The following is a 113,245-nucleotide window of genomic DNA, read 5'->3' as shown; positions in this document are numbered from 1 at the left end:
GCTAATGTTATTAATTTAACATTGAAAATTCCTCCAAATTAACAGCAACATTTTCTTCTCAGCGCATTTGTTCTCGCGTACCCTTGATGTGACCTTTATCATCTGTAATGTGTGGTTAAGATGTGTCACTCAGATTCATTCAGTCATTTATGCTCACATTCAGAAGTTATGGGCTAAAAAAAAAAGTCAGATTTTAAAAGAACCAGGAAAAAAATATTAAATTAAGCTCAGAGCCAAACTTCTTAATTAAGAGTGAATTTGCAGGGTATTTGGTAATGTCCCTTAATCTTAATGGACCAGGGGAATTTTTTTTTTTCCAAGAAAATTGAAGGCATAAAAGAGGATTTGCTGAGCTGGCAGAAAATGACTTTCACTGAATGGAGAAAAAGCCTACTAATGAGTTTCAACACAGCTTAAACTAGACGTGATCTATGCCAAAAGTGGGGTGCTGTTACCACCAACTGTGCAAGGTGGCCAATCTTAAGCTACTGTGCCAAGCCTTTTTATTTAGTTTTATATTTATATATATATATATATATATATATATATATACAGTATATACACTGCTCAAAAAAATAAAGGGAACACTTAAACAACACAATATAACTCCAAGTAAATCAAACTTCTGTGAAATCAAACTGTCCACTTAGGAAGCAACACTGATTGACAATCAATTTCACCTGCTGTTGTGCAAATGGAATAGACAACAGGTGGAAATTATTGGCAATTAGCAAGACACACTCAATAAAGGAGTGGTTCTGCAGTTGGGACCACAGACCACTTCTCAGTACCTATGCTGTCTGGCTGATGTTTTGGTCAGTTTTGAATGTTGGTGGTGCTTTCACACTCGTGGTAGCATGAGACGGACTCCACAACCCACACAAGTGGTTCAGGTAGTGCAGCTCATCCAGGATGGCACATCAATGCGAGCTGTGGCAAGAAGGTTTGCTGTGTCTGTCAGCGTAGTGTCCAGAGGCTGGAGGCGCTACCAGGAGACAGGCCAGTACACCAGGAGACGTGGAGGAGGCCGTAGGAGGGCAACAACCCAGCAGCAGGACCGCTACCTCCGCCTTTGTGCAAGAAGGAACAGGAGGAGCACTGCCAGAGCCCTGCAAAATAACCTCCAGCAGGCCACAAATGTGCATGTGTCTGCACAAACGGTTAGAAACTGACTCCATGAGGACGGTATGAGGGCCCGACGTCCACAGATGGGGGTTGTGCTCACAGCCCAACACCGTGCAGGACGCTTGGCATTTGCCAGAGAACACCAGGATTGGCAAATTCGCCACTGGCGCCTTGTGCTCTTCACAGATGAAAGCAGGTTCACACTGAACACATGTGACAGACGTGACAGTCTGGAGACGCCGTGGAGAGCGGTCTGCTGCCTGCAACATCCTTCAGCATGACCGGTTTGGCAGTGGGTCAGTAATGGTGTGGGGTGGCATTTCTTTGGAGGGCCGCACAGCCCTCCATGTGCTCACCAGAGGTAGCCTGACTGCCATTAGGTACCGAGATGAGATCCTCAGACCCTTGTGAGACCATATGCTGGTGCGGTTGGCCCTGGGTTCCTCCTAATGCACGACAATGCTAGACCTCATGTGGCTGGAGTGTGTCAGCAGTTCCTACAAGATGAAGGCATTGAAGTTATGGACTGGCCAGCCCGTTCCCCAGACCTGAATCCGATTGAGCACATCTGGGACATCATGTCTCGCTCCATCCACCAACGTCATGTTGCACCACAGACTGTCCAGGAGTTGGCGGATGCTTTAGTCCAGGTCTGGGAGGAGATCCCTCAGGAGACCATCCGCCACCTCATCAGGAGCATGCCCAGGCGTTGTAGGGAGGTCATACAGGCACGTGGAGGCCACACACAATACTGAGCCTCATTTTGACTTGTTTTAAGGACATTACATTAGAGTTGGATCAGCGTGTAGTGTTATTTCACTTTAATTTTGTGTGTGGCTCCAAATCCAGGCCTCCATTGGTTAATAAATTTGATTTCCATTGATGATTTTTGTGTGATTTTGTTGTCAGCACATTCAACTTTGTACAGAACAACGTATTCAATGAGAATATTTCTTTCATTCAGATCTAGGATGTGTTATTTGAGTGTTCCCTTTATTTTTTTGAGCAGTGTATATATATATATATATATATATATTCCAACACTGGAAAAAGGCAGTGGCACTTTGCTCTACAGGATGTAATTAAAATCTGATCAAGAGCCCAGCAGAGCGTGTTAACACAACTGACTAATATGCCCACGGGAAAGTCTCCCCTGGTAATAACGATGCAAAATAGGCCGAAAATAAAAGGTGCTGGAAAAACGCAGCCAGATGTACCTGTGGGATTGACGCTGCGGCTCTTCTTCCCACTGACTCGGTGTGGAAATCGTTTGACGGGTTCTGGGCATATGCTTGCAACATGCTGTACAGCAAAGCCCCAATGAGCTTTTCTTGCTGATGACAAACAGATCTAATTAGCTCTCAGCTTATTGTGATCTGAGCTGCTCCTCCCTGATGGATCGGCCATGATCATATCCTCTGGAGACTACAGGATATTAAGCATGGGTTACTTGTCCTACATTACACCGCGCAGACCTGAGATACTGCGGCTTTGATGGTGGAGCAAATTATGAAACGGCAGCTTTTTTAGCTCAAGGAAAGCAGCACTCTCTGTTTTTTGTCTCTCACCACTGCCGCCATTTCCTCAAGGGCCCAAACGGAGAAACCGCCGTCGATTTTAATGGACAAAGAAAATTCTGCTCTTTCTGGCTCTGCAACATTTTAAAGAAAAGATTTATCCGTCGTGTCTAAAGCCAGCAAAAAGTACTCGACTTTATCGTTTTATGTGAAATCCTATCAGAAAAAAATATTACAACAAATGTTTAAAATTTCCATCCGTGAAGAACGATGAGGCTTCTAAGAAATTCCTGATTACATACAGGGTTGCAAACCATGTTTTTCCACAATATCTGCGGTGCATGATCCGAACTGTGGCTCATAAAGTTTTCCTCAATAGTCCCAGAATAATAACATCCGGTTGCAACCTAACTCTATTAGCTTATTAGTCTTTTTTGGACGATATTTGGAGGTGGATATTGAGTAGAAATGTTAATTTCTGAGACGTTCAAGTAATGTAAACAAACAATTAAAACCATTTTTAAAATTTAACTTAAAAAATTTGAATTCCAGGAAAGAAACTCCCATAACATCAAAGATGGGTTACATCAGGACAAACCCCTTTCAAAATCCTGAGCAATAGTGTACGCAGCATTTTGAAGGAGGTTTCAACCTTAATAATTCAGTCTCTGACGGTAACAGCCAGAGTGAACCCCATTGTGAAAGAGTCTGAGAAAGACTGCAGCTTGATAGTCTGGAAAGGGATTTAAAGAGCTCTCAAAATGACTTGAAATCACCCTTTCGTCATTTGGAGACTAGTTTATGTGCGGAGAACATTCACAACATCGCCAAGTTCACCTGAAATGACCGCAAGATGCTAATAGGAACGTCGAAACACCCTGGAATGCCTCCATAACACAGCAGCAGGTGCTCCCCACTGTTTATAAGAAGGTGTTTAATCGTAAAGTTAGAAAGAGACTTCACTAGTTTAACTTTTAAGGGCAAAAACGTGTCCACTTAAAGGACCAGCTGTGACAGAAGAGGACGTGTCGGTCTGGCCTGATCACCATCATGTATTCTACAACGTACCAGAGGGTGCTTAAGGAAGTGGTGGACCATCTGGAAAGAAAAAGAAAGAAATCTCCAGCAGAACTGGACCCTTTCAATATGAGAGTGGCCCCCAAGCCTACCAATAAACCCACCAAGGACTGGCTGAGAATTAAATGGAAAGTCCCAGATCTGGATCTCATTGAAATGATGTGAGAGCAAAACAAGCAAAAACCCTTTAAAGCGTGTTGTTAACTTTTGGTTTAATGGGCTAAATGTATTCAAAACCCTTCTTTTTCAAGAGATAAATCACCTTAAATGTTAATTTGAACATTTCGTTTGAAAGAGCAGAATAAATAACGGGGTGCCAGGTGAGAAAAAAAACTTCAAATCTTCAAAGGAAACGACAGCATTTTCACATATCCGCATGTCGGCGAGTTATTTTTGTTTTTGTTGTCTTGGTTCGGTTTATTAGTGAAGCTGAAATATGCAGCTGCTGCTGCGCCTCACTTGTGCGCCTACGCAGACAGCAGCGAAGCAGTGACGGAGCTCACCGGATGAGAACAGTCATGATCGTGGTCTTTGAGGCATGCAGCCGTGTCACTAGTTGTTGAGCGCCTAAAAGTGAACTCGGGTGGAGCTGTCCGCAGTAGCTGGTCCTGCTAAAAGAGCCCTTGTGTGTTTGTTCCACAGTGTTGTTTTCAAGCTGTGTTTCCCGTCAGAAGCTATTCGGTCTCCTCGTATGCTAGAAGGAAGCCTATCTCAAATGCATGCGGACAAGCTTGCTCGTGAATCAGCGAAGATTAGATTTGTTCACCAGACACACACACACACACACACACAGGTTTTTGTGGCTATCTTTGTGAGGACTTTCCATTGACTTCTATTCATTTTTACAGCCTAAACCTTACCCTTACTCTAACTCCATTGCATACCTAACCCTAAACAAAACTCAATTCATACCTTAGTCTTAAATCTAACCCCTGACCCAAAAACAGCATTTCCCCTTGTGGGGACCAGGCTTCGGTCCCCACAAGGAGCAGTGGGTCCCCACAACGTAGCATGTGTCAGGAAAATGGTCACCACAAGGTATTACAAACAAACTCACATGCATACTTGCTCTTTTTTTTACCCTTTGTGAACTTCCTACTGCTACACTGTCATTCCTGTTGTCTTTCTAATTTCATCTGAGGAACCCTGCCAAGGCTGTAATGAACTCGAGTCATGAGAGGCTGCCGTGGAAGGCTGTGATGTGCAGCAGGGAAGGAAAAAAAAGGAACAGGAAGGGAAGGCACAGACAGTGTTAAAGAGAAAGAGGGCAACCCAGGTTAACGCGACTCGTTTCTGTGACTTGTGTTTGTGTCTCTCCGTGAGCCGTGCGTAATGTTGTCCAGGTTTTAAATTAATCAGTGCGGCGGGGCGGATCATCTAAGCTGGTGTAATGTGTCGACTCCTTTATTCAATTTGAGCAGTAATCTTACCTCTCCCCACTGGTGCTGCCTTCATCAGCCCCCCGCTATAAAACTAGCTTCGCTTAGCCACGGCCAGACAGAGCCAGAGAACTGCTACAGGGATGAGTCATTAACAGGATGGGGGTAATACTTAAATAAGGGAAGCCATGCAGACTAAATCTCCTCATTATATTATATTATTATGGTCAAGAAGGACTCTGTTTGCATGAGCAGTTTGAGCTCTATTTGGAGTTAAGTAGATGGGGACAGTGCTACTATCTTTTATTGTAAGGGCCATTAACCAGGATTACAAGTATTACTGCTAATGTGATTTTTTTTTTTAATTTTTTTTTGCCCCTTTTTAAATTCTGACCTACGACTGAAGCGCTCCATTAGGCCTCTTTCACACTACCCTGCGTAGATCATCATAGCAGATTTGGAAAACCTTATTTTATCGTGAAATCAATCAATTAACATCCAAATGCATCCTTGGTACTCAGGACATTGGTAACTCCCTGCTATTTTCTTGACCATCCGACCAGAATGTCACCATGGGCTTCACACTGAACGGAGGCGTTTCACATCATTCTACCAATTGTTTCTGTAAATATAATGTGAGGTTTCTGCATGTCCACCGTCGGATTCAGCCTTCCCTGTAAAGGAGAGCTGTCACTCGATGACAAGACATTACTCTGACTTGATTTGGCAAAGCAGAAGCCCGTCCGCACTGATCTTAATTACTTAGAATTTGAGTCTGCATGTTGTCGACCAATCCTATTCCTGCTCCTGCCAGCCATTCTATGAAAGAGTTGGGCTTATGACAAGATTCCTCTTTAGCAGCGAGACGAGAACAAAATTTCTTAGAAAATTGGGTGATTTTCTAAGAAAGTGAGTTAGTGGCTGTTAGACAACGATCAAACTATTCTCACAAAACTAAACTGCGTACAGTTAGTAATGTACAATGGAGTATTTGGAACCTTTACAACATTCAAGTAGCTAATACAGTTGAACATTAAAGTAAGAGTTCAGTGCTTTCTAACAAGGTCACACCATGAATATTTTAGCAGCTTATATACAGGAGAGAATGTCTTGTTGTTCAGCAGAAGCAGTGGCCATTTTTCCAAATTAATGTTACTGTGGAAAAGTGTTTTCTTTGAACAAAAAAAGGGCACATGAATAAATTCACAGCCTGTGTGTTTCTTGTCCTTTTTTTTTTTATCCAGGTGATCAAACCAGTGTTCAGTATTTTTGAGTCGTGATGCAATAATTCCAAAATCATATTATTAACCCAATGGGCCCACCGCTTCTGTTTCTCCATCCTCCTAAAGATAATGCCCAAGATTCTCTTTCACAGCTTCACAAATATATTTTGTATTTTAACAGCAGCCCACAGACCTCACAACTTCCCTCCATCACACAGCAACCATGTGCGCAATTTGGAGGTGTGGGCGCTTCTCCTCATTTTGGGGGGTTCTTGTGTAATTTGCCCTTTTCTCATCAGGAGGCTTTACACAAATAAATTTCTTCAAAGTGAAAGACAGAGGAGCTTTTGTGCGCTCACCTCTCCTCTTTGCCACCCTTAGCATCTGCCCAAGGTTAAAACTGCCTTGTCTGCATATAAGAGGGTGTAGTTTTGCAATCATGGTTTCTCTTATCATAAAAGTGTATTTAATGGCAATTTGTATTTAATGGCAATAAACTTGCAGTTTATTGTTGTAAAACTTTTTTATATCTATATTTGTTTAACTTTCTGTATTTAGAAAGTTGCAGGTTATGTAATGAGGACGACTGCATGAAGTTTATTCACAGCAACATCCTCTGATTGCAAATGTCAGACGTTAGACCGTTTACAATATTGGCTTAATCGATGGAGAGATAATGGCGGAGTGGCCCACGCCAGAGCATGAAATGGCTTTCTAGTCAATTATCTAATTAAAATTGAGCTCTGCATAAACGGCGTGCTGCATACTGAACAGCAATAACACCTCACCGTTTTATCCAGTTTCAAAACAAAGCTGTGAGAATTGACTCAAAGCCTGTTCCTGCTACATTAATTGTAAAATGTTCAAATCTTTGCACATAGACCAAATGGCAAAAATTGCTTTTAAACACTTTTCAGGACTCATGGATCATGTTGTTTTATGCAGACTTGGTTCTTTTTCTGCCCTTTGCATTAAAAGGAAAACATAGGTTGCCACTTCCTTATGGACTTTCCACTGAGTGAGATATCCAGGGTATATATCTCTTAAAGCCAGACGTCCCTCGACTCAGCAGCACTTTGCTAAATGATCGTGAGGCCTTCCCAGGCCAGAAGGGATTTAGAAACCCTTTTTATAAAAATATCACATTTGCATGACATTGAATTGATAAATAGTGTCAGGCTACATCAGCTCTGGAGCAGACTGGCCTTTAGAAATACCAGGGGATTTTCTGAGTGGACTGCAGTATGAACAGGCCAGTAACCTATGTGTTATTAAAATAAGTAGAAAAAGCTGCACAGGATTGAATGACTTGAGCATTTAGCAACCAAGTGTGGTGTAAAAGTGATGCTTTTTTTTGAGTGGCCCTGGAATGCTACGTGGTTTCACTTCAACCTTGGAGCGAAAACAGCTCCTTTACTATGGTGATGCTGCTCGATCTGAAATACAAACCAGGGCAGAAAGTAATTACTAATTGGATAATGGGGCAAACCGTGGTACCTAATAATTGAGAGATTTAAAGAAAGCAGCTCTACTAAAGTGAGCTGTAGCTCTTAACATCACTGACAAACACTTACTTCCTTTAAATCTAGACTAAAAACCCACCTGTTTAGAGTTGTATTTGAAACATAATCAATTACGAATTTAACGGTTGCCTGACTTTGTGCTTTTGTGTTTTTTATGATGCAAAGTATTTTGAAATGCCTTGCTGCTGAAATGTGCTATCCAAATAAAATTTGATTTGACTGATTTAAAGTCGCTGATGCTGCTACTTCTGCTAGCAGGAGGGGGAATAATAAGTCAGATAAAAGATTCAGAGGGTTAATTACTTTGGATCAGACATCAGAGATGACAGTAAAATAAGTCAATGAACCCGAAAACAGCTTCTTCAGTGATTTCCAGAAGAGCCTAAAGACTAAGTAATGTACATTACCTTGAGAGGGTATCAATACAGAGTATTTTTTTAAAGTATTTTCCAAGTCCAAATTTTCTTTTGTGCTATCCATCAAGCATCACTGTGGAGAAATTGAATCCACTCCCTTCTGGATAATTATTTTTACTTCAGCGACGCTGTAGAGTTTTCTTCCATGAACAACAATTTAAGGTCCTACTTCACCATCACAGCTGGATCAAATCCAGATTCAGACTTTTCCAAAAGATCCTTGTTTTTGAGCCACTCAAATGGACTTGCTGGATCGGATTCAAGTTTTCATTAATTTTGTGACGTTGTCCAGGTTCTGAAACAGCAATGCATCCCCAGACCATCACACTACCACCATCATGTTTGACGGTGGGTAAAATACGTTTTCCAAAATACTCGCCAGATATTTTCCTCACAAAAGGACGTAACAAACTGTACTTCCTGAAGAAGTTCCATGTTTTCTCCGTTTGTGGATCATGGCTCTCGGTGTGGTTCAATGGAGTCCAAATGCTTAAGAAAGGACCTCAGAACCCTTTTCATGTGGACAGATGTCAGACACTTTATTTGTTTTTTACCTTCACCTATGTTTATTTATATTGGAGTGTGATGTCTTGCTTTTCAAGATTAGCCTACTTCATGTTGACATAAAGGTTATACAGGTCTGAATGAAGTTGTTAAGGGTGCGGAAAGGGAAATCAACTATCCAAATAAATATTGTTCAAATTTAGCATAAAACATTGGGGTAACTGTAGTTTCACATTGGCTCAGACTGGTTTGAAAATATTATATTCCAAGACAGTCAAGGCACTTTGAACTCCATTTCTGCAATAATGTAGTTCAAAGTGCTTCACGTCATAAACCATTTATGAAACATAGATGTTTCTATGTAATGTTTATCAACATTACATTTTGATAAACATTATATTTTGTCAAATGTCATCATCAAAACCAACAGGTAAATAAACATCAAATATATTGATCAATGTATTGATAAATGAAATCCTAGTTTGTAATTTTTTTTTTTAAATTTACTCAGCTAAATTGGGATCACTCAGAAGTGACACAGTCGTTACCCTGAGTGTTTCTGTTAATCCCGCCCCACCGGGACCACTCGGCGGCAGCGGGTGTCAAACCTCCCCCTCTCCACCGAGGACGCAGCCATGCCGAGCTGTGACGCTCCGCAGCCGGGCTGGTGCTGCTGCTGCTGCTGCTGCTGGCGCCTCGCCTCGTCCGTCTCCAGCTCCTCGCGCTCAGGGGAGCTGCCATGAGATCTCCTCGCGCTCCTGCTCACCTGCATCTGGCTGCTAGAAGACGCGCGGGAAGCGGGAAGCGGGACTGACCAGCCGCAGATCATGACTTCATAGGTTTCTGGATCGGAAAACGGGCTCCGGGCATCTCTAATTGCACTGACCGGTGCCGGGGGTCGAGATCTCTGGACCCTGAACCCGTCACTCAAACAGGTTGTCGGGGTGTTTGTCACTCTGAAAGGTAAGGCATTCAATTGATCCGAATGGATTCCTAATTAGGTTAAAATGGGCTTAATGAGGGCTGCGTAACTGACCTGGCAACCTGTTCAAACAGCACTTTCAAATGCGATTAATTCAGCAAAACTATCATTTAAAGTGGCTTTTACTGTAATTATAAGACTGTAAGGTCAGTGGAATTATTACAGTTTATTTTAATATTTTATATGCATAAAAAACGAAAATAAAAGTAGAAAATTCTTCTTTAATTAAACCACACACTAGTAATGTATGTATTAGTGAGTTACAAACCCTCTTAATGAGTAAATGGCACCAGATATATCATTATTATTATATAAACTGACATAGTAAATGTGTAAGAGAAGGACGGGTAAATGCAGAACCTGAAAAATGAGATGAAAGTGATAAATGAAGGGATGCAGTCCCCATCCTAACAAAGACAGATCTGTGTTTGTGACTCTCTGCCCTCACCTTGGCTCAGTCTGGCTGCTGGGGGCGGAGGTGTCTCCTGACATCACGGCTGAACCTGAGCTCATCCCTCTTTCTTTCCCCCCCTCGCAGGGGTCTTCGGGGCACAGCCGAGGATGCTACCCCCCAGATGGTGACTCCGAAAGGTAGAATTTGTCGGTGGCATGAGTGATGTCTCGTTCGAATGCGTTCACGAAGTTGCAGGTGCAAACTGGACAGATGAGTCCGTGTTGTTTTTGGAAGGGAAGGTGCTTCTTCTTCGCTCGTAGGTCAGCCGAGGTCTAAACAGTTGATTTTGGGTTTTCTTGGCACAAAAGCAAACCAAAACTAGAACTGCAAGCAGTTATTATGGGTTCCTCGCAAGGCCCAGCAGGTCATCATCACGCCTTTTTCTCTTTCCTGCTGGATTTGTCCTCCCGTGCTCTGGCAGCAGATATCTCTGTCCCGAATCCAGTGGAGCTGGATCTGTTCCTCTCCTCACACGCCCAGCTCAGTGCTCTCAGCGGCGGACGAGGCGGAAAAAGTCCAGATTTTACTACATGGCTAAATTGCCCCTGTGATGGAAAAATATTGTTCAATACTTGAATAATTGAAGCCGCAGGCTTTAAATTTTGCAGGGAGAAACTCGCTGTGATTTCCAGCGCAAAGTTGGCCACCTCAGCAAAATATTCATATTATTATTTCAGAGTGGATATATCAGGCATTGCTGTCGTCTCTTGCTCTCTCTTTCCGCCTGTGTGTTTTGTGTCCCAGCTGTCACTGGTTGTAAAATCGTCTCATAGTGTCTTTTGTTTTGAAAGGAACAAACGTAGCTTTCATCAATAACTTTTAGAGGTAAAAAAGCTCGATTTTTGGGGGATGTTTCTTTGAAAATGTATAACAAGTGTTTTGCCCTTCTTAAAAACAGAGATGCAACATTTAGTCCATCATTCCTGCCACTTACTCACATGTTTCTTGACATATTTTCCTCCATTTCATGCATATAAACAAATCATTTTATACCTACAGGGTTCCTCTAAAGTTTATAAATGTCTGGGAAAGTTTAGAGTACAAAAGATGCAAAAAATCTTTTTTTTTCAGACTTTATTCCCTTTCACATTGTCCAAATGTTGAGTTCTTCACTGTATCCTATCCTTCTTTCGCCCTTTCTTCTTTGTTCCCTTGTTTCCTTCCATCTTCTCTTTATTATTTCCTGCCTTTCTTCCTGTCATGTCATTCTCTCCTTTGTTTCTTCTCTTTGCTGTCTTTCCTCTTTCTTGTTTATTTCCTTGCATTCTGTCCTTCCTTAAAGTTCCTTAAAGTTTTTTTAAAAAAACTGAAAAGTGAGAAGAATTGAGATAATTGGAAATCTTTGGAAAAGTCCAGAATGTTTAAAGGAAAAACGTAAAGGAACTTTGTACACAGTTATTGGTTTGTTTTTCCTGGTTTCTGAAGAATTATGGGGATAAAATCAAATACAAAACATACAAATTTTATGTATATTTATTTTAGATGTTTCTTCTTTCTGTATTCAAAGAATTAAGATAAAAAACTAGCAAAGCTTTCAAAAATGGGAAAGAGCTGAAATGACCAGCACCCAAACCAGTTGTGTAGACTTAGTACCTGGTGAAATTAATTGTATTATTCAGGTGCTTATTGCGCTGGATGTTACACCTTTCTTCATCCTGTGCTTGTTTTTTAGTGTCCTCTAATGCCTTTAATGTTTCTAAGTGGCAAAATGTCTCATATGTGGAAATCTAGTAGCATTTGTTCATCCAGCTGACTGTCAACGTGCAGCAACATGTGGGGGAAGGACAGTTCCTCATTTCTCCACACACTAAACATCTATTTAAGAGAATTGCATGAGAGAGACTGAAGTTTGAAGCTGCTTGGGATCGGATCACTTCTTTCCTCCAAGGCCACCAAGAGAGTCATCACAAACACTTTCACATCTAGTATCACCTACATAATTACTTCATAATGCAAATGGATTGGCTTCTTGCTGTGTAAATCATCACCTTTTTGTCTCTTTGCACATTTTACTCTGACATAGGTTGGCTTCCATGTTCACATTTCAGCTGCACCGCAGACCGCATATTCCCATGTGTCTTTTCTGAGCTGTAGCTCACCTACAGACCTGCATCTTTCAAAATAATCTCCTTTCCAACTGCCAACATGAACAGCAACTCATCCGTGACTGAAAAACTGTCACAGACTGAAAAACAGCGTATAGAAAATGCCTGCTTTGGCTGACTTATTATTCTTGTTTTTGAGATTACTTATTGCCTTCTCCAAGTACCATCAAGACTCTTATTGCTTTGTAGTTTAGGAGAGTTGTCTGCAACAACATGCTTCGTGCACCCACTCATACCTGCTGGGTCCAAAACCTTTATTTGTTTTTTCTTTTGGAAAAGTAAAATATACACATATATTTCATTTTTGCATGCTCAACTACAAACTAAGCTTGCAATATTTCAATGAAATGACCAAAATGGGCTTTTGTTGAAAGCCCATTTTGAATGCGTTGTAAGTCTTTGAAGGTTCCAGATTTTTTGGGGGGTCATTTTTTTTCTATTATTTGATCAATAAAAATTGTCGGTCTTTAGCAACAAATACGAGGTTTATGCCTTTTTTTTTTTTTTTTCAAAAATGCTTGCTGTCTGTACTCAAGTTTAGTGAACTGATGCAACTAGATGTGCTTTTGAGTAATAGTCATAGATGTTCATGGTCCAACTTATGATAAAATTAATAAAACTGCCTTAAATTACCTCTAAGTCCTGCATGGTTTTACAAAATGATTCCGGAGTGTACATATATGAAATAAAAGTAGCAATAAAATAGGTCAACAGAAAAAACTGAGCTGCTACCAATGATGATTTTGATTGTTGACTAAATTATTAAGACTTTGCACAGTTTGCTGAATAAGTCAACAATTATTTCAATCCGTCTCTATTTCCTGCTGGATCACCTCCTGTTGTTAGTGCTGGATTATATTTCACCACATCTGTTCATGTCTGCGGATGTAGGCAGGAATATAATTATTGCATAATTAGGCATAGTAACGTAAAACAAGGATTTTATGTACCTAAATGCAAAGCTTTACTTAAACTTATGTAGTCAAACTTACTACAGATGCTTTAAAACACAGTTTGTGGTCTGTAAAAATCTTTATTTTTGGTGGAAAAAATGCAGGGTTTGATTCAGCATCTATTCTGTGAAGCGCTCCAGTTCCTCCTGTAGCAAAAAAGCCCCACATTATCGCGCTTCCTCTACCGTTCTCCCACCTTTTGATGGTCCCTAAGCACTTTATCAGCTTGTAATTGGCTTAAATGTTTGTTTTGGAGTAATTTTCCAGCCCATGTTGGTATTTCATTGCAAATAATGACATTCTCTTACCAACTTCAGCCAGTATCTTCTCTATTTTCTTTTTTTCATTCTGTCTTTTATCAGAGACACAGAACCAGATCCTTCTTAATTTTCTGTCATATTATTTAAGAAGTACTGGAATGGTGATTTCTGTACTTTTGTGAGGCTAGTAGAGATGACACTTTCCATATTTAATAAGCTAATGCAGTATCTCTTCCTACCTTTCTCTCAGCAGGAGTTTGAACAAATTTTGTACCTAAATGTCAGAATATTCCCATGCACCTCTGAGTTTCCTAATTAAATTTTCATTTCAAAGCTTCTGTAATTTCCATGGCTCACTCAAGAATCATCTGGGAGAAGAAGCGTCTAATTTCAGAACACAAATCAGCATCCCACATAAAATGTATCAGAGAAGATATTTCTTTATTTTATTTTATTTTTTACTTCTACCCCCTCACTGTTTGATTCATTTGTGGCTGTGTGTGGGGGTGTGTATGCGTGTGTGAGCTACATGTGAGGTCTTGCGCATGCAGCTGACTGCTGCAAGGATTGTTTCATTTCCCACAGAGAAAACGAATTAAATTATGACACCTTTCTGTGCTGCCTCTCATCTGCTGCTTTTCACTCTGTCGAGGGATGACAAAGCCGCTAAATATAGGTCCACAAGTGGAGTGTGAAACCTCTCCACCTCGCTCCGCGTTCGTGTGGGTATATGGCAGCCGAAAACAAGAGGCTGTCGTGGCAACCTGAACAAAGGTTTAATCGTCTCACAAAGCAACGCGATGTGTGCGTTTTTGAAGTAAAGGAGAGAAAAGAGTAAAAAGGGGTCATTTTAATTCAATACATTTACTCGCGTGATGGTGCGCAGGGGGAGAGGAAGGACTGGAACAATAAAACCAACTGATTCCCTAGCAGGAAAGAGCACAATTGCATTAAAAATGATGGCAGAAACATCAAGTCTCTTACATGATTCAGAAAAAAAAACGCGCAACCCTTTGCGTTAGCTGCAGTAATGATACAGAAAAAGGTTGATTTGGTTGTCGTTTCAAATAGTAATTATCCCCAAATTGCACAGCGAATGGATTCAATTCATCTGCTGTAACACTAACCCAGAGAGCCAGACATCCCCAACGCTACTTTAATTATTTCGGAGCGCACTAGATATTTGTTCAATTTAGTAATTAGTTTTTATAAATTATTAAGAACTTAATTAGACTTCAAAGGGCAACAGATCCAATGCATTTGGTTCTGAACACAGACAATTCATGTAGTTATTTTTGTGAAGAAAAGATTTTTAAATACATAAATGAAAAAGTATTCCACTCCATTTATAGATTTCTCTTCCTTTGCTTTAATGTTTCAGCTTAGCAACCAAGCTTGATGAGAAAAAAGCTTTCAAAATTAATTTGGTCATGTATGGAAAAAGTTCCACTTTTTTCCCACCATATTTCAAATATTTTCGGAAAACTCTTGGAGAAAATCAAGACGTTTCTGCCAAATGTGAGGTGGGACTTTGTGTTCTTTTTGGCCAGCAGTGGCCTTGAAACCCCCCCATGGAAACCGTTTTTCCAGCCTCTTTATTATTGTTGAACAATACTTTACTGAGGGAATAGAGGGCTTAGGTGTTCAGTGTTTTTGTTTTTTTGTGCCTTCCTGTTTCTTCCCTCCTGGAGTCATTTTGTTACGCTGACAGCTACTACAAAAGTTAACAATAGTTCTATGTTTCTCCATGTACAGATAATAGTTCCTACTGTGGTTTGCTGGAGTGCAAAAGCCTAGAAGTGACATTGCATCCATTGTTCTAGACAGATAGTCATCTTTCTCGTCTGTGGGTCAGTCGTGTGTATAATTCAGCACGGTGACACAATGGAGAGTACTGCATGGGGGAAGCATGCATGCTCGTTTACACTTCATTTTATCTTTCTCTGATTATGTAAGAAGTTGGAATTTGTCCAGTCACATCGGCATGTCTGCAGACTCTGGGGAATTTAATGTTTCAGCCTTGTTAGACTTTCAGCAACCTTTGATACTGTTAGCCACACACAGGTGTCCTGATTAACAGACTTTATCTCTTTGGTTTGGATCTCTGGAGCATCTTCCCAGTAGATCAGTAGTCTTTCTTTTTATTGATTCGATGTAATGTTGTAATTTTTAGACGTCTTATTTCTACGCTGGGTGGTTGGATGGATGGATGGATGGATGGATGGATGGATGGATGGATGGATGGATGGATGGATGGATGGATGGATGGATGGATGGATGGATGGATGGATGGATGGATGGATGGATGGATGTCAGTGAACAACTAGACCTTTGGTTTCATTACCTAAGGTCATACCATTTTCTCAGTCTCATTTCTCAGGTAAATTTTCGAATAGTGACGGAACGATGCGAAGATTGAACAAGTTGTTGTTGAGAATTTCAGTTCTGATCTGGGAAGTGCGCCACAGCTACAAAGCAAAACTGTAATCAGAATAAGCAAAAATAAATATAAATATGTCACTCTAAGAGACGCGCTTTACATTTTTCATTTTTTGAATTGATTCACTTGGATGAATTACCTTTTAGATGATACTCGCATCAATTAAGATGCAAATAAAATCATAAACCTTGAGTGTTTTAATAGATGCATCTTAGTCACATTGTTTTGACAAAGGAAGACAAACATTATTATTATAACACCTTTTTATCTGACTCTCAAGCTGAGGAAGACGTGTCTCTTAGAGCCAATCAGTTCATTAAGTCACCCAAACACTTTGATTTATAAAAAAAAAAAATGCTAATGCAGTTTATCAATCAAGTGTTTGAAGGTTTAATTTTTAGCACATCAACAAATAATTTAATTTCACTGCAAATTAATGCTTTGTGGAAATTACTTAGGGCATAAAAACGGCATAAGTAGCACTCAGAGGGAGATTTTAAATAATCAAAATATAATTAAATGTTGCACCTCAGCTGAGAAATCTCTGCGTGTTTTAGTTAATCAAGTTGAACAGTAGACAAACAAAATTGCCTGGTGTTGTAATTACTATAATGGGAGTGTTTAAAATTAATCATTCTGCATGAGGTGAGCCACATAAATCATTCCAAATTAGTGTCAAAATAATTTGTTTTACATGCTGATTTAACGGGTTGTCCTCTGCAAGTGCTTTTGTGTTGGTTTTCTGAGCTGAGATGGTTTATGGGTATTTGATGCTTCTCTCATTTCTAGTGAAATGGAGGAATTCACAGCAGCCACTTGCAAAAGTCTAGACACCCCAGGAGCGTTTTTAAAATTACGTCACATCACAGCTATCAACTTCTCTGTGTTTTATTGGGATTTTGAGGGTTAGACCAACACAAAGTGCTGCCAAATTGAGAATTGAAGGAAAATTATATAGAGAAATAAAATGTTCTTTGCAAATAAAAATCTGGAAAGTGTGTATTGTAGTTTAACGCCACAGTTTTGTTAGAGAACATTAGTGAAGGGACATTTGAAGTTTGCTACAGGTGGTTTAGGGAAAAAATGTTCATGCTGAGGTTTGTGGCTGTAATATGAGGAAATGTGCAGAAGTAAAAGCACTATGATTACTTTTGCACTGTGCATTTCTTTCACACTGGAAACTTTTCCCTAATCTTGGAACCCGATGAAGATTAGATAGACAAACTGTTAGATAATCTTCTGAGTGTCTTTGCTTTCTCTCTTGGATGTGATTACAGTTTGGATGACTTGATTCTGCTTCTTTTTTTTTCCCAAACTCTTTTTTCTCATATATTTCTGCCAATCAGAGCTTTTTGTTCAAGACTTGCCTGGAATACGGAGAGGAAAAAACAGGTGTTCAAAATTCAAGCACGGCTTTTTTAAAGATGGTTGTGACTAAATTTGTCTCATTTATGAGCCTGGTGTTTTCTTTTCAGAAAATGTTATAATGGGAACTCTCTGCACAGCTTTTAGAGGTTATTTTTAATTCAAGCCAATCTGGTTCTATTTATTTGTACAAATAGAAAGCCATCTCACGGAAGCAGAGGAAAGCTTAGGATGAGTGGACTTCACTCAAAAGATGCATGGATAAAAGATAAAAACTGCAAATATCTTTCCTAGAAATATAATCTATGTTGGTGGTAAACAACTTCAAGGTTTCTCATTTGGGATGGAAGGCAAAGTAATGCCAACCATGGCAAAGTGTTGTTTTTTTTTTTTCTGAAACAGTAACATTGCAACACAATTCACCAGGCCGCATGGATAAATGCATCGTGAATAGTAACATTGTCTTGGAAGTACACATAAATAAAAAAGTACTGCTTCGAGCTGTGGAACTGTACGGACCCATTCAGAACAAAAGGAGAATATTGCCAAAATGTCGTTTATTTCAGGAACTTTATCACTAAGAGAAACATGTGATATTGATTAATTACACACAGACGTTTGAAAGCCTTTATTTCTGTTGCTTATGATCATTTTCCACTTACAGGCAGTGATGTTACATAGTTACTGACGTCGGACCACTTTTTTCAGTAATGAGTAATCTAACGTGTTACTATTTCAAATCCAGTAGTCAGACTACAGTTACTTATCGAAGTTACTTTGCGTTACTATTATCTTTTGTAATTTAATTGGGGAGTAACCACCGTTTCTATGCGACAGTATCAACAGCGACAGAAATGTAAACAATGGAGGGAGGAGAGAGATGCGCATTTTGTTGCAGGAACTATTTTGAGTTTCGGTCACCAAGTTCGATTTTTATAAGCAGCTTTCGGCTTGTTTTTTTCTAAGGTCGCTTGCACATTTAATGAGTCGCGGGTTGCTCTTTTTTGGGCTCGGAAATAAGCAGACATAAACCCCAGAATGTGTCTGACCTCCAGTTAGTTTTAGTCAGGCTCCCCCTGTCCATCATTTCCCGGATGATCCGTCCCGCTGTGTCTTTGTTAATGTCAATTTAATATATTACCTGTGACTGACGTCGAGCTTTGCGTTGCGCTCCAAAAAAACTGCAAACATCAAGACTAATACGAACAGCGCAATAAACATGAAAACAGCCACGAATGAACGAGTCCGTAAAGTTGTGCAACTAAACGCCATTATAATCAGTAATATTAAGATAAGTGTCACAAATCTGTGCAGCGGGACATCTGAGTTGTGGAGCCGCAGGAGGAGCAGCTGTGCGCTGCGCTCTGACAGCAAACGCAGGGCCGTAACGCACAACCTGGATGCTGGGGCAGGGTCCCCCAAAGAGATTTCACCTTTTGGGGGGGCTATAACCTATTTATAGTTTTCCAGACAACACTGGAACACACAAAAACACGCACAAATTACTAAAGTTTTTTTGTACTGTTGTTACCATTAAACAATTTCCCCTTCAGTTCAACCATATAAGTGGAGACATGTTGTTGATGTTACCATTATAAAGTAACTTACAATAAAGTTTTGGCAAAGATCAATGTAATTTTCACAGGTGGCGGAGCGATGTTGTTTGCAGCTGCTGAAAGTAACTAAAAAAGTTACTTTTAATGTAACTTAGTTACTTTCCAAATAAAGTAATCAGTAATCTAAGTTACTTTTTCAAGGCGTAATCAGTAATCCGATTAAAGTTACTTTTTCAAAGTAACTTTGCCATCCCTGCTTACAGGTGATGAAAACATGACATTTAAAATGCAAATATTACATCACACCAATAAAAACAACATTATATAATACAAAATTGTGGGTTAAATGAAAAGTATGATTAATACCTACTTAAAGGACACTTTTAATCCATTTTATTGTATTTGTGTCGGCCGTTTCCATGACTCATCATACATACAGTATGACGTTTCTGGTGAAATGTAACACGAGGTTTGGTTTGCTTTAACTATTTATTGGCATTAAGAGATTTCACCTTTTGATTTATTGCAACCTGCCTTTCTCAAAGCCATTTAAAAAAAAAAAAAAAAGCTCAGTTTTGAATGGCGCCAGAAGCCAAACCTGCTCTGGTTTTGTCTTTTTTTGTCAGAAACAGAAATTTCAGAATCAGTTTCTGTTAAATTCAATAGTTTGACCTTGTCAGAGTTAGTGTGCTGGACCTGCACTTCACCATGCATACTGTATATAACGTCGTGTTCTGTGGGTCATGAGCACAGTTGGTGCTGATGCATTCAGCATGTTAATCTCAGCAAAAGCTATTCTATTAAGACTAAGCACATATTGTAATTGAAGCTTTTAATATTCCTAGGCGAAGGTAATTAGCCGCAGGGCATCTCTCTACTTTTGAATTTCATTACAAGCACATACCTTAAGGCCATATTTAATCTTTTCTTCTTTTTTTAAAGTTTTTCTTTTTAGTTGTGTTCAGGCCTGCAGTGGTCTTTGCAGTGTCTTGCTTGAGTGACGTTATTTTTACGACCTTAAGCATAATGAAGTACTTTTCCTTATTATGAACTCAGAGGGTGTGTAGCTTAAATGCTGACGATAAACCCTATAATTTTTGAACCGCTCCTGCAAACATAGTTTTATGGGGGATAAACCAAAACAGATTAATGCAGAGCAGCGGCGGCGTGCTGTAGGTTTGCAGGCTTTTGAGAGAACCCGTTAATAAAATGAGTGGAAAAAAGTGTGAGGAGCAGACAGTAGTAATATTTCATGTATTTACCTGTGAAACATTACAGCATACGCTCAGTGAAAAAATATATTTCATCTACAAAGCAACTCCATGTCCGTTGTAATTTGAAATAGAGGCGGCCGATGTGAATTTAGTTGAATCACGATATTTTGTGATGACAATAAAAATGACGATAAGAACTATTTATAATTTCTTTTTAGATAACTGTGGCTGTTTCTTCATGGCAACACAATAATAACCCCACTAACACAAATACTGCTCTTGAAAAACATTCCAATTAGTAATACACTTCTTTCAATCAATCAGTCAGTCAAGTTTCGTTTGTATAGCACCTTTCAGCAACAAAGCATTTCGAAGTGCTTTACATCTTAAAAACACAAAAATACAAAGCCATAGGACACACAGTCAACAACATTACATTAGACATCAGAGTACGCATCAGATTATCTATTAATGTTTTATGATTATGTTTCAAAAGCAACTCTAAACAGCTGTCCAACACAAATAATGATCCGACCGGAACACGGTGCGCTAAATAATAAAACATAATTTTATCAAACTTCGAGGCAGATACATTTTCCTCGAGGAATTTTAATAATGGAGGTACTCGAATCTTTCGAGGAATCGTTACAGCCCTAGCAGAATCGAGGAACTTTAGCTCATCTACTTTCAATACCTCCTCGCCTTGCAGATTATGTTAATAAGGTTTCAGTCCATAATGAAAAATAATAACATTGTAAAGTTTCAAACTTCAGTGGCCACGAAAGCTAGCCTCTCATGCTAATGAAGCACTTTCCAAAGACACCTGATGGTTTTTTTTTTACGATTTGTTGTTTAGTTTTTGTATTCTGTTTCATATTATTATTATTATTCAAAGCTGAAGAGACGTTTGTCCTTTTCACGTCTTTGTTTGCATCACTTTGAGGAGCTCGGTTGCCCCTGACCTACAGAAAAATCTCACCTTTTTCCGATCTGTTAAGGCAACACCACTAAGCACAACCAGAATGGAAAAGTTCACGTCGCAAGAGTTACCATTAGCTCTGATTGCATAGCCAGGGTGACAGCCGTGGGGGGAGTGAGCTGTAGAGAGCTGAGCTAGTTTTAACTGCAGTTCTGAAAATTTCCAGGGAGGATCTGCAGGTGAGATCACAGAAATCTGCGACACTTGTTTCACTTTTATGGTACTTTTCCAGGCAGCTAAGCAGGAAGATTTTTCATGTGCGAAGACATACGATAGCAAAAATCTGAAGAGCTTACCACAGATGTGGGGGTGTGTGTGTGTGTGTGCTTCTGTTGACCTATATATTTTATTACTGAGACATTAGCGCTGTCTTTGCACAAAGACAAAAAAACAATACAGTATCTTTAGATTTGGCAGCACATCTAAAACCATCCGTCCATGTTTAGATCAGATTCATTCCTGTCGGAAATATCCACCAATAAATGTACAACATGATTGAAAGTAACTTGCAAGTTTGGAGAACTATATAATTCTGACATCAAAATAGGATTCATCTCAAGAAAAGCAAACGTTTTCTCACTCAATAGTGAAAGTTTTAGCTTCTAGTCACCAGCTCAAACTCCAGTGAGTGGATTGTTTTTAACTTCAGTTCATTTAGACAGCAGCATTTCACAGCTATAACCTCAGAGTATGTTAAGACACAGTAAACATTTTGTCTGAGTTCTGTTCGTCTCAGCCACCAGGCTATAGAAATGACCCTCGTGCATTATCGGCACTTTTCTGCAGATTAGCTGTGGGGCTCACTCAGACATCATCGCTCATATATACTCATATAGCGAGAAAAAAAATCAGCTCTTTTCAGTTATATAACCTGATATTTGCAGCATGCATGCTCCATCATTTACTGGGAATTCAGAAAGCCTTGCTTTCCTGTATGTGCAGATACTCTGCTGCAGCAACGTTTTCTGGCTGCTGCTTTTTTCACCTTTGTACTCTGACAAGCTCCGTTTCTCTCTCCGTCTCTTCAAAGGGTTGGATGGAGAGCTGGTCGAATGTCAGCGGGAACTATCGTGATAACCGGAGGAATTCTTGCTGGGGTGATACTGCTGTGCATCGTAGCAGTTCTCTGTTACTGTAGACTCCAGGTATCTAAGAGTTGCACACAAATCTGCCTCTCTCACTCTTTAAAAACAAAGAAAATATTTAAAATAAAAGAGCTATTCTTAAGTTGCTGTTTTATTTATAAAATGAAACTTCTTTTGTACCTGTAAAAGGTTGGCAATAATAAAAAAATATCTGCGAATGTCATCAAATTTGGATAGTTATGTAAAAACTCTTAAAATAAAACCTTGTTTTGTTGCAGCAACGTAACATTGAAAATTTAAGATAAAGGACAACTTTTGATTTTAATAGCTGTATTAAATTTTGGGCTAAGACTCAACAAAGACATATTTTCAATTTTCTGGCATTTTGAACAACCTATAATAACCTTGTTGCTCCCAAACAAGGTTCCTAACAGATGTTCTGCTGGGGGACAACATGCTTTTTGTTTTGCCCGTTTATTATTCCATGTTGTTTGTAGTTTTGGTAGTTTCATACGTTCATCATGCCCACGATTCATAAATGTATACCTGCAGGAGATGGAAGCCTTAATGGGGCTGGCGATAAGCCGTTAATAGTTAAACAGCTATCAGCCCTCGTGTTGTTTGGCATGTTTAATACTTCACCCTTGTGGGAACGGGAGCTTTACTGACAGTTTTATGCTCCTCATAAATATCACCGCCGGTCTCTCAGAGGCTCCAACATGTTTGTGGAGCGAATCAGCTTTCTGGCCGCCGCTAACAGACACGAGGGCTCCCAGCACAGGAGCTCATCGACGTCCTCCTGCTTTTCCCGTTTGTCTCGAAACAACCCGGCTGAGATTACTGACCAAAGACGGCCTGTTTTCCCACAAACCTGCCACTTTACAACAAGAGTCTAATCCTCCAGCACCAACTCATTGTTTTCTTTTTCAATCTCCAGGTAAGATGCCAAGTTTTGTGGCAAGGTGAAAATGAATCAGTTTATATCGATTTTGATCTAAAATCCATAATCGATTATTTATAAATATCAATTACTATGACAGTCCCAATATACTTTTAGTTACAATGGTTTACTTGCTTGATTTTCTTGTTCCCTAAGAATAAACCTTATAGATTATTATCTGCCTTATTATTCTGCATTTTGTGCAAAGTTGCAACATTAATGTGCAAATTAGATGCCTCATAAAAGAAAAAAATATATATGTATGAATTAAATATTAATGTTATAATTATAAAAGGATTTCTAGGGGAGAATTGTTAGTTTTATTTCTTATAGTATTATTTTCTTAGTGAATAAATGTACAAGGTGGATTTCTCACTATTTTTCAGTGTGAGATTGTTATTGTAATAATTGTAATAATAAAGATTTTTTTTTTTTTTTTTTTTAGCATTTTAGGTGTCCTAATCAGATGTATCAACAGTGAACCCAGCACAGAAACATTTTTTAAATTTTACATGAGCCTTTTAATGTGTTTGTGCGTCGTGATGTACATTAAACACTAAATGAGGAAAAGAGGAAAAAATGGGATTACTACAATAATTTCTGAATCTCGTTACTAAAAATCTTAAATGATTACGTTCATGTTTTCTTCAACACACAAGCTTATCTTCTCCAAGACAATCTTTGAACGAACATGAATGAACTCATTTCCGACTGTGCCACTTTCTCTTCAACACAGCCGAGTCTCGCTGCGTAAAACATCCTCGGAAAGTCTCTGACCCGCTCTCTCTCTGTCTCTCCCGTTCTCTCCCTCGCTGTGTTTACTGTCGACCTGCGCCAGTATTACTGCTGTAAGAAGAACGAGTCCGAGGCGGACGTGGGCTCGGTGGCGGGAGCAGATCCTCTGTCTCACTTCCCCTGCAACGCCTGCAACGCCCTGGCCATGGACGGGACCGACATCACGCCCGTCTCCCTGGACCAGCTGGACTCGGGTTCGCACCACAGCCCCTGCCCCTCGTGTTCGCCGTACCCCGTCCGCTCTGGACTCACAGACGACATGCGTAACGGAGGGGAGCGGCTGGGCTTCTACTACGAAAACCCGTCAGTGTCTCTTCCTTTGCCTGTCAACCACCCGACTTCGTCCCCTCTGAGCTACTACAACCCCACGGACGCTTTCCCTCCCCCGCCGCGCCCCTACAGCACCGACGTCTGACTCTCTCCTCACTGGACTCTTCTTCACACACATATTTACACCAACACACTTAACTTTACTTGCACAAGCCATTTAGAATAACAACAACAAAAAAGTAAATGTATTAAAACATGGCACAATTACACCTAGATTATTGCACATTCTGACTTTAGTCACAGTCACCCACAGACTCAGCCCACTGACTGAGCTCCTGTGTGGGCAACAAAATCATGCAGCAGCTCACAAACGCTGCAGCAAGAATTTATTTTCCTCTCCTGTAAAAGGCAGACTGTTCGTCCACGGCTATGGGGCTAAATCACCGGTGACTGCATCGGAGGCAAGACCACTCCACCAGTAAGGATAAACAAGATAAACAGATTACGAAATCCAAGGATTTGTAATCTGCAATATACAGTAAAAATTAAACCAACATATACATCATTTGTTTGAAGTTTTATTTTTTTTTTAGTGTGCTGTTGCTAGTCTGAAGGAGTTGAATGGAGGAGTCTCAGGGGAGGCAGAAGTTTGGCTTGGAGACTGCAGCCTCGGCGAGAGCGTTCGCTCCGGCTCCTCTGAAAGGCTGCCACTGCAGATTAAAGGATTTCTCAAACATGCATGAAGCAATCAAAGCAACACTCCAGGTATATTTTTGATGAGAGGATAACCTTATAACATGATGTAAAGCTACAAAAAAAGAAGCCAATTTTACATAATAGCCCCCTTTCAAATAAAACAACATGACTTGCCAAACCTCTGTCAGTCTAGATTAAAGTCACTTTTTAGGAAATATGCTACATGACCAGTAATCTCTGCATAGAGCTGAAAAACATGGGCTTCCCCTGCCACTAGAGGAGAATGTGCACATCATCATCGCTCCGATTGCAGAAACCTTCTGTAGGGGAGCCATATTTGTGGTTTATGAATGAGATTGCACCAAATTTGTGTAAATAAGGTTGATTAAGATTGTCGTTAGATCTGATGTGTCACTCTTCTTCTCTCAAACTGAAAGCATGAATAGTCAAGGAAATTCCTGACTCTCAGTTCAAGCTTAAGTGACTAGTGGATTTTTTTTTTTTTACCTCTCATATCAGCAGGAAGTCACATGGGAACCGAGAGTTAAAATCCGATTAGCAATGAAGGCACATGATCGATCTGTGTTCATGTGTTGCGTCACCATATAGAGGACTTTCCTCCACATCGGCTCAGTTTCTGTTTCTCTTTCTCTTTCCGGATGTTAACTCAGACACTCAAAGTGTGACCCCCGCCCTCCCTGAGCCTTTCAGCCTCCTGTACATGAGGGCTAACAGTTTTCTACTAGGCCTAGTCGTTTGCCAGTAATAGAAACTCACCGCGGAGTTTTGTCCAGAGGTGAAACAGGGAACGGAAAGGGGAGTTTTTATGCAATTTTGTGCATCTTGCAGTTTTTTTTTTCAGTTAGTTTCAGTCAACAAAGAAAGTCTCACGTGTGTTTTAGTTGTGATCTCTATTCTGGTAAATGTAAGGAAGCCAGACTATTAAAATGAAAAAGGTTTGTTTCCTGGTGTAAAAGCTGGTGGTGCTGTGAGTCTTTTCTTGTTTGTGAATTCAGACGAAAGATAACGGACGATCCTTTTCTCTTTTTGTTTAAGTGAAAACGAGAAAAAAAATCCAACATAAAGTAAGATTGTGTACTATATTTTAGTGATTTAAAATCGCCATCCTGTCTGCCACGGTACAGTAACAACATGCAGTGTTATTTCACAGTATATGCCTGAATTGATATATATTTTTGTGAAACTCCTGGTGAATATCATTGTTGCTTTATTTCCTACTCTTCTATTTAATGTTCTCTTTGTATTCCTGTGTTTTTTTGTGTTCCTGTCAGAAAAAATGCGGTACTGTAAGTAGGAACAAGAAATGTATATTTAGAGATGGAGTTTTACATTCCTAAAAAATTATGATAAAAGTTGTGCTCAGACAAACAAATATACTACTGCCAAGACTTCTATTTAAGAAACGGTATTTTGTCAGAAACAAGTGATTTGCACAAGTATTCATAGTCCGTTAACACCTTCACATTTTGTCACAACTTTCCTGTCGGTTTTGGGGTTTCATGCCGTAGACCAGCACAGAGCAGAGTCTAGTTTTGAAGTGAAAGAAAGGGGGGAAAAAACCCCAAAGGTTTTAGAATTAAAAATGTGAGAAATGTCACATGCATTTTTCATATCCACTCCCATTTTTCTTTTAAAGAAAACATCTACCGGTTTTATCCTTCCAAACTTTTTCAGGGTTTTTCTGCCCATTTTTTATTGCAAAAGAAGTTAGGTTCTGTCAAATTAGGTTGATAACATCAGCCAACATCGACACCCCCCAAAGATTCTCATTTGGATTTAGGTTCAGACTTTGACTAGGTCATTCTAACACATGATTATTCTTTTATCCATACCGTTCATTTAGCTCTGACTGTGTTCAGGGCCTTTGTCCAGGCGGAAGGTGAAACCTCTTCTCCAGTTTCAAGTGTTTTGCAGCCTCTAAAACGTTTTTCTTCCAGGGTCGCCTCCTGTTTAGCACCATTCATTTCCTGATCAACTCTGAGCAGGGAAACACCCCAGCATGATGCTGCCACCACCATGTTTCACTGTTGGGTTTCTTCCACACTTCCTGAGTTCAGAGGATTTTACTTCAGGGTGGCAGAGGAAAGGGGAATGAATGCATATAAGGATTTTTCTTTGTAAAATACTTGTGTTCGTCTGCTGCACAAAACCTCAACAACATACAAATGTGAAAAATTTCCCTGTGAATGAATGCGGTTTTTTGTTGTTTTTTTAAGGCGCTGGCCTTCTGTTGCATCACGTTGTCGACGCAGAGCTTTGCCTCATCAATTTGCTGTTTCAAACGCGCTTTTGTGTTTCTATGATGCAGCACAATGCCATTCCCTGTCTCTGGCAGATGAAGCTCTGTGCTTTTGTTCAGCGGCTTGCTCTTATTTTCAGATTTCTCTGATTTCTTTTCAGCTGTATTGATGGGTTATCTTTTGGTACACACTGTTAGAGTGAGAAAATCCATCACCTGTTCACACCTTTTTATTATTATTATTGTTATTATTTTGAGGAGAAAATAAATGTTTATATGTCTCCCTTGGCTTTTTTGTGTGTATGTGTGTGCATCTTTTCCTACTGTGACTCAGAGGGACAAGACACCATGTGTTGAAGTCACAGTTTTAGTGGAGAAACATACAGTATATATATATATATATATATATATATATTTATATATATATATATATATGTACACACACAATAAATTGACCACAAAGGGATAAATGTGAAAAAAAAACAGTAAACTCAAACACAGAAGTGAAAATCAACAAGAGAAGTGAGACTTTGGGGAAAGAAACAGTGGCTTCCTCCTGGAGAGAAATGACAGACTTCACAGTCAAATGGAGAAATTAAGATAAACTCACATTAAGGTGGGACTTTGGAGCATGCAGGATCAAAGTGGGGGCTGCGTACAGGTGGAGCGGCACTGCAGAGACTTCCCCGTTGTTCTGCGTCGCCTTACCAGCTGGGCCTGTTTGCTCTCCGGTCTGGTTGCTCAGCCCATGACAATAATAGAGCTACCGCACCAACACCCCCTGGGAAACATATCACAGATGTCACATCATTTACTTCTTACACTCACGGCAGGTTTGACTTGACAAGTCTAGCAGGTTCACACGGCATCATGTCAGAGTGTGAATAAAAGGGGGCGGGGGAAGCAAAGTGCATGTGAAAAACAACAACAACAAAAAAAAAGTTTCCTCCTTAGACGTATTTGAATGATTTTTAAACCATTAACTAAATGGACATTTGCAGGTGGTAAACAGCTGGATTTGTGCGTCACAGAAGAGGACAGGTGAGATAAGAAATGTAAACACAACCGTGGGTGTGTCCAAGGCTGTCTTTCCTTTCACACACTCTCAGGTCACATATAAACCCTGCTGAACCTGGTGCTGCCCACACACACTGTGACACACACCACACCTGTGCACTTCACTTGTCTCCGGTGTTGCTGTGTGAAGATTTCTCACCTTTGGACTGCAAACAAAGTTTCTTTCCTTCCGGGAATCGTGGACTTCAACCTCACCTCTGGCCTTTTAAGATCTTTTGTGGGTGTGTGTGTGTGTGGGGGGGGGGGGGGGGGGGGGGGGGGGGTGTCTTGGTGTGTGTGTGTGTGTGTGGACGGCTGTGTCTTCAGAGCGAGTAAAAACCGCGCGGTCAGAATCGTTCTGAACTTGCTTCACATCGCTCGAGTCACTCTCCTGCGTCCGCAGGTGGATGTTCTTGGCTTTTACGGTTTTGAATCTTGGGCTCTACGCAGAAGCGTTGGGACTGTTGGGGTCTGTTTGGGTGGGAGCAGCCCAAGCCGACGGAAATCCGGGCGCGATGATGCAGGAGGTGTCCATGGTGACGGCCTACGATGCCAACGCTATAGAGCAGATGAGTGAAGAGGAGATCCTCGCCTATCTGGTTGCTGACACTGAGCCTACGTTCAATGTAAGATTCATTCACTCTGGAATATTTTTATTGTGGTGTTAATGTATGAAAATGCACTTTGGTTAACAGAACAGGTTTTTCGTCTCTTGCAGGTTTTAAATAGTTTAATTTACTGAAATATTTTTACTCTCCCTGGGTTTTTCTTTTGCCTCGACTTCATCACTTTCTGAACTGACTAATCAAGATTTCCGTCTCTGATGCCAATGTGAGTCATTTAATATCAAGTATTTATTGATATTTTTCTCAACCCAACATCTGCATTGTTCACATCACAGGCTTGAGGATTACATCGCCGAAACACAATAAAGTCCTTCAAACATGTTCAAGATTACAATGGTGGCTTTAATTAAACTTTTGTACTGTCTCTATTTTTTATACACACCATTGCATTTGGGAACACTGCATATCTATTTGATTGAATGTGGCGTTAGCCAACAGAAATTACATTGTTTTCCTGACCAGCTCTAACATTTACTGCATAAACTGGAAAATATTTGTAGATTAAGCTTTCCTGTGAATCATTTAACTAATATTAAGTTACATGACCACTTTTAATTTACACCTGTGTTACATGTTGACCCAAGTCTGCAACCTATTAAAATCCGGGTTTGCCGCTTTCACTGCCGGGTTTGGGGGTCTCGTTTTGTTGCGACAGCCACTTCACTGCGTTTTCCTAAAAGGCAACATGGCTTCTTAAAGTATAACGATTTATTCAATCTGATTCAATCATTCCTGGTATGTGATAAATAGACATTATTCCACAACACGGAAAAAAAAATCCCCATACCATCAAACGTGAGCCGCCGTGCTTCACAGTCTGACAAACTGTCTGCTCTTTCCAAATCCCAAAAGAAACATTTTGCTTCCATGAGTCCAGATAAAGCTTCATCCTTGCTTTGTGTTCCAGTTAATGGGTTGCTAATGAACACTGGAAGCCCTTCAGCACGTGTTTTTACAGCAATATCATTTTTCTGGGGATTTTTGCCAACAGTAGCTTGGCATCACACAGGCGATTTCTGTTTGTTGCAGTACTCACAGGTAACTGAGGAACCTGTCTGGTCATTCCAGACCCTCTCTGACCAACCATTGGCTGAATCTCTTGACATTTTTCTTCCGATCCATTTGGCTCTTCGTCCATTTCATTCTGGATTTGCATCTCCCCTTGAGGTCCAGATCCTCAAAACCGCTGAGGTTGACCAGTGAGCGACTCTGATCCAAGTTTGCATCTTGAGGTTTTAATATGCAAACCAATCTAAGAGTTTGATAAATACCAAGCACATTATGTTTAAATCAAACATAAGAACAAACAAGCTTCCAGTGGCTTTCTCTGCTTCAGCATCTTTGAAGAAACTAGCATAAATACTCATTTCATATGTAACATGCAATTTTTTTTTTTACATATCTGCTTTTACTGCTAAAACTCCTGATTGTAAGAGTTAAGATAAGTTAATTCTTTTGTTTAAGTACAGATATTCTTTAGCTATTAAGTTCCTAAACAAAGTCCTGCTTTTCTGTTTTGAAGCTGTTGTTTTGTTTTAGATGAAAGGCAGTGCCTCTGACCTACTGTTTCATTTTGAACAGGAAAGATCACATTTATCCAGAGCGCTTCAGTTTACTTTGTCTCTCTGCATTCCTCACGTGAGCCGTCGCTGACTGGCCATGACAAAGCATAAAGCCCAACGCCGAACATAATTCCTCCACAAGTAAGATTTCTGATTCGCGACACCCGAAAAGATCTTAGATTCGCTGTTTTAGGTATTTAAGATACGAAAATCCATTTCATGCTTTGCCTTAAGCCCCTTCCATCCTCCATAATTCCCCAGATGCGCTGTAGATTACCATGTCCCCCATGTACTCGGCTTTATCTTATCTTTGAATTATCCTTGTTTGGATCTCGTTCTCAGGCCTGTTCTTGATTTGTCAAGCTCATCCTACATCCTACGAATCTCTTTTTGGGAGAGATGGATTTCTCCATTTCATCCAAACGTGTCAGGTTTTCCAAATTAACAAGAAGTGTCTTTTTTTCTTCTTCTCCCTCTTCTTCTTCCAAGGTCCCCACAAAGAAAGTGAAACTCGGGGAAAGTCTGCTTCAGATCATGGACGATGACCCTGTGGACAAATACTTGGTCAGAACCAACTCCTGTCCTAATCTGTTTTTTCCTGAAATGATTTGATTTTCTCTCTTCAGCTGCAGAAACTCAACAGAACTTTTTTTTTTATGCAATTTGCAGAAAGAAAACCGGCAGCTCCAGCAGGCCAGCCTTCGCTTGGAGCAGGAAAACGATAGCTTGGCCCACAGACTAATCACCAGCAAGGTTGCTTTGAGGAATTGTCTAGATGAGGTACTATTAAGAGGTCAAACTGAGAAAGGCAAAGGTTTTGCATTTCAGGACCTCATTTACATCACATCCTAGGATACGGTTTATTCTGCCAGCTATCTAAAATGCAGCCCGGCCATATTTACAGTAGCAGTCAAAAGTTTGAGGTTTGTCCAGGTACAGCCGCAGCTTTCCGTGTATTTTGTTTTGTTTTTACAAGATGGATCAACTTGTAGCAAACTGGGTTTTCTTACACAACTTTTCCTGTATTGAGCTTCATCAATCTTCTCACCACGTTTCCTTTCTCAGCATGACTTTACCACCACCATGTTTCTCAGTGGAGAGTGGTGTGTTTTTAATGCTGTGTTTGTACTCTGACATGTTGGGTCAGGGTACAAAGAGCACCTTCTTCCACATGTGTGCCGTGTCAAACTGCATATCGAAGGGGAGTACCTACCAACTGTGAAGAAGTAAAGGGGATACTTTTACAAGCTTGTAACGGCGAGGATCTGAGTCTATTTTCATGTTTCCCAGGCAGAAGACAGAGTAGACGAGCTAACCAAAGACCTTCTTAAGATCCAACATCGACTGCAGGCAACTGAAGACGAGAAAAGAGGCAAAGAGGAAGAAGCTGCCATGGTGATAGGATTTTTTTTTTTTTGATCCATACTGCAGTGTCTAAAATTATTGCAGGCTGTTGTAAGAAAGAAAAATCTTTTTTGTGTAGCTGAAGGAAGTGTTTCGGAGAGAGCTGGAGACGGCTGAGCAGGAGATAAAAAAATCGTCCGGTATCATCTCCGACTACAAACAGGTACCGGGCCATTGATGGCGCTGTTTGTGCAATCAGAGTGTCCTTCAGCATTCTCACAGATGTATGTAGGTGTGATTGGAGGAGGTTTCGTTTGATGAAGTCGAAACGAGATGCGTTGTCTCTCAGATCTGCTCTCAGCTGACGTCGCGTCTGGAGAGGCAGGAAGTCACCCACAGAGAGGAGTTGGATGCACTCAAGGTGAGTGCTCCACTCTTGCTGCAGATGTCTGCTTTTTATGTTATTTTTATGTTACACTCATACATTTTTTTTTTTTTTTTGGTGTACAATCTTTTTCTTTCTAATTGTCATCTTCTAGAGCACGGTAGAGGCTTGCTCCCAGTGTCGACACGTTGCGGAATCGATCCCCGCAGGCCACAGCGCCGCCACACCAGTGCATGTGGAGACCGAACCGGGCGGGCAGGAGTCCGGCGAAAGCCCCCAACAGGAAGACGGGAACAGGAAGGACCAGGAGAAGGAGTCTCTGAAGGCCCAGATCAGAGAGCTGGAGAAGGAGCTGGCCCAGACCAAGCTGCAGGTGGTGGAGGCCAACTGCAAGATTCAGGTAAAATCTGATTGTTTGAGCGTCTGGACATGTGCAGACCGGCCAAGAGCCGTCGAGGTTTTAAGGCGTGTTCTGCCATGTAGTACGCACGATGAGGTTGTTCGAAACATGGAGTATCACCCCTCCCCCACTTGTTGTTTGCTGAAACACAATTCTGGATTTACATTAAAGGGGGGACAGGGTTACATAAAGCAGACTTTTTGTTTTAGCTTTATATCATGTTATAATGTTTTTTTTCTCACAGAGCATCCCTTGCCCCACTCAGCACCTCCAAAGTTCGATGTCTTTTATTTCACATTTGATACATTTTTATAAGAACTGAAGGTAATATAGTTACTTAATTGTGCGCTAAAATGGCTCTATGTGCCTGGAAAATAATGTTACCGCCCCTTTAAAGATAGAATAACAACATGGGCACTAAAAACTAACCCATTACTCGTAATAAGGTAGGGCTGTTTATGTTGGTTTATTTTATTAGTTTGCTTCAAATATGGTCGAAAAATATAAAACCAGTAAAAGAAATAAAGCTATAATCTAAAATAACTGATGTATATCAGTTATTTTGATTATTAGACCAAAAGTTTGGACACACTTTCTCATTGAATTCAATGAGAAAGTGTGTCCAAACTTTTGGTCTGTACTGTATATGTATGTATGTATGTATGTATCTTTTATTTAACCAGGAAAAATAACTCATTGAGATTAAAAGTCTCTTTTCCAAGTGTGACCTGGCCAATAACAGAGATTTTACACCGATTGCAGTATAAAACCCCAACAGGGTTTCTGAAATGCAATAGGAAGAAGTGGAAATTTCTTGAAATCTTGTCCAGTTCCTCTGTCTCAAAACTGTTCTTGTTTCGTCATGTTGATGGATTCATCATTAGCCATGAGAGAGTCACATTTGGGCATTCCTGTGTTTCCACACCGACACTTTTTCACATTTCCACTCCGCAGATAGAAACACAAAAGTTGCTGCTTATAGAGAATACATATGCTGGACGGTGGACGCCTGTTCAAGGAGTAGTTTGGATTCTTATCAGTAATATTCACCTTATCTGCTGTAGGAAGATGACAAAGTGCAGAGAAGCGGGAGGCTAACAGCTAGCCAGAGGGTTAATGTACCAAGACAATCTCATAAAGTCACAAAAGGGCCCACAATCACTTTACACAGAAACATCAACAATCAGGGTCAAATCTATGACATGTAATGTAAGCAAACCTAATGAAGGAAAGCCTTTAGATGCAAACACAAGGAAAAGTAATTATATAATCTGCGATAGAGATTTAGTCCTTTCATGGGGTTGCAGCAACATAAGGAAACCAAAAGAGAGGAAGTTGAGACAGTTTCACCTTAGTCAGGGTTTGAGCTAGAAATCCTGACACTGTCAAAGATGAACTACAGTAAATGCGTCTAATTTCCAGGAATGATTTTCAACATTTTCAAGGAAATTATTTCATTTCCATGAATCAATATATGCTTTTTACGAAAGCATATTCTGTAATGTTGTCATATGTCTCAATTTGCTAAAAACTAATATCTATCTATATATATCTCTATATATATATATAGATATATATATACCTATATCTATATATATATATATATAAGTGTTTTAACAATACTGATGATGAAACATTATTGTTGTTTCTAACTTGTTTTTTTTTTGCATTATTTGGGCTCTGAAAGCACTACATCTTTTTCGTTACTTCGACTATTTTTCATTTTCTGCAAATAAACACAAAATCTTTGCTTTTAATCTCGGAGACATGTTGTCAGTGGTTCATGGAATAGAAAAACAATGTTTATTTTACTCAAACATATACCTGTAAAAAAAAGTCAAATCGGAGAAACTCATCATTTTAAGTGGGATCTTGTTTTTCTCCACAGCTGTAGATGTGTATATATTCTTTTGACTAACTTATTGTCCCTGAAAAGTCAACAGCATTTCCGTTGCGCTTTGTCCGCATCTTCTTTCGTAGGAGCTGGAGCACCAGAAGGGAGTCCTAGCCAACGATCTCCAGGAAGCAAAAAACAACTGGATCAGCAAGGCCTTCACGTCGCTGCGGACCTCCGCGGGGGGACACCACAGCATCGGCATGCACAGAAAGGGCCTCCCCATGTGGAACCTCCACAGCTCCTCCCTCTCAGGATGGACTCCCAAGAAGCTGTCACGGCCTCACAAAGACAATACAAAAAACGTTTGAATGGCTGGACTGCGTGTGCGTGCCGGTGATATTCATCGGGAGTCGAGACGACAAACGCACAAACACGGACAGAGAGGTACCTGTGAGTGCAGGTGATGATGTCACAGGGACTTTCTATCATTTTAAACCAACTGTAGCTTGTGAATATTTGTATATTTTCTTTATCTAATGTCAAATACATCTTTAACTGTGAAAAAAAAACAAAACGAGCATTTAATAAAATTCTTGTGATCTTCTTACTGTTTGTGACGTAAAGAAACATCCTTTTTTTAGTGGGTTTCCTGAGATAAGTCTTTGGTTCCTCTTTCCTTTCCTCAGTCCTCAGTATTAAAAGCGAAGACAAGCTCCTGCCTCAGCAGAGAGAGAGAAAGAAAAACCGCTGGTGAGGCAGCATTATCTCTGTAGTCTCCACACTGGGCTGAAGAGAACAGCAGAACATAAGTAATTCATATTTATTAAAATTATTTAGACAAAAACTGCGGATATATTGATGGCTGGGACTGTGTGTATCACAACTATCATCCTCATTTTTGGTGTTGGAAGTCAAGCTCTGGATCTTCTCAAAGCAACTTCAGTTTTAGGAGGTGAGTCTGGATTTGATGGATAATAAAATATTGTGTGTGATGTAGCAAGAACTTTGCAAAGGGTCACCACAGAAACATTGTTATTTCTCTGTGGGTTAGGACTAAGTAATGTTTCATGGGTCTTTGTTTTGATATTGTTGTTGTCCAAAAAATATGTGGTGTTCTGGCTTGTGTGGTGATCATGCTGTTTATGTATTTAAACTGTTTATGTATTTAACAGTGTACGCTGCACTCACACTGCCACGGCTTTAATTTCCCATGGCACGTCAAAAAAAATAAGAGTCAAAGGAAAAAAATCTCACTACGATCTTACCTACTGAAAAGGTAGTATTTTAGAAAAAACTGTTTTTTTTATCTCATAAAATCAGAATAGGAAAAAATAAAGACAAAAACCTCTTAACACATTTTATTTGTGTTGTAGATTGTGTGCCAAAAGTTATGCTCAATATGTCACACTCTGTGTATTTTAGTAAAAACTGAGAAATTATATTAATATTTAAACCAGTGCAGCTAAAAAAATTTATTACTACACGATCACAAGACAATCTCAAAGTAAATGTAGCTTCTTAGCTTCTCTACTCTGTTTTATGACCAATTGATGGTCAATTAATTGACAGTTTGTCAATTAATGTTCAGCAGAGCTAGAGTTAGCAAGAGCTAACTACACAGCAGCTAAAAGGTTAATATAAAAAATTAATTCTCTAATGTGAACTAAAATGATTAAGGGATTCTTCTGAGATTATTATTATACAGGGAAGCTCACCATATTATCGTTTCCTATGTTGACATTTTTAAGAGATTTAATGAAGATCAATCAGTTAAACACAAAATTAGGCAATTTGTGACCCATCGTTTGCTAAAAACCACCAAATTTCTCTGCCCGCAGTATAAACCTGCCCAGCATCTAGATGAGAGGAATTATCTGCAGTTTTCTAGTTTGTACCTCATTAAATAATTAAAAATGTTCCTTGTGTCTTCTTGTTGTGGATTTTCTACATAGTAGCTTTGAGTTAAACAAAACCCTTTCATGTGGCAACATAAGACAAACAGAAAGAGAAAGAAAAACAGAAACCATACCAGGGGGTTTGCTGATGAAAAAGACTAAAATCTTTTTTTTTTTTTTCTGGATCAGATCCTCCTTCCACTCCCAACGTGCACTGCTGGTGTTCCAGCTACCCCAACGTGACGTTTTGCTCCTGGCCAGAACCTTTGCCCTCCCATCCAACACAGTACATCGCCACCTACAGGTAGACTGCAAGCATGCTTTGTTGTCTTCCAGTAAAAAACAATAAAAGAAAATAAAAAAAATAGCATAAATCCTTAGGTATATCAATATTTCCTCCTGACAGTGAGCGAGACAGTAACGCTGACCCAAAGACGTGCCACCTGGTCCCACCCGGCTCTTCATCCTCTCTGACCACAGAACCTCCGTCTTCACTGTCTGAGCAGGTAGGAGCAGAGCAGGGGGGTTTCCACAACCACCACAGCTGTTCTTAGATTAAATGAAACCCAAACAGGCTTGATCGTCTGCAGAAAGCATTACACTCTACCACAGGATCACAGAGTGAAAATAATTTTCCAAAAATTCCAGAGTCAAAAAAAAAAAAAATCCCTGATCAGATTTTTGATTAAAAGTTTTGGGAATTCTGAGGGTCCATAAGTGAATGTTTTAGAGTGACCACCAGAAAGCCCCGATTCGGTTTAATAGATTATGGAAAGAGTTGAAAAGGTTTGTGAATCAGGGTTGCTAACAAACATTAGTTATGTCAACAGGAATGGGCCAAAATTACGGAAAACTGCATGGAGAATGTTTTTGACCGATCCCCAAAAATGTTTTACCCGGCTCATGTGGTTTAAAATGAAGCCTAGGCGCAAATTCAAACTGGAAGACTCTTTTAGCCCCACCTGCATCATCCGACCGGAGCTTCCGGCTCATCACCGTTGATTGATCGACGCCGGTCCAAGACTCGTCACGTCCAATCACCGTCCAAGCAACCAGCTGATAAGGACCACCATCCATGGCGTCCTGCGCTTTCCAGCAGAGCTCAACCCACCTCCACCCCTTCACCTCCACTCGCTCCGGCTATCCGGCAGCATCCTTCACCGCCTCCACCACCAGTGCCGGGTCCCGGGGGGTGACGTTCCTAACAGCATATGGAAAGCTCATCCGAGCCCATCGCAAAGTTTGCGATAATCAATGTCCTCAGCCGGGGCCCGAGCGCCAAAGATTTAATTCATGCTGTTAATAAACTTTTCTAATTGTTTCCCTTTTCTCCGTCTGAGTCTCCAGATTGAAAAGCAATTCTGCCAAACATTAGAGAAATATATGTCAACTCCAGAAACTAAGTGAAATATAAGGAATATCTTTTCTGGGTTTTTTTTTTAATATAAATATCTACATCTCAACTCTCACCTGTAGATAGAGCGTTGCGTCAAATCGTCACAGTTCCAAATATATTTCTTTCTTTCTTTTTTCTTTTCTCTTTTGCAGCTCTGGCACTGTCACTTGCCCAACCTGAAACTTCTCACTGAATACATTCTCAACATCACAGCAGTTCATTCTGGGGGAAGCAGCTTTCATCTAACAAGTTTCATGCTGGAGGATATTGGTGAGAGGGAACATTTTTGCTGGGTGTGACAAGTTTGTGTTCTTTCTGAAGAGAAAAATAAAGTAGACGTTTTAAAACTTTCTATCATATTTAGGTCATACTATGAAACAGGCCATCTTTATCTGTTATCCATGAAATGTCAAGACTCGTCTCTCTCCACAGTGAAACCAGATCCTCCTGTAGATGTCCGGGTTTCCCCTCTTACTACCAAAAACCTGCTGGTGGAGTGGTCTCCTCCTCCCACCTGGACAAGCACAGACATCTTCCCTCTGAAGTACCAGCTACTGTACCAGTGGGAAATTAGGGGCAGACCAAAGTTTATCAACGTAAGGGGGAAGGGGACACATCATCATCACCACATGCTGAGTAAAAGACAGCAACATGCTGACACATATCTTTTGTGGAAGTTGAAGTTGCCTCAAGGCAAAGCTCATGAGCTTCTAAAATTCCCTTCATTTCCAAAATCCACAGACTTGCTCAGTTTTGTAATCTTTTCAACATATGCTAAACCTGTGGTTGAAACAATTACACAGCCATCTTGAGGAGTAGAAGATAAAAATAGGAAGTTGTAGCTTTGTCTGTATTTCGTGAACAATTATATTTGATTTCAACCATCTTAGAAAAGTCTTTTAAATCCACAAATTACAACTCTATTAATTACAGCCACATGTCTATGCTAGGCGTGTTTGTGTGTCTACTTTTCTTCGTCACTGCATGCATACACTTATTTACGTTTTGAAAACCCCACCAAATAGATACTTGTATAAAATGTCAGCACATGAAGAACAAGTTGGGACAGAAGTTAAATACATTTTTCTGTGTGTGGAAACTTGGCAAATAAAGCTGATTCCAATACGTTTAAAACAAATGACTAAACAGATCAGTCAGACAGAGAATGAAGGTATTGAAATATGAAGTTACATCCTCAACTCTTAAAAATTAACACAATGTGGCACAACAAATTTATTTACCAAAAAAAAAAAGGTAAAACAGAAAAAGGGGAAGGATTAGCTTGTAGCAACAGACATTTAATAATTCTGTTATTAACTAACTCAGTGACTTTTATTTTTTAGCTTATTTGGTTTATTACACAAAGAAAAAGACCAAAATGATTGCCCACAATTGTGTCACTGGTTATTTTGTGAGAGTTATTTAGTGTGATTTTTCAAATTTTCTGGAAATCCCATTTCAGACAATTTGTTGTTTTCTAATTTTTCCCGTTTTGCTGTAACCAGTTCGTCTTCCGGCAGTAGGATCTGGAATAAAGACTAATGCTGCTTAGCTATATTGTCTTCATTTAATAAAATAAGGTCGTAGAATCATAACAAACCTAAATCAGATGTTCATCAGTCCTTGAAGGAATAAGAAAACCCATTTTAATGTACTAGATCTGCAATAAACCATCAAATAACTCAGGAGTAATTCGTCAGAGTTAGAAAGAATCAAATAAAAAGTGAACAATTTCCAATTTTGACATGGTCAGTGGTCTAGTCAAATCATCATATATAAAAAATAAAAAGACTGAAGCACTAAGTTGAGCCTGCCTCAATGAGAAAGTCCCAATTTTTCTGCACACGGAAACATCAGTGTTGCTACTAAAGCAGTTTCAGTTTCGTATTCTTGATGTGTGATTACGTAATGACATGCAGATCAGTGTAAGATCTGCTGGTTTGTGCAACATAACAAGACCACATGTGGTACTGTGGAGAAATAGCTTGATTTTATCTGACACTTTTTGATTGACTTGTTCTTTTTCTTCAGCTGGGTCCGTTTGAGAAAACCAAGGCCGAGCTGAGGGGGTTGATCCCAGGGAGGACCTACCAGTTCCAGGTGTGTGCTAAGGAAATGCTGGGCCTGGGGCAGTGCAGCGACTGGAGTTCACCTATAAAAATCACAATACCAACAACAAAACTATAGGAACTTTCCCCCGCTTTCATTTTCATGCAGACAGGTTGCTGCAAACCAGCAAGAAAATATGCTGTTCTTTATTTATGACCAGAGCTGCAGAAACAATGCAACTAAGAGTTATTGATGTTCCGTTTTATTTATGCTAAAATGTATTCATATCTGTACAGTGCAGAAATCCCATTTATTTTTTTGTATCTTTTTACGGTTGTTACATTGCTTGAACTGAACAGGAAACGTTTAAAACGGAATAAAAACACGATTACACAAAGTATTTTCAGAGTCCGGTCAGTCAATCGGCCACATGCACCACCAGCGGGGTAACAAACTCAGAGTGCCTGATGCCCATGCTGAAGGACGGGGACTTGTGGAGATGCCCGTAGGTCTTCTCTGGGCTGTACGTTCCCGGACCCGGAGCGGCAGAGGGCTGGCTGAGCCTCTTGGTCCGGCGCTGCATGGTGAAGGAAGGCTGTCGCTGCCTGTAGACGTCCGGGTCGGTGCTTCTGTACTGCCCCGGTCCCGGTGTTTTGGAGAGATCCTCGGACGGAGCGCCGGCTGTCCTCCGGCCTGAGAAGCTGTAGCTGGCGCTGGCAGGTTTATTGGGGACTTGGGGACCCAGCAGTCCAGGAAGAGTGTAGCTGGTGGATTTGAAACAAAGTTATTCAGGTTGAGAAAAACACGACGCTTGAGTTGAATAATAAGGTCGTTGAGGGTAACTATTATTAACACGTTCTTGCTTGGAAAAATATTCCAAAGTGTTTCCCAGCATTCGCCAGGAGATTACATTTATGAGCAACAACAGACTTTTGAAGGATATGGTTTGAGTCCAAGATGAATTTCTTTGGTGACTATTTTTCATTAATACCAAAACCACAATTTTCCTCTAATCAGTTCAAACAGATAATATATGCAAGGCAGCTGTGTTATTGTAGGATATAAAAACTTTTTCCAAAACAATGTTTTTACATAGTCATCAATTGTGCACTTACTGGGGCGAAGCCATGTTTGAAATCAATAATAATTTATGCCAGCTGCTTGGTATCAATGGAATAACTTAGAAGCAACTTGTGACTATTTCCAAACCAGAAAGAAAAGAAATCTGAAAATAATCCAGCGAAGGGAAAACAGAGGAGTGAGCTTTTGTACGGTGCTGTTTGCACGCACGTTCCCTCGTAGCTGCCGCATTGAGGTAACGTGCGGCAGCAGGTGAGCTGCTCTCACCTGTTTGGCGCTGGAACAGGATCCACAGAGCGGTACCTGGTCCGCTCGGCGATCGTGTAGGACGGAGGCCTGCGCTGAGCGTTCAGAGGCGGCGCCCGCTCTGGGCTGTAGGCCCCCGGACCGGGAGTCTGGAACGGCTCGTCTATGAGCGGGAAAACAGAGTTTAGACGAATCACTCAACAGAGAGAAAAAACAAAAACAAACTCAGAAGCCACAGTCTTTAAAAAAGAAATATTCACACCTCTTAAAGTATTTCACATTTTGCCTCTGATATCAGTGTATTTTACTGGGATCAAATTACGTGGGGATGTTTGTGAAGTGGAAGACAAATTATACATGGTTTTCTTTTCTTTGTTTTTTGCCAACTTATTCCTGAAAAGAGTAGCATGGATTGATATTCTCCTCACCTATCTTCATTAGTAAAACCGCCTTTTGTTGCTATTAAAGCTGAATTGACTTTTTAGTTTTTCTATACCAGCTGTGTGCATCTGCAGTCTTTATAAAACAGCAGAAGCTCTGTCACAACATCTTTAGGGTGCCACTTAACATCAGTTATCAAGTCTTGGACTTGAGTGGCCCAGTCAAAGGCCGTACCTTTGACTGGGCCACTCTTACACACTGATATGCTTTAATCTAAACCATTACAAGATCCAGGGCTATTTGTCTTGCTGGTTCGGTGAACCTTCAGCACAGTATCGAGTATTTTGTGATTTTTCTTCCAGGATTACCCTGTATTAAGGTCTATCTTCTCATCCCCACAGCATGATGCTGCCACCGCCACATTTCACTGCTTAGATAACGTCCTCAGGCTTGATCTACAGTATTTGTTTGCCATCACACACAGAGCTTTGCATGTAGGCCAAAAACTTTCGTATTAAACTCGCCTTCCTGTCTGGTGTCGGACTTGAACTGGCACTTCTTCTTTTTTCAGCAACGGCTTTCTCCTTACCACTGCTTTTATTTACAAAGGACAGATTTGTTATTGTACAGCCTGACGGTTTTATCTCCTGAACTGTGGATCTCTGCAGCCGATCCAGAGTTACCAGAAGTCTCTTGTCTCCTTCTCTAATTTATACTTTATCTAATCACATGAATGACACAATTTCCCATTGCTCATCTGGTAAAACCCACTTCCTATTTCTGTTTCCTGAGTGATTTGTGATTTGTCTGATGCTGTCCTGAGTTGCAGCCTTCCCTGATTTGTTTTCACCTCTCTTCCCAATTCGTCTGCCTCTTCCTGACATGGAGTAGGACGGTGTCTCTGTCCGACCAAACCGGGTGAGCTTGTCCCCGATGTAGTACCTCGGTCCAGGGCTGGAGTCAACAGATATCACTATAAAATACAAAAACGCTCCTTTATCTCCTTCTGTTACAGTGGTTATCACTGTAATAGATGCTTTTAAAACACTGGAGCATTAAATTACTAATTTTATTATTAAATTTGTTGTTAAATTTAGCTTCCTGATAGATGTGCAGCAAGATTTAAGGCCCAAACTTACTGGCAGTGCTCATGCGGCCGTGGAAGGAGTACGCAGGGCTGCTGGGCTTGGTGAAGTCATGGTTAACGTATCCGACTGTAGGGGGCAGAGCGTAACGCGCGGGGCCCGGTCCTGACAGGTGGGGTCGGGAGTGAAGGTGGAGGAGGAAAGAGGAGAGTGGTGAAAGTGATGCGACGGCTTCCAGCTCCGAGCGTCGCTGCCGCCTCCGCGCCCGGCACGCTGTGGCTCCGGCTGCATTGCTTCTGATCATTCCCATCTGGAGCCCTTTGACTTATTTTTCTATGGTTATGCATTTTAACATTCTTCCTTTGTTGTTTTTGGAAATGGATTCCAAACAATGTCAAGATCTCAAATCAGAAAAGGAGCAGTGACATTGTGATGCTGTGAAAGATTTCACGGCAAAACCCAGTTCGGCCCTAATACAACCCATGTGGATGCAAACACACACACATCTATGCGTGGCTATCTTTGTGGGGATTTTCTATTGACTTCTATTCATTTCTGCAGCCTAAATCTTACCCTTTTCCTAAACCTAACCATTACATACCTAACCCTAACCAAAACTCAATTCACACCTTAGTCCTAAATCTGACCCCTGACCCAAAAACAGTGTTTCCCCTTGTGGGGACCGAAGCCTGGTCCCCACAAGGAGCAGTGGGGCCCCACAATGTGGCATGTGTCAGGAAAATGGTCCCCACAAGGTATTACAAACAAACACACACACACAACCTCATATGGCCTACAGACACCCCCCCTCCCCTCCATCCGCCCACACACACACACACACACACGCACAGGCATATAGATTTCTCCAACTGACCTCTTTCCCTGGCGGAGATTATTGGTCGCTTCCTCACCACCTCCTCCATGCTCCTCCAGCCTCGTCCTCTTTCCTTCTGGCGCTAGAAAGACACGTCCTTTCCTTTTGCTCTCTTTCGAGGCGAGTCGTGGCCTCCCATGTTGAATTATTCATGACCTGGAGCGGAGGAAATCCTATCTTGACCGTAGGCTTGTAAGCGTCCGCAACTTGCTCTCCACACCTTCTTTTCTCCAAGGTTCTCACAGAACAAATGGTTGCCTCCACTGAGAGAAATATAAGGTTGAAATCCAAAGAAATGAAAGAAAAAGAGCCTTGAGATTTGGTGCATTTTGACACCTAACACCCGAGTTACACCCAGGTTATATGGGGGATTTTATACAATAGAGGGGGAGAAAAATGATACTTGGTTTTTATTATTTAGTAAGGAAAAATATTGCATTCCAGATGCCCTTCTAGATGCGAATCGCCTGCCATTATCCCCAAAATGGGAGCGAGTTAAGCCCATTTTCTGTTGTCAAGCTTCATCGTTCCTGCTGAAGAAAAGCAATCTCCCCTGCATGACACTGCCACCACCATGTTTAACTCTGCCAGTTATAATATTCAGGGTGATAGTCATGTTTTTACTTAAATTATATTAAACTGACACACTGAAATTTAGGGTCTGTTTATTAACTAAGTTACATTTGAAGGAAGTTGGTTGTTCTGGATTTTATTTAGGGGTGTCAGAGTAATAATATATAATTGTCGCCTTTTTTGGTTTTTTCATGTATCATTTTGCTTCTTCTTCACTGTTATGTATTATACTTTTTTCTTTTCTGTCTCATAAAATCACATTAAAGCACATTCAAGGTCTATTCATATTTTTGCAAGACATAAAATTTCCATCTCCAACAGTTTAGTAAACAAAAAGCACAGCAGCACGGCAAATGCAAAGGCTTACAGAGAAAACATGGGAAGGAGGTTTTTTAAATCAATCATGCCAGTCACAAATATGCATTGCAGCCCCATATTAAATTATGTTTTCAATTTGCCCTATTAGATTAAAGGACTTAAACTGCACAATAATATGTGAGTTGCCATCCAGGTGAGCAATACATGCTGACTAACTTTAAGTCAGATAAATGTGAGGTCGATACCAGAGCAGGGAAGTAATGAAATACCTGCAGCTTCCCGTCCATGTCTGGAATTTCAGGACAACTTTCAGAGGGAAAGAGAAGCTGCGTTTCGCTGCTTGTTCAATGTCAACAATTCTCCAGTAACCAATTAGTCTGACATGAATTATTTGAAAACCCCTAAGAGCAGCAACAGCGTCGACATAACCTTCCTAAGGCTCAGAAATACAGACCAACCAAGTGATGTAACTCTATTACCGAGACAGAATTGATTTCTTTTTGCAAGTGGCACGAAGTGATTAGTAAAAGGCGGACTTCTTCCTAGAGGTCAGGAGTCACCGTCTGTCTCGAGCCGAAGGATTCAATTGTCTTGGTGTCTTGTTTAGGTGGAGAATGGGGCCTCGCACTGCCACTTAGGGAATCGCCGCCCTATAGGAGATACGCAAACGGGATTGAAAATGAGCTTCAGAACATGAAGAGGTTAGATTCCTCGGTGGGGACTCAGCGTTTGAGAAAGGTTAAGACGCTCCGTCAAATAGGAGGAGGTTGGAGTAGAGCTGCTTCTCCTCCTTTGAGCTCGTGAAGTGGCTCATGGTCAGCACGCCTTCTGGATGTTCCCTTTAGGAGGATTACCCAGCATTTCCTACTGGAAGAAAATCCCTGGTCACACCAAGAATGTGATGGAGGGACTATAGAGACCTTTTGGTCTATGAGCATTATAGATGGATGGATGGATGGATGGATGGATGGATGGATGGATGGATGGATGAATGGATGGATGGATGGATGGACGGACGGACATCACTGAAAGGTTATTCCTACTAAAATCTTTAACATGCTTTGTTCTTGTAACCTGTTTTTATTTAATACTTTCATTTAACTGTAAATATTGTACTGAGTGTTCGATTTGTAGTCCAGATAAATCGCTCAGAATCCACCTTCCATCTGCTTGAACATTTTTTTCACTTCAAAATATCCTGGAAGTTTAAAAATAACTTATTACAACAGGTGGCATTCAAGGATTTCCAAAGCCATTCAAAAAAAATTATGTGAGATTACCTCCCAATAAGTAAAATGATCTTATTTTGCATATTTTTAAATTCAGAAGTTTATAAATAATACATATTTGGTTATAAGTTATAACTTAAGTTGATTTATATTTTAAAATCTTGAACGTCAACTTGTCTTTTAATTCAATAAAATTCTATTTAAAAATAATAATGTATAAAACAGCTCTTCAATGTTGTTTTTAGCATCGATTTAATAGTGAAAATCCTTTAGTTGTATGAATTGTAAAATGTATCAGTAATTAATAGCTCCTGTTGATTTTTGTCATAATTTCCAGATAAGTGCAGACATCTTACATTTTAAACAAATCAAAATGCTGAAGATATACAGAAATATCCATGGGAAAATAACCGATCACATGAGAATAATAGTAATAATAAAAAAAGGTTTCACATGGTCTTACAAAGGAATCCTTTGTCAACGATAGCAGAAGAGCAACAAAACGGATGAGCTTTTGGCAAAGACAGAGGTAAGTAATGCCCTGAGAGCGAGGCCAGCGTTCAGACTAAGCTTCATCCAGGTTAAGGTTTCAGGCAGCAGTAACCGAGTGGTCACAGATGCAGTAACAAGACTCTAATGTGTCAGCAGAGGGAGATGAATCCGCTGCACGGTCGGGCACAGGCAGGAAAAACACAAGCGGTGTCTCAGGTTTCCCAGACTGACAATGAAACGGCACACTGAGAGGTGTTCAAAGACTCCCCGTCCGTCGACCCAAATCAGGGTCAATGGACTGGGATGAGAAGCAGATTTGATTCATTAGGATGATTATTATCGCTCTTTCCCAAGTCTGCAGTAACCAGCAGGAACAGTCATGTTGCCAGGGGTCAAATATAGAAATCTTGGTTTAACATAAATGGTGCTGCAAAATCAAAATGACCAATTAGTGAAGTCTGAATAGGATTTCTCATAAGAACACACCGAGTCACGTTCCCATCATTGCACGCATGCCTCTGAAAGCAGCAAACCAATCCATCACGTCCATGTAGTTTTAGTTTTCAATTAAACAGAGAATGAAACATTTAATTACCTTTGACACGCTGCAGGTACTGCTTACTGTCAGCAGGTGGCAGAGCTGCATCATTTAGTGACATTAAACCAGGAGGGATTCAAAGATGAGACCCAATTACCTCAGATCAGTTGTATTACTATGGAAACAAACGACAGTAACGCATTTTTGGCAGCATTACAATATTATCTTGAACTTTTAGTTACTGTTTACTCACAAGGCAATGAGCCGAGCATCACTTACTAAAATAAAATAAAAAAACACAACATGATCAAACGTCTTTTATTAAGAACAGCTATTCATGCTGCTCCTAAAGCAATTCAACAAATTAATTATGAAAGTTAAATATATATATTTTATTTGCAAATATTTCGATTTCATACATAGAAATAACAATATAGAATGAAGATGTACTAAATTTAGTAGTTTAAAAGCAGCATTATGTTAGTTAAAAAAAAAACAGTATTAAGCAGGAAGAAACTGAAATTAGAATGTGATGAATTGCATTGATCTGTGTTGAACTGTGTATATTTCAAGCGTTCAATACACACACACACACGCACACACACACACACATGTGCAGTCACACACAAAAATCAGACCACGTGTTTTTCTGTCAACATTTTTATAGAACACAGGTAGAGATTGATAACAACTTCAGTCATTGTACAGTCTTTACTGACTAAATTTAACTTAAGAATTATAAAACATAGCTTTATACTTTAAATATGCTGGTACGATTTAGTACAAAAATAAAGGCTTTCCGCAGCCGACACAAACACCATCAGTCACATACTGGCACTCAGAAACAGACAAATCCTGGGTGGACCAGTTTGGCACACTATCCACCTAACATGGCGAAGCACTCGTTAAAATACTGAATCATAATTTGTTCGTGTTTCTTTTTACATTGGGATGTGAGAGAAGGGAGCATTTAGAGAATTTGTGGATGCTGACTGGCCACTAGATGGCGCTCCGAATGCCACTAACAACACGTCTAGGTGCTTTAGCCAACACTTCAGCGGAAATCGGATTAGTTTTCATCTCTTCTGTGCGCATTCAGGTCAAATGCATGTCAAATGTCTTTACCGCTGTCCGACATCTTCATGCTACAATGTCGTTTGCGCCCAGATAGTTTCTTTCTGGCAATGTCCGTGACGAGTAAAAACAGCTCCACCGTTTAGAAAAGCTCAAATCGACTGGAAAGGATGCAGAAACGAAGAGTCTCCCACTTTTTTTTAAATTTATTCCCCTCTGGATTTCTTCTTTTACATTTCCGATATGAGAATGCAGTCGCTTTTTTCTTTCTCGTTATTTTTTTTTCCTCATTCACACATATAGACAAAAAAAAACAAAACAAACAAACAAAAGCAATACAAACTGGATTTGTTCAGTTCGTCTCTGCTTGCAGGGCCTGCATGTGCTACGACTTATCCCCTTGGAGAACCTAAATTAAAGACACAGGCTGTTACAAATCAGCTTTTAGAAAATCATTTCCAGTTTGTTTGTGTTTGTGTACGCGGGACATGTGGGCACGCCCGCTCGCGGTTGCATGGAAGACGTGTGTGTTTGCTTTCTTCTCGGCATTAGGGATGCTTACCTACCTGGTTGCGAGTTTTTGGCGATTTCTGCATGTCCACCCTCCACTGGTCGTACAGCTTCATGGACATGCTGCTGCAGCCGTAGGCGTGCTTCTTCACCCAGCCGAGGAACTGCTTCAGCTCCCGCCGCAGGGTGGAGTTGGAGTCGCCGCTGGACTTTGAGTCGCAGGACATCAGTCGCTCTAAGGCCCCGGGGAATTGGGGTAGGAGAGGAGATCAAGAAAGGATTTGTGGAGAAACATCTTCTTTTTTTTTTTTTTACTTGCCTGCACCGAGTCATTTTTCTGTTTATATTTTTTAAAGCAAGTCGTAAAAGGGTGATCTTAAACGTGTTGCTTTTATGGGGAAATTTTAACACTACGCTAGGCATGAGCTGGTTACGGGGTTAAAAAGGGTTTCTAAAACATTAAATGGAGAGTTCTCTCCAGCTGTACATTGTTTGTACAATGTTCTACGAATTTACAGTCTTGGGTCCTGTGCTATGGCGCTATTTTTTTAATAAAATTATCCTCCGATGACAATCTCACACCCGTCACAAGCCAACATTACCACAGGATATTGTTCATACTACCTTCTGCTAATGATAGACACAGTAAGAAACTTATTTTAGCCTCAAATTGGTGTGAAAATCGAAATTAGACAACAACAGAGTAGGAAATTCGATGTTCTCAAAGCAAGAATGACTGAATTTATATTTTATTTAAATCATCACCAAACAAAAAGCAGCGTTTAAGTCACCACACACCATAATGATACCAAAGTAAACAAAGGCATTTTTCGCATGTTGAGTTGTGGAGTATAGCAGATGTCCCTCCATAGCTCATATATAACCAAGGTTTATCATTTGTCGAAACACGTTGAAACTGGGTACAAATCACGCTTTATCAAGAATAACATCGCAGGGTTTTTATTTTATCCATTGTTTGTATCTTAGTTGAAGTGATTTCACGAGTTTGACATGTTCATTGCATTACCGGCAACAAGATAATGCTAAAAAAATTCCTCGTCAGTAACGACCAATCGACAAAAAAACAAAACTAGTTTTCCGAGCGGTGACCACTGGTGATGATCATCCGCCTCAGTATCCTGTCAGTCTCGCAGCTCCGTCCCAACATTTACTGAGCTCACCTGGTTCCTATACCTGTAATCACCCTCTCTAGACTATTTACTCCTGACTTTCATCCACTTCTTGTCAGATCCTCCTGCATGCTTGCTAGCCAGTCAACTCCCTAATGTCACTAAGGGACACTTTAAATCTGTCCAACCGGTTGCTCTTCTCATACTATAAATCAAAACTAGGAAATATATTTCATTTAAGCTTCACAAAAGCTTGCCAACGATTCATAAATGGGTTAATAATCCAAATTCCCATAAACAGAAATTGGAATGTGATTGTTTGTTTCATTGCCGTGACAATTCCGCCAGTCTGCATCAACTGATTCCACAGGCTTTACTTGAGGCAATTTATCCAAAAAGTTTAAATAATTTGTCATCGGAGCTTTTAAACTGTGTCTATAATGAAGTCAGGAAGTAAGTGAAGTAAAATGCAGGCCTGGATGTAAAAAGATTTCACTGCACTGTAAAGAGTTGCATGGAAAGGGCAGCAGGGCCGACGGGAGCAACAACTAAAGACGAAAACAACAAGAACTTATTTCTCCCACTAACAGAGGACCTTTTTGTCTCTTCGCGCTGCAATAAATACTTTCTGAGCCTTTCCCCCGAAGAAACCCTTGCAGAAAAATGTGAGTTTTTATGAACAGGGTTTTGTTTTCATAACTGTGGTCTTTTTTGCGGCCAGTTTATGATAACATTTTATACAGCACTTACTGTATTCCTGAGTCTGGAGCGACCTAACTGGATCCAGGATGGCAAACAGCACAAGTGCTCAAAGATTTCTGACAGTTTTCATCTCTTCTTTGCCAGAAAATGATTCTTTTGTTAAAACATGGTAAGCAGGTCTGCTTCTTGTCATTTCCTGACTAGCTCAAACTATATTGGATAAATAAATATGACAAAATAATCAAAAGGAAACAGACTGGAAGACTGAAAGCACAATTATCTGTTTCTATGCGACAGCCGCAGAGAGCTGCTGGGTGCTCAGTACACTGTGATACCAAAAATTGCTCCTTTATGGACCAAAATGATCCCAAACTCGGAGATCAAGAATGAGAAAAAAAGCTCTTGTGAGGAGACCCCTGACAGGGCGCCCGTGTGTGTGCGGCTGTGTGTGATCGTTCTCACCACTGTGGGGTGTGGAAGCAGCTGTGGGGTGGCTCCACTCGCTCCAGATCCCAGCTTTGCGAGAGCCGTAGATTCCCACGGGGTTACACCGAACCTGTGGAAAATACGACGCAAATTAACAACGGCCAATCGCTAAACCTTTAATGGCTCTCGTAAGTGTACACACCCCTGCTAAAATCCAGTTTTGTTTTGTTATTCTCCCCTACGCGAAAAGCTGAGACCATTATAAATCGTTTCCAAAGTTTGTTTTTTTTCCATCTATACTGTTATGTAGATGTGCTTTTGAATGCAACTAAAGTTTGATTGGTTTGTAATTTCCTGTAACGGAAAACAAACAAACCAGCTAAAGGGAAAAAATAAATCAGATCTCTTGAATTAATTTCAGAATTTAGATCTCCCTTCGGTTATAGAGAATCTGATGAACCTGAGATAAAAGTTCAGCTCCACAAAAAAAATAGAGCTTTGGGTGTTATTCTTTGTTGGAAAAAATCCTTCTTGGAAACAAATTTTATACCATAATTGGGCTGGGTGTAATCTGGCCAGTCAGATTATTCTGCCCTTGTCTTCTGCTTGGTTTCTTCTATTATTGTTACAACAATAAAAAAAACCAAGCACAAATTTTACTACCTTTTCTACACCATGGTACAGTTAAAATAGTTATTTAGAACCACATTGAAAGAAACCGGATGTTTTATCGAAAATTGATAAAAACACAAGACAGAAACTGCAAGAATCACTGCAAGAGCAGCAATTTCCAATAAGTACTGGTTCTGCTTTAATGTGACAAAAATCTGTATTCTGAAGATGCTTAGAGTGGGGAATATAGATGTGAGATAAAAGCTTTAATTTGGCTTTAAGAAACCAATTCCAAACTTTTCCAAAGGACAAAAACAGCACTGACATCGTCTAAAATAACGGCATATGCAGTATGAAACATGGGGGTGAGAGCATCGTGAGTAGGGATTACATTTCTTCAAATATGCATGTTTTTGTCAAAGTGTACAAAATTGTGAGCAGGTACAAACGACAGCAAAGTTTTGACTCAAATTGTTAAAATGTTTGGGGTAAGCCTGAAGAAGAAAGGGATTTATCTATTTAGCATCACAGTGAGTCCAAGCGCTCATCCACATCAACAAGGAAATGACTTCACCAGGAGGAAATTACAATTTCGTGACTGGCTGAATCAGAGTCTAGAAATAAATCTGACGGGACATATGTGGGATTGAAGAGAGATGCGGACAGATTTTAAGAACTTTTGCAAACTGGAGTGGGAAAGTGTTACCTCATAATGGAGTGGCACGCTGAAATTAAATCAAAAGGGGTTTCAACTAAGTGCTAATTTAATTCCAGACACTCAATGATGTGCATAATAATGCTGATATGCTACTGCAGCTATTCAATATCTTTAAATCCTCCTCCTCAAATATATTAGTTAGTTGTTTTTTTTTAATTGTTCAGGATATACGTGACACCAGCTGTGGAAAGTTGGGGAAGTGATTTATTGCATTATCGATTGGTTTAGTCGCCAAAACCAGGAGCTTGACCAGGGATGTGTTTCGTTCACACTTGGCCACGAGCCCATTGCTACAAACTCGCCATACCTGCACGAAATACACCGTTCCAGGTCTCAGCCCAGCCAGCCTGCACGACGTCTGATTCCCGACATCATTCATCACCTGGGCAGCGGAGGAAATGCACAAACACAGAAGAGCTGAGCGCTGGAGGTCCGACCACAGTATTAAATACCAATGGGCAAAAACTAAAGCACAAAGCAGAATCAAGATGCAGAAAACACAACCGCAAACCATGTACAGACCAAAACATGCATGTGCACCACATTGTTTAGTGGCTCCTGATCAGCATGTTTATGAAAGTATTTTAACGTAACCGTGCCTGCTGGCTAAAATCTGTTCCCTATTATTTATTACAGACTCAAATACTCCAACACACACACGCGCACGCCCAGCCCCACACACACACCTACTCACACAAACAAGAACTGAAGACAGGGAAATACTTTAAGTGGGAGGAGAAAGCAGCACACACACATGCTGCAGTTAATAATCTGGCCTAATAATCCCCCTCTTTCTCTCTGACATCCTGTCTGTAAACACTTGTTAAGGAGGACTCCAACAGAAAGCAGAACATGTAAATTACAGGCATTGGAGAGCTAATGATGTGATGCACAGGCGGCCAACTGAGGCAGACGTTACAGCTGAGCGTCTTTGCAGCCATATTGAAGACATTAACAGCTGAGATGTATCCCCTCCGTTCCCCAGCATGACCTCATGATTAGGGCCGCTTCAGAGGCGCTTTGTTTCCACCATCAACCCTTCAAGCCACTTGGATTCGGGCCTCTCCTCCCTCCTCCTTCGTATTGGTGTCAGCCCGCCGCCGCACCGCGCCTCTCCACTCCTCCGCCTCCTTTTTTTTTTGCTTTTTAACATTTCCACTTTGCAGGTACCGACTTGCTTATATTACAGCGGTGTAATTCCTCCCTAATTACAGGAGAATCTTCCCTCCTATCCTGGGGAAAATGATTTCTCTACAAAACCGTCCGCATCAAAAAGAGTGTGCCGCTGCGTTTCTGTTTGGGCCTGTTTACGCACATTTTGCAGCAGTTTAAAACAACAATGCTGCAATTTCTACAAAAGAGGCCTTAAGCCCTCTAGTTCGTGCGGTGTATGTGAAAAGAATGTCCTTTAATTTGATCCGTCTTGGAATGAAGATATAACGAAATATGTAGGAGTATTTTTTTAATTGAAAATAAACCTGGGGAAAATTTTTATGTCCATCCATCCATCCATTCATTTTCTAACACCCTTGTCCCTAATGGGATCAGGAGGGCTGCTGGTGTCCTGGTCTCCAGCTAACGTTCCGGGCGAGAGGCGGGGTCACCCTGGACAGGTCGCCAGCACTTAATTTAATGTAATTTCCATAATACAGCAGAGATCACCAGAGGTTTAGGATTAGCTGGAGGCAATTCATACAAAATATATTAAATTAACTTTGATCAGCTTGCCTTACTGTACAATCTTTCTTTTTTTTTTTTGTTTGCCTGTAAATTCCTGTTTGCACACCTGAATTTCAAAAATGTACATGGATATTTCTATTCTATTCTATTCTATTCTATTCTATTCTATTCTATTCTATTCTATTCTATTCTATTCTGCTCGAAATTCTGTGAAAGAGGTGTACGGAGCCTTGTGCCAGCAGCCCATTAAAATGCCTCTACATCGTTTTAAACTGTGTGATTGTGAGCGTGAGTGGGAATAAAAATAGCAACAGGTATTTTGTTCCATATAACACAGTAGGAGTGTAACCGGTAAACCTTCTATGGATGCAAACTCGACTAAAAACCCACCTGTTTAGGATTGTATTTGAAACGTAATTAATTACAAATTCATTGATGAAACTGGACTTAATGTCGTGTTTTGATTGTTGATTCTACGTTGCATTGTGTTTCTGTGTTTGATGTGATGTAAAGCACTTTGAAATGCCTTGCTGCTGAAATGTGCTATACAAATAAAATTTGATTGATTGATTCTATTCTATTCTACGACACCTGATTTTACCAAGTACAAAACACTGTAAGGAGTTTAAAACTGACTATTTATCATTTGGGGATGGTTTGTATCTGCTTTGACAACGTTTTAAGTTAACTTTACCTTTTTATATTGTACTTTAAACACGACATCGCTGAGAGTTATTCTGGTTTGAACAGTTTTCACAATCTGTCATATGTCACATGCATTCAATTAAACTACATGAGATTTGTGGGGGAGTTTTGAGGTGATGTGCATCCATAATTCATTCAAATGCATCTGCCAGAGTTTACACGCATTAATTGCTAACATGGAGAAAATTTGCAAGCATGTTACAAAATTAATACTGTAACATGCTATTAGATGATTTTGTTTATTTGGGGCCAATATTATCATCTCATGTTAATATTGCTGTTTTGGCCGGTAACTGATATCTACTGATATTACACAGATTACTATATCCTTTTGACGGCATGAAAAAATTGCTTCACTGCTTCAGTTCAACACCCAACAGTCCTGCACTGCTACATCTGACCTGAACATATTACTAAGTCTTATGTTTACGCACCCAAAAGGAATCTTTATCTATAGTGTGTATAATATTAAATTAACAAGTATCATTTTAAAACAATACAAATACAGGCCTATGCTGATAATAATCACTGCTCTGTTGGTAAAATAAGACAAACAGACTGTAATTTGGTGCCTTTTGAATGCAACTTTCTTATATATACTGTATATATATATATATAAAATATGAGATATTCTTTACCTTCCAGTCTTGACTCTCCTCCAGCCTGTAGCGGATCTGGTATTTAGCCTTAAACAGGAAGTCTTTGAGAGCCGGCGGCGCCTCCCAGCGAACGCTGAGCTGGTCCTCCAGCTGGCCCAAGCGGCTGACGGTCACACCTGACGGAGGGTCTGTGGTCACTGTCAGGAGAGAAAATGGAGAATAACATAAATATTCTTTCAGCATCTAAAGAGAAAAAGAAAAACGATCGTGCAGAGAGCTGAGAAGGCCATTGGAGAATCCCTACGATCTGACCGGGATCTGGTTACAGCTGTTGCAGAAACAGGCCTTAAAGTGTGTGTGTGTGGGAGGGGGGGTGTGCGTGTGTGTGTGTATTGTATAGTTCGAAGCTCACAAAACCAGCAGGACTTTGTATGTGAATTGAGAAATTAAAAGGTTATTATAATACAATGCTCAAAGCATGAGTTAATCTGAGAACAAACAATTGTGTATTTTGTTAAATTAATATGTTGGTGGTATATTTTTAAGGTATAAATCGTTAAGCATGCCAAGAAAGATGTTCTCAGAATGAATGAATGAATGCAACACAGAAACTAGGAACTCAATCAATGAGCTAAAGTCGCTATCGTTACTCTTTTTCTGATGATTAATGAGACCCAAAAATGTTTTGTCTCATAAAAACGATTCTCATTTTTTCCCCCTGAAACCTTGAATATTATAAAGAATGACTTTTAATCATAAAGACTGTTCTAATGTACAGCCCATAGGCTGTCTGCGCAATAGACAACTATTTCAATTTAAATTTAAATGTGCAAAGTAGCTCGAAGTTGTTCACTTTGGCACAGGCCGACATTTACCGTCTCTGATTGCCTTCCACTGTAGTTTTTAATGACTTGTTCAGATGAGATCCGATCAAAATAAAACTAGTCAATCCTGAACTTAACCTGGGAATCGGAGTTAAAAAGTTGTACACCATCAATAAAACTCACAACTGAGCATGTAAAACCTTTCCAGTCAGAGAACTGTACAGAATAATTGCAGCATAAGAACAACTAAAACAGAGTTTACTTTAACCGCCATAATATACAGTACAGACCAAAAGTTTGGACACACCTTTTAATTCAATGAGTTTCCTTTATTTTCATGACTATTGACATTGTAGATTCACACTGAAGGCATCAAAACTATGAATAACACATGTGGAAATATGCACTAAACAAAAAAGTGTAAAACAACTGAAAATAGCCCTTATATTCTAGTTTCTTCAAAGTAGCAACCTTTTGCTGTGATTACTGCTTTGCACACACTCTGCATTTTCTTGATGAGCTTCAAGAGGTCGTCACCTGAAATGGTTTTCACTTCATAGATGCCCTGTCAGGTTAATAAGTGGGATTTCTTGCCTTAAAAATAGTCATGAAAATAAAGAAAACCCATTGAATTAGAAGGTGTGTCCAAACTTTTGGTCTATACTGTATATACATATATTTTTTCAAAATGTTACATTTACATCAGATGGTTACTCTGACAGAACATGCTCCCTTCTTGGTACTTGTTTCAGTCAGGATGATTATTGAGGGCGCACTGCCTCCAACCTCAATTTCCTGTGTCATTGGTTTCTGTGTAAATAACTGCTTAATGCGAATATCACGTAGGTTTAAAAATGTTAAAAAACGAGTGTTTACATGGTTTGTTTGAGATTGGAGTTGATTCTAGAAGTTAGAGGAGAATTCTCACCCGTTCTTCTCATCAGAGCCGTTAGCTACCACCTCCAGAAAATGAGACGGTAATTGAAGTTGACAAGAGAGGTATCTACTGCAGGTGAGATAATACCGAAACCTTGCAAATTTCGTGCAAGTGTATATGCAGATACTTGAGACGTGACACACTGCAGATGAATCAGTGTTTGTATATGTTGTGTCACCCCGCAACACGTCATCATTTCCAAGTTGTACGTGTACAAGTTTCCTCTAGCTCTCTATCTCCCAGCGACTGAGGAATGCGGGAAACCCGTAGGAGTTTCCACCTCGCCTTCAGGACCGATTGGACCCGACTGTAGGTGTGAGTGACTCACACCAGCTCGACACAGGTGTGGTTTCCTAATGACCTGCTTTTGCCGCGGAGGACGCTTGAATGAAAGCAAAGGCTGGGTAAACGAGACATGAGAGAAAACCCAAACACAGCACTCACTCACACGAATCGAGAAAACGCCCACTCCCAGGATGCCCCTCTGTTTCTATGCGGGGCCCAGCCCAGCCCTCGAGGCGTGTAAACAGGTGTGTGCTTGCATACATTAATAAGGACAATAGGGTTAACGTTTGATGGACGCTCATTTCCCTGCCTCTGGCAAGTCCGGCCCAGAAACTTTGTATTCTTTCAGGACGTTTTCCCAGAAAAGTTCACAATGAGCAAGGTGAAGAATTCCAAGCTTATCAGGTTGTATTATTTCAGGTCCAAGACTTAAAGCCTCAAAGCCCGGGTTGCTCAGGCCTCGGGGTCTGCAGCTGCCTTGGAGACAGGATTAGGTTCGAGGATCAGCATGGAACATTCCATCAGTCTGCGTGTGTGTGTGTGGGTGTGTGTGTGTGTGTGTGTTTCTCTGTGTTTATGTCCACCAAGCATGAGTAAAGAGAAAATGAGCTCGTCAGAAGAGACGCTGGCTTTGAATTGAGTTCAAAGCCAGCGCGAAACAAAAGTCATCTTCGGGCGCTTTACAATGAGACGAGTCCGAGAGTCAAAACAAAAAGCCTGAATGTCCAGGTCAGAGTCTACGCCTGGCACGGTGAGAGAATTTGATCGTGTTACACGCGCTTTAGCTCCCTTAAGCTCGGCAACTGACCACATAACATAGCTTTAAAAGGGAATGCAACTCACTTCCCATCAGTATGAAGTCAGATGAAAACTTTGCCGTGGCGCTGCAGCAATGGAGACTCATTTAATGCTTCGTTTTGTGCTAGCGCGAAATCAGATTACAATGTGATGCAATGTGACGTGCCCCAACATATTAACGTTACTTGGAAAATCGGAGCAGTTGGATTTGTTTGCCTTTCTTACCACTCATATAAACTTAAGGATATTGTATTGGTATCGAATTCTAAAAGATATTTTTATGGAGACCTGATCATATTTATGTTTAAAATATTTTAGTTAGTTTTGTTTTCTTTAAAACAAAACAGATCTGATGAATTATAAATAAATGGGATGCCTTCAGTTGTTCACCCATCACAAAGTTACATAGAAATGAGCAAATTACAAAAGCATAATCTAACACTGAAATTTTTTTTTAAATCCACCTTTTAAGTTACTTACATTTACTTAATCCTGTGTTAAAAAAATGTTTTACAAAAATGCCACAAAGGCACATTTCCCTGTGTAAGAATGTGTACTTCACTTTTTTTAGTTGATCAGGATGTCAAGGACTTTTAATAGTTTGTTGTTTTTTTTTTGTTCCCCTTTGGTATAAATATGGCCACTCTGTCTAAGGCACTGTTCAAAATGAGAAAGACGGAAGAAAATGACATTCAACTAAGTCAAGCATGTGTTGATCTTTGGAAATCATGAAATGGCCACACACCTAAAATGTCCCACATTATTGCAATTGTCAAAGCAATAACTAAAATATCAGATTGAATCGCCAATCAATTAGAGACATTTGATCACTGATCGGTAGGTTTAAACCTGAATTCATTTTTCCCCCCCTGCATGTTAAATCCATGAATCTATCATTGTGTACTGTCCATAAAAGTATCAACCCAACGCCACTTGTGCTAATGAATTTTTTGTGGATTTAGTCAGGTGTGTCATAAACTCCCTACCTCTCACACTAAATGTAAAAGAAAACAAATGACTATTTAAAAAAATGAATTATAAACATCAAAAGAATAAGTTCTGCAGGTTCATTTAGTTTTTTGTTTTATTTTAATTTCCAAAGCTAGAATCGTTCCAACCACTTTGGACCACTGCTGTTGCGATACTTCAGCAGGATCAGACATCATTTCTAGAACAAGTAAAAGCTGTACTTACGCATCCCCCTCATTGGCACCGCGACTTAGCATTTTTTGATATTGCATAAGTTGATGAAACACATCAAGAAGGTGCTCTTAAGAGCCTTGCATAACGCGGAGCTGTAAGGTTTCCAGGCAGTTAAAAGACAAATGAGAGCACTCATTCACATTCCTCTGAATGTCTGGCGAAGGGAAAAAAAAAGCCCTTTAGGCAAACTACATCATTACACATCTTTCATTTGTACAATTATGTTAAGAGCTACATTAAGTTAAAACAACGTTATAGCTCTCAGGTTTGTCAAGTTAACTGCTTAGGCGAGGCGAGGTTAAAGGGTGAAAACTGACAAGGAGCTAACCTGGCTCCATTCAAATCGCTGCTGTCTTATTAACAAATAACAAGCAAATAACATTCCAACGTATTTGCACCTCGGATTTTGTAATGATGAAGCTGGTGTTAAGAGGAGGTTTTAGATTGCTTGGAGCCCTGACGCTATTTAGCACCGTTTACAATCTTATGGCTAAGGAACGACAAGATACTCCCACTTAGACAATCAACTTTAATTATTCACCTAATTTAATTAAGATTTACCAGGTAATTAAGATGAGTGATTAAATTTACCCAGAGGGGAAAAAAATGCTATTCCACAGAAGACCAAGGATTTATTTGAGTGCATATACCATCTGTAGTGAGGACAGGCAGCGAGATATTGTTCACTTTAAAAAGCTTATCTGCTATCTAGGTTGTAAAGCTAGACAGTACAAAGACAACATCAGACAAAGCAAAAGGGTCAATGTGTGCCGCTTCGCTCACTCACCCACATCTAGGATGTCAAGGATGATGACATCGGAGGTCGCTCGGCCCAGCCGGTTGGAGGCCTCCACCCAGATCTCATACGGCGTGAAGAGGTGCAGGTCCTGCGTGATGCTGCAGGAGTACGGCTGCGTGTGGCTGTAATCCTCACACTCCTTCTCGGTGCCGTACCATCTAAGTGGGGAGTAATGACACGGGATTATTTTTTTTTTATGTCAGCTGAGACTTTAAGAAGTTGATTTGAGACTTTTCTTTAAATGTAGTTTGCCGTTTTCAGGCATGATGCTACGTGATTTTTTAAATCAGTCATCAGTTTGAGTGGTTTGAGTGTGTCTCTTTACCTGAGTTTGTACTTTAGCTTGTACAGCGTGCTGATATTTGTCTCTCCTTTTCCTCCAGGCGCCCAGCTGCACGTCAGGTCTTTGGTGTTCCGGGACCAGCAGGTCAGATTGACTGGTTTCTCTGGAGGCACTGGGGTGGAACGAGGTGTGCCGAGAGCGACGGGTTGGCGACAGGAAGTGGCGAACATGTAGGTAAGAAAAGGAGATAAAACAGAGGATAAACAAGTCAGCAAAGAGGTAAAGTTAACTCTCGTCTTTCCTGCATTTTCCAAAGTTACTGTTGGAAATTTTTTATCTTCTTTCTTAATTAGTGTGTGTGTGGATGTGTGTGCACAGTCCAAATCAGATTTATGGTCACCTTCTCTGAGGAACACAGAGTACACGAAGTACCAGTGTCACTCTGAAATTATGATATCAGCTTCATCTCTGCTAATGTGTTTGAGAAAAAGCCAGTGGATATCTCTCTGTGGTCTGAGCTGTGTGAGTCCAACATCGTTCTTCATCTCCTCTTCAGTGAAAACCGTGAACAAAGGAATGACGATGTAGTCCATAGTATACTACATCCACAGATCAAACAGCAAAAATAACCGCCAGCTGTAGTGATTGAAAATGTATAAATCTTATTTGTCTTGTTCTTCTTTGTAGCACAGATTCTGCTCAGTTCGATATTCTGAATTTTTGCTGCTTTGATCATTTGGTGTCCCCATAGTTTTCACATTCACTTTCTATTTACAATGAAACACAATTATTATTTTTTTTCTTTCCCTAAAAAGGTGAGTCTTTTAAAACACTGGACATTAAAAAAGCTATTTTAAAGAGGTAGACATGAGTACAAATAGGAATCGACAAAGAGAGAAGTCACACGATCGCTTACAAATTAAGGATTTCTGAAAATATTTTTAAAAAATTTAAATACATGCATTTTAATCACAATGAAACAAGACTTCTCTGAGTAAATTTGCCTTTTCTTATCCATAAACATGTATTTTAAGCATGTGTATCAACGTTTCTCTTACAAGTGACGAATTTGGCTGAATTATAGAGATAAATATTCATCAAACTGCCAAAATGACACATATAATGTAACTGAAGCTTGATTTATAATATTTTTTAAAGACTTTATGTTGCACCTCATGTGAGGGGAAAATATGAGGGATTATGATCAATGACTAAACCAAACCTCACATTTGTAGGTATTAATTGAACTTAATTTATTTCCAATACGTTACTAGTAGTAGATTACAAAGTATTACACTAAATCCTTGTTACTCAGGTGCAAAATTACATGCATGGCCAAAATATCAGATGGTAAAAGGACAAAAATCTGCACCTCAACAAGTAACGAGTCTAGAATTACTAAGACACAAAAGTGATTTCAAAACAGTAGCTGCTACTTGTCTTGGCATTTATTTCATGAAGTCAACTGAGCAACAGGAGAAATTTCTCATTTTCCCATTTTTGTAGAGCAAAGACATCCAGACCGACGATGCTGTTTACCTTGGTCACTACAGGACACCACACGCACACACACAAACATGACTTTGTCCAACTAAGACAACATATTTTATCTCTTTAACTGACCCAGAAGCTTTCCCCCTCAGTCACAGTGTCAATCTCTTTGTGTAAGGTTTTGGTTTTTCTGTGTGTTTATTTAGGTCTCCATGTTGTCCTGTCTGTCCCTTGATTGTTTACATCTGTCCCTTGTTTCCCCTGATTGTCTCCCTGTATATTTAATCACACCTGTGTTCCCTGCCATTGCTGTTTGCTCCCCTGTGCTGCCTGGATTTTGATACACCATTAAAATCATCATTACTCAACAACCTGGGTCCTCCGCATTCATGCTCACCACCAACTACTGCACTTCATGACCCTTTGTGCTAAAATGTTGCTTGTACATTAGACCTCCTCAGAGGCAAGGTTATATTTATGAAAAAAATGAGGTGAAGGGCAGGAAAGGTTGATAGATGCTTGCTCATACAAGTGCAAAAGTACAAGTGGTTTTCTTCGTCTGTAAACTGTCAAGCCTTTGTAGCAACAGTGGACCACACAGATGGTCAAAGCATCACTGAGGCCTCTTACTGGGTCTAAAGGTAGTCATAAAAAGCATAAAATTTAACTTCAACTGTGCAGGGACACTTAAAAATCTACCCACTACTTCCTCGCTCTCCCTTTTACTCCCATTTCCTCTTCATTCCCCTCATCTCTGCATTTACTAAGAAATCTGCTGTAGATACGACGAAGCATTTTAAAAAAAACAAAAAAAAAAACAGATGTAGACACAACTGTTCAAATGTTATACGTCTTAAACTTCAACTTACTCCCAACATAGAGACAGGAGCCAGCTAATATGTGTCCCTTGTGGTTGTGGCAGACGAGGTTGTCGCCAGAGGTTTGCCTGGAGGCGTTGAGCCCGGCCAGGGTCACGCTCAGGTTGGTCGGGCTCAGCACTCGATAGAGGGAGCTGGGAAGCTGATGACCATTCAGCGTCCAGAAAAGAGAGTTGGCGTGGACCCCGAGTTCAGGGTGGACCCAGCAGCTGGCGGTCAGGTTGGACCCCATGCGAAGCACAGGGTCCTGGGGGTAAACGATTGCTACATCTGCAAGAAAGAAGCCAGTTGATGGTATTAGTATATGTTAGGAGGAAGACGGGTTATTGTGTTGGAGAGATAAAAGAACAGGCTTTGGACTTAAAATGGAATAATACAGAGCTAAAGATTTAAAAAATCCTGTGAACACATTGGCTTTACTTAACATTAACTCTGTGGAGTCAATTTGTTATAATAAACCTTCAATCAAAGAATGTCCTTGGAAATCTTTTTTGTTGTTGTTGTTATTTAAAGTAGGCAAATCCTTTGTTTAGCTCAGAAAAATTTTATGTTTTAGCCCAAATTTTACATAAACCAACATTTGAATTTTCCTCCGAACTTTTCAACCACATGAACACACAAAAGGAAATTGGACTCCAGAAACACAGCACTATGGAAATCCATATTAAGAGTTTTCTTTTTTGTCCTTTATTACGTCCTTGACACAACTCTTGATGCCCAGGTGGTGGCAGTAATGAGCCTTTGAGTTGTTGTTAAAAGTAGAAGAAGTAATAGTTTCCCCAGCTTGAATTACTGTAGTAGTTTGATGCCACTGGTAGCTAAGCTTCATGATATAGCTTAGGGGAGTCCATTTCTAATTCACAGCTTTTTAGACTTTGGTTTTTATCATCGTTTAGGGTAACCAGAAGGTAACGTCATCTTTTCTATGCCCTCTGTAAAGAAACCATGCATTTAATTCAACCTTAAATTCCTTCAATCGACTCTTGTAAGGCTGAGTCAGAAAGACGGTTACATGGTTAGCAGGTTTTGTGTCTTTAACCTTTCACTTTCTCAGCTGCTGCGTTGCAGGGGTCTAGTTTTTACAGTTTCCAGTGGAAATTGGGGAAACCTTCAATGATCCATTACAGTTCCAGACTTACTGTAATGGAAGATACCTGAAAATGCTGGTGAGGCGACCAGTTGACCAACCTGACAGGGGGAGTGTTATAATGGATATAATGTGGTGTGCAGAGACCGAGACCAGGCAGCACAGCTGGTATCTTGCCATGGTTTAAATGAAACAAGGATGTCACTGTTTTGTTTTTCAGTCAACATTACATAAGTTGACCAACAACTTATGTAATTGGTCAACTTTGTCCACACCTCTTGCATATCTTTACTCATTTTAAAGATATGAGTAAATATGAGGCAAGTAAACAGGGAAGTGAGAGACTGCTGTGTTTTTGACTGCAATTTCTCTGAGTTCAACTGGATTTTCTGCTAATATATTTCCATTTATGTGACAAAAAAGTGGCTCTGATATGTACACTTCATATCTTGGATCTGTGAATGGCCTGAGCTGAGACCTTTTGTGAAAATGGAAATGGTGGGGACAATCAACATCGATCCAGTAGTGGCCACACTGATTTCTTTGCCAGTCTTGAAGTCGTCTAATATGTAGCTTGCTTCCAGCAAATAAATTGCATCTTGCTTGCTCTGTACTGTTTTTTCTGGTCAGGACATGCATAATCCAGCATGTTATGATTTTTTAAATAGGCTTAATATATCACACATCTCCTATTAACGGTGTTTAAGGCAAAGAGGAAATGGTGTTATAATGGACATAATGACACCATCTTCCTCTTAAATAAGTCTATGACTCATTTAATTTTCAGTCTTGGTTTTGTCTCATTAGAGTAAAGCATGCCTCGTCAGGAAGGAAGTGACTAAATCCCAAACCTTTAAACAAACCAAAACGTGACTGCTGGTGTTCATTAAAGCAAGATTCCATCTTTGCTCAACACACTTCTCAGTGTCTATTAAAATAAACCAATTTAAAGTAAATTGTAAATTATAGACTCACTCGTCTTCAGGCCATTTACACCAAATGACGTAGTAAAGGCAATGCTGGGAACACTTGGTCGCGTTACCAAGCCTAGCAATGTCTTTACAAGTTGGTTCTACTTTAGCACTCAAGGTTTGGTTACAAGAACTAGTGGGACTCCAGTCCCTAAAACCCTAAAAGGTCTAGACAGTGGCGTTAAACTTACTAGCAGAAGTTTAACTGTGGTGGGAACACGTTTATCTAGCATAACCCAGGACCTTTCAGATTCTGCTGTCACAGACACACAGACAAGTCCTGATCATCGAGAGTCCGGTCATCTGTTTTACGGTTCTGTTAGTGATTTTTGCTCCTCTTATTGAATGCAGATGAGCTTGGCCTGCAGAGAAAGTTTGCTCAGTTGTCTCTAATACCAATAACACTTTGTTCACACCACTTGCGTGTGTCACTTTCAGACTAACTTCCAGCTGAAAGGCAATTAAAGATGGTTTTACTGTCCACTGGAAATTGCCTGCAGAAATTTGTTTTTTCAATAACAAACCCTAGAATCACCATTCTATTGTTCTTAATGAACATTTTTTCTTCAGACTGATGTGAAGGGAAACAAAACATATATAGAAATAAACATTTAAACCTCATTCAAACTTTGGTCTTACATGTTACTCATCAAGAATGTAATATATGACTGATATGTTTAAGAAAAAAATTAAAGCACCTTTGATTTGGATCATTTCATTCAAGCGTCAACATTTTGTCAAGAACACTGACATCAAAAATTAAAACATAGGTTTTTAATGCAGAACTACACTTACAATTCTAGGAGCTCTCATCCAGCTCAGTGTCCTGTTCAATGTTTTTAAAATAAGTAACTTAGAAGTCCATGACATAACTCAACTTTTTAGAGCTTCTGTCTGAACACTGGCAAATTTAAAATGAGTCATAAAGCTAAAAACTTTCTAAACTCAGAGGTAATCAGTGGGTGTTTGTGGGAATACACATAAATTAATGGGAAAAAAATTGAGAAACAAAATCCAGAAAATGTAAATATTAAAGGCTTGGAATTTTAAAAATAGCTGGGAAAAATATATTTTACCATAAACTAGTGTAAAACATCCAGTTTTTGTGGCTGCACATTTAAGTGCTACTATGCAAATCCTCAATCACCCGCCCCCTAATTGCACAGTGCATTCCTACACAATAGAGGTGATTTCTAGAACCCTGAGCACCAAACCTACTTTATTATAAACAGGGGCGCTGCCAGGAATCTTGGGCTCCCTGACAAAAAATGTTATTGGGCCCCCCCACGCAGCTGCTGTCACAATTTTTTGAGTCTATCTGACCTATCAAAAGTGTCACAATTTTAAAGGCTTCCAAATTCCTTGCTCTCTGGTCCAATACTGATAACTAGCACAATATTTACTGCTCATGAATTTTACACCCAACAGTCCGCATACAGTGTGCAAGTAGGTTGCTTAAATTTTTTCTATTAGTTTTAGATTACTGAAACGTCTCTCCCCACGAGCAACAGTCATAGGCAATGTGCAAAATATACATAAAGTAATCAGACATCTCAAAAAATGCTATGTAGTTGCAAAACTACACAAAATATGGATGTGTGTGTTTTGGTCTGGGAGTGGGTACATTACATTTTTGCTGCTAAAAACAATCTTCGAAAAATCAATATGATTAATTTTGTCATTGACAGGGCCCCATTATTTTTTTAAAATTTCTATGAACAAAAAATAAAAAAAATAATTGTGGAGGGCCCCTTGTTGGTCAATCCCTTAGAATTGTCATCACTTTTCCCCTGATTATAAACCAGGTATTTCATCTAACAATGTGCTAATTTTCTGGAGAAAGAGAGCAAATTTTTCTGTAAGTTTTGTTGACTTACAATTACTTGAAAAGATACTGGATTATGCTACGAGTCTACATATCAACAAGTCCTATCAAAGCAGAGTAAGTATGGAAATGTTAGCCTGGCACTGCAACAGATATAGAAATGTCATCAGTGGGAGCAAGATGGGAATTTATTGAATCCTTTTGCTACATGTCGAGTCAGACATAAGGTTTGTTCAGAAACAAAGTATGCATGTTTTAGATGACTTATACTGAGAAAAATTAAAATAGCTTTCTTAACCTCATATTGGGGGCTCATTTTGAGACTGCCTTGCAAAAACTACAGTCACAGGACAAAATATCTGTCAAAAATGGCAGATAGGAGAGAGCGCGTCAGACAGAAAGATCATTGATAAGAAAGTGTAAACAAGGTTTCCCCCAGAAAACTTGCTAAACCCGGTGGTTTGGCGCTAGGGCAGACATTCATCCAGTGGCCTGTCGTCTTTTTGAGTTAAAAATGTTTAAAGTTGAAAATATCACTTGATAATTATGTGTTATTAAAAGATTGGAAGATTAACACCTGAACACCTACTGTAAGGTCCTAAAAAATGCAAACATTTAAAAACAACTTTAAAAAATAAGCAATGCTTAGCCTGGTGGGGGCACAAGTAAAGTCTGGTGGCCCCCCAGGCTTATAATACACTGGGCTAAACCCTGGTGTAAGTGATGAGATTTAGTATATTATTCTGAATCTAGCTTTTTTGTCTCTGGTGGCCTGTTTTTTTTTTTTTTAACGTGCCAAGACAGGAAAGTAGGTAAAGAGAAATAGGGAAGACATGCAGCAAAGGTCACCAGGCTGGGAATCAAACCTGCGATGGCCACGTCAAGGAGTAAGGCTTTCTTATGTGGGTTGTATCTAACCCTTGCGCTACCAGAACACCCTGAATCTAGCTTTTTAAAACTAAATATAGCATTGATTTTAACATTTTAACGTCAAATTACTCAGATTGTATCAGCGACAAAAAATACCAAATGCACACCAGGAAAATGAACCTGTGTATAAAGATTCAGTGAGCAGTAACTCTCTGCCGTCCGACTCCAGTCGCTTTGTACAGAACTGTTCAAATAGCTATAGGAGGAAGGAACCCTAATACTACAAATCAGCAGTTTCTGTTGCATTAAGCACAAGAAGTTAACTATTTTGTGCTAAAACATACTCATTCATCTTTTTTATTACTATAGGTTCACATTTAAAGAGAGTCCAGCTCAAAATTGATAATCGCACTTTCTAATCGGACTTAAAATAAAAAAGCTTTTGATCTCTCAGGTGAACCACCTGATAAAAGGAAGGATCAAGGAGAAAAGATGAGAAGAAAGGATTTTAATTTCTAAAGCAGCAAGATTCTAACAACAACAAAAAAAACAAGTTCCCAACCAATGTAGAAACCAATACGAGCGCATCTGAGAGGGTTTCTATGACTGAGCAGCTTGCAAGCGAGAGTGTCAACACTGTGTCAGACCACTACAAAATCTGTGCCCAAGGCCAAGCCTATTCAGCAGCCAGCCACCTTACGTTGACAGACATTGTGTGGTCTTTTATGGCGGAGCCGCCTTTGAAGACATCAGCTCATCTGTAACTCCACTCCTCTGTTAATATCACTGCTGCCTCTCGAGGCCTTCGACACGACACTTCCATACATGCGTGCTCACACACGAACACAAACAAGCCGATGCAAAGCGGCTGTTTGTCTTTGTCACTGGATACAGTGGACCAAAGGCGGCCATGATTAGCCAGTAATACCCAGCTCCAGCTGAATAACAATCGGTGTTTATGTATTCCAGGCGCTGAGGACGGGACATTGCCCCGGAGCGGGGTGTGAAGCCCTCTAACACCCCTTTCCTTCACAGTTCAAACACTGCAAAGCGAGACACAATTACTGCTGTTTATTGTCTCTCCCTGACACGTTCACTGGAGGAAATGGCTTGTAAAAAATGATTTGTTTGGAGAGACGGAAGCTCTCATCACGCCCGAGGATGAGCCCAACATCGTGATAATGGGTGATGGAATTCAGGCTGAGAAATGAGAAAATGCCTTTGCTTTTGTTTCACGACTGCCAACTGCATTACTAGTCCCAAGTGGCTAGACTCTAGTCTGCGGTGGTCTTCAAAGGTACGTCACATTCGCTGTTCCCACCAATAAAGCAACAATTCTGCACTCGTCTATCCAACAGCTGAAAGGGAGCTTTCTTCTGGGCTCTTTGACAACCGATGCACATGAGCCGTTTGGAGATTTTCGAGGAAGTCACGCAACATTTGGTAACAATGAGCCATGCAACATTGTCTGCAAAGAGGCCGAGGAAGAAGCAGAGCTGGATTTCTTCTTCATTTACAGAATCATATAGTAGTGTTTATTTATAACCTGAGGCGAAAGAAATTTACAAAATGTGACGTATTTCGGTTACATAATTGCTTTGAGACCATTTTTTCCCCCTTTCTTAGAATCTCATAAGATAGACCAAAATAATGCCTAAAATGGAAGAAAAACGGCAAATAGCTTCAGTCTGTTGGACTCGGAAAGGTGCAGCTTGCATTTGTATATGAGCTCTTTTACTCTGATACCTCTAAATAAAATGCAGTGCACCCAGCTGTCACAAGTTACCTGATTAGTAAGTAGAGTTCACATAATCCTGAAGAATGAGGAACACAGTGATAGAAACCCAGTTTGATGCTGCAGGTAACTTGAGACCAGGCACATTTCAGCTTTAGAATGGCCTCGTCAAAGTTCAAGCTTGAATAGAATTGGGAATTTTTGGTTGGACTTAATTACTTTTCACTGCTTCTTTTTTATATATTCTCTGTGAGTGAGTTCACAGCATTGGAGGAAAGTGACGATCTGCCAGGCATTAAATCAGGGAGCTAAATAACAACTTTTTTTTATTGAAAAAAGAAAACTTTGCGTTGGTTTAGATCCCAATAAAATCCAATGAAGCTGGTGCTTTTAAAGAGTAGGCAGAGTGATTACTTTTGCGAGGCACTGTGATAATTGCGATATTTGTTCTTCGGCCCTGAGATGCAATAAAACACCAACATTTAAACAACTTAATTCTAGTAGCAGATTGTGTGAAGGGGCTTCATTGCCCTTTATAACAGTGTTAAACGCTAACGACCATTTGCGTTGTGGAATAAGCAGAAGGAAAGCTTACATTCATTGCTTGCTATTCCCTTTAAAGCCCCGAATCCTTCCTTTTATTGTGCCTTTTAAAAAAAGGATGAGGGACTGGAGTGCTGCTGTTTGCTAGTGAGCTCACCATTAAAGCTAATCCAGCCTCTTAGCGGCTGAGCCGGACATAACTATGATTTATTTACATTATTGTGCATTAAGCTGGCGGTCCCGCATTCTCCAAAACCCTGAGCAAGTGATGTCACCGCTTTGTTGCGGTCCGTAAAGCCCCCATGCTCGCCATGTGCTAAACGAATTATGGCCTGACTTGTTGAAATCCAGCCTCCCCGGAGGGGAGCTCTCGCTCCGCATGGGATACAAGCAACGCAACTGCAGCAGGAGAACATCAATAATCTGGGCTGTCAGACAGACAAAATGGCATTTGTCCCCATACCTCACCCCGCCAAACGTATCCACAAATCAAACGGAGCGCAGTCACGAACGATTAGTACGATTAATTTAAGAAGTTGTTTAGAAAGTTGCAACCTCTACAGCTCTAAAATTTTCAGCCGAATGGTTTAAAGTTGTTGTTGTTTTTTTTAATGGGACGTGAAGAGAAACTGCCTGGGTTTTCTCCAGCTCGTTGGAGCCTCGAGTGAAGGAGCGTTGCCCCTCGATCAGCCTGTTGCTGCAAACTGTTGGTCAGCTGGCTGAAAGGAGGATGCTGTTACATTTTTTCCCCCCTTCCAGTATGGTGCAAAAAGCACAAAGTGTTGTGGTGTGGCAGCTGAACGTGCATCAAAATCAAAATTCTAATGAACGCCAAATATGGCATTATTATGACTGAATAATTCATCGTGTCAGATTATTTTAGTGACAGTGGGAAGAATTGGAGCTGCACCTGCTGCCCTGATATGCTGCTATGAGTTATTTTATCTACAGTGTCAGTGTTGAATCTTAACTATTGCTGTTTTTCACTCAGGTCAATTTAGTTCCTGAAAACTGTAATACTCAATGAAAGAATCCAAATGCTTCAATAATAAGTAAATACAACTTCATGGGTTTTTGGACAAGACAGTAAAAAAAAAAAAAAAAAAAAGCCGTTTAAAAACAATTCTGCACATTTTTGATATGAAAATAAAAACACTTTAAAGCTTTCCAGCAATGAGTCGACAGCTGTATTTTTATGACTTAGGAGAGTGTTATTTATACATTTATTATCATTTTTATTCAACCAAGAAGTTAATTTCTAATAGTAAATGAGATGAACATTTCTGAAAAAAAGTGTAATAAAAGGAAGATCGGTTTTAAGATATATATAATAATCTGTTTTTATTTACATTTTGTATATAAAAAAAGGACAACAACAATCATTTATACCCTTCTTTTTCACTATCACACCAGTTAAACTCTTTTTATAGCTGCTGACCAGCTTTCTGCTTGAAATCTGATCATTTATCTTTGCTGATGAGCTTAAAGCATCTCAGGTCAGAAGGCCTTGTTCGGATCACCCGAATCTTTGCCTCGCTATCATCTTCAAATCAAAGCCCTGGCTGAGCCACACCAAAGTATGAACATTATTTCCAGGCAGAAGAAACAGGTTGGTAATCTTTCCAGCATTGCATCGAGGCGCTCAGTGTTTGCTGGGACTGCAGGAAAGTCAACAACACAAGACGAGCCATTTTCAGCTGGCGCTACGCGTTCGTCCAGGAGGAGTGAATGCTGCAAGCCGATGACTCAATGCAGTCGGCTGGCCAGGTTTCCTTACACAGAAAACTTTTTCAACCTGAACACTGAACTGAACTTGATGCAGTAATTTCAGATTGTATGTATAATTAGACTGAATTTACCTTTTCTTGTAAAATGCCCTGAGATGATACATGTTGTGCATTGGTCCTGTAATAAACCGACGTGAATTAAATTGAAACGTCTCTGACTACAGGATGTCAGAGATGCCTAACATCCCCATTGGAAGATGGATAATTTTTCATCTGCTTCAGTCCAGATTAATATCACGTTAGAGGGCTGCTGCACAGCTTTTATTGAGAAAGGACTGCAGTTAATTCAACATTTTTAAATCTATAGATTTCAAACAGGGATTCTTCTTTATCTTATTTGTCAGAACATAAACTGGTAGAGTGTCCTAATACTTTTCTTGTGTTCAGAATGCCTTAGATCTGCAATATATGTACTAATAAAAACAATTAGAAATTATTTTTTTCTTTTTAAAGAAAGAAAAAAAACAGTTTGTATTTTTTAAAACGTTTATTAATGTTGATAAAGAACTGGGATTCCTCATTTTCCATTAAAAATTGCTGATATTTTTGTCTCACCAGCTGTACAGCCTGACCTGGATGTATTGTTTCACTCTTACCCTATTTTTTTCCCCCGTTACATAAATGCTGTTTTTTTTATACTGTTTTATCATATAGCTTATCAAACTGGCTCATGCTTATAGTATATATCATACAAGAATCATTGTTATTATTATAATAACTTATTGATTTTTTTAAAAAGCAGTTGCATACATATTTATTATCACTCAAATATGGAATCTTATCTGAAAGTGCGCGTCTTGTATAATCATTTATATTTTACTTTTCCACGTCAGTTAAATGCAGCTGAAATCCCAATGTTTACTGGATTTAACATGTGATGTAACAGCGCAGTAATCCAGTTCTGCAACAGGTTTGGCTCTCAGGACGCTTGGCTCCGCGCGGTGCCGCTTCAAGCTCAGATCTGCTGCCCACACTTGGACATGAGCAGATCTGGGAGAAGCAGCCCGGATAGAGAGCGTCAAGCCGAAACCCCCCGCTGCAAGGAGCGGAACTTTGCGCATCGGTGGACATCTGTGTGCAACTTACGTGTGGACAGGGACAGCACGCCGGGAGAGCGCAGCGTGAGGAAAATCAAGCAGAATCCCAAGGCGGCTTTCATTATGCGGGGTTGTGTTTTTCTCTCCCCGCCTCTCCAGAACTCCAAGCGGTATTCCCGAAGCGATCCCGTGTCCTCCTGTTGTTGTGGTGTCGCCTTCTTCTTCTTCCTCCTCTTCTTCTTCTTTTTTTTTTCTTTTCTTTTCCGAGCCTCCACACAGATTACACCCAGCGCAGGGAGACGGAGGGGAGAGAGAGGGAGAGGAGAAAAGCAGTAAAAAAAAAAAAAAAAAATCCGGATTATATTAAGAAGACAAGTCTCCAGAGTGAGGGAGCGCAGCTGAAACAAAGTGTGACCCGGTGGGAAAAGTTCTCCTCTGAGGAGCCAGAACGGAACCCGTCCCTACACTGAAAGAGTGAAAGCTGCACGTCCCGTTTGCAGTGTTTTTCCTTCTTAATGCTTCCTGCAGCTAAATCATACAGCCCTCCCCTTTCTCTCTCTCCCTCTGTGTCTTTCTCTCTCTTCCCTCACGGTCACCAGTCATTCCCCCGCTCTTCCCGTCCATCTCCCTGCCCTTTTTTCCAGCCTCTCCCCTCCCGCCCCCACCCCCACCCCCCCAGTTCAGTGATGGGTAGGAGTCAGAACCATTGACTTTCACTGAATCACTCTGTCTGTGATAGTTTCCGAGCCTCGGGTCTCTCTCTGCTCTACACGTTTGCACAATAGGAGGCTGTTGAGTCACGACGTTTAACAGGAAGATCGCCTAATTAGAGAGCCACCTTTGATTATTTTGGGCCTAAAACTCAAAACAGTATAAAACCAAGTTACAACTCAAGTTTCTAGCAAATTTAGTCTCTAAATGACTAAACTAGGTTGTTCTTTATAATCACATTCTTATAGATAGGTACAAAAGAAATGTGTATATGCGCACAAGGATGCCGCTTTAGAGGGGGTGCCAGAATTATTTCTGTATTTATTGCCACTTGCATGTGTAAAAATTGATCGATAACAGAGGTTTAGGGTTAGGGTTATAATATATCTACATACTCCTCAGAAAGTTTCTAGTTGCACCCCCAGCCTAGAGTGATTTGAAAATAACATGTCCTGCCAAGCACACTGTTGCTCTTTCTGCTTCTCCATCCCCTGACGTGTTTGAAACCATCAAACCAATTATGATTACATTCAGGAAACTTAAATATATCCTCTCTGACGAAACAAAGTAGGTCAAAAGATCTTAGAAATCAACACATCAGGCGCCAATCTAAAAAAATTTAGGAACAAATGAAAAACACTGACATCTACCACTCTGGAAAGGATTATGAAGCCATTTTAAGGCAGTGGGAGTCGGTAGACCGCAGCACCATAAATCTGCTCTCTACCAGAAAATACTGACGAAGAAGAATGTTCAGTCTGTGTGTGACCTGAAGTTCAAACACACTTGGGCTGTGCAGCAGGACTAGGATCCAAAGCACATCAGCAAATCTTCCACCTCCGAATCCTCTGAAGTAACTAAATGATTCTGCAAAGAAGAGAAAATTTCTCCACAGCGATTCAAAAAACTCAATGGTAATTATCGAAAACACTTGATGACCAGTCAGTCATCCATATGGAGTAATCATTTTTACACAAAAGGGCCAGATTGGTTTGGCTTAGTTTGCTGTTTCCTCTCTTACGATCACTCATTTTTTTCCAATAAACTAAAATACTAATTCCAGTGGCACGTTTTGTCAAATCAAAAGTAGCTACCTCTTGAAAGTAAAAAAAACCCTGTAATTAAACATACTTTTCACTAATCCCACATTTATTTTATCTTAAAATGTTTTTGTTGGTCTGATGTAATATTCTAATCTTAAATCATCATATTTAACAGAAATAAAGGCTTGAAAACGTCAGTCTGTGTCTAACTAATCTATGCATTATGTTTCACTTCCTGAAATAGAAGAGCTATACCTTTATAGGTTTACCTATTTATGTTCTTACAACTAAATAAGTAGTGGGGTGAGTTTGACTGTAACAGAGCAAAAAATCAGTGGTTGCACATTCATGTTAACGTACAAGAATGTCCCAGTCAAAGTCCAAACCTTACACAAAAAAATGTTAATATTTGACAAGGCATGACAATTGATGTTCAGTGACTCCCTTCAATCAATCTGATCAAGCTGGTAAAAATGACCCTTAGCTATGATTGAGGGTAGTTCTGCCAAAAAGGACTATACATATATATATATATATATATATATATATATATATATATATATATATATATATATATATATATATATATATATATATATATATATATTGCAACCTTATCTCTACATTTACACTACTTTTCATTTGTTTTTCCTCACAAAATCAATTGGTGAGTGGTCATAACCTGAGAAATGTAAAAAATCTTAAGCTTTTAAATACTTCTGCAAAGCACTGCGCACAGGGTTTCAGAGTCAGTTTTTACTATGTAATTATTGGACAATTCCCTTTGAAACTTTTAGCCAAGCTGGTCAATTCCTCGGTTTGACTTAGATGTGAAATATTGGATTGTTTTTCAGGGGGAAGAGCAATGTGGAGAGAAGCATCCTTGTTTTTCCATCAGATAATAATTGGTATCTGTGATAAAAATCTTAAGAACACAAGACAACTTTTGTTTTCAGAGAGGAAACGTTTTCCACAGAAGAAGAGTTTTTTGGGTTTTTTTTAATATTAGCTCAGGGGAAACTAGTCAGGATTGCCGTGGGAGTCCTAGGCCAACCAGCCAACACAGCAGAGGAGATGAAACACAGTCATGTCACATCACACTACGATTGAGAAATCCACGTTTCGGCCCCAGACTGTGTCCGGACAACAGAATCTCTCTTCATGTTCTTCCTCCAGTTGGAATGCTGTGACTAATATTTGACTAATGTTCAAGTTCGGACAAACTCAAATTAGTCCTGGTCGTCGTCTGTCGACGAAAGGCAGCGGTGACTCAGCGGGAGTCCGGGGCAAAGCGTTCGGACTCACAGCCATGGTGACCTTTAGGTCCCTGCCCACAATGTCCCCGTTTCTCTTCGCTCAATGGACGCTCTTGTCGGCAAAGCAGTTCCCACTCGCGCCAGGCTGTTGCTTTACAGTAAATGTGAAAAGATTTATGAGACACCATTATGGCTCTTTTGTCGCTTTCCTGTTATTTTGCTCTTTCTTCCGGTTCCCAATGCCGTACAAAGAGCAGACGACTCGTGATGAGCGTTTGTTCCCATCTTAGGCCAGTGTGTCCCTGTCTCAGCTGCTGTGCTCATTTTTGCCTCAAATTTTAAAAAACATCTCTTTAAAAAAAAAAAAAAGAAATCCCACTTTTTGGTTTGGCAACAGTATCACATAAAACTATTTACACAAGCTGCATGCAGTTGTGGTATACATTTGCTTATTTTGAAACCCCAACATTGGCTTTAAGTGTCATTTGACCCCCTTTGGCATTAATTTAATATAATGTATATCAGAGTCAAAGTTGACAAATTGGGTAAGGAGCACAACAAGACAAAATTAATGAAAAAGTGGCAAGAAGAATGTCTTAATAGTCGAAAGAAGCCATTAAAAGTCCTATTTGGACAAGTTTTCTTGTTGGATGAGATCAAGTTTTAACTTCTCACTTTGTGTGTGGCAGAAATGTAGATATTTATCCTCACACGCTATCCCCACAGTGGCACATGTGAGGCATGGTGGTGGCAGCATTATGCTGTAGGATTTTTGTGTGTGTGTGTGAAAGAATGTTTGTTGATAAAATAAGGCAAAAACTCAAAGAGTGACGTTTGTGAAGAGTGTGTGTTGTGGGACGCCAACACTGTGCACTGTAAAACATGGTAGTGGCAGCATTGTGCTGTGAGGTGTTGACTCAATTTTCCTCCCACAGCTGTAGACTACTTTGTTTTGTTCTATGACATGAAATCCTGAAAAACATAACTTTGTGGTTGCTACGTGACAAAGTAGAAATATCAAAGGGGTGTGAATACTTTTCCACATTCGCATTGCAAATGGAAAAAAACAACAAAAAAACAAAAAAACAAACCTATCCAATGTTACAAACATATTGAAACGTACAAAAATAACCGGCAGAGTGCTACATTAAATGCCATGGCAGGAAGTCCTTAATTCAAAACATCACACGGGGAGCGGAGGACAAAGTGTTGAGAGGAATAAGTGGTGGAGTCAGACAGCGAGAGCTGAATCTCGATGATGAAGCCTTCTCTGGTGTAATGAAAGTCATGTGAGGACAGTGAATCTCTCAGTCAGTTCTCCGGATAGACAGCATGTTGAGCGCAGCCTCACTACAAACCACGTGTCTGAGATGCAGGCGCCCTGCAGAGAGCTGGTGAGTCCTCTGCTCAATCCCTGCTCTTTGCGGTTTGTTCTTTTCGCCTGTCACCAAAGGGAAAATATGTGTACTTCTCTCTATTTGGCCGTTTACTGCAGAGTCTGGCATCATGGGACACGTTGCTTCTGGGAATAGGCTTCTTCTAAAGCCACCTGTAGAAAATACAAACATAAGGCGGTGTTTTAATGAGCCACGACATCTGAACTCTTAGCTTTGTCACTTCAAATAAACACAAAATCAACACCCTTCTATGAAAATTTGTAACCTTATTTTGAATTAGAAAATCAGATTTGTCAGTTCAGTAGTGAACTGATCAACTTCTCACAAAGAGTTTATTTAAAGAGCCTTACGAAAGCACTCATATAATAATATCACGTTATAAACACAAACCTCAATGCATTTCATTTTGATTAAGCAGAAACACAAAATAGTCATTACTTCATTTATTTCTAATAAAAATAGGAAGTTTGTTGTCTCTTTATTTTTTACCCTAAACAAAAATCAAGCGTTGCTATTTGTTCTTTAAAATTAAATGGTAGTTTGTTAGAGATCATTAATGAACAAACATAAAAACCGGGGAACACAGCAGGCAGGTCAAGGAAAAAGCTAGAGACAAAACTTGAACACAATGGTGGGTTCAAGTCCTCAAGGGAAAAATAATTGCATAATCTACCAAAAAAATACAATATTTAATCAAACAAACAAAGCTATCAGACTTTATTTATATTAAATTTATCTGTAAGTGAGTGTTCATTCAAGACATTAAACGTAAGAATGTGACATAAACAGGAAATGGGCCACTCCTTAGCCAGATTAAATAAATGTCTGTGCCAAAGACTGCTTTTGAGCTAAAGGACCATGAGTGTTTTTTTTAAATGTACACTGGCAAAGAAAAACATTGTGGTAAGTAAAAGACAAATATGTTGCACCTAACATTTTACAGTTTAAGAAAATTTGGAGATTTTAATTTGTCAATGAAAGTCTTACCACAAAAAATACAAGCATGCTCTAGCAGACTAAATCTCTACAATTGTCAAAACCTATTCCTAGGGCTGCATTTTGTCCAGTCCTGTGCTACATCCCATCTCACTGAACTATCTGAATACAAAGGCATAGGACATTGCATTGATTATTGCAACAGCGTTTTCACAGGTCTGTCCAACAAATCAATCAGACAGCTGCAGCTGATCCAGAATGCTGCTGCTCGTGTTCTCACTAAAACCAGGAAGATAGAGCACATAACACCAGTTCTAAAGTCCCTCCACTGGCTCCCTGTAGCTCAAAGAATAGACTTTAAAATACTGTTGTTAGTTTACAAATCACTGAACAGCTTAGCACCACAATACATTAAAGATCTGCTGTTGTTGTATCAACCTTCCAGACCTCTCAGGTCTTCCGGTTCTGGTTCTGCTCTGCATCCCCAGAACCAGAACCAAACGAGGAGAAGCAGCTTTCAGCATCTATGCACCACTAATTTGGAACAAACTTCCAGAAAACTGTAAAACAGCTGAAACACTGACTTTTTTTAAAATCTCAACTACAAACCCACCTGTTTAGGATTGTATTTGAAACGTAATCAATTACAAATTTATTGATGGAACTTGACTTAATGTCGTGTTTTGATTGTTGATTCTATGTTGCATTGTGATTCTGTGCTTGATATGATGTAAAGCACTTTGAAATGCGTTGCTGCTGAAATGTGCTATACAAATAAAATTTGATTGATTGACATATTTCAGGTTTTGATTGATAAAAGACTTTAAAACTAATGTAACTCTTCCATCCAGTTCACAATTCACACTTTGTGTTGGCTTGTCACATAAAATTCTAATAAAATACATAAAAAAAATGTGTGGTTTAAATGCAACAAAATTTAGACAAGCACAAATGTTTTTGCAAGGCATCACACCGAAATAGGAGATGTGTTGCATCAAGCAGTCAAGAGTATGAATCTTTTGTGTTTTTAAAAAAGGTTCCAGTATATATGACATTAAAAAAATCACACAAAAGCGTAAATATTAGTAAATATGACTTCAGCATACACCCTTCCAAAACACACGTCTGCGCTCGAAGCTCCTCTTCTCATCCACATACGAGAAACATTAAAGACGAAACAAGAAAAACAAATGAGGAGCTTCTCATTAGCTGTCGTCATCACTTGATGAAGCAATGATGAAGTGTTTTGATCTATGTTTACAGACGGCCCCGAGCTAGACTAGATGTAGCGAAGAGAAGCAGCAGCTTGACAGAAATGAAAGCAGCTTCCTCTGGTTTCATGTAAGCTTTACGTTTTCATTACTCCTCCGTCTCTTTGCCACGCAGCTCTGTGGGGACAGATGGCCTGGACAATGTTGGAAGGAAGTTTATGAAAGTTTCACAAGCCTTAGCAACCGCCGAAGGCAGATCAATTTGCTTTTTTCTTCACATACGGAAATGCACTATGGAATATGACGCGATCCTCTTAAGCTAAGAATTACTAAAAAAAAAATGTAAAAATGTAAAAGTATGTGAAATTCATCATGTTTAAGCAGTTAAATCAGTGTTAATGTCCATTTTCACAAAGGTAATGTTATCAGCTATCTTAAGTGAATATTTATAAACAAACCAGTCGCACTGGTTATAAAATTTAGCTCACCCCCAAAGCATAAATTATTCCTTCCTGAGAGTGCTTAAATAGAACATTCAAAAAGAATAATATTTACTGAAAGATTTGTATAAAATGATGCAGAAGGGATAAATCACATATTTTGCCAATCAATAAAGACGTAACTCTTTTTTCCCTTCTGTGAATAACTACAACTCACATTTGTTTTTGGTCACCAGTCGATGTCAGAGCTACTAACAATCGCACAAATCAAGCAGCCTTGGATGGACTCTTACTATTTAGAGAAACCGATTAGCCTCACAATCACGTGTTTGGGATTGTGGGAGGAAGCTGGAGTAGCTGTTCTCCTCACACATTCACAAGGATAACCTGGGTGTCAGGTTTAGAACAAACGTGAAAGATCTGATGAAACTGCTGGCTGAAGCTGGTCAGACTGACCGGAGTCCGGTACCAGCCTGGGCTGAAACGCCACTCAGACAGAAAGAGAAGGTCCAGTGGTTTATTCTGCCCTTATGCTGCGGGTTTCCAGTGTCAGAGGAAGCCAAGCAGGTGCAGAGCATCACTGAGCCACCGCCATGCTTCACTGTACGCATGGTGTTCCTTTCAGCATATATTCTTTATTGCAGCTTACTGTTCCTATGCTTTTTGATGAGCAGTGATGGATACCTTAGAGTTTAGGCAATGAGTCCATCCACATTGTATGTGGAAACTGTAACCAAGTGTTTCTGAACTTTTATGGCAGTCATTTGATTTTTTTTTTTGACCACCTGCTTCCTGGAGAATTTGGTTGAAGGCATTGAGAGCTTCTCTCTGCCACCAGCAAGCATAACCACTGTTCATTTAACTTTACATTTGCAAACTGTTCTTCAAACTGTAGCTCAGGAGCAGTTAAGGACTTTTGCTATTTGTATTTACTCCTGTTGTCCAAAGCAAGTGACTTCTTCTCTTAACTTTTTGGACAGTTCTCTTGACATGCAGTGAAACATTGTCCCATTATCTCCGTCTCAAGCAGAAGAGGATGCACCAAACAAAGTCGTCGATTAGTTGGATAGGATTTATTCTCGAATATTTCCCTTTATAAAGAATTTTATGAAGTATTTTAGAGTTTGCAGAAGTCATTAAAAGTGGAATGTAGTTTTGAATTAGGATACAACTTTTGGAATGTTCCTTCAAAGTTGTCTTGTCCAGTCTGCTTATGGCAGACTATTTCAAACGTGTCAAACTTAATTTGCCATTCGACTGAAGAATTTTATGGGAAATTGAATCTAAATAATAATTTAAAAAATCCCAGCTGACTTGCAAAAATGTTGTGGGTTTGTAAAGGTAAAAAGGTTCAATTTAAAGTTGGTTCACTCTACGAAATGTACCAAGGGACGCAATACAACTTTTTAAATGCTTTTCTCATCTTAAGTAACCAACTTGTTGAGTTTAGTACATTTTGTTAACAAAAGACGTGTGTGTCACCAAGACAAATGGGAAACTTTGAAGAGGCCTGGATGTGGAAAAGGGTGGAGATACAGAAACGTAGGAGAAAACAGTGAAAGGTTATTAAACAGACAAAAGCTAAAGCAGGCAGTCCCCGAAGCTGAGATGTTTGAGCCGAGAGACCAGGGGCAGAAAGCGAGGGACTAAGGAGAGACAGACAGAAAGAGCAAAAGAAAGAGGGAGGGAGTAATCAAGGAGAATCAAGACGTTTCCTCTGCAATACCCACAGGCCTCGGCTGAGCCCCAGCTCCACAATCCTCGCTGATTGAAGGGAAGGGTTTGTTTGAAGAGGAGGTCAAGACCATCAGTACCTTGTTAAGGGAAAGTCGTGTCCAGAGGAACGAAGAGGGCCGACTCCTTCCTGAGGAATTCATAGGGGGATAGACGGTGTGTATATGTGCGAGTATGTTCTATGTGCAAGAGAAAGCACTGAAGATTTTTTTAAGTGTGTGAGAGAGCGAGAGGGAGAGAGAGAGAGAAAAACAGAGAGAGAGAGAGAAGGCGTATGGCTTGCTTGTGCGCCTCCAATCATTAAAAAGAAGCGGCAGACAGGAGGAGGAATTAGACAGAGGTTTTTTTGACGGACCCATTGACCCCCTCCTCACATACTTTCTAAAGCCAGGATAGCAGCACTGGCATTTGCTGCAATAATGCATGACAGATGTACATCAACCATGCTCTTACTCTATCTCTTAGTTTGCGTTTCTCCCTCTCTATCCTTTGTTTTCAGCCCCGTCTCATCTGGACCCAATGTCCTGTTTTATTTTTATTTTATTTTTTGTTTTTTTCTGTGATGAGCATCAATGAATCAGTAGAATTTTTTTTAAAAATCACAAAATGAAGATTATGATCTTCTTCAACACATCTTCCAGGCTGTAAATCTCTAACAAGTATGGCAGCTTTTGTATTGTCGCAGTGACAATACAATGACCTTCTACACACAGAAAATAATATAAAACAAATGATTCACGAAACAGCGGAGAAAAAAATAAATACATAAATTATAGATGAAGCAATTAATTTTATTAATCAATTGCTGAACTATTTGTCAACTAATTTAGTAACTGATTAATCGTTAACTGGAGAATACAGACACTAAAGAAGAACAATATACAGTCAGAGCAGTAATTATGCCAAAACTGTTAAAAATATATATACATTTTGTAACTACTACAGATAAGTAACAGATTAAACATATTTATCACGAGTGATTCAAGCTCTTGTGATTCTGTTTCATCACAGCTTTGTGAGATTTGTCTGTGTTTACGCGATCATTCCCAAGTTTCCTTGTGACTCCCTTTTGGACCAGCAGAGGGCAGCACATTCCCACAGAATGAGAGGATAGTGGAGCTCATGCGTGAGGCAGGCTGAAGTGGTAGCAGGAAGACCAGATCTGATCTCTCTCTCTTTCTTTGTGTACATGACAGAAGTGAATAGTGCTGTGTCACTGTGCAGTTGCACTTTGCCTTTCCTTTCCTGTTGCAGTAAAATAGATTTTATATCATTTCCAGGTGTAAATTAGACACAGACCTGCACAAAAATAGTCTACAAATTGAAATTAAAGCACGTGCATAAAAAAATAAAACAGAAAACACTTGTTGGTTAGAAAAGTAGTTGCGTAAAATTGAGAGTGTGGCTGTTTTTGTTTATCCTGACTCTCTTAATCCTTTATCTGTCCTTGAAATTGTGCACGTCAACACATTTCTATTGGGTTAATTTTGCACTTGCATGCTTCCTCGATAATAATAAAGAACACAGTTGCTGTGTCACTGTTGAACAACACCTCATCAGCTTATAAATCATGCTTTTGCATGTGCGTTTGTTGTGGGCCTTATTCACGTGTTATATTTTGCCGAGAGGTTCTGTCCTTGCTCTATAAATCTGAAACCCGCCATGTCAGTAAGAAGTCTGACCGTTCAAGTCTAACAAGCCCAGAAAAATATGCACCAAAGATATTTAGGAGTGTGTGGACACTGATACATTCCCTGCACCACACCTTTAGTGACTGTAGCCAGGCTGATTCGTGAGAGGTGCATCATAAGTGAAGTATTTTATAGGTAAACACCAGAGTTACTCTCAGGGAGCTGTCACAAGTTAAATCAACGTGGAATATTTGCATATATGTATAACAAGAGAAGGTCTGTCTCGCTACACCCCAAAGAACACACCGAACTGCGATAATGGAGGATCAGTTCAGCAGGAACACACAGCCTTGTAAGCTGCATTAAAGAGGACACGATAAGATGAAAAGCTTTATATCTCAACACACAGATAAGTTACAACTCATCCTGTTATCTTATCTGGAGAGGATTTTATTTCTATCTGCCTGCCTGACTCATAGGGTGGGGTGCAGTGAGGAGGAAGATCCCCGGCTTGGTTAAAGGTGAAACCAATTAGCCGGTAAGTTTGTTCTGAGTAATAATGTGTGTTTCTGTTTGTTTAGCTGTAAACCTCCGGAATATTGTCGACACATCTCTTTTTTTCTCCCCACTTTCTCCACAAACAGTTAAAAGGATAAGTCGCTGTGAGAGAAGACCAACTTGCGAAATGTAAATTCAGCCCGATATAAGTTGTTCTCGTCAGGATAAAAACATTAGATAGAGATGTCTCTATGTATTGACATTAATTGGAGATATTTTTAATTTGCAGTCAGGGCTCAATTCAAAACAGTTTTATTTTTAGCGTAATAAATGCTGTGCATCTCAACTGATTATCATTTTATAATAGTTTTACTGAAAATCTGAGTAGTTATTATCACAGGCTTTATTATCATAAAGGGCAGGTACTTCTGTTTAAGAGTGTTTTACAAGAGAACTATTTTTAGAGATAATTATCTGAGCCGGCAAAAAAAAACCAAAACAACATTAGATTAGGAGTTCCTCTTGGTTGACTCTGGATTACATAAATTTGACTTTAAAAACATCCTGATACTTGCGTGGGAAGTAAATATTTTCTGGCCTTATGTTTGTTCATGGGAGCTAAATCTGATTGAACCTGTTTTGTTTATTTTTTTCATTCTGAAACATGAAGCAAGACCGGCTTCTAGAGTTGCACGACTAAGCAAATAAAACGCTTCGTCGTGCTCATGCAGTTTGCCTGCATTGAAAATAGGCATTTGTAAATTTAATGGTAAATGGACTGAACTTATCTGGTATTTTTCCAACCATTTCGACCATTCACACACACATTTAGCCACTGATACACAGTTCAGTAGGCTTGGGGTTACGTTTCGTGCCCAGGGGCACATTGACATGAGGAAGCTGAACTCGAACTTACAACCTTCTGATCACAAGCCATCTCTACCCAAAGAGCCACATGTGCCTCAAATCAATAAATGGTCTAACTTGTGTTAAAATCACATCGCATTGACTAAACACATGACTGCTAAATATTACAACAAATGCGTCACATGCACAAAATAGGTGAGGCATTCTGAGGAATCTCTGTCTTTCACCCATTGTGCTGAGGGTAAGATGAGAATAGGCAGGAGGGAGAGGGACGGTGTGTTCAAGGTAAACATGAAGGAGCTGGTTAGCAATTGTAATAAAAAGGCTTCTTCTGCATTAGAAGCCTTTTTTTCCATTTTAGTTCATTTCAGTCTATTTATGTAGCAGTGTTACAACAAATATCATCTCAAGGCACTCTATGAAAAATATAGTCAAATTTATATACAGAAATATACAGTCAGCTCATCCCAATCACAAAAAGATTCAAAGTCAGTTTCGATTGCGTCAAATCAATTATTTTGCATAAAACCCTCCTCTAGTAGAACCAATGAAACATTACCTTGAACACAATGTTTCTACCATTAAGGGGATCTTTGAGACTGGAGCTAGGATTTGCCTTTTAGCGGAGCAATAACTCCAAACAGCTACAATAAGCATGTTCATGTGTTAAAACGGACAAGTCAAAGTAAATCCAACCGGGAATCTGTGGTGAGACTTGAAGTTTGTTCCTTCTATCTAACCTGACTGGTCTTGTGCAAAAGGATGAGCAAGATTTTTTCTCACCCTCAGGGAAAGTTCCTCTGGTGCTGTGCTGAAAGCATTTAGTTTGTTACTTCTGCAACTCTCTAAGTTCCTACATTTTCTATTACGTCATGCAAGGACATTCATACATTCGCTGTTTGACATTTCACTGGCAGGACACAAGAACATTACTCTGGAGAAGGGGCAATCAATGGGCCATTGCTGCTGTACAGTTCACAAAACAGTTTTTATTTCTTTCCTCCAAGATATGCTGATGGTAAGACATCTGAATGAGTTAGCGCCGGCTGCTTGAAAATCAACATTTCCACACAGATGAAGCTCAAAACTTTGTTGAAGTAAACATCTTCACTGGCGCTTAAATACTCCATCACATTGATGATTGATTACAACTGACTGTAAGTTCGTTGCAATAGAAAATTTATTTATGCCAAACAAAATATGTTCACAGCTGGTAGTAGTTTCTTTTTTTTTTTTTTCTTGAGCCTTTTTGCAAACTCCTTTATGCACTATATCAAAGTAAATGCTCAAGACTGGTCTGTAATTTGTATTTTGCAAATTGGATTTGTTTGAACCTAGGTGTCTGAATGTACAGCCAAACAATTTAGATTTGCCCTGGCAAGTTTCACTGCCAAAGTTTATTATGTCCCCTTAGATCATTGATTAAATCCATCATTAATAAAAAAAAAACTATGATTACACAGGAAGCGATATGCTTTTACTTGTTGAGCTTGATTTATTGCTATCAACTATTCCTGTTTTCCCAATTAGTTTGTTTGCTCTGTTCTCTGTGTTTACTTCAGTACCGTGGTGATTTGCACAGGATGAAATGGTTCAGACAAAAAGATAGGAATGAGTTATAATGACGTAAAGCTTTAAAGTGTATGCTGCTTAGGTCAGTACACAAACTGTCCTGATTAAAAACAGCACCTTGCTTCATACAGAAGCTCTGGGCTCTCGACAAGGCGACTTTAAATGTTAACTCACTATTTGGAAGCGTGGCCAACACTATAGGCTGATCGCAATTCTAAAACGGCGCAGAAAATTGACGTCATCGTTCACAACTTTCTCCTTCGGTGCACCGATTGGCCCGGTCAACAATCGATCGGAGACAATCAGAGTCAAGTGGAGGAAGCGAGAAGTTTTTTCGAGCAGAATTGCACAGGAAGGCAAAGACCAGGCTATAGACAAACACTTTGCAAAATCATTCATGCCTGTTTAACTATTCCACTTTTATCATGTTACAACAAATGTTACTGCAGTTTATTGGACCATATTAGTGGGAAGCAACACAGTGTGTTTAATTTACATAGGTATTGCAATGTTTTTAGTTATTCATCTTAATGTTTTGTTGCATTTTATGTTTTCAAAAGATTTCCCTGTCTAGAAAAGTAAGTCATGATGAATCATTGGAGGAGAATGAATGTCTCAAACAGTCGTGTCCAAAGCTTGCCTTTCAGTCACGTCTGGAATTCTGTTTTTGAATTTTCTGCTTGATAAAACGTGGAAAATGAGTGTAATATGGACGCGGGGTTTTCCCCCCCTTTGCACGATCCGCTTTTGCCAGCCGTGTAGCTGTTACTAATGGCCAAGTCTTCAGTGTGCGGGGTTCAGTTTCAGTTTGAGGAATGCTGCCCCGGTCTGTTTACCTGCTGCTGGCTGTTCTCTCACTGTGAAAAGTTGCAGAGTCATTGGAGGTGTAGAAATTTCCTCCCGCCCTCTAACGCATCCCGTAGAACGGCTTGCCCTCAGAAACGACGGCTGCTGCTGCCGCACTTTGAACTGAGCACAGTTCTGCTTTTTTTGACGTAGCATGGGACGGACAGTTTCGTCCAAGAGAGAGAAAAGGGGACAGAAAGCTGCAACCTGCCTGCCACCGGAGACCTCATCCTCCCCTCGGACAGACACCCGAACCCTGCTTCGGTGTGAATGCGGACCGCCGCGTTTTGTTGTTGTGACCCAGGGAGTTTGACAGCTGGTGAGTTGCTACAGCTGCTTCACACGATGTGTTGACGCTCGGGAAAAAACCCCAGAAATCAGTGTAATACGACTGTTCGGGTGTTGGCACTCGTGATACAACTCATAGCAACTCTTATCCCACACTGGATATTTAAAATCCTATTAGTTTATGGGTTTTTTTTTTCCTTAACGGGCGTAGAGTCCTAAAAAGAAAGTGAAACTTTTTACTCACTCCGGTTTGTTGACGATTTAAAACAATCTTTGCAGTGAGACAAGTGGCTCCAAATATCCCGATAAATGAACGATTAGATAAATAATATTGTTTAATTTTAAAATAATATAACAAGTGCTCCATTATTATTTATGCCATTTCCCCCCCACTAATTGTAACCTGTGCTTTCCATCAGTTTTGAATCAATATCGTTCAGGTTTAATGTGTAGTCAGCAGTGTTGTATAAAGTACTGAAATCTCAGAGTCAAGTAAAAGTACAAGTACCTCTCCAAAATATGACTTTGGTAAAAGTCGAAGTCACTGACTGAAATGTTACTTGAGTAAAAGTCTTAAAGTATTTGAAACTTCTTGTACTTAAGTATGGAAATTACTGTAAAAATGGATGTACTCAAGTAATGTAATGAAAAGTACAAGTAAAAAGTAAAACAAAGCAAATGCAGTTTGAATGACATTTTTTATATTTTGGTAAACTTGTCAAATACACTTAAAATAATGTACCCAACCAAGTGCAGGCAAAATTAAACCTGCTAATAGATATACCTGCAGGCATCATTTAGTTAAGAAAATTAGGTGCTTTACCTATAGCACAAGGTTAACTTAACCTGCTTTACAACTGAACCAGCTTCTTAGTATACCCTCCAGGACAGAAAATACAAAGTTTTTGTAAGGCTTAAGTTTTCCCTTCAAGTAAGGTCAGTGCTGAAAATGAGAAAAATAAATAGTACAGAAAATGCGGCCAACATGAAGAAAAAGATCTGTTACGATTACTCTACTTCACAAATCAGTGAATCAGTCAATGCTACAGTCAGTAGGTGGTGCACACAACTGGTCATTATGCAAAAGAAAAAAAGAATTGGGAGGGAAATGCAGCTTATTGGCATCTGTAAACCTGGTTTTGAACTTGCATGCCTTTCCTATATTCATTAAATTTAGTCTAAATTGCTATCGCTATGGCTTCTGTCCCCCCTTGAACAGAGGAGTCTAGGTAGCCTGCTACAGTCAACATTAGGCCTAAGCTAAATACACCACGTGTGGAACTGAAACAATGCCAAACAAAGTTCATTTATGGTCAAGATTTCACAATACAGTAGTGCCTAGTGACCAAGCTATAGTTACTGAAACAGGAGGATTATAACCATTTCATAAGAAGTTACCTCGATGTGTTTCTTCAAGTTGGACGGGGAGTTTTTGTAAGATAGAATTTCCATGTGACTGCTACTGATTGCGAGACTTGCTTTGTGTTTAATGGGAGAAGCGAAACAGGTGTATCCTAATTAAAAGTAAAGAAATCAAGAAATGGCAAAAAATGTGGAATGAAGATAAGAAAGGAAGAAGATTATATGAAGTACAAAAGTCAGTTTGAATTCGAAGCATTAATGAACGAAACAGAAAAGAAGAAATAATAATTAGTAGATTAAGAGTAGGTCATACCTACTTAAATGACATGCTTTATACAATAGGGAGGAAAAATAATGATAAATGTGAGAGATGTGGAGAGAAAGAAAATGTAGAACACATATTGAACTGTAAGTCAAATGAACTCGAAAGGGAAGAATTAAAGAGAATAGTTAGAAATATGGGGCATGAATGGAATCTTAAAGGTATATTAGGAAATGAAGGAAACATAACAGATATTCACAAATTAAGGAAAGCATTGTTTATTTATCTTAAGAATACAAAATTAAAAAGTAGAATTTAATAGATATGAAGTAATGCTTCTACACACTCATGTACAGTAGGTGGCGGTATGCACCTTAAAGTTGCTTGTGATCCGCCATAATAGAAAAGAAGAAGAAGAAGAAGTATCCTATTGGTGGTGATGAACAAGCCCAGGCAAGCAGGCTACGGACTTTGTTCGGTAGCCTACTTGCTACTTGCTAATCAGTAGGTGGGGTCAAAACACTTGCGTTTCTCTCTCTCGCTTTTTTGTAACGAGTAACTAAACCACACATTGAAAATGTATCGGAGTAAAAGTACGCAATTAAGTTCGGAAATATAGTGAAGTAAAAGTGAAAGTCATCAAAAATTTTCATACTCCAGGAAAGTATGAAGTACTCCAAAATATACTTAAGTAAAGTAGTGAAGTATTTTTACTTCGTTACTATACAACACTGGTAGTCAGTGTAACTACTAGCATGTTCATTTTCTCTGCTTAGACTTCTTGGTTCACTTAATGGCACCCCTAGTGGAAATGTGTGAAAGCCCTTAAAATAAAATCATCATATTTTGCAAAAGCAGACATATATATATATATTTATATATATATGTACACAGTATAGACCAAAAGTTTGGACACACCTTTTAATTCAATGAGTTTCCTTTATTTTCATGACTATTGACATTGTAGATTCACACTGAAGGCATCAAAACTATGAATAACACACGTGGAAATATGCACTAAACAAAAAAGTGTAAAACAACTGAAAATACCCCTTATATTCTAGTTTCTTCAAAGTAGCAACCTTTTGCTGTGATTACTGCTTTGCACACACTCTGCATTTTCTTGATGAGCTTCAAGAGGTAGTCACCTGAAATGGTTTTCACTTCATAGGTGTGTCCTGTCAGGTTAATAAGTGGGATTTCTTGCCTTATAAATGGTCATGAAAATAAAGAAAACCCATTTTAATTAGAAGGTGTGCCCAAACCTTTGGTCTGTACTGTATATATATAAAGTCAAATCCAATCTTTAGTTTGAGCACCTCTATTTAGTGGAGCAAAATTCCCATGTTTATATGTGTTTTTATGCATTTTTGTTAGCAAGCCTATCTAGATGGCACGTAGACAGCGTCTTATGGTTGCTATGGAGATGTGTTAACCTCAACATGCCACTCTTTGCTGCAGATCCGTAGGTAAGAGGTTTGAAGATTTTTAATTTTTTTTTTATCTTCCTCATCATCCTGTTCACTGTGGAGGATGACAGGATAAATATTGCTCCTCATCCAGCCTGATTGGTAATGACTCGCTGAAAGAAATGGACCTAATTGATTATTGATTGGATACCTTAAATCTCAGATTAACTTAGAAAATGAATGTATAGATTGAAAAAAGGCTTTATGTAGTTATTTCTGAAAAGATTGTGAGGAGTATTTCTTTTGAAAAGAAGATATGTAAGATAAATAGCCAACTGAAAAAATGTCTAGTCACTGCAACTCTGCGTTTTGGGAGCGGGGGGTTTTAGTCCAGGAGCTTCCTTATGCAAAGTCCTGCTGCTTGTCACGTTCCTTGTGCTGCAGCAACTTCAGCTCAAAGCTGACAGCACAAGTTCGAGTCAGCTGATTGCTGTTCTGCTTGGTGCTGTGTGCAGCCTGCCAGCTCAACCAATCTGTAAATGGTTAACTCCTCTTCTCTGAGCTGCCAACGCTACGTGTTGAATTCTGTCCTGAGCAGACTCGCCGAACAAACAGTGATTAAAGTCAAAGGGTGTTAGTAAGTCTTTGTTTGGAATCGGATTTTGATCTGTTTTCGTCCCACTTTTCACTGCTACTCTATCCCTCTGCTGATTTCAAGTGCATTTTTAATGCATTGAATCATTATAATCAGCTAACTGAGAAAGCTCTTTACACATATGGTCCTGAAATCACTGAGTTGGTCATAATGATGTTGTAATGTTCTAACCTCTGCACGTTTTGCAACCTAAGCAAAGCAGGCAACCAGGGACTGGAACATTGACGAAAATCTACATACACCCAGCTGTAGTGTATGTGTATGCGTGCTCATTCCTTCCTCTACATGTTCATATGACCCACAAAATGCTCAAGTGAAAGTTGGAGTTTACACAAAATTGATTATGCAACTGCTTTCCTTGTATCCTTTGGCTTTGCTCAGTGAAACATTCACTACGTTTGGAAATCTGTTCATATGTAAAATATTACTCAGAGGTATGCACCAATTTATTAGTAACAGAAGGTTTTTTTTCCTCCTGTCAAATGTAACGGTTAATATTTTTTTTCTGTTTCGAGCAGCAAAAGTATAATAGTCTTTTACCTCAGAGATGCGCTGATCAGTTTTCTGGCTCGATACAGCTGCCCGGTTTCCCCATCATTCTAAATTTGGTTTTGGGCAATAAAACAAAAATGAATTTTAAAAAATGTGCTGCATGTTTTTTCTTTTGTTTTCTTTTTTAGTTTTGAAGATTATCTTCCTTTATGCATCAACGCATATGTCTCTAACCATTATCTGAGGTGTATCAGAGGGTATACTGTGAGCTGATTCATGTATAGATTGAAAAATGTAGGAATTAGTTTCATTACATCTAATTTTTTTTTAAAAATCAATATTTTATTTACTTATTTTTTTATTCAGAGATATACTAATTACATTTGTGCTTGTCATATGCCAATACTTTTGAAGAAGTATAATAATATGTGCTCACTGGCCACTTTATTAGGAACAATTTTTCAGTTTCTTGGTAAGCCAAATGGCAAGTCCAGTAGCCAATCACGTGGCAGTAACTTAATTCAGTTTGGCATTTAGATGTGGGGAGGATGACTTGCTGAATTAACACAAACAATGCATCAGAAAGTAGATCTAAATGTCTTTGAATGCGTCTTGTTGCTTGTTGTCAGATGGGTTTTGCAGAGTTTTTCAGAAGCTGCCGATTTGCAGGGATTTTCACTCAGAACCATCTCAGGTTTTCAAAGTGCGGTGCAGGGTGGTGCAAGGTGATAACAGTGCAACGTGTGCAGAAGTGGAATTTGGTCTAATCAGAATGCAAGCATATACTGGTTCAGTCTGGTGGTGGTATAATGCAGGGTTTACTGCAGTGTATTATAAGCCTGGCGGGCCACCAGTCTTTATTTGTGCCCCCACCAGCCTTAGCATTGCTTATTTTTCAAATGTTTTTTTTTTATGTTTGCATTTTTTAAAGACCTTATAGTTGGTGTTCAGGTATTAATCTTCCAATCTTTTAATAACCCATAATTATCAAGTGATATTTTTTAACTCAAAAAGACAACTGGATGAACGACTGCCCGAGCGCCCAACCACCGGGCTTAGCAAGTTTTCTGGGGGAAACCTTATAATGGGATAGAGGATATTTTCTTGGCACCGTTTTGTTTGTTTTTTTCTTTCTGTTTTGTGGCAACGCTCAGCCTAACGAAGCTACAGGAAGCCCCCCTCATTCTGGGCTGATCCCCAGCATCGCAATCCGGTTATAACGCCTGATAACATCATAGGTAAGGCAGATAAAACATCTGCCACATCTTCAGTAGCAGATGTTTTCAAAACAAGCTTCAACACACAGCTCTCAACTTTCAGGATGAGACAATTGACTTGCGTGTACTAATGCTTTATTGACACTGACATATTTAATGTACAAGTCAAACTGGTCCAGTCAGCTCAGAGATGAGCTGGATGAGAACACCTGCTTGCTTTGCCTGCGAGGACTGGTTTCGCTTCATTTTTCCTAGAGTCTCTTTTACATTCTGGGAAAAGAATTTAGTAAGGACAGCGTGACCCTTTGCTGCATTCATTTACTTTTTTTTCCCTTTACCTTCAATGATTTTGCACTTTTTTGTCTTTATCAGCGAGCTACTGTGTAGCAAAGTCTCAGGAGTCATTCCTCCATGACTCACACTCTGTTAGCGCTTCACCGGCAGACAAAACGTTTTCAAGCAAACCTTACGTACTCATATAGTGTCAATCTAATCAAGCAGAGAAACAAATCATTATGGTTGCAATAATTATTTTTAAAAGAAGATTAGAATAGATTAGATTACCTGGCCATGGTTATCAAAAATTATAGCGTTGTTGTGACGTCTGAGTGCTTTATAACATTATGAAATGACTTTTAAATACCTGCGAACACAGAACTCTTCTAAATTACGTAATTCAAGCCAGTCAAAACAGCAAACGTCACCTCCAGCTGTGGGCTGGTATTTGGCATGACGAACTTGGGTGAAAATACCACAAAAAATATGTATCAGTGTAGGATCTAAATAAAATAATATTAAACTGTAGGAACAGTATGACTGAGCGATATTGAAGCTGTCATTTTCTTAAAATTGTCACTGTATCAAGGTTTTTTATTGAGGCCCAGATTTAACAGGGTTGTTGAGTCAGGCCCAGTCCCACACCCCGATCCAAAGTCGAGCAACACAAAAGCAAAAGTGAGAATTTTGATCACGCCTCACTAAGTTTTTCAGGTCACAGTGTCATACTTTCTGTGACGCTTTTATAGCACTTGAAGCAGTTTTCAGGATTTTGAATGTGAGACTCTTGTTTGTGTGCTACTGTAAATAAATAAAAGTATAAATTTAAATAAATAATCATCACTATAATAGTCATTAATATTTTTTTTCTTGCTTTTGCTTGGTATTGATTCACATTTGATCGAAAAAGTAAAAATATAATAATAATTTACTATAAATTCTGAAAAAAAAGTAAGAATTTCAATAGAAAATGACCTTTTCATGAGGTGATAGGTGGAGCAGACGGCAGCAGCAGTTTTATGGTTTCAGCTAAAAGGAAGTGAAACTTCAAGTGTGTTACAAAAGTACATTTTTAAGAGATCTGCTTGCTTGTTACTCATTCAGTTAACAGCGTTCCTCTTCTCTTACAGGCTGAGCATCCTAAAGAGTGGTTTAAAGGAATCCCCACTAAAGCCTCCTCTGATTACGCTCTTCACAGCAGATCCGAATCTCGTCTGGAACAGTAGATGACAGCAACGCCCTAAATTGTGATAATGGATCACCTACGTGTCCCTGAAACCTGTGACATCCAGACCAGGAAGAATTTGATCGTCATGATTTGATTCGAGAGCTATCTGAACACACGCTGTCAGCCACGATGGAAATGAGATGTCTGGATAAGGACACATTGTGGGGTTCAACATGGTTTGCCTAAAAGACATGACCTGGACTTACTGGGATTTCCTCTGAGCTGCTCGGACTGGGTTTTGGGTTTTGCTGTGGCTGCTAATGGAAACGAGCGTCATTTTGTTTACATCCCTCATCTCTCAGGAAATCCAAACTTGACTGAATAGATTTTTGTGTAAGGTTCTTTGCAAGATGGAGCACACGAGGAAGCGTGCTCCAGTTCAACGCCTGACGCCAGTGACATAAGAAGGATTTAAACCGATAGAGACTGTATGACTCTGGCATCATCACGAAACATAAACCCTTAATCTGGAGTTTTTCTTTCACCGGCTCCAGCATGCATTGCTCTGTCAGGAAGAAACGTCCCACGTGTGAGTCTGATTTCTCGGCTATCGTTGTTCCCTCCATGCGCGGGTCTGGCTACCTCGATTATACTGTCGAGAACCACGCTTCCAGATCCTTTTTGGCCATTGATGAGTTTAGACGGCAAGAGATGCTGTGCGATCTGCTGTTACACGTCACGTACAAGGACCGGACGATGGACTTCAAGGTAATGCCAATCCCAAATATACAGCACTTTTAATCTTTCCTCATATTATTTTTCAGATTACAAACAGGTTAACACAAAGTGGTGCATATTTTTTGAGGTGAAATCACTTATCAAACTCTTGAGTGCAGCTCTCGTAGATATTCAGTACACCTGAGTCCTTGCTGTGTTGGGGGTATGCCTGTACCGGTTTTGCATGTCTAGAAACTCAAGATTGTCAATTATATTGAGGGATGAACTTTAACTGGGCCATTTTCGCACAAAATGATTAGATCGTTGACATGTTTGCACTTTCTACTATATGGCTTGTTGCAACCTGCAGACTTTGCTTTACCCTTTGACCTGCTGAATCTGTGTAGTGCATGACTATAAATTGTCGTGTGAAGGGGAAGATTAATTCTTGCAAGACAATGTAGTTAATCCGGGAGGTTTTGAATAATTCATGTACTTCTCATTGCAATTATCAAATTTATTTTAGGTGTTGTTTATGTGACTCAAGCTCGTGCCCTCCAGTAGTATCGTTTATTAAAAATAGAAAAGCTTAAATATGATTGTGAATTCCAGTTTAGATGGAAACAAATATTAGTCAAACATACATTATTCCAAACTCCAAGCTGTCAAACCTGATGACTGACAGCTTCTTCATTAACTTACTGTTTACTCTTTTTTTAATCTAATTATGATTAAAAAAAAATCTAAATCTGATAGTTTGCATTTAATCACACCTTCACCTTACTCTTTGTGCCAAGAACTAATCATTTTATTCTGCTATTTTAAAGCAACTTATCCATCCCAGCTAGCTATAAGTTGAGTAATTATAAAAAAAAAAAAGAAATCTCTCACAAAGTGTGGCTGTGTTGTCGCAACATTGTGCATTTGCGAACTTCATGTATTTTAATATTAAATGTTGACAAATGTTTACAATAAAAATGTCGTCCGAGTTAAACAGTGGATGTTATTAAACCTGATGTATTTATGGTTTTATTGTACCCTTGTTTAATTTAAATTTCTTACTTGGTTATAAATTATTAACAGAATTAGTTCCCTTTAGGATAATCTGAGGTACAAATCTCTGCTGTACGGCTGGGTGTCAGTCTGTGTCCGATTCTTTATAAATGTCCTGCCAAAATGGCCTAAATGTATGTATTACACTAAATACCTGAAGATCTGTGTCTGTCTAAAGGAAATTCAAAAATGTTATTGTTTTAGGAATTGAATTTTGAAGATGACAAGTTCACAGAAACAACTACTCGATCACGAAATAAATATCCCAAATAAAGAAAAAAGATTGGTACATCCATAAGCTTTTGGCAATATATTATAAAGTAAAAACAAACTTTTCAAGATTAGTTAAAAAACTGAAGCATCAACAAGAAGGGATTGTGAAACACCCAACAATCCACACTCGAAGAAACATTTTAAGGTTTCCCCTCATACATAGTGTTTTATTTACTATTTTTTGTGAGCATTACGTTTCTAAATAAGCTTGTATTCGTCAGCCTTGACCATCTTGTGCAGTACTTTATTATTAATAACTACTTGTGTGTCTTCAGGTTCACAAAGTGGTGCTGGCCTCCTGCAGTGCCTTCTTCAGAGCCATGTTCACCAGAGGCTTCAAGGAGTGCAGTGCTTCGGAGGTCACCCTGCGCGACGTGTGCCCCGAAGTGGTGGGAAGACTCATCGACTTCGCCTACACGTCCCGCATCACGGTGGGAGAGAAATGTGTGCTGCATCTGCTTTTGGCTGCCATGAGGTAAACGCTCCTGAACGGCAGCGCAGCTACGAGGGAGACGGGTGAATTCGAAGGTCGACTCTCTCCTCACGTTTTGCTTTTATCTTGTTCCTGGGAAGATATCAGATGGAGGACGTGGCCAAGGCGTGTTGTGATTTCCTCACAAAGCACCTGGAGCCGGCCAACGTCATCGGGATCTCCCGCTTTGCCGAGGAGATCGGCTGTACGGAGCTGCACAAGACGTGCAGAAAGTACATCAACTCGCACTTCAGTGAGGTGAGGTGCTCAAACCGCTGAGTCTCTTCATATGGTTTGCTTAAAGCTTCACTCTGGTGAAACATATACCAAGAAAACCAGCTGTATGTCCTGTGAATTTGGTTTAAACGCTGTACAAAGAAGGAGACCGCTGAAAATATTGACGATATTGTTTCTAAAAGTAAATCTGACTGGGTACACATAGCCACCAGGTGTAATGAACTCAAATTCTGTTCTACCTTGCAATGATTTCATTTCAGTTGTTTGCTAACATGGTAGGTTAGTGGTACCATCTGCTTTTAATGATAGTTTTGTTTCACAAAAAAAGTGCTCTTTTTCAGAAACTTAGTGCGTTTCTTTGAACATCTTCAAATGCAGTGATTGGTATTTCAGCTGCTTTCTGTGCAGCTCTGCTACATTGAGATCTGCCCAGTGATACCTGATCTCAGATATCTGATCTCGGATATCACTACACAGAACAAAGCAGAGGACATTGCTAAGATGGACTGAGAGCCAGTCAGTATGTTTGTTTTTTTTTACAGTTAACTTCATAGTAAAAATTTAAAAATGCTCACGTTCTGAAAAATGAGCTTTTTACGAACTTTGAGCACAAAAATGGGTCTGAATCTGACAGTAGCCTCATCAACATGTATCAGGAGTTTGCAAGAGACCTTTGATTATGATCATTTAAAAAAAGCTTTGATCAGGATATATGATCTACATTTTCATTTTAGTCTTTTACATGCCCTTTGCCTGAAGTAACTCAGCCTTGAACTTTTCATGGCTGTGCTTTCAGATCCTCAATCAATTTCCAATAATTTTTCACTTTCTTTTCCCTGCTCTCCACTGACTTCACGTCGTCCCCCACGCGTGTTAAAGTTTAGCTGTGTGGACGTCTACGCATAACCTAGTGCCATTGAGACCAGCATTTTTGATAACCAGCAAAAATGCTGGTTATCAAAGAAGCTAGCAGCAAAATCGTTGGTTGCTGCATTTCACTTATGCAATATGAAATGTGTCACACAGCATGCTGACCTTGCACAATCTGATAAGTCAGCGAAAAGTTCAGCTTCAGTGTGTCATATCTGAAACCCAACTGATTGGTATCAGGGACAAACTACCAAGACTCAAAACTTTGGCACATGTGTTATACTTTTTTTTTTTCCCCCTGTGTGACATTTTTAGATTTGTGAATGCAGCAAAATCATTCAACATGAAGAACACTCAAAGTGAACGGTTCCTAAAGTAGCTGTTTTTGTCTTTCTGACTCTAGGTGACCAAAGTAGACGAGTTCTTCAGTTTGTCTCACTGCCAGCTGCTGGAGCTCATCAGTCAGGACAGCCTGAAGGTGCTCTGTGAGTCTGAGGTACGTAGCAGCACTAGAAATAAATGGTTGCATCTATTTAGTTTCTCCCCTCCACACTGACCTGCATGTTGCTTCCTAGAATTTTGATTAAATAACGACACTGGTTTCACCTTTTTTTTTTTACCGTAACTTGCATGTTAAAATAATATCCTTACAGGTGTATAAGGCGTGCACAGACTGGGTGAGGTGGGACATGGAGGGCAGAGCCCAGTACCTACATGCACTGTTGAATGCTGTTCATATTTATGCGCTGCCTCCTAAGTTTCTAAAGAACCAGCTGCTGTCCTGCCCCATCCTCAGCAAGGTAAATGCCCAACCTCGGAAATCTAACCGAGAGTTTCTGCTAGAAGCCGTACATTCAAGTGTTTAGTTCTTCGTTCAGTTTCAAACTATTCGTGCTTTTAAATTGTTGTTCATTTGTTTATCTCCAGGCCAATTCCTGCAAGGACTTCCTGTCTAAAATATTCCAGGAAATGACGCTGATGAAAGTTACTCCTGCACCCAATCGTGGAACCCAGCTCATCTATGTGGCCGGAGGGTATGCACTCTGTAGATCCTCAACAGCAACTCGATTGTTTTTCAGAGCCTCAAATTTTTTGGGGTTTCATATTAAAAGATATTTGCCTCCAGAAAGAGGTTTAGCCTGCCACCCAGTGGATTATTTTAGGAAACACAGCCATGCTTCTCAAAGAGGAGTCATTCTTCCTTTCCAACTTTTCTATTGTCAACAGTTTTCCATTCAGTAGCTCATAAATAAATATTTATTTTTTAGGACTTCCACTATATATGAAATCACATTCATCTGCTTGAATATAACAAAGTAACAATTTGTCCTATGGTTGCTAGACATTAACTATTACATTTAGAATAAGGTTATTTTCGGAAAATTGCATGTTGTTAGATTCATTTTTATACAAAGACTTAACCAAACATAAATTAAACACCAGGCAAACTTAACATGCATTTCCAATGCAGGAAACAATTTTTCAATAAAAATATTTTCAATTGGTTTATGAAAAATTAAGGGTTTTTGAAACTATGACTGTTTAAAACATTAAAATAGCTTGATATTAGGAATCAGTTAATGCCTAAAATCAACACAGATCATAGTAAGATCAAAGACCATGTAGATATTATGTGTTGATATCTACACATATAGATATAAACAAATTTATATGTGTATTTTATGAAATCTACCTCATTCTTCTGAAGGAAGTGAAGATGATTACAATCCTGAATTCATTTCAGTTCAATTGAAAATACCTTATTTATGCCAATGGAAAATTAAATGTTGCCAAAACTCATATCATTTAAGTATCTTCAAAGAGTCGTTGCTGTGGGCATGAGTTATTTCCGGTAGCAGTCTGTCTTGCAACGTATCTAAAGAGGCCTCTGACTGAAGACACTGTTGTTGTGTGATGGCTGGTTAGAAAGCCGTTCCTATCCATACCTGTTATGATTAATGAAAGAAATGGTTTGAACCAACTCCTGTGGGATTTGGTGTTGTAGTTCAGGTATTGAATTGGCTTTTGAGATGCTAATCAGCTGCTCCCAGGTGTAAAAGCCATACCTTGTTGCCACAGTTACGCAGCAAAACAACTGTCCGAAAGTAAAAAAGAACAAAATAGTCAAAAATACACAATAGAGCTTCTCCAATATGCTGCCACCATTACCATTCTAATCATGTTAATACTTCTACATGAATAAAAATAGTCTTTTGTCACTCAGGATATTTCTTGGAGAACTTACTCACTCTTTATGTCGTTTTTCTCTTCAGATACCGGCAGCATTCCCTGACCACCATGCAGGCGTACGATCCCAGGAGGAACGTCTGGATGAAACTGGCCGAGATGGGAACTCCATGCAGTGGACTGGGAGCCTGTACGCTGTTTGGACTCATCTACGCTGTAGGTCAAATCGCTTACATCCGTGCGTTGATCAAAAGAATGCATAGCTAACAATGTTTTTTTTTTGCTTTAGGTTTAGGTTGCTGTACTTGAAATGAAATGATTTTCATGTGATTTTCTTTTCTTGTTTTTGTAATATCCAGGTGGGAGGCAGGAACCTGTCACTTCAGACTAACTCAGACTCCAGCGCTCTGTGCTGCTACAACCCAATGACCAACCAGTGGAGCCAGCGAGCCTCCCTCAACATTCCCAGGAACCGGGTCGGCGTGGCTGTGGTGGACGGCTGCATCTACGCCGTGGGCGGCTCCCAGGGCTCTGTGCATCACAACACGGTGGAGAGGTGAGACTCTATATACATTAATCTATACAGACCCTCCAGATATAATTCAATATAAGTGATAGGATGAATGGTCTTGAGAGTTTCGCTCCTTTACTTTTAAATCACGCTGAGCCTCCCTTTGGGTATTTCTCAGTGAAACCTGCAGAAGTAGTTAAGCAGATTACTGCTTGTGGCAAAATCAGACAAAACATGTTGGGACAAACCTTTCTGGAATGTCAATCTTGATGGGAATGCTTTGCATCTTCATGCTGCCTGAAGTAGCTGCGTCGACGTCATTCTGTTACCAAGAAATGATTTTCTTTCTCTTTTAGCCTTTTTCAAAAACGAATGGATTTCTAAAGCATGCAAGAGGAGAATCATTGGCACTCATCTACACCGGCCTCATGAGGAGATGATAAATTTTATAAATGCTTTTAAAACACGATGTAGAGAATAAAAGTTAAGAATTATGTTATTAATGTTAGGTGGGGAAAAAAACAAGGCAAGAAATTCATGGAACAGTCTAATGCCTCTGCTTTAATACGGCTAAACTGAGATGAGGAGATAATGTCATTACATGCATACTCTGCTGCTGATAAAACACCGCGAGTACAGAGGACGGGTTAACTGGTCAAAGGTTTAAAGCTAATGCCATTCTCAAGGACACCTGGTCAAGGTGACTGTAACGCCGATCGATTTGTAGCTCCCAATCAAAGAACAAAATGCATGACACAAAAAACTGTAAACCAAGCTGTTTCCTTTTTTCTGTATTATATTTTTTTCTTGACAAAAATCTGTTTGCAAGACATCATCAGTCTCGAAAGCAACCACAACAGCAGTGAGCATCAAATCTGACAAAATCTGAGGTCATTTCCTGTCATATTGGACAGAGACACTTGCTGCACTCTGATTTGATTTGCTGTACAGTGAAGGTCTATCTAACTCTGTGGGACTTTGTCTGTTTCTTTCCTCCTGATTTAATGGTTCTGCATCAAAATCGTCTCTGGGTTTGGTTATCTGTTCGTCTGAAACGCATGAGCGTAATGTGACATTTAGCGCAGCAACAGTTAGCTTCTAAGCAAGCATGTACTGAATTTGCAAAATAATACCAACCAATGGGCTACATACAGGTGCATCTCGTCAAACTGGAGAACATGCAGACTTTTCTCCACATTTCTCTGCATTTAGCTCAGATTTCTGCTGCTTGTTCGCCTTGTTTTTTTTCCCCTTCCTTTTCCTCTCAGCTTTCCACTAATGAAAATTTAAATGTGCTGTTCCTGCCTAATTGTCTTCTTCTGCTGCTGTTCCTGCTTGGTTCTCTTTAGCATTGCTTGGTCTCTGACCTCAAGGCTTCTTCATTCCTTACGCGCTCAAAGAACAGAGATGCATCGGTCACTCCCTGACGTGTCGAACAATACGGACACGGAGCGATAAGATTGGAGCTCTGATGCTAAAATCAAGCTCGCACTATGTTGGCTAATAGAGACGTATCTCAGCATTTACGCCCGACTTGTCTGACTGACATGAATTCAATATTCTCAGGGCTCGTTGCTGCACACAGACACCTGTTACCTCTAAAGCAGTGTCAGCACTGAGCATTTTAAGCGTTCGTTCCACATTACGGAGAAGTTTTCAGGGTCGCTGACAGATGCCTCAAATTGAAACCAAGTTCGTTGGCGCTCGCCGAGCTTGCCCTGCTTTTTAACTCTTTAAAGATTCACGTTTGTTTTACTTTGTACAAGTGCAGCTCGGTGGGCGTTATGAATAATTCATTCAAGGAACGAGTTTCTGAAGAAGGTCCCGAGGGGGCAGAGAGAGAGGGGGAAAAAAAGAATCTAACGCATGCAATTAAAATAATGAGGTTTACAGAGAAAAGATTTGATGCGTTGCAAAAATACAATGAATTCAAAGTAAATTAATCTTAAGAACAAATTTTCATTTGCTTGTAATTTTATCCTATTTATCCAGTCATTGAGCTCATTAACCTGAACTATTCCGCTTATGATTTCCCGCTCATGCCTGACATTCTCGAGCTTTGCAAATGAAACTTTTTTTAGAAATTCTTAGATATGCAGAAGTGTACGTTTATAGCTAGTTCAACAACTTAATTTTTCATGCTAAATCTTGGAGTCGTCTTGAGCCGGTAACTTTTAAAGTGTCTCCAGGTCAACATGTTTGCCTCCAGCCTGCCTCCTCTGCTGTTTCAACATCTTCGGCTTCGCTATAAAGCTTGTTAATATTTGCCGAGCACGGTTGCGGGCTTAACCTAATCCACTCAGAAGTTGACTGGCTCTCGCAGACCAAGGAGGTCATTGCACTTGGCCGCGCCTCTCTCTGCATCCGTCTGAAGTCTGCAGAAGTGCTGCAGTGATTTATTGGAACCGGTTGTCAAGTAAAGTCATTAAAGGTAGGTAACGGGTGATCGCCCGACTGACTGACTGCCGTTTGCTCCCTACAGGTGGGATCCGGAATGTAACCGCTGGTCCTTTGTGTGTCCGATGTCCGTGGCTCGACTCGGAGCGGGCGTGGCGGCCTGTGGGGGGGCTCTGTACGTGGTGGGGGGGTATGACGGACAGAACCGCTGGAACACAGCTGAGCGATACCTACCCGACTCGAACACCTGGCACCCTCTAGCTCCAATGAACACTAGACGCAGCGGACTGGGTGAGCTGGATTTGACCACGCTTATGTTCATCTCTGAAGTATTTTTCTAAAAATATAAACATTAACAACCTCCAACTGATTTGGCTTCTACTTTTTTTTGCGTGTTTTGCAGGATTGGTTAGCATGAACTCTTACCTGTACGCCATAGGAGGCTATGATGGGCGGAACCAGCTGTGCACGGTGGAACGCTACAACACCACCAGGAACATCTGGGAGCCCAGGGCCTCCATGAAGCACTGCCGCAGCGCGCTGGGAGTCACAGCCCACCAGGGACGCATCTACGTCTTCGGTCAGTCTTAGCACTGATGTTGGTCGCATAACACACAAGTCCGAGAAAGTATGCTTGTGAGTGCCTCACAAGCGTATTTTAACCCGTTCCCATCGGGATTTTATTTGATAGACGAACACAAAGTACGCCCTAGACGTTTCAGCAGAGTTCAGCTCCATCCGAACTGCAGGTTCAAAACAAACACGATGGATAAAGCGTCTGTTTCACTGTCAGATGAGTCCATTTGTCAAAGTTTTTCCAAATGTCTGAAAAGGCTGAACTGATGTAAAAGTGTGCAGGAATTCAAGTTGGACGACAGAAAAAGTGGTGCTTTGATGGTGTGTAGCGTCTGCAGTCTGCAGGCGTGACGAGCAGTTGGAGACAAAACATTTACTGATGAGCCGAAGGGACAAAAAGTATAAAAGTCTTTTCAAGTTGCTAAGTGCGCTGAAGTCTGAAACGTCTGCCTGCCACATTTCTCCTCAACAGTTGTTTATGGAAGTGATGTTTTTGCAGTTTGTGCATAAATGTGCAGACTTCCATAATTTATATATGTTCTAAATACATCCAACTTAAGGCAAACAGACACATAAATAGAAATAGCACATACATTGATTGAATGTTGTCTCCATTTTTATAAGTTAAGGAAGTGATGCAATAGAAACAAATACTTTTTCCATCAAATTGCACTAAAGACTGCATTTATATTTGTCAATCGTCATATTTGGCCTTTTCTACTAGTAAATACATAAATTGGAATAAGGATTTCATTTTAATTGGATCTTGATGACACGCTGTAGAGGTAAATCAGGTAAATGGTTTGATTCAAGCGTATTGAAGTTGGAAACTCCAGTGCAACCATTTGCACTGAGCTAATTAGTAAATGTTTGTGAGTTCAGCTAAAGCCTTTAAAGAAAACATGAGAATCTCTTTTTCCTGTCAGATGTCATGTAGGAAAGACAGGAAACATGTGAAGGAAGGTGCAAAAGAAACTTTTTTTTTACCTACATGCAACATTCTTTGGATGTGCAGATAGATTAGATCAAAGCATGTTCATGTCTTAGAATGGCCTAGTCAAAGTTCACACCATTAGGAATCTATGGTAACACTGTATCATTGACACACTACTGGTCTACCACCAAAGATCCTGATAAAATACTTTGGAGTTTGTAATGTGATGGACAAAATGTGAAGCCGAATAAAATTGTTTTAATGGGCGCCATCCTGAGGCAGCGTAAGATCATTTTTATGCCCGGGTCATAAAATCTCTCTGTGGTTATGTGTTTCCAGTAGGTTTCTTCTGGTTTGTTAATTTGAAGCTTGAGAAGAACAATAATACCATAAACTAATTAGGTCATTCTGATTGTTTTGCAGGCAGGTCGATCAGTAGGTGATGCTTTGTTTTTACAGAGAAGGATGGACTCTGCTTTAGCTTTAACTTTAAGGTTAACAGGTATTAACTATGGATATTGAGTTCCTATACATAAAATCTATGTTTGCTAATCCTGAACCGGGCTAATAAACTGGTTTGGACCAAATGACTTTAAGCTGCTTCCTTCTTTAACGCCACTCTGTTTCAGGGGGCTTCAACCAGCACGGCTTCCTGTCCAGCGTCGAGTGCTGCTGTCCGGACCAAAACGAGTGGGCGCTCATCACCGACATGCCCGTTGGACTCAGCGGCATGGGCATCACCGTCACCATGGAGCCCTGCCCCGGCCCCCTGCCCGAACGAGAAGACGAGGATGAACACATGTAGGCCAAAGGACGAAGAGGTGTTGCAATTTAAAATCTAAAACGAGCAAAGAGGGTTCGCGAAATCAAAAGACGTTCCAAAATCAATAAGAAATATACAGTACAGACCAAAAGTTTGGACACAACTGTGTGTCCAAACTTTTGGTCTGTACTGTATATATATTTTTTTTTATGTCGCCTCCTTCATGGATTTCGCAGAGAATGCATCTCAGGAGACCGTGATGCGGGCCGAAGAGTAGTTTCTGTTTCAAGCACAATCACGCACAAAAAAAGAAACTACCTGACTGAAAGGAATGTTTATTGAGACTTTTTCTTTAAAAAAGGAAAAGACAAATAAGGCCGTGCTGAAGGACTCTCTCATGTTATTTCCCCTTTCTTTGTCCCCTTCAGGTTGTGAAGGGGACAAAGAAAGGTGTGTCGCAAAATTTCTAAAAAGCCAATTTAAATAGATTTGATTGTTTTTATTTCTTCTCTTTTCTGTCTTTTCTGTTTGCATCTTTGACAGTGATTCTCAAAAGTTAACCCCCGTTAAACATCAAAGTTTTTAGACTTACACCAGTGAGACCATGATGAATAATTTTCTTATAATTTTCACTTTTAAGTGAATGGTAAATGGACTGAACTTATATAGCGCTTTTCCAGTCATTTTGACCACTCAAAGCGCTTTACACTAGAGTCACATTCACCCAGTCGCTCTCACAAACACACACACATATACACCAATACGCAGATCGGTAGGCAATTTGGGGTTAAGTGCCTTGCCCAGAGGCACATCGACATGTGGCAGGAGGAAGCTGGAATCGAACCTATAACCTTCCGATCGCAAGACGACTACTCCACCAAAGAGCCACAGTCGCCCATATCTATATTGTGATCTATATCCTTTACTATTTACTATTTTTAAAAACAAATTTGCCCTGTAGCAAATATAATAATTATTTTCCAGCAGCTGCATAGAGTAATCACTTCCTGGGATCTATGTTTTTAATGATCCCAGTGCAGAAAAATGTCAACCCTGTTTACCAATCTCAACATCCATCAAGTTTATTGCATATCAATTATCGATATATTGGTTATTGCCATCCTAGCAGACATTCTTCCTAGCTGATACTGCCACATAATGACATTATTCTGATTCTACTTATTTCGTTTCCAGTTAAATTTTACTATACAAATGTAAATATTTATCATGGTCTCATTTGTTGGTGTTTTAATGGGTTTTGTAAAGTTTTGAGAGCCACTGTTTCCTGTTCAGAAGAAGCACTTTTTTTTAAAAAAATGTTCTGCTGTTAATTCAATTCCCTGGTTTTTGTGTACCAATATTCCTGTGCAATCATTATTTTTATTGTTGTTGTCCGTGACGATAAATGTAATTTTATAAGTTAATTATAAACATATTTCTATCAGTGTTTACGTAATAGTCCTGTTTTTCTTTAACATACATCTCCTGTCACACGGTGCAGCTTCAGTAGATTCTGTAACAGCCTTCGTGTCGCCACTAGATGGTGGAATAAGGCTGAAAATCGAGACAGAAGGAGGTCTAAATGTGTTCACATCCTGACAAACAATAGGAGACTCAAATATGTAATAATGCAACGTGGGCACGATGAGCTTGGACGCGTTTGGCTCGTGTTTTATTCATACTCGCAGCTACCGAGACCCTCCGAGAAGCTTTCATTCTCGCAGTCCAGAAGCAAAGACACAGGCCACTGGGCTGCGAGCAGAGTTAGTCATCAAACACAGACGTCACTCAGTGTGTTTGCGTCCTCCCCTTCCGCGCTGCTGCTCCCCGTCTCCTCCATGTCTCACCTGTAGTCATCCCAGCAGGACTTCAGATAGGAAGTTGAACACAGCCTCGGTCACCTCATCAGGTTTCCGAGATGAACAGATGAGAGGAAAATGTTTCATTTGTCATCTGGGATGATAAGTTGGGACGTGGTTACTTGTCCAGTTCCGAGTGCGTCCTGCGTACGGCGTTGACAGAGCAACCTGTTGGGCGATGAGTATGGATGGGCATGGAGGAAGAGGAGGAGGAGGAGGGGGCAGATGCGCGCTCGGGGCCCCGGAGGGCGCGTGCAGAGACGATCGAGAAAGTAAAGGGCTCTTACTCACCACTTGCAGCCCTACATAAGAACGAGTGACTCACATGGCGAACGCATGACGCAGGCGTCTCGTACACATTTGCACTTGGTTACACAAATACTGGTATGCGTGCGTACAAACACATTTGTTCTTTATCTCTCTGTGTGTGTGTGTGCATAATGTGTGCATGCGTGCGCACACTGGTGCAAAAACAAAGCTGCCTGTCTCTTATTCACAGGCTGTGGAAACAGATTTGACTCAATGTGTTCATTGTCTCATGAGGGGAGGGGAATAAAGACGGGAGATGTCGCACTGTACGGCAGGGAGATTTGCCTTTTGCCGAGAGTCACTGGAGGAAAATTAGTGCGCATGCAGATGTAGGCTGTTGTACATCTTTTGCATGTTTGCCGAACAGTTGCACAACCCCAAGAGAGAATCTGATGCTCACAGACACAAGATGCAGTTACTGATATTCATAATGAGCATTCATAAAGAATAATGACTGGGCTGCTTAGCCCAGTTATTATTGAAGGCAAAATCATGAGTTCCCTAAAGAAAGCCATAAGAAAGCATATTCGTAGTTAAGAGAAAATCTAATGTCATAGAAGGTGCTCTTGTCAAGCAAGACAAGCATCATGCTGTGGGAAGAGGTGGCCAGAGCTAATTCTGGGCACTCTGGTCCAGTCAAAGTCCAGACCTAAGTCAACACAACATGACAAACAAAGTAAAAGTCATTGTGATCTGCTTTTAAAATGTCTTTGTTTTATGGCCCTAGTATCACTTATAAGTTAGTGTGACGGTACTTGTTATAAAAGGCTTAGAAGACTACTGGTTGATAGGAAGGTGGATGAAGCCAACATCTTCTGTGGAGATGCATAGTAGTGGCAGCATCATGCTGTAGATGTCTGGCTTTCATTTTTTCCCATTTAGCAGTGGCAGAGCCTGTTCTGTGTTTAAACTGTTTTAAATAAGACTTTCTGGGTTATCAAAACTTCCATCCCCATCTATAAACCTTCAATCTGTATCTTAGACCCAAAACCATTAAAGGAAGCAACCCTTTAATTGGCAGACCTATCCAATTATCAGTTTTTATATATCACACACTGTTTTACAACAAAAGTTGTTTCAAGACACTTTATTTAAAAAGTTATTTTAATTCTAAAATACATACATTCCAATTGATCATATCTAAATATGATTGATATATCCTCAGTAACAGGCATGTCCCACAGGCCTTAAAGGTTTACTTGAGATGTTCTCTAGATCATCTCAGAATTGGCCTGTGTAGATGCTCATCTTCCAGCAAGGCAACAACACAAATCATAGCCACAGATGCAATGGCATGGTTTAGGTCGAGGGAGATTCTGATGTCTAAATGGCCCAGTCAAAGTCCTTATCCTAACTCCCAACTCTTTGGCAAGACTTAAACATTGACTCTCACCGGTGCTCCCCGTGGAATCTAACTCAGTTTGAGCTATTTTGCAAAAAAGGAAGGCAGACGAATTCCGTCTCTAGATGTGAAAAGCCAGTAGAGACCTACCCTGAAGTCATGCAGCTGGAATCGCATTGAGCTCACATTAGCCCTTGAAAGCATCGTTTTAGACTGAAATTCACAAAACACTTTCAGATTATTTTTGCTTGTGTTGGTCTAATGCGTAAAATCTCAATAAAACACAATCAGCGTCTGTAGCTGTGCTGAGACAAAATGTGAAAAGGCCCATTTTTTTTTATCTGGTGTGTTGCTTCACCATTAAAACAGATAAAACTAAACTCACAATCTGGTTCAATCTGGTCATCGGGTCTTAGCTCTTAGTATGCGGAAAAACTGAGAAGGGACTTTAAAATCAATCACTGACATATAATGTAATGACATTGGTAGTATTACTAAGTGTTACTATGAGCTTTATTCTGTTGGATGTGGTATGTTTGGTTTTATTTAGATCTGGGTTGAATTGAGGCTCTCCAGGACCTGAAGAGGTGCGTGTGTGTAAAGGGGGACGGGGTGGAGACTGTTAATGCCAGTGGGCCCTTAGGTACACGTGTGTAAGTGTGACCTTGGGAAGTGATGACCTCATCAACATCCCTGCCTGCAAAGCTAATCTGTTTCATTCTGAAGGATGCTCTCGCAATGGAGCCACTCATGAAGGTGACATTGGTGAGTGGGGCTGCTGGTGGCGTGGATGCACACCCCTCTGTCTTTCTCTCTCTCTGAGCCGAGCCGCATGCACAAGCACGTTGAAATACGGATTACAGGCACGGCGCATGCAAGTAGGTGAGTGTGCTGCAAATGGGGTAGAAAATGTGGAGAAAAATAATAATAATAATAGCGCACACTCTCGTTAATAAACCACTGCAACTGCGAAATAAACCTCCGCAGTTTGCGTCTGCTCAGGGCCAAAAACCCGTGACGCTGGCGCGCAGATCAAAATGCTGCAGATTTCTGCTCTCAGGGCAACCCAGTTGTTTGTGTTTTTGTGCATAAGTATGGACTCAACAATAATTTCTGCATCTATGTGCAATTCAGTAGCTAATCTTCGGCAAGCGCCCAGATAAAAAATAATTTTAAAAAAAGCCCCCAGCAGGTTATTTTAAATGAAAATAAAGCGTAAGAGTTTTTCTAACCTCAGTGCTGAGTTGCTGCACTGGAGGAACTTTGACAACTACACCACTTTTTTTTTTCTTCCCCCTGATCGTGTCATCTTACACTGCATGCATCTTCACCCTCTTCACTGTAAACACATGCCCTTAAGCAAGGCACCTCTTGCTGATGTGGTGGAGCTGATGGGTAAAGAGATATGAGACTGCGAAGCTGATTGCATGCGAGCGACAAGAGCGAGAAGCAGAGCGTTCTCATGGAAGGGATCAATGCATAAGGCTGACAAGGCGCCGGTAGATGTTTGTTTTATAGTCCTTACCAACATGCTGCGATGTAGCATAAAAATATTAAGGATTCGTTGGCTGAAACTTTAATTGTACCATTGCAGTTTGCAGAAAGCAAGATGAACACGTCACGTATTGATAGGACATTTTGGATTTGTTCAAGTATTTCTAAAAGAAAACTACAGGACTCATCCCTAAATTAAATTAGTGCTGCAGTGGCATAATAGTACACTGAACATGGTAGGAAGTATTCAATTATTTATTGGGGGTGGAGGGGGAAGTAACCCTTTGGCAAATAATAGTTTGTTTATAAAATCAATATCGCCAAATGTATCCCTGGTTTTAGCATTTCCTTTCATGTGTACTTTCCTTTTTAAATTGCTTGGAGTATCCATCATTTTTTTGTTTAGTAGTCTGTGACGTTTTGTTTCAAATGTATGGTGGAATAGGCGCTGGCTTGATGAGGACCCACATTTATCACGCTCAAAATTAGAGGACTGTTGGAAAGAATGCCATCTTGTGGTCACCGACTTTCCATAACAGACATTAGGAGTTACGTACGTACATGCCTAATGGCTGTTTGGGAGGAGTGAGAGAAAAAGCCCTCTTTTACTGTTCTGTCAAAACAGAAACATGCCAGATGGAATTGGTATTGAGCTTTCTGGGTTATGAATATGTGGAAGCACCTCCTGCTCACGGTTAAGTACGGTGGAGGATCTGTATTGCTGTGGGCCTGTTTCTCCTCTACAGGCCCTGGGAGCGTTGCAGAGGGCACCCCAACGTAAAATAATTCAAAAATAAAAACCTTGAGAGATTTGTCAGAAAAACTGAAAAATGGGTTGTCACTGGGACTTTCATCAGGATAATGATCCATAGCTAGATTGGCACAAAATGGGTCACAAAACATAAAATGAACCGACGTCTGTGGTAGTCTCATGCCACAGACCTCCTACAGGAAACGTTTGTGGTAAACCGGAGAGAAGAAATTGTAGTAACACCGACCCGTGGCTCTAATTCAGGGTTGTCAAGCTCCAGTCCAATCAAATTGCTGAATTACATTCTCATCATGGCATCACATTCTTAAAAACTGCCTAAAAAACACATCTCTTTAAATCCGTTTACATGTTTTATTTACATAAACTGATGATAGTTTCCTGGTTTCTTATGTTGTTGTTAACTTGTTTCTACAGTGTCCTAGAGTGTTTTGAAAGACGCTTTAAATATGTATAATCATACATGCATAATGTTATAAAAAATGTAGATCCCAAATGTAAAAATCATACTGAAAACTTGAGGAATGAGTTAAAGAGAAGAGGCTGTAACAGGACGCAAGGATATAAATGATATTGGGAGACTGCATGGCAGAAAGCACCTCATGCCCATTGTTAAGTACGGTGAACAATCTGTGATGCCATGTGTTTCTCCTTCAAAGAGCAAGGGAACCATGTTAGAGTGCATGACAATCTTAATTAGGCTGTCACTCAGTCTTCTGCCAGGGTAAAGATCTAACACATATAATGCCTTAGCAACACAAAAATGGTTCACCCAATCCAAAATTGGCTTTCTTACAAGGCTGTGTGAGTCCCAGACCTAAGTCCAGTTGAAAACCCTTGGGAAGAGATAAAGAGAAGAGCAGAAGAGAAGGTCTTTATATATCATAAAAAAGACGCTAGATGACATAAGGATATGCGTGACAATGCAACTCATGGCTATTGTTAAGTATGTTGGGGGATCCATGATGCTGGGGGCTTGTTTCTCTTTCAAAGAGCCCAGAAATCTTGCAAGAGTGCATGAAATGGTGAGCGTTTTGAAAGAAGGACATTTCACATAAATATAAATCATAAACGTAAACTGTGGTGACATGTTGTTTTGAAAGGATAATGAGAGAGAGAAAAAAATGCATGAGAAAAGCAACATTTTCTTTGGTTATCTCAATCCCCAGGTCTGAAATGCTACTTTAAAAAATCAGTGAAGTGAGCTGAGGAGCCCCAGGTCGACTTGGAAGAAATATTCTTTAACTCAGAATCTGAGAAGTTTGCTCTAGCCCTCTCAAATCTCATCTTATGTCACAAAACAAAAACTACTACTGAGCAATGCTAGCGACTAAGTATCTTCACAGTGTGCTTTTGTCAGTATTATTAACATTTCTGAGCAGATTCAGCTGCTGTTTTCCGCTGTTGAAGGGAGCCGGCCTGTTGTGAGCTTGCAGAGCGGCGGACTGCTCTGTGCCTTCCCTTCGACTGTGTTTCTCTCAGACTCGGAGGAAAGCATGAGTGGACGGTTTCAAGCTCCCCTCTCGCTGAATTGATTCTACTATGGGTCTTCAAGAAACACGGCGCTGGAGCACAGGGGCGGCTAGCTCCAAGCCAGTGTTTCATTCTTCTCATTCCCCCACCTTAAACGGGCCACCGTACCCTGACACTTCTTTATAGTGTCCTTAAAATTTAGCTTATCACCAAAACGGGAGCGCTGCCGGTCAAACCGCGTTTCCCCGACCGCGCACGTCCTCGGCTCCCCCCCTGTACCCAAACATGGTATATTCCACAATTTATTCCAGGGAAAGACTGACAGTTTTTTGGGTCATGAAGCAGCTGTTCAAGTCAGTGGTTCGCCCTCCCTCCGCAAGAATAAGGAATTAGTACATTTCAAATTAGATAACGACAAACGGCGGAGCAAGAAGAGGCAAAAGTATGACAATATGTCCGCAGAGCAGAATAACACATTTGAACTTGAGGGGAAAATATTTTAGTTTATTTATAAATTAAAAACTAGTTTGTTTGTTGTTTTTTTTTCCTATGGCTGATTTATATTTCTTCACGATATTGCGTTTTTTTTGTTTTGTTGGTATCTCCTTGAAATGAAACATTGTGGCAAACAATTAAGGTAATTTCCCTTCACAATTGTGGTGATATTTAAAATCTGCTCATCTATAACAGATGGAAAATGCCTATTGACCTCTTTTCAATAAATCCAGTTAAGGTTAGTTCACTCAATTTACCAGTTTGGCCTATTTGGACACGTGGACCACCATCTGAATGAACTTAGTCGCTTTAGACAACTATAGTTCTTCCTCCCGAGCGTCCCCACTGATTTGCACCTAATTTATTAATTACAACACATTCTAACACTCGTGCATTCAGCTTCACACCGAGCGCATTGGAAAGCGTTGCGTGTATGAGGCCAGGCCGGATTTGTGCACATACATTGTTTTTGTGCATGCGCGCACGTTCAGCATGGGTCAAGCCCCTTGGAAACAGCAGCAGAGGTCCTCTGCTTTTAAGTGGATTAAAACTCCAGCACAATCCCCAGAGCCGGCAGGCATTGGACAGACTGGGGTGTAGTTTAGATGAGGAGTTAAGACTGATTATCTCTCATGCTGTCTTTGTTTTTTTTTGTTTTTTTGCTGCTCTGTTGCAGAAATGGATAATGCTGTTCTGTGTTATATCCCTGAAGCCATATACACAGAAGCCATTCCAGAAGCTTAATGCTAACCTGCTTTATCTGGTCCAAAAGAACTGGCTAAAATGGATATGTGATAATTGTCTTGTTTCCTGGTTTTAAGCAGGTAACTGTTGATTGGTGGCATAAGTTAATAATTTGTAGGAGTGGATTTGGTGGTTTTACTTGTGGCCCTTTTCCAAGAGAATCCACTCAGCACAGTTCGATTCGGTTTTACGCGGTTCTAAACGTTTTCCACTAGTAACGGTTAGTGGCACCAACTCCTTTCTTAGATCCTGATTGACTGGGGTTTTGAGCATGTGGAGTCAGGCTGAAAACGTGACTTCTAAAAATTGCCATTTCAGAACTCCAGAACTAGTCTTGTATAGCGAAACGACCCCGCAGCATAATGCCTCCAACGTCTGGCTTGACAGCTAGCGCAGGTCATTGTCTGGACTTGTCATTGTGGAGAAATCCCAGTTTTTGTCTCCTAACCATAAAGTGTCTCTTTAGAAGGCCTTTGATTCGTCCATACGGTTTGCCTCAGATTTCA

At 40.0% G+C, this 113,245-nt stretch overlaps 6 protein-coding genes and 1 long non-coding RNA gene across 13 annotated transcripts; 4 read left to right on the top strand and 3 right to left on the bottom strand.

The window, feature by feature from the left end:
- Window positions 1–9,413: 9,413 nt before the first annotated feature.
- On the top strand, window positions 9,414–27,406 carry LOC116709469 (protein FAM163A-like). 2 transcript variants are annotated; one of them, XR_004336878.1, is made up of 5 exons: window positions 9,414–9,727; window positions 10,285–10,337; window positions 22,103–22,217; window positions 23,936–24,640; window positions 24,770–27,406. XR_004336878.1 is itself a non-coding variant. In XM_032548010.1 (4 exons), exons 3-4 carry the CDS (start codon window positions 22,125–22,127, stop codon window positions 24,305–24,307), a joined length of 465 nt encoding a protein of 154 aa, XP_032403901.1. In that variant the 5' UTR covers window positions 9,414–9,727; window positions 10,285–10,337; window positions 22,103–22,124; the 3' UTR covers window positions 24,308–27,406. The 2 variants fall into 2 exon arrangements, 1 of the variants encoding a protein (XP_032403901.1); XM_032548010.1 differs by having other exon boundaries at window positions 23,936–27,406.
- A 669-nt stretch (window positions 27,407–28,075) lies between these two features.
- On the top strand, window positions 28,076–34,935 carry LOC116709149 (rab GTPase-activating protein 1-like). The gene is made up of 8 exons (XM_032547506.1): window positions 28,076–28,800; window positions 30,852–30,926; window positions 31,032–31,142; window positions 31,653–31,757; window positions 31,846–31,929; window positions 32,056–32,127; window positions 32,246–32,491; window positions 34,472–34,935. Exons 1-8 carry the CDS (start codon window positions 28,582–28,584, stop codon window positions 34,694–34,696), a joined length of 1,137 nt encoding a protein of 378 aa, XP_032403397.1. The 5' UTR covers window positions 28,076–28,581; the 3' UTR covers window positions 34,697–34,935.
- Window positions 34,729–40,068, top strand: ebi3 (Epstein-Barr virus induced 3). Of its 2 annotated transcripts, XM_032547510.1 has the most exons (8): window positions 34,729–34,772; window positions 35,015–35,078; window positions 35,166–35,280; window positions 36,413–36,527; window positions 36,630–36,729; window positions 37,772–37,889; window positions 38,052–38,215; window positions 39,651–40,068. In XM_032547510.1, exons 3-8 carry the CDS (start codon window positions 35,187–35,189, stop codon window positions 39,804–39,806), a joined length of 747 nt encoding a protein of 248 aa, XP_032403401.1. In that variant the 5' UTR covers window positions 34,729–34,772; window positions 35,015–35,078; window positions 35,166–35,186; the 3' UTR covers window positions 39,807–40,068. The 2 variants fall into 2 exon arrangements, with proteins under 2 accessions (XP_032403401.1, XP_032403400.1); XM_032547509.1 differs by lacking the exons at window positions 34,729–34,772; window positions 35,015–35,078 and having other exon boundaries at window positions 35,113–35,280.
- On the bottom strand, window positions 39,918–46,973 carry odf3l2a (outer dense fiber of sperm tails 3-like 2a). 2 transcript variants are annotated; one of them, XM_032547508.1, is made up of 5 exons: window positions 43,335–46,973; window positions 42,515–42,625; window positions 42,226–42,348; window positions 41,016–41,157; window positions 39,918–40,432 (listed from the first exon to the last, which is right to left on the bottom strand). In XM_032547508.1, exons 1-5 carry the CDS (start codon window positions 43,381–43,383, stop codon window positions 40,087–40,089), a joined length of 771 nt encoding a protein of 256 aa, XP_032403399.1. In that variant the 5' UTR covers window positions 43,384–46,973; the 3' UTR covers window positions 39,918–40,086. The 2 variants fall into 2 exon arrangements, with proteins under 2 accessions (XP_032403399.1, XP_032403398.1); XM_032547507.1 differs by lacking the exon at window positions 43,335–46,973 and having other exon boundaries at window positions 42,515–43,127.
- A 506-nt stretch (window positions 46,974–47,479) lies between these two features.
- Window positions 47,480–72,540, bottom strand: crlf1a (cytokine receptor-like factor 1a). Of its 2 annotated transcripts, none has more exons than XM_032547505.1 (9): window positions 72,043–72,540; window positions 62,130–62,408; window positions 59,812–59,941; window positions 59,475–59,644; window positions 54,680–54,837; window positions 51,964–52,038; window positions 50,363–50,456; window positions 48,121–48,303; window positions 47,480–47,967 (listed from the first exon to the last, which is right to left on the bottom strand). In XM_032547505.1, the coding sequence occupies exons 1-9, from the start codon at window positions 72,113–72,115 to the stop codon at window positions 47,951–47,953; spliced, it is 1,179 nt and encodes a 392-aa protein (XP_032403396.1). In that variant the 5' UTR covers window positions 72,116–72,540; the 3' UTR covers window positions 47,480–47,950. The 2 variants fall into 2 exon arrangements, with proteins under 2 accessions (XP_032403396.1, XP_032403395.1); XM_032547504.1 differs by having other exon boundaries at window positions 48,125–48,303; window positions 72,043–72,539.
- Window positions 72,541–74,749: 2,209 nt separating this feature from the next.
- Window positions 74,750–86,238, bottom strand: LOC116709248 (uncharacterized). The gene is made up of 2 exons (XR_004336837.1): window positions 86,126–86,238; window positions 74,750–76,552 (listed from the first exon to the last, which is right to left on the bottom strand). It is a non-coding gene; the product is annotated as an uncharacterized LOC116709248 (long non-coding RNA).
- On the top strand, window positions 82,582–104,607 carry keap1a (kelch-like ECH-associated protein 1a). 3 transcript variants are annotated; one of them, XR_004336836.1, is made up of 13 exons: window positions 86,272–86,454; window positions 93,227–94,032; window positions 95,583–95,782; window positions 95,881–96,037; window positions 97,290–97,382; window positions 97,540–97,686; window positions 97,814–97,920; window positions 99,160–99,289; window positions 99,433–99,629; window positions 102,067–102,272; window positions 102,385–102,561; window positions 104,121–104,347; window positions 104,491–104,607. XR_004336836.1 is itself a non-coding variant. In XM_032547666.1 (12 exons), the coding sequence occupies exons 2-12, from the start codon at window positions 93,820–93,822 to the stop codon at window positions 104,294–104,296; spliced, it is 1,803 nt and encodes a 600-aa protein (XP_032403557.1). In that variant the 5' UTR covers window positions 82,582–82,890; window positions 93,227–93,819; the 3' UTR covers window positions 104,297–104,607. The 3 variants fall into 3 exon arrangements, 2 of the variants coding, with proteins under 2 accessions (XP_032403557.1, XP_032403556.1); XM_032547666.1 differs by lacking the exon at window positions 86,272–86,454 and adding an exon at window positions 82,582–82,890 and having other exon boundaries at window positions 104,121–104,607; XM_032547665.1 differs by having other exon boundaries at window positions 86,347–86,454; window positions 104,121–104,607.
- The last annotated feature ends 8,638 nt before the right edge of the window (window positions 104,608–113,245 follow it).

This window comes from Xiphophorus hellerii, chromosome 19, assembly GCF_003331165.1.
Source record: "Xiphophorus hellerii strain 12219 chromosome 19, Xiphophorus_hellerii-4.1, whole genome shotgun sequence".
Lineage (NCBI taxonomy): Eukaryota > Metazoa > Chordata > Actinopteri > Cyprinodontiformes > Poeciliidae > Xiphophorus > Xiphophorus hellerii.
This window is presented reverse-complemented; position numbering and strand designations above follow the sequence as displayed.

Bases quoted from the DNA above. Each gene is read 5' to 3' on its own strand.
- LOC116709469 (XM_032548010.1), top strand. From the start codon at position 22,125: ATGTCAGCGGGAACTATCGTGATAACCGGAGGAATTCTTGCTGGGGTG. The intron at 22,218-23,935 runs GTATCTAAGAGT...GACCTGCGCCAG, and splicing joins TCTGTTACTGTAGACTCCAG to TATTACTGCTGTAAGAAGAA.
- crlf1a (XM_032547504.1), bottom strand. From the start codon at position 72,115: ATGAAAGCCGCCTTGGGATTCTGCTTGATTTTCCTCACGCTGCGCTCT. The intron at 50,457-51,963 runs GTATGGCGAGTT...TATTTTCCACAG, and splicing joins GAACGGTGTATTTCGTGCAG to GTTCGGTGTAACCCCGTGGG. The intron at 48,304-50,362 runs GTGAGAACGATC...CCGGGGCCTTAG, and splicing joins TGCTTCCACACCCCACAGTG to AGCGACTGATGTCCTGCGAC.
- odf3l2a (XM_032547507.1), bottom strand. From the start codon at position 42,770: ATGGGAATGATCAGAAGCAATGCAGCCGGAGCCACAGCGTGCCGGGCG. The intron at 42,349-42,514 runs GTAAGTTTGGGC...TGTATTTTATAG, and splicing joins CGGCCGCATGAGCACTGCCA to TGATATCTGTTGACTCCAGC. The intron at 40,433-41,015 runs GTGAGAGCAGCT...CAAATCCACCAG, and splicing joins CCTGTTCCAGCGCCAAACAG to CTACACTCTTCCTGGACTGC.
- LOC116709149 (XM_032547506.1), top strand. From the start codon at position 28,582: ATGTTCTTGGCTTTTACGGTTTTGAATCTTGGGCTCTACGCAGAAGCG. The intron at 30,927-31,031 runs GTCAGAACCAAC...TGCAATTTGCAG, and splicing joins ACCCTGTGGACAAATACTTG to AAAGAAAACCGGCAGCTCCA. The intron at 31,143-31,652 runs GTACTATTAAGA...CATGTTTCCCAG, and splicing joins TGAGGAATTGTCTAGATGAG to GCAGAAGACAGAGTAGACGA.
- keap1a (XM_032547666.1), top strand. From the start codon at position 93,820: ATGCATTGCTCTGTCAGGAAGAAACGTCCCACGTGTGAGTCTGATTTC. The intron at 94,033-95,582 runs GTAATGCCAATC...GTGTGTCTTCAG, and splicing joins ACCGGACGATGGACTTCAAG to GTTCACAAAGTGGTGCTGGC. The intron at 97,383-97,539 runs GTACGTAGCAGC...ATATCCTTACAG, and splicing joins AGGTGCTCTGTGAGTCTGAG to GTGTATAAGGCGTGCACAGA.
- ebi3 (XM_032547510.1), top strand. From the start codon at position 35,187: ATGGCTGGGACTGTGTGTATCACAACTATCATCCTCATTTTTGGTGTT. The intron at 35,281-36,412 runs GTGAGTCTGGAT...TTTCTGGATCAG, and splicing joins AGCAACTTCAGTTTTAGGAG to ATCCTCCTTCCACTCCCAAC. The intron at 37,890-38,051 runs GTGAGAGGGAAC...CTCTCTCCACAG, and splicing joins TTTCATGCTGGAGGATATTG to TGAAACCAGATCCTCCTGTA.